This window comes from Peromyscus maniculatus, chromosome 7 (assembly GCF_049852395.1).
Source record: "Peromyscus maniculatus bairdii isolate BWxNUB_F1_BW_parent chromosome 7, HU_Pman_BW_mat_3.1, whole genome shotgun sequence".
In the NCBI taxonomy this organism is placed as follows: domain Eukaryota; kingdom Metazoa; phylum Chordata; class Mammalia; order Rodentia; family Cricetidae; genus Peromyscus; species Peromyscus maniculatus.
In genome coordinates, this window is record NC_134858.1 from 40,559,678 (window position 1) to 40,702,228 (window position 142,551).

The 142,551-nt window shown below is 52.1% G+C and overlaps 1 protein-coding gene across 1 annotated transcript; it reads left to right on the forward strand.

Annotated features, from left to right (window-relative positions):
* The first annotated feature begins 18,613 nt into the window (after positions 1–18,613).
* Nectin1 (nectin cell adhesion molecule 1) lies at positions 18,614–81,774 on the forward strand. The gene is made up of 6 exons (XM_042280731.2): positions 18,614–18,747; positions 65,113–65,463; positions 65,903–66,205; positions 66,502–66,619; positions 68,052–68,203; positions 77,673–81,774. The coding sequence occupies exons 1-6, from the start codon at positions 18,669–18,671 to the stop codon at positions 78,215–78,217; spliced, it is 1,548 nt and encodes a 515-aa protein (XP_042136665.1). The 5' UTR covers positions 18,614–18,668; the 3' UTR covers positions 78,218–81,774.
* Positions 81,775–142,551: the final 60,777 nt, after the last annotated feature.

Below are 142,551 nucleotides of genomic sequence, written 5' to 3' on the forward strand. Positions count from 1 at the left end.
GGAATGTTGATTCTGTGTCAGTGTATATTGGAAGTATATTAACTCTTTAAAAGTTCTTTTACAGGAGCTCACAGTTAAGAGATTGTCTTGAGACTCAGAGGATACTTTGAACAATTTGTTATGAGATTTCCATGAAGCTTTGAGGACCATGGGTGGAATGTTATGATTTTAAAATGATATGTTTGAGTATCAAGTTGACAAGGGGTAGATTTGCAATGCTTAATCTTCATTGTCAATTTGACCAGGTTTAAAATTACCAAGGAAACATCTGGAGCATCTGTAAGGGCATTTTCAGAGAGGTTTTTACTGAGGACAGAAGGCCCAGCATGAATGTAGGTAGCATCATGCAATATACTGGGGTCCCCGACTGAATAAAAGGGGCACAGGGAGAAAGCCAGATAAGCATCATCATTCATTTCTCTCTGTCTACTGATGATGGACTCAATATGACCAACTCCTGCCACCATGCCTCTCCAACCGTGATGAACTGCACCCTCAAATTGTGAGCCCCCAAAATACTTTCTTCCTTAAATTGCTTTGGTATGGCATTTTCTAACAGGAAGGAGAACAGTAATTAATACAGGCCCCAAATCCAGGGGTTAGAGTAGGAAATGCCCATTGAAGAGGAACCCTAGAAACCCCAGCACTCCTCCAGCAGGGAGCTGAGGGGGGAGCCACACTTGCCACAGCAGATACCTGTGAGAACAGAGCAGGAGTGAGCTAGGTTGCAGGGTGGAGAACCAACGCTCCATGGGACACACTGACCCATCAAAGGGCCCATCCCATGCAGGAGCCACTGGCAGCCTAGGTGGCCTCTCTGTCCCAAGTTTCCTTACTTCTGAGGTTCAGCGCCATTCCCATTGTCCTTGCTCAAACCCCAACTCACACCTCACCTTCTGATAAGCCCTCCTTAGGACCCCAATTCCAATTCCACCTGCAGGAAGCCAAACTGAAAGAGGTCACTCCCCAGGGTCACTCCTTGCCCAAATGGCACCTCTCCATAATTAGAAAAGGTGTTCCTTTTGCCAAATGGCTGCAGGCCCCCAAAGGTGAGTTCACATAGATTGGTGAATTCACAGACGAGATTCAGCTCCTGTCTACTCATTGGCCGGGTATCTTGGCACAATATACAGCCTGTCTATCTGTGCACAGTAGTCCTATTTGACAGACTTCAGGAAACATATCCACTAAAAGAATCAGCTCATCATGCCTTTATATTGATATCACAAACAAGGACGTGAAGATCCAAAGAGGGGATAATTTATCCAAGATCATGTGGCTATCTGGTCACAAAATCAAGGTGAAAAAAAGTGACAGATCTTGACTATAATTCCATTGTTCATTCTCTTGCCCCTCTCTACCCGAGTCTTACTCTTGGGGACAGATGGCAAAGCCAAGACAGCAGGAGAGCTCCCGAAAGCAGTGCCTGGGGAAGCCTTCCTGCACTAATTAGAGAAGTGATAACCTCATCCCAAACTCTGTCTAGACATAAAATTGAACATAAAGCTCCCTGAACCATGCACAGCCCAACTTGTGGCTGGCATGGAACATAAATACAGAGCCCCCTATTTATTTCCCATCTACCAACCACATTCATCCCACACCACCTCAGTGAGTACGCACGTAATGTCTGGATAGACCAGCGCATCTTGCTTGGCCTGGCAGCTCCCAGGTAGTTACTGGGATTGGGGAAAACCTCAGAGTGTACATGCTGAAAAGATTTTCAATTCAGCTGGTGGTGCGTGCCTACAATCCCAGCAAAGGCAGAAAGATTGCCTTGAGTTGACGGTCAGCCTGGGATACAAAATGTGTTCTAGGCTAGCCTCTGCTACAGAGGGTGACCATGTTTTTGTTTGTTTGTTTATTTGTTTAAAGTGCTTTGTTGTTGTTTTTAAAGATGAAGGTGACAATGATGGAGGTAGATAAAGAGGGGTACAGAGAAGAAGTGCAAAAAGGAGAGAGATCTGGCTGGGGTACTCAGGGGTAGAACATTTGTCTCCCATGCATGAAGCCCTGGGTTTATCCCTGAACAAGGGCAAAGGAAAAAGGAAGAGAAGATGTGGGGAGGAGGAAGAGGAAGTGAAGATGATTCCTGGTGTCTTAGTTTCTTATCTGGGGTTCCTACTCACCCACTAAGCTCTGCTCCTTGCAACAGTGGTGAATGTAAACGTGTGTGTGTGTGTGTGTGTGTTTGTGTGTGTGTGTGCCTGCTTACACATTCTCTGGCCATCACTGAGAGTGAATATCCTGTCTCTCTGTCCATAGCACTGAGATATATATATATAATGTGCTGATTAAACTCAGACAGAACCACACTTTCTGGCTTTGAATTGAAGCTTAGCTACTTCCTAGCTATGAGACTCTAGGTAAGTGCCTTCATGTCTCTGGGCCTCGGTTTCCTCTTCTGCTACCCCTTCAATGACCCTTTATGACCACCATGGATGTGAATATAGGTTCCTACAGCAACCTACTGGTAGCAGGCCTCAGTAAATTCTACCCGTCCCTACCTCCAAGTTACCTCCAAGTAAGTACTATTTCTTGGCACCTGCTCCTGGTCCTGTGGTCCTGGCACTGTTTACTTTGGGGGTTTGTGGGGGTGAGGTGAGGAGCTATTGTCCAGGTAGCCTGGTGGTTTCCAGTTCCCCATTCCAACCTATATCAAGATGGGCTATCTGGGATAGAAATGAACTTCCAATCACCAGGAATAATCGAGAAGAGTCAAGATGAGTGAGTGAGTGAGTGAGTGAGTGTGTGTGTGTGTGTGTGTAGTCCTTTCCAATCCTGAAAGTCTGTGAATATATGGGAAAACTCTCATTCTCAGCACCCATATGAGGAAGCCCTTGCTTATGTATTGGGACACTCCCTCCACAAGGGCTGTGGATAACAGGAAGACACATTATAAACCATGCCAGCCGGCACCTCCCAGCCAACTTCTGTGTACACATCAATGGCAGGTGGCCAGCAGGAGCTGAGGGAGGGAAGGATCAAGGAGCTTGTCCAGGAGCCTGTGCCCCACCACTCCCCAGGCTCTTTTACCCTAACCAGCTGCCTGACCCACCCCCACCCCCAGCTGCCCAGCTGGAGGCAGTGAGGGCAGGGACCAGGAAGGAGGTCAGCTCCTTAAGTATGCAGATAGACCTAGAGAGAACCAGGCCCGTCCGTCCTGGGGCCCAGAATGTTGATGTTTTACTATCCCAGCGCGAGTCACAAAGTCCTTTGTGCAAGGGTCAGAAAGCCCCACAGACGGGCACAAATCCAGTGCCATCCTTAAGCCTTGGCAGTTTCCCAATTAAAGGATTCCTGCCCCTCCTCTCCTCCATTCTCTCCCTCCGGTCCTCCACCTCGCCCAGCCTCAAGACTTCCTCCTGTGCACTGCCTCCTGGGCATCCCTGGGGAGGGCCAGGTGAGCCACAGCAGCCGACAGGCTTTGCGGCATCGTATTTGTCTTTGCAGCAGCTGCACAGCGGCTCCTCTTTCCTAACAGTATCGGCTTTGCCTGGTATTAAAGGGGGCCCCTAAGTGCCACGGAAGAGCTTTGCAGGGAGTGTAGAGCCGGCACGGGAGGGGTAGGATGAGAGGGGGCTGGCTAGCTGGCCAGAATGAAGGTTTAGCGCTGGGGATGCATCCTAAGGCACGTGCAAAAATGAGGCGTGGAGGGTGAGGGCGAGGAACCTGAATTGCAAGGCAGAGCTCTTCCTCCACACCAGGTCCCCACTCTGCCCTCCCCCAGAGTGATGGGGCTGCGTGTGTGTGTGTGTGTGTGTGTGTGTGTGTGTGTGTGTGTGTGTGTGTGTGGTGTTTGTATGTGTGTGTGCGCGCACGTGAGCGCACGAATGTGTACGTGAATTGTGTGTGTACACACGTGTGTGTGTGTGTGTGTGTGTGTGTACGTGAGTGTGTGTGCACGCGCGCGCGCGCGCGCGCATGCCTGACTGTCCCCCCAGCTTCCCTACCACAGCCCGGCTACTCTTGCTAATCAATGGTCTCTTTGTGGCAGAGAGAGGAGGGGAGCTAGGACACGCAGTGTGGGGGGAGGGGTACGTGCTGCCTCAGGGATACTGGGGCACCGGACCCGGGCCTACTGCTCTCGAGGTGCCCCCCGCAACCCGGGAAGAGTTCGTCCTGGAAAGTCTATGCTCTCTCTGGACGCAAAGAACACGAAGCCAAACCAGGCAGTGGCCAGGGTCTCCCCTCACTGCACTGTGCCCGCAGTGGTGAGCAGTCCATGGTCCCATACACCAGGAACCACCCGGACATGCAGTCCCCGTGCCCCGCACCCGCTAGGTGGCGCTGGCCCCACTGTGCTCAGCCCACTTGGGGCAGGTCCAGCAGTTTGGGAGGCGTTTGGAGCACCTGGAAGCAGTGGCCACAGAAGGGTGAGAGGGACCTAGGAAGCCAGACTCACGAAGTCACTCGTTCCTACGTCTGCACATGCCCATTAAGTTGGACAGAGGAACAGTTACACTTCCTTGAAGATCTAAAAGCCTTTATCCTCAAGGTCACAGCCTCAGAGACTAGAGACACACACAGGAAATGGTCACCCAAGGTTGTGTTGGGAAAGCTGCCAGAATTACAGCCAGTGCTGGGAATCCAGACTCAGAGAGGGATGAAACCTTCCTGAACTCGGATGGCTTATCCTGTCCCCTCTGCCCTGAGCTAAGCCCTAAGTTCTGTGATCTGGCGGACTATGCTCTGGAGCTCATGTGCTGGGAGAGAAAGCCCTCAGTAGTCATCTCCAGGGACAAGTGCCCTCCATGCTCAGACTAGACTGCATGCTCCAATCCCAGCCACGGCTGGAAGGAGGGGCGTCTGCATCAGAAAGAATACCAGCCAAGCCCCTCTTAGATCAAGGCTGAAATGAAAAGCGTCGCCTGACATCCAGAAGAACATCGTCTAGGCTAAAGTCGTCTTCCTCTGTAACCTGGAACAAGAAGTGTAGATCCTGACTCCATGTGCAAGGCATAGTGGAATATCTTCTCCTTCAGCCTTTACTCCACTCTGGAGTGGATGTTATGATCGCTACAGTGAAGAAGTCTGAGGCTCAGGGAGGTTTAAGGGACTGGCCCAGAGTACCACTAGACCATCTACGGCACAGTGAGAACTGCGATCCATGACAGGCTGAGTTCCACACCTCTTCTGCTATGGGTGCTGTCTGATGCTGGGCTGAGACTAGATGGCTTGCACCAGAGGACCGGAACATCAGAGGGGAGAAATCAGAAGGAGATCAGGGCCAGCCAGGCTAAGAAGCAGCCTTCAGATGAGATGCTTAGCATTTCTCATAGCTCTTCCAAGTCAGCCCTTTCTCCGAATCTCCTGACCATGCCACCATCCGCTTAACATTCTGCTCAGTTCCCTCTGCTCTGACTCCATATGTTTATCAACACATGCTGTAATGTAATCAGCTCCTGGGAAAATACACACCAGGTAACGGATGCTGACAGGAGTATCAGACAGATGTCTCCTCCCTGCCTCTCCTCCCTCCCTCCTGCCCAACCCCATCAGGCACACCCAGGAGGCTGGTGATACGATTCTCACCGGGTCACCTCCCAGCCTTGCCAGTGGAGGCATTCCTCAGGAAGCTGGCAACACAGAGGGCGAGGCCCAGCACTGGGTTTCAGCAGTGTAGCAGGCACCTTACCCGGCTCTGTACCTCTCATTTCATCTGGCCCCCAAGGCCCCATTTCACAAAAAAAAAAACCTGAGGTCTACTGTGATGACCAACCAGATGAAGCAGCAGTGATAGCCACTCTCCTGCCTTCCCATCAGGCTACCTCCCTACTGGGCACTGGCTTTGAAAGGAAGCTGCCCTCGTGGCCTTTTGAAGGGTCTAAGAGCCCGTCTGAACTCAGAGACAATGACAAGCAGGAATTTGGGGGTTTGCAAACTGTCCTTCATTTTAACCAAAGTAAGTGTGGTTCAAAAGAGGGCTTTGAGGGAGGGGACATCCCTTCTCTGTGTTTCCTCCTCTCATCCCCTGAACCAGAGCCTTGAGACTCCTAGACAGCCTAGACAGCAAGGCAAGGAAGTATGCAGAGCTGGGGAGGGCCCAGGGAGAGCAAACATGCCCCCCCCCCGCCCTTCCGGGGCTTCTGGGATCAGCTGTGTGAGGCTGGGTGTCCTAAAGGAAATCGGTATTTGCTTTCCCCTCCAACACATTCAATCGCTCCTTTCATCTGACAGGGACTGTAAATGAGACTTTATGGGATTTCTAATGATGGCAGTTTCCCTTTATCAGCCTCCAATTCCCACTTCTCTGCTGGCCTGAGTTGACTCCAGGAAATGTTTTGACCAGGAATCAAGACTCCAGCAGGCGCTGCCCTGGTCACCGCTTTCCATAATGAGGGCTGGAAATTGTCAAACTGGCATCCAAGGACCATAGGAAGCTCACTACCAAGAAGTTCACCATCTGATGGCTGACTGCCTCCCAGATAGGGAACTTCACCTCCCTGGTTCTGTTTCTTCAGCCATAAATGCAGGTCAATAATGCCTGCTCCTCCCATCCACCCCAAGAGCTGCTATAAGGCCCTAGTGAGATTCCAGGCCTGAAAGGCCTTGCAAGAATATAGTGATCTCCCAACCTGAGTTTGCTCTGAGTATCGTTGCTGATGAGACTCTGTGTAGGTGCAACAGAGGGAGGAAATGGTGGCTTTAACAGTGAGGGTGAGCTTATTTGTGTGCACAGAAGTGTACCCACCTGTTCTGGGGAAGGGTGGGGCTCTCCTATTTGCACCTGCTTCCAAAGATGAGGCAATATATACGTGTCTGTGAGTGTGTGTGCACCCACTAAAGTGTCTTCGTATAATGGCAGATGATAGTATCATATTAAAATACAATACAAAACTCCCACATGCCAGGCATTGACGTGGATGTTCCTTTTAACCTCTGCGATGTGTCTTTAAGGACTTGAGGAGGCCTGCAGGCCAACATACTACACAAGCATCTATTGAGGCGATATAATAGTGTTTTCAACACAGGTATGTCAGTGTTGGAAGAGGTATGTCTCAGACGAATGTAATGCAATTTCAATTCATCTTACCCAACTAGCAGGGAGGGCCTCCATGTGCTTGCCTGAGTTTCAGTACACATGTGAGCTTAAATGCCAGGCAGACTAAATGTGCATGCACTCATGTGTGTGAATGCATGTGCATATGGGTGCACATCCATCCACCTCCCGACTCCTGGACTGATTAATATAATCGTTCCTTGTCTACCAGCTGCCTGGTCTGAGTGAGCCCCTGGAAGGCTCTGAGCACTACTGTTGTGAGCCATCCAGCCCACACAGACACAAGGTGGTGACAGCGGTATGTTTGGGGGAGGTAGAACTCAGCGCTTTGGAGTCACCCTCTGTGAAGGAGGCGGGCCCCCTGCCAGAGGAAGGTGTAGATTCATGCACCAGGTTAGGAGCAACAGGGGTGTGCAGCAGGTGGAAAGGGCTCAAAAGCCTTCAGAGCAAGACACACAGAGCCAGGCTGCTATGTTCAAAGGGCCTGAGATGACAGGACAAAGCAGTGTCTGAGCACTCTTGGGGCGAGGGGCTGCTGACTGGACAGGCTTTACCATAGCTCCTGGCTGCCCTGGGAGCGCACTGGAGCCTTCAGCCCACACAGCGAGGCACGTGTCTTCGCAGCCTCTCCCTCATGCTCTCCTCCTGCTCAACCCCAGTCACCCTGAACTCTCACGGCAGTACCCCCCTCGTAGCATCCCCATCCTCCTCCATCCCCGGGCCCCCAGCCTCTGGGCCTCCTGCCTTCCATCCACCTCTCTTGGCTACCAGGTTCACACACCTGACTAGACCACCTCAACCTCAGAGCGTTTAGCTCACCACTGCAAGACACTTCCCAGCCTTTCCCGATCTCCTGGACCAGCAACAAGTTACACACACACGGCATTCCCACAGATTCCTAATTTCCCTACGATCCCACTTCCTTATTGATCCCTGCCTACCCTATCAGACTTTGCTCCCAGGAAGGAAAGGGGCACAGTACCTGGTTGTGGATGGGCTGTAACTCTTTTCTGGGTTCTAGGGATTAAACCCAGGGCCTTTAGTACGTTAGGCAAGTCTCTGCCACTGAGCTACATCCTCAGTTCCCGTAAACACAAACTCCCCACATATAAATTGTGGTGTTAATCCAGACAGGCTTTTGAGCAATGGGGTCTCAAGGCCAGAGAGAGCCATATTCTCCCCCATTCTCTCCTCCTAAACCCACCCCCACCCCAGTAGACAAACACCCCCAACAAGTAGAAAGAATTAGAGTTTGCAGTGCACTTACAGAGATTCCCGGAGTCACCAGCACCATCTCACAAGCGAGGCTACTCAGAGGTCTAGTAGCTCACTGAGGTGAATGAGGAGCTGGCAAGATAGCTCAATGGTTAAGAGTAGTGGCTACTCATCCAGAGGACCTGGGTTCAATTCCCAGCACCCACATGGCAGCTCACAACTGTCTGTAGCTCCTGTTCTAGTTACCCTCACACAGACATACATCCAGGCAAAATAACAATGCGCATAAGATAAATACATTTAAAAACAACAACAAAAGCCGGGCGGTGGTGGCGCATGCCTTTAATCCCAGCACTCGGGAGGCAGAGGCAGGCGGATCTCTGTGAGTTCAAGGCCAGCCTGGTCTCCAAAGCGAGTTCCAGGAAAGGCGCAAAGCTACACAGAGAAACCCTGTCTCGAAAAACCAAAACCAAAAACAAAAACAAAAACAGCAACAACAACAAAGAAGGTGAATAACTTGTCCTAGTTTGTCCATGACCATCCTAGTTTTAACAAAGGGAAGTCTCATGTCCTGAGATCCTCTCAATCCCAGGCACACCAGTACAATAGGCTTCTCTTGTTGTCCCAGGCTTCACAGTTAATAAAGGGCTGATCCAGGACCCTATTCCCATTCTCTTGACTCCATATCACACCCTCATGCCTTGGTCAAGCCACCTCGCAAGCAACAGAGCAACACATGATCCCTGTTCCTTTAAATCTCAGTTACCTGCATGGGCACTGTCTACCCTTTGGCTGCCACCCAGGCCACTTACCACCTTCCTCGAGCACCTCTTCCCAGAGGCATGTGCTCAAGGAGTACAGGGCATTGATATTAACCTAAATCAAATATAATTCAGAGCTCATTTCTGCAGGAAAAGCACTTTTCATAATACAGAAAAAATTAAATTATTACAATAACTTCATAATGATATTAAAGTAAAAATTTAAATAAAATGAAAATAAAAAAATCTTCGCCCACAAATTATTTTCATTTCTCCACATTGCCTTCCCTATAGCTGCCTATTTTTGAGAACTGTAATACAATATATGAACCCTGCTTGGTTGTTCCAGTTTCATACCATAAAAACCTGATAGGGATTCTCTTCTTGCCAGAGTCTCTGTGTCACTAACATCTCTTATTAGCTGATGACACAGGTCAGGGCCTCTGCAAAGGATTCCTTCTTCCGCAGGGCTAGCTTACCATACCGACACTGTCCTTGTACAGATGTGTGGGCTCCCAGACAGAGGGACACAGCTTTCCTCCATCCTTCCTGGAAAAGGTTGAGGCTAACAAGTCTAAAAGGTCTAACTCTCGGGCCTAGCCTCAGCTCAGTGTGCCCAGGACAAGTGTCCACAGTGGACCCTTCTCCCCTGGATAGGAGCCGAGCTGGACACTTCTCTACGCTTAAGAGCTCTATTGCTTAACTTCACACAGCTCTTGAAAAGTCTGCTTCCCAACTATGAAGATACCCCCTTATAATTTCCTTGACCCCTAGATGGAAAGCAGATGACATGTCCTCTTCCTTTCTCAAAATCTTCTGTCCCTCAGTCCCTGCCGCCAAAGTTCTGTCCTATTCTTCCTGTCCTCATGACCTAAGGTCACCCGTCTATACAGACCCTCATGCAACCCTCTTCTAGACACCACGGAGGAGTTGAGAACCCCAACTCAAAGCAGACAAGATGTCTCCAGTCACATACAGAACTCACTGGGATTCAGGGTGGTAAGTAGACCGAATGTTAGGAGGGCATCTGGCACAGAAGTAAGGACTGTACTCACTCTCCTCCAGACTCTGTTCTCTCTGGAGAATTGATGGTTCAAAATGAGACAAGAGGTAGCTCAGTTGGTAGAGGGTTTGCTCAGTGTGCATGAAGTCCTGGGTTCAATCCCAGGCATTACAGGTACACACACACACACACACACACACACACACACACACACACACACACATCTGTAACCTCAGCATTCACAGGGTAGAGACAAGAGGATTGGAAGCTTAAAGCAAGCTTAAAGCAACCCTTGGCTACTGTGGTAGTTTGAAAGAAAATGGCCCCCAAAGGGAGTGGCACTATTTGGAGGTGTGGCCTTGTTGGAGGAAGTGTGCCACTGTGGGGGAGGGCCTTGAGGTCTCTTTTTCTTAAGTGTCCCTCAGTGTGACAGTCAGTCAACTTCCTGCTACCTCTGGTCAAGATGTACGTAGCTCCACGTCTGCCTGCACGCCACCATGCTTTCTGTCATGATGATAATGGATTGAACCTCTGAAATTATAAGTGAGTGCCCCAATTAAATGTTTCATTTATAAGAGTTGCCATGGTCATGATGTCCTTTCACAGCAATAGTAAGCCCTAACTAAGACAGAAATAAAGTAAATTTGAGGCCAGCCTATATGAGCTTGTCTCAAAAACAATAACCAACCCCCCAAATGAAACCCTTGGACTTCAGTTCCACCAGCCATTAAGGTCCCTGGAACATCTCCTGAGGTTGCCCTTCAGCTAGCCATCTTGGTTCCCTTTCGACACACTAGATCACTGGTCCTGGGGGTGGGGTGCCATTGTATTCAGCTGGTTGTCCCCTGAGCAATGGCAGCCATGGCAATGAGGAAGCTCTGCGGTGATCTCTCTAGGAATAACAATAATTAAATGCTGCTAAGCACTGTGGGATACAGAAGCATAATCATAATCACCACAGCTACCATGGTGATGATAACAGTAATTAGGGGCTGTGGTTTCCAGCTCCCCCCAGGAGCACAGTCTAGGGTGATGGTGGCCTGTCAGGTGAGGGAAAGGAGGACCTATCGTGGGTGGGGCATCTCTGGATTGGCCAGAGCTTTTGGACATGCTTTCTCCATGGGATTCTGTCATCTGGTCCTGCTGTGTGCTCCTCCTCGTTATCATCATCTTCCTCCTCCTCCTCTTCCTCTCCTCACCCCTCAGCCTCAACTGGCCTTACACTGAGGGTTGAAGACCCTGGATGGTGGAACCTTTTATTCAGTGTAGCACTTTCAACGCATCTTCCGCCAACAGATTTCAGGGGTTGAGGGAACCTTGGGGATTTCATAAGGTTCTCCTCACATCAAAGTAAGCTTTATTAGCTAATTACTGAATGACACAGAGGGGCCTGGGAGATGGCCGGGAGGGGAAGTCATTATTGTGTTGACTTTGGGCCTTTTCCAGGCCCAACAGCTGCCGGTCTGAAAGGGCCTGTGGAAGTTGAGAGTGTGCCTCAGGGAGAGTTCCCTAGGAGTGCTGCTTTCTCAGGGCTCCTCTCTGGCAGATCAGTTACCACCTTTTCTACCCCGATGGCTGAGAAAGGAAAGACCAGCTGCCTGCTCTTGGAGAGCCTGTCACACTGAGGCACATCGGGTCTCAGAGCCAGAAAGGGAGGTCGGACCCACTCGTGTCCAAGCCAGAACAAAATTCCATCAGGAGCATTCCCGATGAATGGACTGCATCCTCAGTGGGAAGATGACCTGGAGTTCATTCCCTGACCTCTTAGCTCGGATCTCGAAGCAGTCTTTGCCAGATTGAATTGAATCCCACTTCTCTTAAGCAGATGCCCTGGGTCCTGACTCCCGAGGAAAGGCACACCCATCACGTGTATTCCTTTCCCCTGTGGTGCGGGGAGACTGCTAATCACACCTCCCTTCCACTCTCTCCAGCCTTCCTACTTGTGAAAATCTGAAGCCACCTTCCAACCTCTCCCTGCAGGTAACTCCAGCCCTCACCTCCCTGCAGTGACCCTGTTACTCACCCCTCCTCTTCTGTCCCTCAAATTATCTTCACCCCTGCTTGCTTCACCTCCTCCTCCATGCTCAGACACCCATGCCTCCTCTCTTTTCCACCCTTGATCCCACCATCCCCCACTCCATGCCCTCCCCCTTCCAGGGCTTGCGCCATAAAGGATTTTCACTTTCACTTGCTTCTCCAGGCCCTCACTGCCACCGGCACTTGGCAGCCTGTGACTTCCCACCCCAAAGGAGAAAGTGAGCCCCTCAGTGTGTCTGGCCAGCTCTCTCCGTGCTTCTGATCATCCTGCTTACTCATCACACCACATTTCTAGGAAGCAGGACACCTACCGCTCCCCCTCGCTCTTCCTCTGGCCCTGCTTGGATCTGGGTTCTGCTCCTACTTGGAGGTCAGCACCGTTCTCTCAGAGGTCACTGGTGCTTCAGCCACGGTTTCCAAGAGCCATCTGATCCCTGCCTGCACCTACAGAATCACTCACTATTGGGGGTGGCCTTCCCCGGCTCCCCCGCCCCCTCTCCCCTTCCTCTTCTTCAGTTAAATCCTCTTCTCTTCTTACTGGCTTCCATGACAACCCACTCTCTCTGCTCCCCTCCTCCTTCACTGACCAATCATCATCTGTCTGTCCTACCCACATCCTTGCCAGATTCATCTTCTGAAAGCCCAGCTCCAGCAGTTCCCAATAAGCACTTCTCTGTTCAAAAATCATCAATGGCTCACTATTGCCTTAAAGAAAGAAAGAAAGGAAGGAAGAAAGAAAGAGAGAGAGAGAGAGAGAGAGAGAGAGAGAGAGAAAGAAAGAAAGAAAGAAAGAAAGAAAGAAAGAAAGAAAGAAAGAAAGAAAGAAAGAAAGAAAGAAAGAGGAAGAAAAGAAGAGAAAAGAAAATGTAAATCAACCATCATGGAATTGTGAAATCATGAGCCTTTATGCAATCATAACTTAAAGTGCAATAATCAGTCAGGAGTCTCCAACTTTTTTGAACAGCCGAATCTTCAAACTCCATTAAGACAAATAGTTTTCAGAAGGCCAATGTTTACAGTTGTATGAAAACAACATGTTCTTTAAACATGGCCCTATTGAAGCAAGGAGCTGGGACCCAAGGACATGGTAGGGCTCTCAAAATACAGTCTGAAATCCAGGGGGCACATTAACCTCCTCAGTCCGCAAATGAGAAGAAGTGAAACCCAGAGGGAACATGGGATCGGCAGAAGGCAACAGGAGATACAAGTGAGAGGACACGGCGTTCTCATTAAGTGAGCGCTGAGTGGGTATGGGGCGCGTTCTAGGGCCTAGGGATGTAAGAGAACAGCGTGGGTATGGTAGAGTAGATCACGCACTGTAAACAATCACCAACGAGGCTGCAGGTACACACACACACACACAAAAAGAGCTGTGGGAAGACACAGGGGACGAGCCTGGTCTACCATGAGGACTTGCCACAAGTGAACTGAGGCCAAAAGAAAAGGTCGCTGACCAAAAGAAGGTGGTGGGGTTTACAGAGGAAATGAATCCCACAGTGCAGGTTCTCCTATGCAAAGCCCTAGAGCAGAGGAATGTGAGGCTTCTAAAGCTGTCAGGATCCCAGAGGCAAGGCTGAGGCCTGGCAATGGCCAGGGAAGGGTTCTCAGGCTTGGGGCTGATCGTTTGCATTAGAAGGTCACTTGCGTTAAATGCCAGGTGGTGTGCTAATTTGGACCCTAGAAGAGAAAATAGACTTTAGTGAGGAACTTGGGGAAATCCAAACCAATTCTTTAGTTCATTTAATAGAGACATAGTAATGCTAATTTCTTAATTTTGCTACATGGTTCATACATAAGTCATTAACATTTAGGAAAGTAGGTGAGGTCAAATGAAAACTACACCATCTTTTTTGTTTTTAAAGATTTTTTTAATATGCTTGTGTGTGCACATGTGTAAATGCAGAGAAGTACGTCATGTCTCTTGGAGCTGGAGTTGCAGGTGTCTATGAACCACTTGAAGTGGGCTCGGGGAATTGAACTCAGGTCATCTGAATAAGCAGCAAATACTCTTAACGTTTTTTCAGCCTTTTCTATACCTCTTCTGTCAATCCAAACCTATTTCAAAATAAAACATACTTTAAATGCACAGAATGGGAATGCAATGTCTGTATCAAGCTTTGTATATAGTGTATATCCCTCTGGCAGAGAAGAACAAAATTGTATGTGGAAACACAGATTATAGGACTCATGATGACCAACATAAAAACAGCTTTCTCTGTATACCAGGCATTGTTCCAAGTGTGCACCATGTTTAATCCTCACAATCCTAAAGCGTATGTATGCTATCTATTCCTATTTTGCAGAAAAGGAAGCTGAGCACATGGAAGTTAAGCTGGCAAATTGACTGCAACCCTGAAGGATGGATCAGATTTGAACCAAGGGAGGCAAAAGAGAAAATTACAGGGACAGAACTTGTCTAAAGACACACAGTTACTGAGGACCGGAGCTGGCATTTAAGAATTTGAATCCAGGGCTGAAGAGATGGTTCAGTGGTTAAGAGTGAATATTGCTCTCCCAGAAGACATGAAATCAATTCCCAGCACCCACTTGTAACTCAGCTCCAAGAGATCTGATGTCTCTGGCCACTTCAAGCACGGCACTCACATGCACATACACATAGTTAAAAAGAATAAAATAAATATTTTAAAAATAATTTGAATCCAGAGCTGGCCATGGCGATTCACAGCTATAATCCTAGTACTTGGGAGGTGTGGGGGGGGATCTCTGTGAGTTTGAGGTCAGCCTGGTCTACAGAGCAAGTTCAAGGACAGCCAGGGCTACATAAAGAGATCTTGTCTTTCCAGGTAGTGATGGTTCATGCCTTTCATCCCAGCACTTGGGGCAGAAGTAGAAGGCCAGCCTGGTCTACAGAGCAGTTACACAGAGAAACCCTGTCTCAAAAAAAGAGGAAGGAAAGAAAGTGTGCCACCAGCACCCAGCTTGTGGTCCCAACTCTTAAGCTAGGAGCCCAGGAGTCCTTCTTCCCAACTAATTGTTGCATCCCAGCTTGGTTCTGCCATGCCTATGCCAGAGGGTATTGTGAAGACCATACAGAAATCATGAGCACAGAGAGACCAGGCTGATGAGAGCAGACGTGAGGTCGTGTCATCCTGGATAGGGCATGGGCGCACACCTTTAATCCCAGCACTTAAGAGGCAGAGGCAGGCGGATCTCTGTGAGTTTGAGGCCAGCCTGGGCTACAAAGTGAGTTCCAGGACCACCAGAGATACACAGAGAAACCCTGTCTCAAAAAAAAAAAAAAAAAGAGTCGGGACCACACCCTGTGCCCTCCTGGTGCCTGGCCTTATTTTCCTATCAGCAAAGGAAATCTTTCTGATCTTTTGCGATCTGGTTGCACACACCTGCCCCTCTCTCACACTCCCTCAGACTGCGAAACAAACCAGGCCACTTGCTGTTCTCACAAAGGCAGAACCCTTATTTTCAGACCGCTCCACATTCTTGCACTATTTTCCCAAAATTCTCTCTCTGTCTTCCTAGGTTCAAATCTGATCCAGCCTTAAGAGCAGCAGTCAACTGTTGCCTCTTCAAGCAGCCTTCCTGTGAGTTTACAGCCGAAGGTAGTGCACTGCCTTGTTCACTTGCCTGCATCTTCTCCACCCTCAGGCAGTTTGTCCCTCCTGAACACACACACCCTCTTTATATGCCTGGTTTTGTTTTTTTGGGTTTTTTTTTTTTTTTTCCGAGACAGGGTTTCTCAGTGTAACCCCAGCTGTCCTGGAACTCGCTTTGAAGACCAGTCTGGCCTTGAACTCGGAGATCTGCCTGCCTCTGCTTCCGCCTCTCAAGTGTTGTGATGAAAGGCGTGTGCCGCCACCCCGGTTTTAAGACTTGTTGAGAACAGCAATCTCCAGCAAAGGTGGGTGGAGAAAGTAGGGACAATTGACAGAACTTGGTGTACCTGGAATCCCCCCCTGGGACCCAACCCCTCAGCTCCTATGATGCGTCAGGCACAAGCGAGAAACTCGTTTTGGCTTTGGCAAACTTAAAAGCACTTGCCAGCCAGATGGGAGATTCCTGGCTGGGATCCTGGCCACCACTTGCTAAATTTAACAGGGCATTCCCCAGCTTAAGACCCTCCTGCGGCCACTACCTGGCATAATTCTGATCTACAGACTTGACCTTGCCACAAGCTGAGGCCAGGTTAGGACCAATTATTTATGAGCCCCTTCCCTAATACCTTAGCTGTGGCTCACCTTTGTGGTTTTCCCTGTGCTGACCTCTACCTTAAATCCAGTTGCAGCCAGGCAGTGGTGGTGAATGTCTAATCCCAGCACTTGGGGGAGAAAGAGGCAGGCAGATCTCTGAGTTCGAGGCCAGCCTGGTCTACAGAGCGAGTTCCAGGACAGCAATGACTAAACAGAGAAATAAACCAGAAATAAGTAAATAAATAAGTAGGTAAATCAATCAATCAATCAATCAATCAATCAATCAATCCAGTTGCTTGAGGGACTGTGTGTGTCTGATTGAGACTTTCAGTCAGCCCCACCCCCACTCGATCTCCCTTCCCACAGAAGGGTCCAGCCCAGCCCAGCCCAGCCCAGGCTAAAGTAGATGTTTCCCTGGTGATTCTGAAAACCTACTACACTGTGGTGAATGATTCTTCAGAACTTCTGTTTCTGTGTCCCTCCCCGGACCAGACCCAGCTCCTGATGTTGCAGGACCAACGACGAGACCACGCAATGCGTCCGCAGGTCTGGCAGCTAGTGTGTCATGAAGTCGGTCCTGAGTTACACATGTGAAACTTAAAAGGCTGCAGAGAGTGAGTGTTCCTGTGAGTGGAGTGACTTCTTTAGGAGGCCATGAGCCCAGGAGTGGGAAAGTGTCACCCTCCTCCACCCTCAGGCCCCTCCCACTCTCGGAAAGGGAAATTTACATTTTATCAGAATGTGGCTGCTTCCTATGCCTCTGTGCCCTTGGGGTTGGGCAAAGGGCAGAGGGGGCGTTGTCTGGTCAGGCCTCCTGGGAGTGTTCAGCTCTCTTGACTGGGAAACCCTGTCTGTCTGCCGCTCCCAGGCCAAGGATGGGGAACCGAAGGTCCAGGCTTCAGACTGCTATGGGCCCCTCCGGCTCAGTCACCTTGGCAAGAAGCCACCCGGATGTGGTGGGTGGCGAACAGGATGGGGCGGAGAGTCCTGGCCGTTCTGGGACACCGACTGGATGGGCCACTTTCGCGGGAATCCCGCAAACCGCTCAGAAACGAGGTGCGGGCAATGGGAGCCGACTTGCTTTCTTGCTCTTTGGGGAAAGCAGAATGCTTCAATTTCGGGACAAGGACCCCCTGAAGGCAATGAGGATTATAAAAGAAGTCCCACTAGAAATCTGAGTGCCCTGATCTCATCCACTAATGCCTTCCCTCCGCTTCTCCACAGCTTTCGCGGTTGGGTCTCCGCTAAGCTGGTTCTGTCCTGTGTCCGTATCTTGGAGCAGAAGCTTTGACAGCTGGGTTCTAGACTGTTATCTGCTTCTTTCTGCCCCGGACCACTCTCTACGCCCTCCTCTGTACCTTTGTTTCTTCATCTGCAAAATGGGCCCAGGGTTGGAGGAGAGGGCTGGAAAAGCCCTCGGAGCTCGGACAATGCCAGATCCAGCGTTCACACGGCTCCCCACGGCCGCCCCCCTCCCCATCTTAACTCCACCCCTACCGAGCAGCTTCTCCCCCTTGCCGGCCGCTAGGGGTCACTGCCTCCCTTTGTCAGCGACCGGGTAGGGCAGCCCGCCCTCCAGCCCTCTCCACGGCCGAAAGGAGACTCAAGGGGCATCTCGCTAGCGAGGGGGCCTGAGCGGGACCCCACGGCCACGCTCGCAGCCGGAGGTGCCTGGGGTTGGGAGGTGCAGGCGCGCGGGCGGAGGCCGGGCCAGGGTTGGGCCGGGCGCGTGGGAGCCAGGAGGGGGTTAACGCTAACCCCTCCCCCCGGGCTGACATCACGGGAGAGCGGGTGAGAGGCTGGATCGGCGAGTGAGAGAAAGAGAGGGAGAGCAGCAAGCGCGGCTCGCCTCGGCTCCCAGGCAGCTCCACATTGTTGCGGATCGCCCGCACCGGGCGCAGCGGCAGTGGTGGGGACCCCTGGCGCACCTGGCTCGCTCCCCTTGCTCCTCCAAGACCGCGCAGCCCGGAGCCTCGAGGGCAGCTGGCCGCCGGAGCCACACACCACCGCCTGGGCCCCGAGCCCTCCGCACCGCCCGGCCACCCTCGGAGAACGGCCGGCCATGGACGCCTGCAAGTTGGAGCTGAGCGGGAGGGTGTGAGCGCGCCCAGGGCCGGGAGCCTGCGCCGCGCTAGCCGGGCAGCCGGGCGCGCCGGGGGTGGGTCCCTCTCCCCAGCCCGGCTCTGCGTGGAAGAAGAGGGCGGGGACCGGGGCGAGGAGGAGAGCGGAGGAGGCGAAGGGGGCATGACTCGTGCAACTTGCGGCGGGCATCTGCCGAGGCTCTGAGCCGGCGGCAGCCCGGGCCCGGATTGTGGCCGCGCGGATCCCACCCAGCCCATCCCGCCCAGGCCGACGGCTGCGGCTGACCTGGATCCTCCGAGCGCCAGCCGGCCGCCAGCGATCCGCCCTCGTCTTCCAGGCTGGTTTCTGGAGCGCGAGGAGCGCCCTCCTGGCCGCCCCTTTCGCCGGACCCCCGCCCTCCGATGGCTCGGATGGGGCTTGCGGGCGCCGCTGGACGCTGGTGGGGACTCGCTCTCGGTTTGGCTGCCTTCTTCTTCCCAGGTAAGACGATCGCCTCTGCCTCCCCTCCATACCTCCCACCCAACCAGAGTCTCCCCGGGACTGGGAGCTGGATGACGGGCACGACTGGGTTGTAGGGAGCGAACGGAGCCAGAAAAGTTGGGTCACGCTTGGATAAGGAGTGGGGGCTGGAGGTGGCACCGTGGAGAAAAGGGCTGAGAAGCCAAACAGCTTGCCCTGCAGGGAAGCAATCGGATGCACGTCTCTATGTAGCAAGAAAGCACTTTCTCCGCTCAGTTCTTCACAAAAATAATAATATGTAATAGGGTTCTATTTATTTAATAACCAGTTCTCAGCTCGAGAAGCAGTTTGGAAACACTGAGTGTTACATAAATGCAAAATAATCACCGTAATCACAGGCTCGGGGTATGAGACAACAGCCCCAGGGGGAGGGCGTCAGTCTCCGAGCTGGTGGGCTATGGGCTTGGAGGGTTGCGGGGGGCTTCGTTTCTTTTGGCGGCCTCTTGTCAGATGGCTTCGGGTCGCGGGGGGCCCCCTCTTGCCCCACATCGCCCCACAGCGGGCGCTCGGAGCGGCTCCTGCGGCACAGGCAGCGTCTTGCTCACCTGCGGTTCCTTTTCTGGAGGGTGAGGCCGGGCCGCCTGGGGATCACAAACTCCCGGCCTTGCGCGGGACTGGGCTCCGCCTTGGAACTCCACTTCTAAAGCGGAGGGCTCCCCCAGGAGGAAGCTCCATGGGCTTCATGCCAGCCAGGTGGCCGCATGACCCACTTTCCCAAGAGGCCCCGAGGGTGTCCCGCGAGTCTTTCCTCGAGGTGTGAGCTGCCGGCAGAAGAGGGGTTAACTCCGCGCCCGACCCTGGGGTGGCCCGTGGTGGCCCTTTCTGACGGATGAGGTGGGGGCGGAGGCTGGGACCGGCCCAGGCATATTGTGCTGGGGAATGAACTGGAAAATGCGTTTAGGAGGCAAATCCTACCGAGTCCCCTTGCCTGGATTTAACCCCTTGTGTCCCTGGGGAAGCAACTGGGCTGCCAGCAGGACACTAATGTGGGCCAAGGTGGGGGAAGTATTTCTCTAGCCACCCCACCCCCAAACAAACCTGAGATGAGCTCTGGCCCTAGCATGATGGGGCCTTGGGGGGGCGGGTAGGGGAAGCTTGTCTGTGGCTGGTGGTCATCAACTCGGGGTGGCAGAAAAAAGGTGCGGAATTAAGAATATTGGATTCCCAGCCACTGGCCACTGGGCTTCTGCGGGCTTGCCAGGCAGTTTGTTCGGAAGAGGCTGGCCTGACTGCCCAGGTGTGGTTTGGATGCACTCCTGGAAGACAAGAAAGCCTGGCCTCATTTACTTCCTTTACTGCCTCCTCCTCCTCCTCCTGCCAGCTCGCTGCTGGGGCACTGCACCTCTCCATCAGTGGTGGATGCCAGCCGCAATTTGGGAAAGCGGGGATATGGGCCAGTGTGGAGTGCTCCCCTCTTGGGTGTCCCAGGAGGGGACATTCCATGTCACTGTCCACAGGAGCATGCTGAACCTTCCACCAGTGTGGGCTGGGTGGGAGTGAGAGGACTTCACCCACTTTCTTGCCGATGATGTCAACTGCAGCACACACACAGAAACTCAGCCTCTAGAATTCACCTGGTCAGCGTAGGTCGGGCTTTAGAGAACCTTTTAAATCCCTAACCCTTCCCAGAACCCAGAGCAGGGAGAACTTGCCAAGAGCCCTAAGGATTCCTAGCACACTCGGGGTTAACCTCATCCTGGGATGGACAAAGGGCCAGAGGGCTTGAGGAAGGAGGCTCACCCCTTTCTGTCTGTTGCTCTATTTCCCATTTTGGGGTGAAGCACGTTTAATTCCATCCTTGGGGATTAGAGGCCCTGGTGTGCTCCGCCCACACAACAACGGGGAGACAGGGAGGTGACACTCACCTGCCTCAAAGCGGATGCTCCCCCACCAAAACTCCCAACGAGGAGCTGGGGTGCCCAGAATGGAATCGCAGCCTAGGGGCGTTTAATAAGTGCTCTGCCACTGACTGTGATTGGACGGGTGTATCTGTGGCAGCCGAAGTTCCTGGACTGCCACAGCTCCTAGATGGAGCCTGCTCCTGTGTGCCTGCTGCTCTGCCTGGCTTCGGAGGGCCACTGTGACAGAAAGCAGGTAGGCATGGCTACACTCAGTCTCATCCTCGGGCCGAGAAAATCAGAGGCGCAGTTGGCAGCTCATCCCCACTGTGTGCACCTCCCTCTCCCTTCCTGGGCTTCTTCCTGCTCCGGCCTCTCACTGGGGGTTTGCCGGTCTGCTGCTCTTCCCTGGGTTCTCCTGGGCTGTGACAGGGAGGAAGCATCATAGAAGTGGAGAGGAAGGCGCCCCCAGTGTGTGCGATGACTCCTGACTTCATAGCACAGCCGACGACGTGGCTCTTGAAGTGTACACAGAGAAGTATGTTTCTGTAGGACGGTCAGTACAGGTAGGGAAAAAAAAGCCCAGGAGTCTTGGTTTCCTGAGGTGACAGGCTTCTTCTAGGGCGCTCACTTAGAGGAGAGGGTCAGTGTCATCCACAGAGGGATGGGAACCTGAAGAGGAAGGGCTGAAGCAGCTGCCTGGGAAGTAGGTGTCCCGCCTATACCACACCCTCTGTAATTGGCTTCCCCACACCTTTGGTCTAGAAAGAAAACCCACACCCTAGGTGTCAAGCTCACCATGCAAAGACCTGTCGGGCCACAGCTCTCCTTCTCCGTAGGCCGCCTGTGCACAGCACCCCTTCCTGGTGGTGTCCTTTGAAGCCCCCAGAGCTGAGCTGTTGGGTTCTCTTCCTCTTGCCTGTTTCTCAGAGACCAAGGTGGGCTTGGGTTTTACCGGGCCAGGCATTATAGCAGAACCCATTCTCCTGGCCTGGGGCTTGCAGTGTCAAACAGCAGTCTCCAAGCCTATTAGTCAGGCAGCCTTGTGGAGAACATCTGAGTCAGATTCAAGGCCTAACCCTCAAGGCTGGAGGGTAGGCTGGACACTGCAGAGCTCGGGCCCAGTAGGCCTGGCTGAGTGGCCTAGACGGTTTCTGAACCTGGACTGGTTCAAAATGTGGGACATGGAGCCAGTGGTTCCCTAAAGCAAGCTGGGACCAGCTGTAGGTGGCCAGTTCCTTCCTTGGCCACTTGGCTTTCACAGTGAGTCCACCTGGGCCATCGCCTGGGCTGCCTGGCCTGTGGGCCCAGTTGTAGGCTGCCAGCATGGCTGTACCCGCAGCTGAGCCAGTGGGCTGGGATGGAGGGCCAGAGGGTCGGCTCCCATTGCTGCATCAATGATGCTGCCATTGTTTAGCAGCTGACTAATGTTCATTGTTCAGCACAAATAGAAAACACCCAAGGGAGGTGTGACTATAGCGTCTACTCCTCTGATTGTATCTTTCCTGGTTAACTTGGCAAATTGAAAACCTCCTAACTGAGAAAGGGGCAGAGAGGTATCTGCATCACCTGTTGGGCTTTGAACATTAGCCAGGACTATAGGTACGCATGGACAGTAGCCAGCTGTGGGACTTGGACTCTAACACTCTGACAGGCTCGCCTTTGGTCCAGAGTAGGTGTATATACACACGTGTGTCCAGGGCTTTGCGTGATGATGTTGGTCACCCACAATCCACTGTTACAAGCACAGGTCTGTGAGGACTAGAATTAGGGAGTATATAAACTCATATTTGCAGTCACCGTGGAACTGAGGCTGTAAGCACCAAATGCATGTTCACGCATAACTGATTTTTTATGGCATTCAGATGGGTTGCATGGGTGATCTCGAGCCTTGACAATGCCTGTGTCTCTGTCTGTGACTTGAGGGTGACTTTGGGAGGGGAGCCAGAATTTGCTCTTAGCTAGCTCGCACCAGGAAGCTGGGTCCCAGTCCTTTGGGGTACAGGAAGCCTTAATGCTGCTTTCTTGCTTCTCTGTCCTTGGCTTTCCACTAGACCTTGATAACACCTGGGAAGGCTTCCCTCTCTTATCAGCCTTCTGTTGTCTCCTTGGCCAACAGAGCGATGCTGGAGCCAGATGGGCCTGGCCTGCTCCATAGGCTCACAAGATCCCGAAATGTCTGAAAGGGACCAGTTTGTAGGTTTTCGATTCCTCCTTAGGTACCTTTGCTTCCTGCATGGGCACTTGTGAAAAGGAGTTTGGGGGAGTTAGATACCACACTGTCCTTTTTAAAAGATCCTAAGTGAGAGCTTTGGTCCCCTTAAGAAGCCAGGGGGGTGGCCAGGTCAGCAATGAACGAATGTATGTGATATAGAATCCTAGGCTTGGGCAACAGAAGGAGAGAGCCTACTTGTCAGAAAAGGAGGTGGCAATGAGGGACAAGGAATAGGGGAACAGCAGTCCCTGGGGGCTTAGCCTCCTTGCCCAAGCCTAGCAGACAAGTATTCCCCTGGGCTGCCGACCGACCCCACTCCATAGAGAGCAAGGCTGCAGAGCCAACAGCAGATGTGCTGGCTGGGGCAGGAGGTAACTTAAGATCTGAGCCAGATCATCTTGCAGAGGGAATGCCCTAAGCTGGAGATAACACCCCTGCATCCAGTTAACCCTTTAAGCTCCCCATGCCTGGTGAAGCTGGAAGAAGAGGAAAGGGCAGAAATGGGAGTCAAGACGTCAGACCTGCTACCAGAACCTTGACCCTTCCACACATAGAGGCGAACCCAGTGTAACAGAAGAGATCCAAGACAGACCCAGAGAGTCTGTGAGAGCAATGGGTAGGTAATCTTTATCCCGGGAAATGCAGAAGGGAATAGGTTTTTATTCTCCAGGGGTAGGGCATGGCAGCTGTGCCTTTCTCAGACTCTTAGTAGAGGGTAGAGAAGCAGGTCACTTAGCTGTCCTTCTCCTGTAACCAGGTGTTCACCCCATCTTGGTGGCCCAGCATAGCAAAACTGGCCAAGCTAGGTTGGAGTCCCAGCTCTACTGATGACTAGTTGAGAAACCTTAGCAGAGTTGCTTGCTGCACACACCTTAGTTTTCCTATCTGCAAAATGGAACTTTGTTGATATGATATTCAAGATTTCAAGATGAGGTGGAGAATGATGAATGGAAAGTCCTTAGCTCAAGGATAGCATGTGATAACACAAAATAATGAAGAGCCCGGGGCTTCTCTCCCCATGTCTTTCCTCTGAATGGCCCTGCCTTTCTGGGTCTGCTCATTGGGCATTCCCACCTTTATGCTTCTCCTTAGAGAAGGCCCCTCAGCTGCCTGCTCATTGCCAGTCTCACTTCCCTTTTCTCCTAAGGGAGAGAGTCCCTGCCCCTATTTGGACCTGATGCTGCAGCCACCTGGGAGCTGCTGGCATGGTGGGAGGACTCGGGTGGCCTGACTGGCTGAAGGTACCTGCCCAGGCCAGTCCTGTGGAGGCCAAGTACTACACAGGCAGCAGGTGCTGGGCAGCCTTTGTTCTGTAGCATGTTGCCCAGGGCCCTCCAGGCACTGGGTTCGCTCCCTGGCTGCGGCCCAGCTGGGGCGCCATTGCCCATCTGGAGGTGCTTGCAGAGGCAGCAGCCTGGGGCTGGCAGGGAGAGCCTGGGACTCACATCTGAGGGGAGGGAAGGGAACAGCTCTTGGTGAGGTGGTAGAGGCCAGGTAAAGAGAGTCCTTCCTGGAGTTCCCTCCTTCTCTCCCGGGTCTCCGGTTGCAGACGGAACACTTCCACTGAATTGTCATGAAAATAATGCAGATGGAACCCTTGTGTTATGTGGTCAGTACCACTCTCCACTCAGAACTTCAGCTAGAATTCACACGAGTTGTGTTAGAATCAATATTGTTCCCTTTTACAGATAGGGAAAATGAATCTTAGTTTGGTGACTTATTGCCTATCCCGTGCTCGTGTGGCCAAATCAGGGCTTCTGAGGGTGAATCCGGTAGACCGGAAAGAAGGAACGAGCTGGGATGGGCACACAGAAGGGGTTGAGCCAGGTCACCATCGTGTCCATGGTATAGTCATTGACTTTGTCAGCTACCACCTTCCTGCCCTGCAGCAGGTATGGCAGCTCTGGGCAGAGGTAAGCGGGAAACAGGAAAGTGCTGCTGGAGAGGACCACGGAGCTCAGGTTGGCACAGGGTATGCCTAACAGTGGAGCGGTGAAGGAGAGGGAGGCAGTGAGCATCCTCCCCTGGAAATGTGGGCTGAGACGAGGGCAGGGCCCTGAGGTGTGAGCGTGGAGCCCCAGGGCATGGGCATGCCGGGACAGGGTGTGGGCTTGGCTCAGGCAGAAAGCAGGAGCCCAGGAAGCATCATGGGATGGATGGAGAACCCAAGAGGGGTTTGGGGGTACAATTCGGCACTTTGAGTCAACTCCCTTGCCCGGGCAACCCCCGCCACCTCTAGCCTGTGTGATTTGCACAGACCCCAAATCACTCCCAGTTTATGAGGAGTCTCATTACCCAGCCACAGACAATAAAACCCGCCTGACCACTCTGGCCCGACTCATTAGAGGACATTAGTTCTGCTGGCTCGGGGCTCCTTGGGGACACAGCTGCAGACGTGGTTCAGGAAGCAAAATGGGCCATTGGCCATGGGCACAAGAATGTCCCGTTGAGAGATTGAGGCCCATCAGTGGGCTTAAGTGGAGACCATCCCCCTAAAGTCCTGGAATGCATGCGCCTCAGAGTTGGAAAACAGCTGAACTCTCAGTTCTGTCCCCTGCCTGTGGGGGGAGAAGACCCAGCTTCCTCCCTGGGGCTGTTCTCTGAAAGGAGCTGACTGTAGGCTCTACCCATCATTATTCCATGGATGAGGGACCTTAGGGACAGGGACATCATACCAACTCTACATGCAACTGAAGCAGAGATACAACCTGGAGCCTTCCACGGCCTTGACCTAAATCTTGGCCTGTCTTTCTATCCAAAAAGCAGAGAATAAAGATGTAGAGACCCTGTGGCAGAAGCAATTCCCCCATCTCTAACTAGAGTTTCATCCAAGACTGAAAGAGCCCGCTTCGACCAAGAACCATCTAGTAGCCTTGGCAAGGTTTCATGTCCCACTTCCGCCCTAGAGTTGGTACCTTGACCAGAGTCCACCTTGAAGTTTCATCCCCCAAAGACGGGTCTGTGTGTTTCCCAGCAGGCTCTAGTGACTATGGACAGCCAACCTTGTTCTGCCTGTGTTCCTGTGTTAGATTTCCCACCCGAAGCCCAGCATACCAGAACACCAGCATGGCTCCATAGATGTCACAATGGAAAACAAACAAGATCCTTCTTGGCGCCCCACGCTTATTGGGAAAATGCAGGCCAGACCCAAATAACTGGTGTGAGCACACTGGGGCTCCCGGGTCTGCCCTGCTCCCATAAGAGGGTCATGCAGGGTAGCCCACACTTTGGCAGGTGAGCTGGTATGGCCTCCAGATGAGTCAGTGTAGATGGAAGCCTGATCTGTTTGGGCAGACACAGTCAACTCTGCACTGAGGGAAGAGGGCAAGAGGCCAGTAATGGCTCCAGGGCGTTCCCTGTGAGCCCCTCCAAGCCTCTTGTGCTATATAAGTGACACTTGGGATGGGGAGGCACCACACTGCCGGTGTCCACCTCTCCCAGTCAGCTGCTATGAAGAGTGTTAGAGAAGGTGCCTCAGGGCCAGGCCGGTGCTGCAGACACTGCTGTGGGCCCTGATGACAGCACGTCCTTGGTGAAGCAGCTCCTGCAGCTCCTGGCTTGCATCGGGCCCTAACTCCTGGCTCCAGTGCCCACACACCCAGGATACACCTGAGAAGGACACTCATCAGCCCAGGAGCATATGATGGCTGCTCCTTCCCTGCAATCGCCCGCTGGCCTCGCCTGCATGCTTCACACTCCTCTGTTCATGCCAAGCGTGTTTCCCCCTTCAGGGCCTTTGCACATGCTCTTTCTGCACCTTATTCACTCTTTCCTTTAAAGACTAATTCTAAACACTAAATTTGAGCTAATAGCATCATGAAACCTTCATGGTCTGCCCTCCGGCTGTGTATAACTTCTCTCCAAGTCTTCCCGTACCTCATCAGTGTCTCGTAGTTATTTGGACCTGGGATTTATCTTCTTCACAAAGCCAAGAGTGCCTCTTGGTCTTCCCAGGGCCTAACACAGAGCCAGCTCCATAGTCGACTAGGAGCGTTGCTGTGTGGATAGATAGGTGCATGAGCAAACTTGTATTAGAGATCCTTGGGTGCCGGACACTGCTGGCAGCACCGGTTAGTGACTTCATGACCATCACAGATCATGTGAATATTCGTTCATGGTAGATGTGGTGTGCCTGTTTTTATGTATGTAAGGATGAGGCCCAGACAGGTTAGGTGACTCGCCTGTGGTCACTCAGCTGATGAGTGGCAGAGTCAGAGTTCAGGTCTAGGAGGTCGGACCCAACGTCCATGATGCTTCCACCCGGCTGAGCTGTTTCTCCTCCAGAGCTTTGTGGGCAAATGGTGGAGGAGCCTGTCTGCTAAGCCTGGAATAGTCACAAGACAGTACATTAAGAGTGGTTCAACTCCTGTGCATAGCTCTCCACTGCTTACATCTGTATCCCTTTGAGGATCCCCACATAGCCTGTCCAGTGGTTGCAATGGCCTAGGAGCGTTGCATCTTCAAGAGTCCTGGTGCTATTCCTGTGGTGTACTTTAGCTACGTTGGAAGTTTTAGAAATGCAATCAATATGTTCCTGGACCATCCTGCCCCTTCTCATGTCCCTCCCTCTCCTGGACCTCAGGAGTGTTCATTGGCTGTGCTGGAATGGAATAGACATCATGTTATTCTTTTATCCCTGAGTCTACACATTACCAGTGAGTGCCATCGTGGGGGCCTCCCACCATGCTCCATGCAGACACATGAGGCAGAGCATTGGCTTCTCCCAGGGAACTTCCCAACAGGTATCAAGGTTCCTGGGTTTGGCACAGATCATGGGTGGGTCCAGAAGGTTATGACATGTCTTGCTGTCTCCTAGGGATCCCAAAAGATGGAAAGGGAGGGGCCTCTGCAGGGGCGGATTTAGGGTGTTCATCTGTGTAGGAAGCTTTGATCTCTTGGGATGAAAGGACCAGTTGCTTCCACTATCCCAGGAAGACTGGGGATCAGGAGCTGGAGTAGAGACAGTGCATCCCCTGGGGCCTGGGATCTTCAGCCATGCAGCAGGGTGCAGCAGGTTGCAGCAGGGTAAAGAATTGGAGAAGCCCAGCAGAGACAATCCTGGGAGCAGAAGAAAACTCAGACCTTTCCCCATGTTGTGGCTAGAGACTAACCATGGCCTCTGCACAGGACATGAACATATTGCCCCTCTCAGGGTCACTCAGATCTAGAGCTTTTTCCTGGCATTCATGACCCTCCAGGTCACCCAGTGGACTCTGGCCTCACAGCTCCACTGGCTTAATTAGGACGTTAGCTAGGCTGAAACACAGTCATCTGATCGGCTTCGAAGCCAAGGAGAAATTCCTCCCAGACCCTCAGATTGTCCATGCTCCATTAGCTTGAATCGCAATGTGGCCCCTGTGGCCCAGACACCAGCTGGAATCATCCCAGACTGGGATCTACTTGAAAGCCCCTAGAAGAAACAGGCTTAGGGCCTGCTTGGATCCTTCCCAAATCCAGGGGTTGCCCAGTGATCACAAAGGGCCCCCTACCCAGGAGAGTTTACATCTATGGTGGCTGTATTCTGCAGCCTCTCTGGAGGTCTCAGTTGGAGCACAGGCAGGGACAGGCATCTCCCAAGTGTAAATAAGATACTGACGGAGCATCCACACAGCGCACGAGATGATTTTATTATTACTGCCCACCACCCCCGCCCTGAAGCGTCGACATCTCATTGGCCTAGATTGCTGCATCTCTCAGAATGATGGATGGGCCTTCTCTCCCTTCCCAGGCAAGGCAGCAGCCCTGCTACCCAGATACCTCCTACACAGCCTCTTCCTGGATTTATTCTTTGTGTCTGTGGTGCCCAGAGAGTCATCAGTGTCCTGAACCAGCTGAGCACTGATTATCTCCGATGGCTTGATGGATGGGCCTTTAGGGGGACTTAGGCGACAGACCCGACTCCCCTGCTCCCTCCTCTATCCCTTCCACAGCACCCTTCCCAGCCCTCCCAGGAGGCAGATAATGGGCCTGGGTCTGCGCTGAAGAGAAGCAGGGGTGATAAAGGAGAAAGGCAGTGACAATCCTTGGCACCCACCTCCCAGTGCTGCCGCCGCAGGGTTAGCTGGGAAGGCTCCATATCCACCCCGCCCCAAGCTCTGCATGGAAGCATCGTTCCCAGGCAGCGTGTCTTACCCTGTCCGCCCCCTGTCACTCCATTACCCCATCCCCTCAGCACTGTGGACACAGTTTGTGCTGTGGTAATGATCTGTGTGGTTTATGTGTGTTCTTCACAAGTGTTTTTTTATGTCGTGTGTGTGTGTGTGTGTGTGTGTGTGTGTGTGTGTGTATACTAGGGAGGTTTATGGCTGTGTGTATGTGAGCACACATGAGGTCATGTGCATTGTGTGTATGTGTCTGCTCCTCCTGATGTTGGTTAGGAGTCTGGGTCCTGGAGGTGAGAGGTAGCAAGAGATGCTGACTCCTCCCCTAGCCAAGATCTGCTCTGCCCCCAGGGCCATGTGGAGACACTTGGAGGTCACTTGCAAAATTGTTTTGTCTATAGGATCAGTAACAACTTATTTCACTATTTTTCTTCTCAACATTGAACCCACAAGTTATTTTGGGCTCAGGGTTTTATGAGTGACCTGTTTGGCCTGTGGATCGATGCCACATGACCTCTAAACATGGGTTCCCTTAACTGTTAAGTTTGGTCGGAGAGTTTGAAAGAGAAAGGACCTGAAAGCTGATAGAGAGCCTGATAGTGTGCCATGGGCCATCATTAGCTCTTCACTAAGGGCCCTGACTTTAAAGAAGGTTTAGTCTCCAAAGGAGGAAACCCCTCCTCCTTTGGAGACTAAACCATCTCTGCTAGGATGACCTTCCTAGCAGCATGGTCAAGGTATCCCCTCCTCCAGGCTAGGGGCAGAGCTGTGCCCTTAGAGGTGTGCCTGCCATCTCAGATGGTCGCCTGGTGCCTGGTGGCTCTTTGGGGGCCATTTGGTCTCCTTTCTTAAGGAGTTGGAAGCCAAGGTTAAATGAGAGAGACTCGAGATTCTGCCTTTCCCACGGACTCCTGACCACCCTTGTGCAAGCGTGGTGGGCAGGTTCATTCATACATTCCCTTGGAGATGGCAGCCAAGGACACAGCGGCAAACATAATGTCCTGGACAGCAGAGGATGGCATCGGCCCTCTGTCCTCTGTCTTCTACCCTCAAACATAGCATGTGACACATGGGGTCAATTCTCCTCTAAGTGAGAATGCTCACAACACAGATGCCTAGAAGGCCATGAAGACAGAGTGTTGCAGCCTGGAGGGGTCATTTCAACACTGATCTCCCTGAATAATCCCTGTGTAGAACTTAAGGACAGACGGGCTAGGCCATGTTCTCCTTCACTCTTCTTTTTGGTTTTTCAAGACAGGGTTTCTCCTCGTAGTTTTGATGCCTGGATCTCGCTCTGTAGACCAGGCTGGCCTCTAACTCACAGAGATCCACCTGCCTCTGCCTCCCAAGTGCTGGGATTAAAGGCGTGCGCCACCGCCACCTGGCCTCCTTCACTCTTCAAGGAGAGCCCCTGCTTCCCCACCAGACCCAGGACTAGAGAGAGCCTCCCAGTATAACCACAGCTTAAGGGGTTTCCCTTCCCTGTAGGCAAGGGCAGAGCAGGTTGGTCAAAATCCTGGAGTCTCCGCTTTGCAGGCAAAATCAAATAGAGTACTACCACATTCACATCCTGAACCCGCCTACCCAGACCACTACCGTTTGTTAGAGCTGCCAACTTCAGTGTGAACCCCTCTGAGGACAGGGATCTCTCCCCACTCCTTAGAAGCCCTACATTCCCCCACGCAACTGTGCCAAGATCTGCGTCCTGACCCACCAGCTCTGTCGCTGCCCCTTGGAATTGCCTGGGGGCACATTGATGTCCCTGTGGTCATCTACTCAGAGAGGCCTGAATTCATGGCTCTTGCCCCCATGTGCTTTGGTGGCCCAGGGTCACACACCTCGCCATCGCGGCTGCTGTCTTTGGGAACACACTGTCTGGATATCTAGTAGCAGAGGTACTGCCCCAAACAGAAGCCAGTGCACCAGAAGTACACTGAGCGTTTTGGCCTCGATTCTCAACCGACTGTGAGAGAGCTGAGAGGAGGTGGGGTGGGCAGGCTGGCTTCACACCTCCCACCACCCTCACCCCCATCCTCTAGCCCAGCCCTCACCCCTTCCCACCCCTGTTTTCTTTTGGATTAACTATAAATTGCAGTGAAAGATCGGCTTATCTCCAGTGGGAATTAAGGAATTAAGTTAGTGATGGGGAGAGGGGAATGGTGGAGAGAGCATATTGCAGAGGATCAGGGTGTGGGGGGCGGCTCCGAAGAGGCTGGGGACAGCCAGGGTGGTGGACAGGACCCTTTCTGCCTGCATCTGTTACCTGGGAGGTTGGCGGGGTGGGGTGGGGTGGGGTGGGGTGGGGTGAGGGGGGTGACCTGGGCTTGGGCTCCAAGCTTCCTCTGCCCTCCTGGGGACCAAATTCCTGACTGCTTTGGAGAGTAAGGTGACTCCATGGGAAGGGGGTGCCGCAGGGGGTACCACACGCAGGTGGCGTGATCTCCCCGCAGCCTCTTCTGTTTGCTGGTGTTTCATGGCCCGTCCGTCCCAGCACAGGAAGGGACCAGACCCGGCATGTGGCAGGATGGGGCCCTCTACTTCTTGGAGGCGCTGGGATACTGAAGCAAATTCTGCAGGCGGAAGTCCAGGGGCATGGGTAGAGCTGACCGAATTGTCCTTGAACTGAAACGAGTCCAGGTGGGCCTCACTGCCTGTCTCAGGGGTCCTTACCAGACAACACCTGGAGTTATGCTGAGACCCACATGGCCACTGCCACCCCCCCCCCCGCCAGCTCCCCAAAGTGAAAGTTGAGGGGGACAATCAGCTTCCTTCTACTTTCAGGGACACTCAAGTGAGAGGTCAGGGGTCACCCAGGATCTCCTCCCCCTGCCTCCCCCTGACCCAGCTCCTGCTTCCCTGAGGTGGCCCTGTGTAGAGTCCATACCCCAGACTGCTGCCTGGCATCAGCCCCCCTCTGTCAGAGACAGTGTCCCATGGCGCTTCCCTCCTCTCCTTCAGACCCCTAGCCTGACCCAAGCCTGAGTCTGAGCTTGGGGGGGTAAGGAGCTAAGGGCGTCCAGCCAAGCCAGCCATGGGGGAGGTTGAATGTGAAGACTGGACAGGGCCGAGGACCTCCCTGTTCACCCAGACAAGCTGGGGGCCTGTCCCAAACAACTGTCAATCCTGGGTGTAGGGGTCATTGGATAGCAGTAGCCATCAGGGCACCAGAAGATAAGATCCAGACCCAAAGTAGCCTGGGGGTGGGGGTGGGGTGTTGTTCAACTCGGATGATAGAGGAAGCCCGGCCTAAAGGTCCAGGCATTTGGGTTAATCTTTGGCAACTCTGGTTAATAAGTCATTGGCACTTTTATCCCCAAATTTCAGCCCTCAGTCCTAGAGGTCTTTCTGGCTATGTCCAGATCCCAGAAAAGAGGCCCCATCTACCCTATGCTGGGCCCCCCACCTCCCAGGCAAGAGTCTCCCATCATGCCTCAATCCCCCGGTCTCTGGCACCCAGAATCAGCCTGCTGTGTAATCTCCAAGAGAGATTAGTGACCTGCCTTCCCTGCCCTCCCCCACAGGCAGTGGATGCCCCTAGATACTTCCTGCAGGGAGGGCAGGCCACCCACAAAGGGTCTCCAGGTGCCCTTGTGAGCAGGGCCACCATTCTATGTGGGCCCTTTCCACATCCCTATGGTGCCTGTAAGAGGATTGAAGCCAACGGAGTCTCCTCAGGCAGCTCCTTTGTGCCAGGTACCGTGTGTCAAAAAAGAAACGCTTTTAAGCAACTAGAAACATGATTAGAGACTTTATTCAGCTGGTGCATGTTGGGAGCACCTGAGACCAGTTACACCAGGTCCTGCCATTTAGGGTAAAAAGAAGAGGGAGTCACATGTTCTGGGGTCCTAGCATTTTCTGCATCTGACTGCTGGGGCCCTTGCTGGCTGGAGGTTGGCCAGGTTTCCCACCTCTGACTTCTGATCTTGGGGATAAGCCTGTCCTGGTGGCCATTAGAACAGTTTTCCCTAGCTGGTTTTTACCAGCCTGTCATCAGGAGACAGAGCAGTAGAAAGGGAAGCAAGAAAAAGGCCAGAGTTGAAGCCAGAGCCGCCCCCCCCCCCCCCCCGGTGGGCTCTGCTCCTCTTCCTCATTCGTTGCATACACTGGAGCCAGGGACAAAGTGGTGGGCTATCCTCCAAACATCAGCCATGATGCAGGTGGGGTTCCTGGCCCCTGGGAGTTGTGCAGAGCGTCAAAAGTACTTGAGTGGTTAAAGTATGCAGAGGCTAGGATGGAGACACGGAGAGCTGGCCTTTGTGAGGGCGGGTCCCAGAGGCTTCTCCAGGACAGTGAGCTTGACACTGAGCCCTGAAGGCTTAGGAGATGGACCAGGACAGCCCCCGGTGGAAGACTTGTGTCTTCTGGGACTTGCGACTGGAGGTGGGCATGGAGCCTTGGAAGGCCCTGGAGAAAGGGGAAGGCTAAAGAGAAGCCCTCCATGTCTTATTTCAGCCTGACCTGTGTGCAGTCCTGCACCCCAAGATCCTCGCTCACCTCTTCCCAAGCTATAGCCCACCCTGGACTCTTCCCATTTGGGCCATTGGAGCCCCCAGTTCTGTTCCCTGTCCTTCACCCTTTTCCCTTGACTGCTACAAGGCCTGGCAGTGTCCTCCTTGGGACACCTCTGAGCTCAGTACTGTGGTTCTTTCTCAGTGTCTTTCCCCATTCCTGAGCAGCCACTCAGCACTGGCAGAATGAAGAGAAGTTGGAGCATATCACTGTCCCACGCCGAAGCCCTCATGGGCTCTTTCTCCATTGCTGCTGACCTCAGTTCATGCTCCATGATCTAGGCCATGCCTTTCAACCTTAGCACTGCTCACTTGGAGCCAGACATCCTTTGGCTTGGTCCACCCTGCTCACTGTGGCATGTTTAGCATTTTCCCTGGCCTCTACTCACTAGAGGCCAGTAGCATCCACCCCTTTGTGACAGTAGATGTCTTCAAGCCAGGCGTGGTGGTACAAGCCAGTAATCCCAGAACTTGGGAGAGCAGGGGCAGAGGCAGGCAGATCACTGTGGGTTTGGGGCCAGCCTGGGCTACCTTGTCTCAGACAAACAAACAAAACCAAAACAGAACAAACCACCCAAAATATTGCTGCAGTTCCCCCAGGCAGCATATTGAGCATCATTGGTCTAGCCTTCTGCTGTAGCCAGACCTGTTTTTCCAAAGCTACCTCCCATACTGTTAGGCGTCAAGTGAACCACTCCAGCTCCTGTTCCTGAGCCTTACTTCCTGCTGATGGCTGAGCCCTGAGCCCTAGCACATCTGCCTGTGAAACACCCAGTCTGCTCAGTGTGACTTTCTCTTCTCCCTTCCTCTAGACCCTTAGCTCCTCAAGGAGGGCCTTTCCACAGCCCAGCTCCGAGCCTTGTAAGCAGCAGGTGCCTCATGAATGTATGATGACGTGATGGGAGCCAGCTGGCTCTGGAGCACCCCTCTCTGTGCTGCTCTTGGCACCCTCTCTCACCCTGGAGCCAAGAGAGAACTTCGGATGCTCCGTTTTTCCTGACACCTCTATACCCACCTCGCTTTTTTCACAGCAAACAAAATCATCTTTTTCCATTTGCTAAGTACTGGGGTACTGTGGTTGTGTGGGCAAAGCTGTGTGTGGCTGGGCCGCTTTGCAGGCGGGAACCGAGTGGTGGCATGTTTCTGTGTGCCGGATATTGGTGTTTGCGTCAGAAACGATGCCGCTTGTGCCAGGCCTTGTCTAGGGGGTCTTCTCTCCCACTAATTGCTCTACACACCAATTCCACTCAGATGTATTTATTCCCCTGCAAGCTACGTTCTTTCCCAGCTTTGTTCTGGCCATCTTCTCTCTTTGGAGAGTCCTGCCTCACTGTCTAGCAAGCTCCTACTCACCCCTCAAAGCCCAGTGCACCCTCTGTACATGTCCTTTCATCTCCGGTCGCCTTTTCCGAATTAATCATTTCTTTCCTCTGTGGCCACAGCACTTTGTGAACAGCCTGGCCAAAGCTGTGCTCATGTTATTAGTTCATTTGTCCTGTGTCTTTGAGGCCAGGGACAATGTCCAATCACAGGTGTGTGTTTATATCCCTATGTGCAGGCTTTTGATAAGAGTCTTCCAAGATGTTAATTAAATAAATGGGAATAAATGGCTTATTTTGTATCCAAAGCATTTTCTTTGTAGCATGTTAAAAGTGTGTCTCTGTAATGACTTTGCTTAACCTTTCTGCACCGCTCCTGCGTGCTTCTGTTCGTACAGACGTGTTTGAGTGTGCGCAAGTGTGCTTGGATGTGTGTGTATGCACGGATGCAGGTGTGCCTCCATTTTGATGCTCCGAATTTAAAGGTGAACCCCACAGCTGACACTTCCTCGACCTCCTTGCCCCACATCTTTCAGAACTGAAGGCATGAGGGCAGGGGTGCCTGGCAGTGAGACTCGGTGCCCAAGTCTCCTGCCCATCCTTGGGGAGCTCCGGGTATGTGCGAGGTGGGTTGGGGGGCAGAGCCCTTCATGGCCCCATCAGATCACACCCCCTTTCCTATCTATCTCTGCCCTGTTTAATTGGAATTTGGCTAGTGGAGACCATCTGTTCTATTCCATCCTGTTTCCATGACAACCAAGTGGCTTGAGACTGAGGTTTGTGGTGAGAGAAGTGGCCTGGGGGATGCTGGGAGAAAAATAGCTAAGTCCTCCCCCTCAAACCTGCTCTGTCTCGTCCCGTCCCCTCGTCTTTGCCATGCCTTCACCTCCGAACTCCAGTGACATAAGAACCGCCCCTGTCCCAGAGCTGGAGTCCCCCACACTACTCTGTCGTCTCCCCAGCCCTTTCCCAGGCTTCCTTTGGCCTCCCACACACGGCTCCCCCTCCCTCCACTTCCATTCATAAGTACTTCCCATGCACGCACACCGGGGGGTGCAGGGTTGCCCTTGTCCTTCGCCCCAGCAGAATGAGAGCCAGCCTGCAGCTTCTGCCACCTTCTTCCAGGTACCTTTTCTGTCTCCCTGCCCACCCCACTTCAAAGCATCCAAAGTTTCCCTGTGGGGGGCCTTCCCCATTTCCCCACTCTACAGCTAGTGTGAGGGGAACCCCAGCTCCCGCGGATGAACCCCCTAAGGAGCAGGGCCTTCTACGTCCCTCATTGGGAGGTGAGTGTCTTCAGAGCATGGAGTGTGTGACTCAGTGTCCTACAGCAAGGGCCATCTTCGGAAGGGGTCCGGGCTTCCTCCGAATCCCTTCCCCTCCTGCCTCAGAGAGCACATTAGGCCCCTGCAGGTACAGTGGCAGACATAACTCTGACTCCAGGGAGACAGTGTGGCAGTCTGAAGTCAGGTGACCCTTGGTCTCCCAGGAGCTCCGACAGGCCCCCCACACTGGGATGTGGGAGGGTGCGGGGTCCCTCTCATATCCAACATCCAGTTCTGTTTTCATGATGTTAGTTTCTGTCCTCATTTCCTCGTCTATAGCAAAGCCTTTTCGTGCCTGCTCAATTGCCAGGGGACCTGCCTGTCTGCAAAAATAAGTGTGTGGCGTGTCAGGTGGCCTGTGTGTTGTGCTGGTCCCAGACATCATGTGTGGGACACACATGAAGCATTTACTCTAGCAGGAGGCTGGTATATGCCTGGAGGTGGGGTCCTGGGGCCTTTCCAGTCCCCGCCCCCAGCAGAATCAGGCCTGGGCTGGGGAGGGAGGAAGCTGTCTCAGACCTTCACCCCTCATGGCTGGCATTCTTTGAATAGAGCTCCCCACCATCCAACCTTCTCCATGTATTTTTTTATTACGATATAATTGACATGCCATAAAATCCACCCTTCTAAAGCACGCAGCCCAACGGCCTTTATTATATTCACTGAGTTGAGAAGCCATCACCACCCTAGCATTCAGAACATCTGTACCACCTCGGAGAAAAACCCTAGACCTGTCACTGCTTCTCCGCCCCTGCCCTTGTGCCCACTAATCCACTGTTTCCTCCTTAAACACACCACCTAAGTGAGACCATGCATACAATGCCGGGCCTCTTCCACTTGGCGCTCCACAAGCCTCCTCCTGAAGTGACTCTGTGACTTCTCTTCGCAGAGAACACTAATGGTACCCAGTGGCTCGTGGGTAAGGTTTATAACCTTTGTCTAATACAAGGACTACTTCCTTCCTTACTTACTTAGGGGTCCCGTGCAGATCAGGCTGGCCTCGAATACACTATGTAGCAGAGGCTGTCCGTCAGCTCCTTATCTTCCCGTCTCCACTTCCCAAATGCTGACACCCCAGTTGAGTAATCAGTGTTATGCTGTGCTGAGGATTGAACCCAGGGATTCAAGCATGTTAGCGACACAGTTACCTCCTCGGCCACAGATCCCGATGTCCCTCGCCCACACACACCGCTAAAGGTACCCTTTCTCTTCTGTCCCCTCTTGTCTTCCTTGCTGAGGGGCTCCCCTGAGACCCACCCGAAAGCCTCATCTTGCCTGTAGTACCCCATCGCTTTGGGCAGCATCCTCTCTCATTTGATACACCCTCGGTTTTAGTTCATACTTTGCAAAACAAACAAAACCCAGCACTTGGCTTGCAGTAATTGTTTGTTTTCGTGTCTGGGGCTCTTGTTAGCCCGAGTTTCCGAAGAGAAAGAAACTGTCTCTGGCTTTCTCATCCCCCTGTCTCCTAGCGGTCACCACTGTCTTCTCCACCTCTAACAAGCAGGCACGGTGTTGACACACGGCGTGTGGTCCGGAGTGTCTTAGGTGACAGGGAGGGACACAGGACAGGGGAGGTGGCTTCTGTGGTATGTCCGGGTTGTCCGTAATAGCATGGGAGATGGATTTGGGAAATTTGGCAGAGGTGGGAGCAGAATGGGGATTAACCACAAAAGACGGGGTAAGGTGACTTTCAGCCAGAAAGTGGGAGTGGTGGGCATAGGGGCAGGGACCCCCCTGCAGACAGGGAAGCCGTGCAAAGAGCCCCGAGGGAGGAGAGAGCCAGTGCCTAAAATATGCACAGGAGAGGAGAAGAGCCGCGGTGAGTCTGGGCAGGTGGAGTGAGGGGCCAGCTGCCCATTACACCTGCGCCTGCTGGGAACCTCCCTGTGTGGCTGCTTGTCACACACAACACCGGGCAAGTGCAACTCAAGGGAAGAAGGGCTTATTTTGGCTCACAGTTGAAGGGGAGACAGTCCATCATGGCAGGAAAGACCTAACAGCAGGTGTAGACGGTGGCTGAGTCCATTATAGCCACAGCCACGTTCAGGAAGAAGAGACAGAGAGAGACAGACTGAGACTGGCTGGAACTCTGCCTCCTTTCTCCTTTTTATTCAGCCTTGGATGCCAGTCTATAGAGTGGGTTTTCTCACATCAATTAACCTAATTTAGAAAGACCGTCCCTCTCCCCTGCAGACATGCCCAGAGGTTTATCTCCTAGGTGATTTTAAATCCTGTCAAATTGAAGATCGATATTACCCATCACACCCCTCCCTCATCCTTCAAGGTCACTTAAGGATGGATCGCTTGATGGAGACTGCCAGAATGCAAATGGTGGATCCTAATCCCTCTCCTTCCTCAGCCACATAGCTTTAGGTAGAAGAATTAAGGGGTTGGGATTGGAGAGATGGCTCAGCAGTTAAGAGCACTTGCTGATTTGCCGACTTGCAGAGGACCCAAGTTCAGTTCCCAGCACCATGTCAGGTGACTCACAGCTGCCGATAACTTCAGCTCCAGGGGCTCCAATGACTTCATCTGACCTCCAGGCCTATGTGTACCCACATGCACATACCCACGTGCATGCACAAAAGTAAAAATAAGTCTTAAAAAATAGAATTGAGGAACAAGGATGGATCTGGGGGTGGGGGTCCCTGGCACCTGCTAGCCTGTGCCTTTGGACTTTATGCCAGACCCCTGGCCCTCAGTTTCTTCTTCTGAAGTAGTGACCGGCTGGCCACAGTGTGGCATTCCTGTCATCCCAGCACTTGGGAGGCTAAGGCAGAAATATCAGGAGTTCAAGGCCAGCCTGAACTACATCGTGAGACCCTGTCTCTCAGTCACCAAATAAACAAATAAATAAGTTAATTTATTTATCTTGTTATGCCACCAACTCCACAAGTTTTCATGAGGACCGAAAGAAATGGTAGATCCCGGTGAACTGGAAGGCAGTGCCAGTGCTTGCCCTCAGGTGTCCTGTGGACACCATTAACTGAATGGAAGAAGCAGAGGCCACACCAGAACCTCTGATGTCCTCTAGGCCATTTCCAAAGGTTTAAAGCCCCAGTGGGGGCAGTTCTAGGCCGTGCGTTTGAAACAGACTGGAGGCAGCCCGCGCTGTGATTTCTGGGTATGGGAAGGTGTGGGTTTTTCTGCCCCCTCTGCTCCCGGGGTTCAGATGTGCAGAGAGAGGTGCAGGTCCCTGGTTTGCAGGACCTTCCTGGGCTGTGCAAAGGCCCAGAGGCAGAAATTCTCAAAGCGTAGGGAAATCTGCCTTTCCCTACTCCTTGATGCTGAGGTAGGGGTTGGCCCAAGGCCCGGGCTGCTGCCTTACAAGTGGGTTCAGTTCCCAAGCAAGGTGCCAGACAGACCCCTGCCCTAACAGAAGCCAAGCCACCAAATTGCCTCTTGATCTGGGTGTGGACCTGACGACGTGGTGCCCAGTGGAAAGGAGAACTTCACCTGGAGTGAAAGTTAGTTGATCTCTGAGTGTCAGGGAAAGTGTAAGGAGATGGAGGAGGGAGGCCAGGCTCCAGACCCTGCGAAGGCCACCCCAGAAGGCTCTGTTCTCTTTGTGACAGCTGACCCAAGGATCATGTGTATGCAGTGTGCTTCCATCCCACCCTGTTCCTCCTGCCTCGGGCCAGGATGAGCGAGACAGCTTGTCTGCAGGGAGAGGGAGCGGGCTGCCAGCTGTCACCTTCACAGGTGGGAGAGGTGGGCTAAGAAGAACTGGAGGCCTCCCCATCAGGCCTGGGGGCTCCCGGAAGTGTCCTAGTTGGTACAGTAGCCTAGTATGTACAGCTCTCTGCCTCCCTTCCCTATAGGTTTATTCCCAGCAGTTATCAGTGATCTTGTGAAAACAAGTCAGATCAGTCGCCTCTTCTGCCATTTCCCAGTGCCTCTCCTCTCACTCAGAGGAACTGTCTAGGCCCTGTGTCATGTGCCTCCTGTGTTTCTCACCTCAGCAACACGGGCCAAAAATTCCAGACCTCTTGCCTCAGGGCCTTTGCACCTTCTGCTCTCTACTGGAATGTTGTTCTCCCTGGTAAATACTTGTCTTGGTTGGTGTTCTGCTCAAATGTCTTTTCTCGGTGAGAAACCCAAATCCCCTACAGACACTTCCTCTTTCCCATCACTAGCATCTAGACTTCCCAGGAACAGAGAATTTTTATGTTTTATCTAGCACTAGATCCCTGGACCTGATAGGAACTCTGTGATACCAGTAATATTTTCTCGAGACACCCCAGAGGGAAGTCACTGCCGGTGCCTTTGCACACTCACTGACCCTCCTGTGCATGCTCATGTTGCACACACCTGCACACATCTCCTGCTCACCTGGGCTGACTCCAGGAAACTGCCCCTGACATCCATGTGGCCAGAGTGAGCGTTCCGTCCCTTTCCTGAGTCTTACATTTGCCCCAGTCTCTTGAGGTGCTTTGGGAGCAGAGGGGTCTCTACTTCTCCAAGACCCAAGCCCTACTCCAAGAAGGCGAGAACTTACTCCCAGCCCTCCGGACACTTAGTCAAATAGTTACTGATGGACACAGGACCTGGAAGGGTCTAGGAATCTCTCGCTAGGCTAGAGCAAGGAATTTAGTCCACAGCTTCTGACCCCATCCACCAACCCTCCTGAAGTCCTTCTCTCTGGCTACATCTACATCTCAGGGAACACTGAGGCTGTCCCAGAAGGCCAGAGGAAGGAAGAAGACAGGCCCCACCCTCAGGTGGAAGTTCAGGAAAATGGAACAATGAATGGTCTTAGTGAGCCACCTACCAGAGGTGGCTCCTTCCAGCCAGGAGAACCATGTCCCCTGGATGCTCGGGCGGGAACCCTAAGAAGAGGCCCCTGCCAGGAGAACTAACTGGAAGAGAGGAAAGTAGCACATTAAATGTGTGATTTGAGCCTGTTTGGAAAGTCAGGGGTAAAGAAGGCTGATTGCCTCTTCACGTGACAAGCGCCTGTGTGCTATCCCAAACACGTTCTCCACTCATGTGGCAGAAAGCTGCCTTGCTGGTTCCATGATCAGTCCTTTGAGTCTCTTAGTGTTTGAGGTCACTGGTAACTCTGGACATCCAGAGTGGGGATCATACAGGAAGTGCTTTGCTAACCGGGGCTAAGCACACTCGTATGGAAAGAGTGTTACCTCAGTCAAGAAGCCGAATAATCACCCTGGCTGTCCTCAGGCCTTGCTGCTCCTAAGAAGCTCTTAGAATCTTCTGGCCCATGCTCTGTGCACAGCAGATATATGGGAGTCTATCACTCATCCCTACCTCTTGTCAAAGCATTAAAAAACTAACAAGCAAGTTGCACAAGAGTGAGGGCCTGAGACTTCCGTGACCTCCGGAGATGTCTCCCACCTCTTGTGTAAGACCTTTGCTTAGCCGTCCCTTTGGTGTGCTCAGGAGCCCTTTGTAACAGTTGGGGCCTTCTGCATGTGGGCTCCAGACAGCCAGACAAAAGAAACCTGAGGTCAAAGATCTTAAACTAAGCCCCAGTCCTTTCTATGGGGGCCGGAGAATCGTTAGGGTGCCCTGGCCTCCTGGTCACACTGCTCATCAGTCAGCTCTTCACTGTTGGTCTCTCGTGTGAACATCCTGGCAGCCTCTAAGCACCCACTGTTAGCAAGGAAGGGCCGTGTGTTCACAAAACGTGTGGCCATTACTTAGCACTTGCTTTGAGCCAGGGTCCGCTTCTTAGGCTCAGCTTAGAGAAGGCATTTGATCTTTCGGAGCCAGCAAGATGGCCCAATAGGTAGAGGTGTCCGCCACCAAGCCTAAGGACCCAGGTTTGATCTCCACATGGTGGACAGAGAACTGACTCCACAAGGGGTTCTCTGACCTCCATATGTGCCATGGCAACACACCTAGCTATACAAATGTGCACACAAAATAAATAAAAAGTTAGTTAATTTTTTTAGTCGTCTGACCTTTCCAACAGCTAATCAATGAATAAGGAAATGACAATCTTCTCTTCTTCTTCCCCCTCCCTTCCTTCCTCCCTCCCTCTCTCCCTTTGGTGAAACAAACTTTTTTTTGGTAGTACAGGCTAGCTTAAAGGCATGGTCCTCCTGCTTCAGCACCTTCAGTAGTGGGATTTCAGGTGGGTGCTACCGTGCTGGGCTCTCTTTCCACGGTCATAAATGAGGACACAGGTGTCAGAAGTGTCGTCACACAAGCTAGCGACGATTATAGAGGTAGACTTGGGATCCAGTAACTGGAGAGAGAGGGTTCTCTGCCACACAGCGAGACAGAAGAGTCCCTGATTTGGTGGAACAAGAAAGCAACGAGAGAGAGAGAGAGAGAGAGAGAGAGAGAGAGAGAGAGAGAGAGAGAGAGAGAGAGAGAGAGAGAGAGAGAGAGACCCAGCCCTACCCCAAACAGAAGGGAATCTCTCCTTAGTTTAGCACCAGACGTGGCTGGACAGTGTGTGGACAGTATCCATGTCTAGCCCTAGCCTGGGTGGTGCCTGGCAGTAACAGATCCACTCCTGGGCTCAGTATCAAAAAGCATGAGGGAAACGAACTTCCCCTTCAGCAAAAAGGATGGAGATTAAACAGCGGGGAGAACTTCCCAGCTGTCAGGACCATACGCTTTTAAAACAGGCAGCCCTGGAAGGTGGAGGCCCTGGCCGAGAAGGTTAATGCTGCCAGTTGCTCAGAGCTGTAGTCAGAGGTGAAGTGAGGGAAGGTATGCTGACGGACCTCCCTAGGGTCCGGAGGTAAGACCGCGTCCTGCAGACCAAAGACGCTGCCCCACAGAAAAGAGAGACTATTGGCTATCCCCACACGGGTACCACCCTCTTCCTGGGACCCCGTCTGCCCCGGCCCTGCCATTGGACTGCATTAAAGTGCATTTTCCCAGAGCAGGGCAGGCCAGTGACAGAATGAGTCAACACCAGCTTGCTACAACTGTCGCCCCTGGAGCCGGCGGGCATAGAGGGAGATAATTGGGAGCGGTTTGACAGCTTAATGTCTGAGGCTGGCTTCCTGGAGCAGAGCAGGGTGGGGTGGGGGCGGGGCATGGAGCCAGAAATGGAGTGGTGGGAGATTGGGCTGTCTTCAGACCAACCCCACCACCGCTGCCCCTTCCCCCCGCCCCCTCCATTTCCCCAGCACCAGCTTGTTGGGCAGGAAAATAAAACACAGAAAAGGAAATTAGATACGGAAAATAAATTAAGGCTTCTTTATTAATTTGTCAGAACTAATTAACATCTCCCTGAGATTTGTCTTCTCTCCAGATCCCCTCAGAGCAGGGATGAGGAAAGTCCGCAAGAGGTCAGTCAGGCCTGGGCTTTGGAGTCCCTGTCCCAACCACTCCTTACGGCACCCACCCCTGGAGGAGAAGACAGAAAATGTGTATCACTCAAAAGGAGGCCCCGAGAGTCCTGCTGAGAGATCCGACACCCTTGTCCATTTCCCTGGGTCGCTGAGCCCCAGAACACCCCTGTCTGGTGTCACAGGGTTACCGCCCACTTCATCCAAGGCTGTGGGACGGTATCTAACGTCAAGTGCCATTCTGGGCGAAGTCAGGACTCGGTGTTACTTAGGAGACAGGACTTAGGAGAAATACTGGAGCCTCTTCAGAATTCTTTCATCCTAAGCCTATACGTGGTAGTTTTCGCCTGTAATCCTAGCACTCCAGAGGCTGAGACAGGAGGATTGTTGCTAGATCAAGACCACCCTGGGCTATAGAGAGAGACTGTCTTTTTAAAAAAAAAAATAGTCTTCACCCTCAAGGTCCTTAGGGTTTTACATTTGCAGTCGTCTCCAGAGTACAGATTAAGTGGTTAAATGTGCCTTCGTGGCTAGTGGAGAGGGACCGAGCTCCCAAGAGCTCCCTGGCTGTGCCTCCTGAGCCCTGTCCACCCATCTCACCCACCTCTCGGCCTGACTCACCCCAGGGAGTCTCACTAACAGTTGCCTCGCTTCCTGGTTGTGAGTGCAAATGCTCCCAGCCGGGAAGCCACCCCAGCTCCCCCTTGATTTGGGTGAGAACCCAGTTTTGTTTCCCGGAGTCAGGCCCAGCCCGGCTGTGTCAGAGTGAGTTTTGTGAGAAAGCTCTCCACTGCCACGCCTTTGCATGCAGTAGACACTGCCTTGGAGGGTTGCAAAATCCAGTCTGTTCTGTGGGTCCCACAGTACCAACAGCATTTAGACACTGATGCTAAACATCATAGCATTGACACCGGCCAATGAGCCCCCAGAAGCCTGGGAGCTGTGGAGATGAAACTCACTTCCCAGGCTTGTCACCCCTGGAGTTGGCTGGAGGTTGCAGGGCTAAGACTCCCCAGGCTGGCCAAGCCGGAAGAGGCTAAGGGAAGAGAGGGCTGAGCAGCCTTTGCTGTAGCTCAGAGGAGGACCCTCAGACCTGGAAAGAGAGAGCCATAGCTTGCTGAGTCAAGGCAGCCCCAGGGTTAACCCTTGTGTCTCCTGACTTCCAGGACATGCCTCTCAGGAACAGGTGTCGGGGCTTTATAAGTGACATTGGAAGTAAATTAATTTGTCACAAAGCCTCTGGGGGATGAGGGGGGCACATGCCCAATGAGGTCAGGCTACAAAATTAGTGTCCAGGGGCAGGGTCACAGTCCCACCCCTCTCTCTCTGACCTTGGGAACATTTAGGGCCCCGCCGTGTCTCTTCATTAGCAGTATGCAGTGTCTAGAATGGACAGACCTGGGTTTGCATCCTGGCTCTCCTGTAACTGTGACCTTGGCTGTCCTTGAGTCCCCCGGAGACTCGGTTTCCCCAGCTGTCTTAGAATAAACACCTGCTTTGAAATGTAAAGACTCCATGAGCCTTGGGTGTGGTGCTCTTAGGGTGGCTCCAGTGCCCAGTAATCTCCAGAGTGTCCTTCAAAAGGCCCCGCCCAGCCTCTGCCACTTTCTCTCCACACTAGGTGGAGATGGAATAGGGCCCTTGAGGCCATCCTGTGTTTCTAACCAGGGCTGCCCGGCTGCCCTGCTGTGCACCAGCCAAAAAGAGGCGCTGGAGTGCCAGGGTGGAGCAGGCAGCTGGGATGGGGGCCTCTGTCCTCCAGGTCTCCAAGTTCGGCAGGAGGACTTTGGGTGGCCAATGGGGAGGGGGCTGGGGCCAGAGAGGGCCTGGCAAGGTTGGTGTCCGTAGGCCGGACATGGAAGGGAGTCTCAGAGTTCCCTTGAGGCCACTTGGAACTGTCTTGGACTTGAGGAACTTGGGGAAGAGACTGAGAAGCCCCTTAGCATCATGAAACCACGCCCCCATGCTTCTTACCACACCCTTGACCCTAGCCAGAACAGAGCTACTTGCACTTAATCTCTGCAGGAAGGATGCCCAGTGCCTTGTGGAGCTCTCCGGTCACTAGCCTATGGCCGTGGGACCTCAGGACCTGGCCCAGCTCTGTAGGTCAAAATGAGGGTGCTCATTTGATGGGGAGCAGTAGAGCTGCCCAGCTGTGGGACTTCTACAAGGCAGCTTAGAGAATCGAGACAGATGAACCTAGACGCCACCTGTAGGGAGCTGGAAAAGGGGCCACCAGCCCTGAGGGTTGGTGTCAGGTGGCGGCTCTAGCCTTGATCCCACGGCAGCTCTGGGAAGCTCCTGCTCCTGAGCAATTCCTTGGCCAGGCAGCTGGATAATCATGTCTGTGTGTTGTTTTATTTCAGCCGCTTTGAGATAAGATACCCACTTTGTGGGTCAGGCAACTGAGGCTCCTGGAATTGAGGCAAGTTGCCAGTGAGTGGAAGAGCCCAGACCAGGCTCTGTTTGCCTCCCAAGCTCTCGCTCTCTCTCTCTGCTCCCCCACTGCTCTCCTTAGGAGGAAGAGCTTACTGCTCCTCAGCTTTGCTGCCTGGCCCAGCAGGTCCAAGCACACCGTGGGACAGGGTGTGCTTCCTCTGCGGCAGGAAGAACTGGGGACAGACGGAGTGAAAGGGTGTGGATCCATCTAGCAGGTTCCCAGGGGCAATGGTAAAGTGCCCCACTCTGGAGTCACCAAAGGGAGGAGGAGCTTAGTGACTGGGTGGGAGGTGTGGAGGTCAGCCTTGCCATGGGCAGTGGGTGACAGCCCCGCTCTGAACCCTCCTGTGGGAAGTTTCTGGGGACTGAGAGAGGCTTGGCTTCTGTTTGCTGCTACCTGGCCAAGAGAGTCAGATCTGCGTGTCACTTTTCCAAAGACGTTTGTTCCAGTCCACTTGGGGACCCTTGCTAGCCAAGGCCTGGGGTAGCTTGTCAGGCTGGGCAAGTCTGGCCGGGCTACCTGTTTGGGTACCGGCTGACTCCCAGCTAAGAGCACTGCCACTCCGGGCCCCACCTGCTTCTTCTCTTCTCTGTCCCTGAAGGGGACCAAAGGGACCCCAGGGTGGGTGTGTGACCGAGGGCTTCAGTCTAGGATGCCCTCGTTCCCTTAGGAAAGAGACTTACAGACTTCGGCAAATACATTGCTATGCGGGACTCCAGGACCCAGGACATGGCTCGGACGAAAGACCCGGGGCCGAGTCCCGGTTCCACTGCCCTAGCTGTGCAACGTGGTGGATTTCTCACCCAACCTCGGGCCACAGCTTCCTCCTCTATAAAATGGGAGTGTCAAGACTTGCTCCAGAAGATGGCAGTGAACGTGGAAGATTCCAGAAGAGAAGCATTTCTGGGTGCCCAGGACATAGAAGGAGTCTGGAGAAGAGCAATCAGCTCTCCAGTTACAGGGGCCAAAAGTACAAGCTCTGCCCACCGGTATTTATTTTTTAGGGTTCAGAGAGCCTTAAAGGTGGGGGATGAGCCTAACTCGATCTGTGTTTAGGAAAGGCAAGGTTGCTGAGAACCGCTGGTCTTCTGAGGGGGCCAGAGCTGGAGTGCAGATGAGGGTCTAAAGTCAGATGTATGTTTTTAATTGCTTGAGTTCACATCTCATAAAAGAGGGAGAAATAATAATAATAATAATAATGATAATAATAATAATAAGGCAGGAGTCTTGCTATTCCCCACCCCCCCTTTCTCTGCCATGAGTCAAGAACCAGTTCCCACCAGTCTTTCTGGGGTTCAAAGCATCTCCCCGCCCTAATCCTCACTTGGACCTCCCCGCCCCCACCACTACTGTGGGCAAGAGGCTTTTCTCTGGTGGGGTGTGAGCCCTGCCACTCCCAAGGCCAGACCGTGCCGCCGCCGCCATGGTGGGCAGTGCCCAGAGAGCTGGCACAGAGGGGGCACGGCCAGGCTTCCTGTTGATTGAAGTTCATTGTGGGAATCCAAGCCTCAACTCTCTCGCTTTTATCTAGCCCAGGCCTGATTTCTCCCTCCACAATGGAGGCAAGAAGGTTCTCCCACCTTGTCCCTGTCTACCAGAGGCTGCCTTGCTGGACAACCTGAGCCATACTAGGGAGACAGAGGTCTGGGAGGAGGGACCCCTGAGCCTAAGCGCCACCTTCCGACCTGGGGGTGCCACCCTAGCCTGCTGCCTGCTGCCTTGATCCTCTAAGGTGGACAGAACTTCATCCTCCCCCCCCCCACCGCCGCCCCGTTCCATCCCCCTCTACCCCACCTCCAAGCCCTGACTCACTCCCTCACTTCCCACTCAAGCTGTGTCTCCAGGACATGTCAGGACAATGTGCTGGGTTCTGGTCCTACAGGCTTGGCTGTGTTGCTCTTGCTGGGGGTGGGGCAGTGGGGAGAGTTGGCTTTGGCCTGCTTCTTCAGGCCTCCTTCCCACCCCCCCTTCTTACCCTGGGGTGGGGGGCAGGGCTGAACTCTAGAGCACCTCCTGTTTGCACCCACAAGAGGCCCTGCTGGGGCAGCTGCAGCCTAGGGGTGGCGGGGGATGGGGCGCCACCCTTCTTCACCCTGATCCTGCTGTTCTGAGTCTCTCAGCATGTGCATGGGATGCCAACCTGCTGCTGCCCAGAGACACTCTTAGGGTGCTGTTTCTCACCCAGCGGCTGGCCCTGCGTCCCTGTTTTTCTACAGTCAAAGTGAGAAGGGTCTTAGGTTCTCCTTGGTTCTTTCATGTATCACTGGAAGTCACTTCACTCTGCTGAGACCCAACTCTATCATCCTCAACGCTTTCCCCTTGATTGCTTCAGGATTCTGGATCCTAAAGTCAGAGATGCCGGAAGAAGGAAGGAGTGGGGATGCCCCCTGGTCAGCCAGCCTAGCCAGCAGAGGGTGAGAGGGGGTGCGTCCATTTCTCACTGAGAGAAGGAATGCTCCCCCACCCCTGTGGCTCTCAGCCCTCCTCTCTTAGACAATCCTCTCTTTTGGCAAGTCACCATGGCTTTTGCCAGGGAGCCCGGTCCTCCTTTGATCAGTCAGCTTCCTAAGAAGTCTGGATTAAAAGCTCGCAGTCACCTGGGACGCCGACGGGGACCCACATCCCCTAGGATGTTCCCTAGGGTTGGACTCCAGTGCAGGGTTCATCAGGGAGATCAGATGGAGTGCGTTCCCAGTGCAAGCATCAGGCACTAGGCCGGGGAGTCTGGTTTTGGAACAGCCAGTCATGGAGGCACCCAAGGATTGCTATTTGAGCAAGGCGGAGCTAGGGGCTGTGGGAATAAGAGGATAGAACAGGTGATTCTGTGGGACCTGAGTGTTGAAGTAGGAGTTTTCCACTTCAAAGAGGTGTGGCGGGTGGGGACCTGGGAGGGGTAGGAGAGGAAGCTGGGAATTTAAGCAGGGGTAGATGGAAGGCCTGATACTGGTTTAGATCTGCCCCAAGGCAGTGGAGAGGGCAGGAGGCTGTGTCGAAAGATCTGGTTTGTATTCAGATCCACCTGTTAGCAGTGTGGATTGAACAAATCACTTTACCAGCCTGAGCCTCAGTTTCCCAGCACGACAGTGGCACCTGCCTTAACAGAGTGTTTGTGAGATGCGTCGCCTAGCCTCGTGCAACTAGATGTGGATGCTTCTCAGGGAAGGTTCACCGTCTTCAGAGTTACCCACAGATTTGTAAAAGACAGGAAGCTGGAGACCATATCTAGAACTTCCCAAGGAGAATTAAACGGCTGCACTGCTGTGACTGGAGAGTTGAATCTTGTGGGTGGTAAGGAAGCGACCGGCAGGCAGCGTGCTCAGCAGTATTTTTTATGTCCGTGAGCATTGGCCTGCATATGTATGTGCATCACGCGCATGACGGTGCCCACGAAAGCCAAAAGAGAGTGTTGCGATTCCCTGGACCTGGAGTTGCAGACCATTGTGAGCCACCGAGTGGGTGCCGGGAACTGAATTTAGATCCTCTCTCTTAACCACTGATCCATCTCTTCAGCTCCTGGTTGCTTGGTTGGTTTGTTTCATTTTGTCCTTTTAACTTTCAAGACAAGTTCTTGCTAAGTTGCTCAGGTTGGTCTTGAACTCACAGTCCTACCTCAGGCTCTGTCCAAGGCTGGGATTACAGACCCAGCTACTGTCTGGCTACCCACTCCTCTATGATCTTTCATTCCTTCCCCAGCCAGTTCCAGGAGCTGATTCTTTGGCCTCCTTGTTTTCCCAGGTCTCTTGAACTCTGGCCGCTTCATGCTGCAGCCTGGCAGAGTCAACCGAGCAGGAAAGAAATGGGAGGCCAGGAGACTTAGGAAACATTTGAACCTGGAGAAAGAGGCCAAAGGGGGAGAGAGATGTGTGGCTAGAGGTGGTGGCCTTCTAGCCACCCACCCACTGCTCTGGCTGCACCTGGTGTCTTAGGTGAGCCATTGCTTATCTTGTGACCCAGAGGCAAGGCTTTGTAACCACAACAAGAGAGACAAGCGTACTACTTTTCTAAGGTCTTGTGGCTTGCTGATTATTCTTCCCCAGGTGTTCTCATGGCCATTATCACCGTATGGAGCTGTCACAGGCCAAGTCAGGCCTTCCCACCCCTCTCCAGCCAGCCCCTCGGTTCTAATCCCTACCAACTTCCTTACAACTGTTGGACCAGTTAATTCCTCTATATTTTTTTTTCTTTTCTCCTGGACAAATGGGGAGCCAGTACAGCTGGTCCCCAACTAAGGGGACCACTGAAGGAGCCACAGCCTGCTGCCTCTCCACCCTAGACTTTCCTTGGATTTCAATCTAGGTCCTCTGCCCCTTTGACTTTCCTATTTATGTACCAGAATTCACCCTCCACATTTCAGTTTCCCAATCAAATCATTAATTACCCCAGTAATTAAATCCAATTAGCAGTTGTAGGGGCCTTTCTGAGTGAGGAACCATTAGCCAGGGTGAAAATGCATGGGAGAGGGAGAGAGAGAGAGAGAGAAAAAAAACCCACCCCTTCCCAGCTTTAAAAATGAAAACAGGAGTCAGTGCTACAAAGCCCAGGGCCCCAATTAAAGCTGGGGCCTCGCTCATTAAGCTAATTTGGCATGCTATCCCAGCAGCCTCTGGTGGGAAGGCCAGCAGTGGAGCTGGCCAACATTTGGTGGTGGTGGAGGTAGGACAAGCCCTGCTCACCTTGAGGGCTGCCGTGGAGCTCCAGGCCCACGCAGGGAAGGGCTGGGGTCTCATGAGCACCTCTTGCTTCCGGCTTCCTGGACTTTGTTGATGGTAGGATGGACTGGGGTAAGATGAGAGGGAAAAGAACACCAACACCTTCCACCTGCAGCCGTGGGAAAGGACAGCTTGGCAGCCACTCACCTTTCCTTTCTAGATCTGCGGCTGAGGGGAACTCCCCTCCTGGGGTGGTTGTGAAGATTAAATACACACAGAAATATATACACACATACATACATACATACATACATACATACATACATACATACATACATACATTCATACATTCATACATTCATACATTCATACACATACTCCGACTTTAGCTCCTTGGTGCCTGGTAGCCACCTATTACCCTCCACTCCATGATTCCTGGAAATCCTCAGTGTTTTGTCTCCATTTCCTTACAGCTCACACCGCACAGTTTCCAGGTTGAGAAGGGGAAGATCAGAAAAATTCAGCCACAGTCAGGCAACATGGAAGAATAGAGATGATGGGTGTTTAGAGTCCTCAGTCAGGCCTCTTGGTGGCTCTGCTGGCCTGCAACCCTGACAGAGGCAGAGGTGGGGAGCAGGGGTGAGAGACTCAGCCTCTTCCCTGGGCTATGTGCTGGGCAGAGGGGATGGTACCCACGCTCCCTGTATTATAGGGACCCCGTGCCCATCCTGCATCAGACAGGTAGACCACTGCTGCCCCCCAAAGGGACAGGAGCAAGATATATACTTATCAGCAGGTGCCGCAATGGAAGGCATAGCCTCTGGAGACACTGTCCAGATCAGAACTGGCCTCACAGGCTGTTTGGCCTTGGACAGGTTACTTGCCCTCTCTGAATTCATCTCTACAATGAGAATGGCAAAGACACCCAGCACCTAGGAGTTTTGAGAATTAACAAATTACATTCAGACTTGGCTCTGGGACAGCTGACTGACACACACATGCTAACTGTTCTCGCCATCTCCAGGAGGATCCCAAGAGGGAACATGACCTCTTGTGTCTTCTCAGGAATCCAAAGGCTTCTGTTTCTCAGGGTATTGTCCAATCTTGGGGTGATCGAAGGGGACAGACGATACTCCTCCCACACTTGTGGGTTACCTACACACACAGCACATCCCTGCCCCAGGATACCCGGAGGCTCTCAGGCCACTCTGGACAGGGTCAAAGGAGAAGGGAATGGGAAGTGGGGGTAGGTTGGTGAGGGAAGCAGGTGGCCGCAGAGGCCGGCTCCATCTCTGCAGCTGGGCTCCATGCCCTGTGCCTACGTGCTGGCTTCCTCTGCAAGGCAGGATGAGGAACAGGCCCTGGCATGCCAGCCCCTACCAGTGACTCCTGAAACCTTGACAAGTCTGAGCTGGAAGCAGGACTGGGTGAGGCTCCTGACAGACTCATGTTGGGCAGAGGGATGGTCGGTGTGGGGAGGGAAAGTGGGAAAGACCCCACACTTGAAACTGTGACACCACAAGGGGAAACTGGGAAGGAGACTCAGGAGGATCGGGGTGGTGGCTGGAGCTTTTTCTGACTCTCAAGTCCCCTCATCCCATGGGTCCCTGCCAGGCAGGGCAGGAAGAGGACAGGCCGCCGTGGCAACCGGGAGGTGTCCCCCTCAGCATTTCGCCAAGTGTAAGGTGATGGTTTTGAGTGCTGTGGAGAAAGAAGGAACAATGACATATCCCATGTGCCAGGGACAGAGGAGGCTGCCCAGTGCTGGGGAGGTGACCTCACCCCAGCTGAGTGAAGCTGGGACTCGCTGTGTCGGTGAAAAGGCTGGGTTTGGGGATGGGCGTGAGACTTGGCCATGGGCACTGACACTGGAAACCGCTGAACTCATCCAGGTCAGACAGGAAAACCTGAACCCACCACTACCACCTTCAGCCTCCCGGGTGCTGGGGGGGGAAGGCCACGGAGGGACAGTTAGTTGTACAGAAGCTGGACATGGCCACAGGCCTGCTGAAGGTAGCAGCCGGGTGCCCCAGTGAGCAGCCTCCTTCTCCCTGAATTGCCACGTCAGGAGCCTCTGAAGATCTTGTCTTCTTCTTCACATTGGGCGGCGGCGGCGGCGGCGGCGGCGGCGGCGGCAGGGGTGGGGGGTGGATGGGTGGGTGGGGACTGCTAGGTGAAGCACACACACACACACACACACACACACACACACACACACACGAGTCATAAGTGTTCCCCTTCCCTCTGACAGTAGCTTGGTTGAATTTAGACCTGGAGTTCCACAAAAGTTGAAAGGAAGCTAGCATGATGGCCCCCACCTGTAGTCCCAGCTCTACTTCTCAGAAGGCTGAGGCAGGAGGATCCCTCAAGCTCAGCATTCCAGGCCCAGCCTGGGAAACTGTGTCTAAAAAGGAGCGGCCAGGGCTGCCGCTGTAGGGTGGGAATGCTGGGTTTCCTGTATGCTGTGGAAGGCCGGGAAGAGGTCAGCACTCAGGTTGGAGGCACGACCCTGGTTTTGTTGTGATCTGGGTTGCGTGAAACTAGGCTGGAACTGCTGTGAGGGTTTATGTGGGGGGAGGATGGTTTGGAGGTCTACATTGGGTGTGTTAGGGAGTTGGACTATGATCCCTAAAGCTAATATTCTAAGGGCATCCATGCCATATATATGAGTTTGGGGTCACTATGGTTCTGGGCTACAAAGCATCACCCTCAAGTTATGTATTTCAGCCTCAGGAACTGCTAAGACAATCCCTCCCAGAGAGGCTGGAGCAGGAGCAGGGCCTGCCTTCTACCCTATCCCAGCATCCCTCAGTGGCCCTTGGCACTGGTTTGTGCTCAGTCCTGCTGCCCACTTGGATCATGGGGACTCAGCCTCCGGTGTAGTTAGCTGTGTCTTCCACATTGTACTGTCCCTGTCCCTCCGCTGGTGGGTCAGGCCCACACTCAGCAGTCTGGAGCACTCTTCTGACCTTTAGCCTCTCCTATAAGGTAGCTCCAAAGGTAGGGCAGGACCAAAGGAGAGCTGCCTGCCACACGCAGGTGCCTGGGGGTATGGACAAAGGGCCAGGAGGGACAGATGCCAGTCCTGGGTGGGACAGCCATCAGGACTGAGCAGTGGAGTCTGAATGCCACACGGTGCATGTGTACATTTGTGTGGGGTGTGTAGAGTGTGTGTATGTGTGTGTGTGTGTGTGTGTGTGTGTGTGTGTGTGTGTGTGTGTGTTTGCATGAATACCTCCTGAGCCCACCACGCTGGAGGGACCTGGGTTCCTCCAGTCAGGCCTTCCCACATTAAAGCCAAGGCAGGAGAGCCAGGCCCAGGGTAAGGAGAGCAAATAGCAAAACTTAATGACTTTAATATGAAAGAATTTGCCACTAATTAAGCACAAACACTCCACTAATACAGAGAACACATGTTGTGGATTTCACTTAAGCAGGAACCAAATGAGGTGAAAATCCTTCCAAAATGATAGCAGTTTACCCTCGAAGGAAGATGCTTCCTCACCTCGGTTCTGCCGAGCACAGCTCTGAGTGCACGGCGGCCCTCTGCCTCCACAGCCTTCCCACCCTCCCCGACGAGGGGTTCTGGCCATGCTCCCTCAGCAGGTCTCCCTGCTGGCATCCATCCCCCCTGGCTGCCCTTCTCTGTGTTTGCATCCTCTGGAGACAAGATAGTCTCTCCGAAGCCTGTGTTCTGTCAGTCAGCAACCCTGTGAGCCCACTGTTCTGGTCGCCTGTCTCCCCCAGGCAGAGCTCAGCTCAGGCCTTCAGACAGGAAGGCCTGCATCTCTCTTCTTAGCCGGGACACACAAGGAAGGTTTCCCATCGGAGTGTTCCGCCGTACTACTCCTCGGCCCCGTACGCCCAGCTTGCCATGGCTGGTCCTGCATGGCCATCATGCATTTCACCTCTCCTACCTGAGCTCATCGTCCCCTCCTCTAGTCCCTTGTTCCCCTGGGGGGCATGTGATAGTGGCTGGATATGGGGTTTTTTGTTTGTTTGTTTGTTTGCTTGTTTGTTTGTTTTGGTCGTCACAGGTGAAGGTGGTGTTCCTGACGTCTAGTGTGTAGATGCAGGGATGTTGCTAAGTGTCTTACAGGGCACAGGACAGATCCCACCAGAGAGGATTGTCTGGCCCCAGATGTCAGCAGCATCTAGGTCAGTAGTGCTCTTGCTCAGGAAGCCAGCTCACCTGAGTCTAGGCAGGTTTTTCCCCCCACACGTCCCCAATACCAACACTTAGGCAGCATCTCCATGTGCCGGGCGCCATGCTAGGAGCACGAAGGAATGGTCTCATTTCACTCTCCTGTCAGCCCTGGGAAACAGTACTGTCATTATCCCCACTTGACATGTGAGAAAACTGAAGCCTGGAGAGATCCACGCAACTTGAAGTTGCCCGGTTCTCTAGCGGCCCATGCCAGTCCTCATCTTGCCTGAATTGGACTGAAAGCTGGTGCTCATGGACTGATTACTTCATGTACCCCAACCCCCTCTGTAGGTTCCACCCTCTAAATCTCTCAGCCCCTTCTCTAACCTGTCACTCCTTCCATCCAAGCCCTTTCTCTTATACTGAGCCTTCCCTGTAGGCAGGCAGCTGTACCCACCGGATAGTCTCCCCCCGCCCCCCCCCCCCCCGCCCCGCCCCAGCCATCTCTGCAGAAAGAGCGTCTGCAGAGCTGGGTGCTGGGGTGACCCACCTTCCCCTTCTTGATACAGGGCAGACCCGAGAGCCCTCCAGATGCTGAACCTCGTTGTATTTGGAACTCTGAGCGCCGAGGCAAGGAAGACACATGTCAATGCTGAGCCTTGTGAAGGTTCCCCTGGGGAAGCCTAGGGAATTCTTCCTCTGCCTTCTCAGCAGCCCCCAGCCTCTCCCTCCTCAACAAGAGTCTTCCAGAGAGGCTGCTGCCTGCCTACACTTTCCCAAATGTGTCAGCAGCAGCGCATGCTTGCTCACAGAGGGAACCCCGGGCTGTGTCTGCTCCGAGACAATAGTGTTCACTCCAGTGTCGGCTGCCATCACGTCACCGAGCCTTTCTGAATCTTGGTCTTGGAGCCAGAGGCTTCTCGGCCTGCAAGTCAAGAAAGGCCTGGTCAGGCAGGAGCTGCCCAGGGCTGCGGAGGGAGGGAGGGAGGGAGTGGAGCTGGAGAAGACAGAGACGTAAACAGGCTTAGGTGGTGGGAGCAAGCCTTCTCTGCAGCAGCTGAGGTGAGAAAACAATTTTTCACCTTATATGCTGGTGTGAGGAAGGAAGGGAGACGGGGTGCTCGGAACTAGGACAGGAGAGGGAGAATCAAGACCACCAGCCGGGAAGCGAACAGGAAGGTATGGAATTGAAAGGCGGGCAGGTGGTTAAGCTGACCCACATCCGCTGGGGATGTTGCTGCCCATTTCTGGGCAGCGAAGAGTCATGCCTTAAGCTCTGTCCCCTCTATCCAGGTGAGGGCTCACCTTCCGTCTCTGCCCCTTGGCTAATGCACTTCCCAGGAAGTTGCCACCGGACCTGAGACAATGGCTAACCTTGGCCCAGGACCACAACTAGCTCACAGGCTTCTCCACCAACCAGTGGGGGTGTCCCGTGAGTTCTGAGTGCCAGGCTTCGGACTAACGTGCTATGACAGGAACATGCCCATGTATGCACCCTGAGCATATAGTACCGCCTAACCCCTGACAGAGCCAGGAAAGGGCTCCAGGAAGCCAAGTCTTGGGGAGTTCGGGAAGGACAGAAGTCACGTGTGTATGTCTTTAGTAGAAGTGGGTAGCAAGCCAGACCTCTAGCAGTCTCTTATGTCCTCATTCTCTCAACATTCCTAATCTGGGCCTCTTCAGCCTCTACCCTTGGGGTACCGTGGCTCACACTTACAATCCCAGCACTCAGGAGGCTGAGGCAGGAAGCCTGCCATGAGTTCAAAACCCACTTAGGTGACCTTGGGCTTGATCTTGAGGAGTTCAGGAAGTTTATGGCATGGGAGCTCCAGTCAGGGGACTGTACACTCAACGTTGTCCTGCAATGGACCACTGAGAGGTGGTCTGGGCACAGGGGTGAGGCTTGAGGAGAATGAGGGAGGCGTAAGACGTGAGTGTTGAGGTTGTAAAGAAGGGGTTGTGCGTGGGGGCCCAGCCCAGGAAGGTTGAGAAAACGAAGTGAGAGACCACTGGGTATGAGGGTGCTGGGTGGGAGGGGCTTAGGGGAGTTTAGATTTGGACAGATGCAGCTTAGGGAACACAGCTGGTAAGGGCCTGCTGTAGGCTGGACTGGGCAACCGCGTGGCTGTGGAAGAACCTGCTGTACCCCAGCTTTGCTGTGGGGCAACCTGGATTTGATCTGGCAGGACTTCCAGAAGTTTGCCAGCCTACCAAGACAGAGAGCCAACTGGTCAGTACTCAGGTTCCCAGAGGTAAATCCGGAGGAGGAACAGAGCTAAGGCAGGGTGAGCTGAGCAGGTTGGAGCCACAGAACCCCTCCAGGATTCTCAGGTCCGCCACTCCCATTTACAGAAAAGGGCACTGGCCCTACTCGAGCCCAAGTGACAACAGGGACCAGGGAGTAAAGACCAGAGCCCACCTCTCCCAGTTTCCGGTGGGTACCCTTCCCCTACCCAATGCCCAGAGGAAAGGTGACAGGCATGATGCCAGAGAGGAAGTAGAGTGGACCAGGAACTAACACTTGAAGGCTGGAGATGGAGACAGACAGAGCCAGGAGCGAGGCCCTGTGTTCTTGGGGTACCAAAGTAAAGTCCTGGCTTGCCAGAGTCCCTGGGGTGGGGTGACAACAGGAAATGGACCTGCAAGAGGGTGGTCCAGACATCCCCAATCCCTTGTTCCTTGATGGGAGAGCCAAAGCCCAGCTCCCTGATTCATCTCTGTCCCCCAACCTGTCCTGCCAGGTTTCGGGGAGAGATAGGGTTTGTCAGAGCCTCCTCATGGCTCTGCCACCCCCAGGGCTTCTGCACTGCCAGGGGAGTGGGGCTGGCCCAGTCTGTCTGGAAGATCCTGGGCCCTGGCTCCTCCTGGGTCTTTTCCCAGGCTGCCTCGCCCCCTCTTCTCCCACGCACCATGCTCCCCCACCCAAGGCAACCGGCGCCAGCCCCACAGCCCATCATTAACCAACTCCATGTGGGGAGTCGGTGGGGGGGGGTGAGCATTCAGCCAAGAGGATAACATGGGCAGTTTCTGTGACCCCAGAGCTGGGGGTGGAGGCGCCTGGGCTCAGACAGTAGCAATTAGCCCCTGACTGTGGGATCATAGGACATTATCACTCCTGCGAGTGAGTGGCCCCGCGGTGAGAGTGGAAGGAACACAGAGCCCCCGGAGTCACCCCAGAAGCTCTGTCCCCAAGAGAATTCCCCAAGGCCTTCTCACCAGCAGAGGTCCCTGAACTGCAGGAGATGGGAAACGGACATGCTAACCACCGTGCAGGGCCAAGGCCAGGACATGCGCTCTGCCTTCTTGCTGTGCTTCCTCGGGGAGGGCTGGCTGGGCACTGGGACAAGAAACGGGACACTTCTATCTTCCTAGTGCCCTCTAAGCCAGGTCACCGTGGCCCTGTCCTGGGTGCGAAGGGGAGTTTGGAAGCGGGTGATGCAGCCTGGGAGCCAAGGAGCTCCTGAATTAATGGGGAACCCTGCCCGGGGCATAGATACGAGAAGGGACAAGTTCAAAGGGTTCCAGCAAACGCCCTGCCCTGATGGGTTCTTGCTGGCAGAACGATCAGGTCCAGATGACAGGTTGGCAAAACCTTCCAAGAGGCGATGACCCCAGAAAGGGAGTCCCCTGCTGGTCCCACTTCGCCAGCCTCCCTGAAGTGCTTCCTGCCTGGACTTCCTGGGAGGTGACATTTGGGAAGGAAGCCATGCTGAGGGGAGGGTCCCAAAGCTGTAAGTCACCTTGCTGACTCAGCATGCTTTCGGGGGACCCTTCCCCCTCCCCACAGTGAGTCATTCCCACTTACACTTAGCTGTTCCTCACCACCGGAAGTCCTGTCCTGTCTGCCCGTTCCTGGAGGGGAGGGAGGGAGGGAGCATGCCTAGAAAGCTCTGAAAGCAAAGGATATTGGTTTCAACTGGAGATGTACCTTGTTGATAGAGAACTCAGCCAGCATGTGCAAGGCCCTGGGTTGGATTTCCAATACAGTCCCTGACCTAAACACACACACACACACACACACACACACACACACACACACACACACACACACATCAGGGGGAGCGGGGGTTGATTTCTTCTAGCCAGGTGTCATGGTCATGGTAGCTCTCGCATGTAACTAATCAATCCCACACTGGGCAGGAACCTTAGTCAAAAGGTTAAGACAGGAGAATAGCCATGACTTTGAGGCTAGCCTACGCTGCATAGTCTTGTTCTAGAGTAGCCTAGGCTACAGTGTGAGACTTTGTCTCACCACCAAGTAAAACCAAAAGAAGGAAGAGATGTTGTTTTGGAACAGGTCCTTGTCGGAGAGCCCAGCCCCCGACACCTGTACACACACAGACTTATCCTCTCTCGTGGGCTAACACTCTGCTTAAGCCACTGCTGGAGACCCTGGGGCAAGCTTCAGAAAATGAAGTCCTGGAGAAGATCTGCCCAGCCAGGTCAGGACTCCGTGGTCCTCACGAAAGTACCCATTTCCACACCCACCTTCTGAGCCCAGACCCAGCTTGCCCCGGACTTCTGAAGTCAAAAAGGGCAGGAGGCGAAGCTGCTGGTGTGGCCACGCCCGATGCGTGGGAACGCTCGCCACCCCCCTGCAGATCAGCTCCGTGGCCAGCAGGGCAGGGCCCTGGGGAGCAGGTTCGTCTGCCACAACTGAAGAGCCTTTGTGTTTTGTTGCTGAGTTTGGGCTTTTGCTGCCCTGTGACGTTGTGGGGGGGCTGGTCCCGATGCTCGCCTTGCCAGCTCAGCACTTCTGAGAAGCCAGGTTGCCCCAGCTGCCTCGCCTGTGCCCTGTTAAGGAAACTGAGGCAGCAGAGCACAAGTCCCAGGGACCTGTGTCTTGGACCTTGACCATGTAGGGTGGTCAGGGAGGACCTAGGCAGTGATTAAGGGCAGGGCAGGGAAAGACTCACCGTGTACCCTAAGATGTAAGGAACCCTCTTCTGTGGGCGCAGGTTCCATGATTTCTGCACCCCCTGTCCTCTCTCTGCTCTTCGCTCTTCCCACTGTGCCCATAATAGACTTCTGTAGGCATTCCATCCTGAACTCCCTAAATTCCATTCTGACCCACAGTCACTGGACTCCAGCACAAGGCACCTATGAGTACTGTGGCTGGGTACTGTGTCATTTCCTAAGGTTTCCTAGGGTATCTCCCAGAAAGTCATCACCCAGAACAAGGACCCTAGGGAGATAGACTGAGCCAGACTCTTGTTTAAGGTAGGAATTACATTAGGCCAGGGGGCTTGCTAGTCTATGTCCTTGGGCAGATAACCCAACCCCTCTTGACCTAGTTAGTGCTAGGTTGCCTGATCCATTGAGCCCTGATGTGCTATTATGTCATAAGCCCCAGCCTATAGTCTGCAGGGGAAGGGGGCTTTCTTATTTTTGGGTAACCAGAGCGTCAGCAGATTTCCCAAACCTTGGGGCTACCATGTCAGGCATAATGTGGTTGACACAGCCCAAGGTCAAGCATGTCCCTACTTTTCCCATGGTAGCTAGACATCCGTTGAGTGACAGGATACAGACTCCGTACAGGTGCAGGAAATAGTAATGGGTTCAATTGCATGGTTCTATGCCATTGGGGTCCTCGTAGAAGTGCCCACCAGAGAGTCAGGAATGAGAACCATTTTGGTGTTCCAGAGGAAGGGGCCTATAGCTCCCTGCACAGTGCCTAGTGCCAGGTAGATAATCAGGAAACATTTGTTGAATGAAGTCCTAGAAAGGGAGGCCTACTGCTTCATAGATAATGGTGATGGTGGTGATGATGATGATGATGATGACGATGAGGAGGATGGCGGCAACCGACGTTGATTATTTATTTTGTGCTAATGCTGCTTTCTGAGTTTCCCGTGTATTCCTTCATTTCATCCTTACAATGGGGCAGGCATTAACTATTAGAATCCCCATTTTGCAGATGTACACCCTCAGTGTAAACCGAGACACAGAGAGTTTAAGTCATTGGCCCCCTGGAAGGCATGGAGACCAAATGCAAACTCATACTGCAGACTTCTCCCAGCCTCATTGTGCACCTCAAAAGAGGGTGCCAGGAAGGCCGTACAGAGCTTGGGAGCCACCCATGCCGTTTTCCAGACTGTGAAGCTGAGGCGGGCATGAGAAAACTGAGCGTACTCTAAGACCTCCCTTCCTGCCACCTGCCCCTGCAGGCACCCTATCCGTCCTGTTCCTCTTCTCAGGCTTTCCAGGTGAGGCCTCAGAAGCCTACCCACCCAGCCCCTCCTCTCCATGTGCAAGAGTGAGCCCTTTTCCCTTTGGAAAGCCACCCAGACTAAGAGCTGGATACTTAGATCTGATTTCACATGCTTAGTCCAAGCCAGGGATCCCCGACAGACGCTTGGGAACCAGGGCCCTCAGGCTGGAGTGTTGAGGCGGGGCCTAATTTTGCTAAGCTTTCATCCCCTGTCAACTCCAGGACACTGAGGTCTTTACCCTCAGTTCAGCAGGAGCCCCACATGCCACCCATGGACTACCTCCTAGGCTCTGTTGATAGCCAGCCAGCTAGGACAGAGGCCAAGAGTAAAAGTGAGCATGCCCACTACTGAGAGGTCCTCCATGTCCCCATCCAGCTCATCACAGGGCCAGAGAGGGCCAGGAATGCCTTTGTGTACGATGAAGGGATGCCAGGAATTTTCTCTCTACACAACCATGAAGCTGCTTCTGGGAGACCCCAGTGGAGAGAAAAAATGGCCTCTATCCAGCATACACACACACACACACACACACACACACACACACACACACACACACACACACACACCTGCTTTGGCACAGAAACCTCCCCAACTTACATGGGGCAGCAGCAGCAACCTCCCCCTTCTGGCACCCACTTAGCCCTGAAGGGTGAGGTCACTGCTTGGGGAACAGCATAGGAATATCAGCCTGTATATCAGCCCCGCCCCTCTGCCTGCCCCACTGCAGAAGGCGTTAGAGGAGGTGGGGTAGTGGCGCTCAGGGGGCCATGTGTCTTTCCAGGCCCACCATACCTAGCCCCGGGATTGCTCCTGATACCCATGCCCCTTCCCCCAACTCTCAAGTTGTGGCCCAAGCCCTCCCAACTGGCTTTTCCAGTTCTTGGCTTTATGTGGTGCAAGTTCCCCAATTATGCCCACATTATCTCAGCTGCTGGGCAGCCTCCAGCAGGCTTGGGGAGTGGAGGCCGGGCGAGTATCAGGGAGCACCCATTTTTATCCTGTCCGGGAGAATGGAGGAAATTAGTTGTTTGCCAGCTGACCAGTCAGCAAGAGTGCTAGACCATCTGACCCACTGACCTCCTCTCAGGCTGCTTCTGGGTGGGGCGTGGGCTGGGCTGCCGTGACAGCTAGAGCCAGAAGGAAACAAGACCCAGGGCAGCCAGCCTGCTCCTTTACAGAGGCAAGGGACATGACTGCCAGGGTCTCACAGGTAGGCAGATATTCAGCCCCCAACTATGTGCCGTACTTCCCCCACCCCCAGCTCCCCCAGCTTCCAACACCTCTGCTTGAGGTATCTGGGGCTACCAAGGGCCAGCTTGGGGGATGGGGGACGGGGGGCAGGAACACTCAATGTGTTTGTTAAGACTGTAGTGTGAATGGCAAAAAGAATGGGAATATGGATGAAATTCTCAATGCCAAGGGCATGGCTTGGGAAAGCCAGAAACATATGTCTTCAGCATCTCTCTCTCTCTCTCTCTCTCTCTCTCTCTCTCTCTCTCTCTCTCTCTCTCTGTGTGTGTGTGTGTGTGTCTGTGTGTCTCTGTCTCTCCTTTCTTCCACATGCCTCCCAAGGTCTCACTATGCAATCCAGACTGGCCTTGAACTTAAGATCTTCTGACTCTGACTCCTGAATGCTAATATTACAAGCATGTCCCACCATGCCTGGATTAGCATGCATTTCCTAAGGACCTGCTGTGTACTAAGCCCCAAGATCCCACAGTCAATGTGATCCCTTGAAGAGTGGGATGGGGAGCAATGTGCTGAAGTGACCATGGGCTTTGGGACCTTCCCAGGAGCCCCTACTTCTCCATCATGCAGAGAAGGCAAGGGGAAGCCCCTGCTTCCCACTCTTGGATCCTAGGCCTCTTGAAGCCATCCTCCTGCCTCTGGGTCAGTAGAAGCTTGGTACTATTGATGGTGCTCAGTAAACTGAAGATGTGGGATGTGAAGTACACCAGTGTCGTCGCTCATCAGTGTCAGGAAGCACATACAATCATGTGACAAAGATGCAGCCTTGGGGACTTGACAGACTCAGAGATAGACAGAAGTGGAGGGCAGAGCCTGGTCTGGGGTGGTTGTCTCGGGCTAGTGCCAAGTTCGGGCTAAGGAAGTGCAAAGGAAAGGACTTCCTAGATGTGGAGACTGGAGGGAATTTCCGCCTTGCCCCCAGCTGCCTGCTGCTTCCTGGGAGTCTCTGTTCTCTTGGCTACCACTGCAGTTTGCCCAGCAATAAATATTTGCTACATGAGAGAAAAGGAAACACAGAAGCCTGCTGTGTAAGCCAGATGCTGAGCCGGGCTGGGCTTTGGGGACTCAGGAAGGGAAAGAATTCCCTGCAGGAGTTCACAGTCCATGAGAGAAGTCAGGTATGAACAGCCGTTTCTGAGACAGGGAGACCCGTACTGGGAGGAACCTGGAGGACCAGACCGCAGCTTCCCAACAGAAGGAATTGAGTAGGTTCCTCACAGGAGCTGAAAGGAAAGAGCTCTGTCACTGTGCATCCTCAGCATCTCCTTCAGTTCCTGCCCTCCACCCCCCTCTTATACCCTTGGCTCCCCAGCAACGGGTAAAGTAGAGAAGACTGGATTATCTGGCTCATTTGTCAGATGAGGGAACCGAGGCCCAGGAAAGCTCCTAGCTAGAGCTCTTCTTGGAAGGCAGAGCTTTTGACCCTTAAAGAAAAAAAGAAAAGAAAGACAGCATTCTAGATATGGTGCCAACACCTACAATCCTAATGTTCTGGAGGTTGAAGCCGGAAGGTTTGTCCAAGATCAGACTTGACCATTTAGCCAAAAACTGCCTCCAAAGACATCTTGGGAGGGCAGGGGGAGGCAGAGCTTAAACATAGCTCAGTAGTGGAAAACTTGCCAAGCATGTTGTCTCCATCCACAGAACTAGACAAAAGTGGGGAGACTAGAACCCGTGGATGTATGTTTACTAACATCTAACACTGACCTGTATCACTAAGGAAAAAGCAGATTTGAACAATCTGTACAGTATGATTCTGGTTTGTTTGTTTGGTTTTTGTTGTTGTTGTTGTTGTTGTTTTTGTTTTAATATAGAGAGCTAGGAGATGGATCACTAGGCAAAGTGCTTGCCTAGTGAGGACTGTATTTAGGGTGCCCAACATGCACACAAATGCCAGATGGGCAAAGTGGCCTGCCTAGGAGGTAAAGATGGGATCGCAGAAGCAAGCTGGCTAGCCAAATCAACACCACCTGGGTCCAACTGAGAGATCTTGACTGAAAATGTAAGACAGAGAAACTCATGCCTTTAACTCCAGCACTGAGGAGGCAGAGGCAAGCAGATCTCTGCAAATTCGAAGCCAGCCTGGTTAACACAGCAAATTCCGGGCCAGCTAGGGATACAGAGTACGACCCTGTCCAAAGAAAGATATGGTGGAACTCAATCAAGGAGGATACTTTAGCATCAACCTCAGACCCCCATGTGCATGCATAACACACATACACCTGCAAAAAAAATAATAATACAGATAGTGGCCAGGCATAGTAGTGGCACACATGGAGAATCCCAGCATTCAGAAAGCTGAGACATCAGGCCGTGGTGGCACACGTCTTTAATTCCAGCACTCAGAAGCCAGAGGCAGGTGGATGTCTGTGAATTCAAGGCCAGCCTGGTCTACAGAGCGAGTTCCAGGATAGCCAGGGCTACACAGAGAAACCCTGTCTCCAGGGAGGGGAAGGGGAAGGAAGCTGAGACACGAAGATCATGAAATCAAGGCCATTCTGAACTACAAGTGAATGATGTCATTGTCTTCTTGGTATTTTTTTTTTTTTCAAAATTATCTAGAGTATGAGATTTTAGTATTATTTATTTTGTGTGTGTGTGTGTATATGCTGTGGTGGGTTTGTGGCGGTCAGAGAACAATTTAAAGGGGGTCTCTTCTTCCACTATGTGGATTCTGAGGATCAAATTTAGGTCATCATGCTTGGTGGCCAATGTCTTTACGCACTGAGCCATCTTAAGAGGCGATTTTTATATCAAGTGATTATTTAATTAATTTGGGGGGGGGGATTGGAAATGAGTTTCACTTGTATCTCAGGTTGCCCTGGAACTCACTATGTAACCAGGCTGCTCTCCAAGTCTCGTAGCAATCTTTCTGCTTAGCCTCCCAAGTGCTGGGGTTATAGGCACAAACCACCAGACCCAGTGATGATTTTCGTAAGAAGAATTATCAAAGTAATAACTGCTGTAGAAGCTAAGACCGTGGTAAAGAGAATGGTAGGGGTGGGCAGTAGTGCCTGGCACTGACCATTTCCTGTCTTCCCCTCTGCCAGGCGCTCACACGCAGGTGGTGCAGGTGAACGATTCCATGTATGGCTTCATCGGCACAGATGTGGTACTGCACTGTAGTTTTGCCAACCCACTGCCCAGTGTGAAGATTACCCAGGTCACGTGGCAGAAGTCCACCAATGGCTCCAAGCAGAACATGGCCATCTACAACCCAACTATGGGCGTCTCTGTGCTGCCCCCCTACGAGAAGCGAGTGGAGTTCCTGCGACCCTCCTTCATCGACGGCACCATCCGCCTCTCCCGCCTGGAGCTGGAGGACGAGGGCATGTACATCTGTGAATTTGCCACCTTCCCTACAGGCAACCGTGAGAGCCAGCTCAACCTCACTGTGATGGGTAAGCTGCCCTGGACCTCTTTCCTTTGCCTGTCTAGGGGGGTTGACCATCCTTAGCGTGTGCCTCAGTGACCCCAGACACCCCTGTTGGGTTGGCATGGTCCCATAACTCCATGTATATAGTACCTCTCATTTGACTACCCAGACTGTCCAAAATTCCCCAAAAATTGAGGGTGGAGCCTTAGCTTTGGGCAGGGGCAGTATTTAGTTTGGAGCCCCCACCACGGGACATTGTGTTGGGGACTAGGACGCTTTAGACACCAAAATAAGGAAGAAAGATGCTTGGTTTGAGCATGCCAAGACCCTAAGAAGCCTAAAAACAGGACTGTTTGTGCAGCAAGAATTGATTGGCATGAGGAACTTCCCAAGAGAAATTCTGGGAAGGGCTTTGGCAAGGGTGACAGGCAACTTCAACTGATGCCATGGTGTTGTGCCCACAGCCAAACCCACCAACTGGATCGAGGGTACCCAGGCAGTGCTTCGAGCCAGGAAGGGACAGGATGACAAGGTCCTGGTGGCCACCTGCACCTCAGCCAATGGGAAGCCTCCCAGTGTGGTGTCCTGGGAAACACGGCTAAAGGGCGAGGCAGAGTACCAGGAGATCCGGAACCCCAACGGCACAGTGACAGTCATCAGCCGTTACCGCTTGGTGCCCAGCCGGGAAGCCCACCGACAGTCCCTGGCTTGCATCGTCAACTATCACCTGGACCGCTTCAGGGAGAGCCTCACACTCAACGTGCAGTGTGAGCCGGGGGGCCTTCCCACCCACTGCCACCTGCCCTCCTCTTCTGTCCCCTAGTCCTTCCCCGCTGCTGCTACTTCCTCCTCCAAGATGCTGCAGCTCTCCCTCCCTCTCCCTCTGTCACTCCACCCTCCTTCCGACCTTCCTTTCCATTCGCCGCTTCTGCTCTGAGGTCTTGTAATGCCGACTAGCTGCTCCTGTGTCCTCACTGTCTCCCTTCCTTAGCTGTTCCTTCCGCCCCTTCCCTGCCTGCTCCCCTGACCTCACCCTCTTCCAAAACCCTCCCTTGCCCCACAGATGAACCTGAGGTGACCATTGAAGGCTTTGATGGCAACTGGTACCTGCAGCGGACAGACGTGAAGCTTACGTGCAAAGCCGATGCTAACCCCCCAGCCACCGAGTACCACTGGACCACGTGAGTGCTGTAGGCTGGCCCATCTCCCGAGAATACCCTTTGCTGGACCACACACTGGGAGTAGGGAGGATTAGAATCTAGCTTCCGATTTTTCCGTGGGGGTTAGTTTAAGAGATCCCACATATACACACATACTATGTACACACACACACCTCTGCATTTGAGTGCTAGGATTTGGGACTAATAATCCTGCCAGCGGGGGTTTCCCTCATGACCTGCTTCCCTTCACTCACTAATAAAGGTTTTTGTCGTTTCCCTTTGGTGACTCATCCCACCCCAGTCCCCATTATTTATTTTATCAAAGTGTCCCCTGCGAAGCTGGTGTTCTGGAACACCCTAGGCTTTCTTTGTTCCTAGTCCTTCTGTATAGCAGCCCCAGGTTCTCTGGGTGGAGGCAGCAGTGGACCCCCATGTCCCGCTGTCCCATTCTTGGCTTTACCGGCTGATTCTTGACCTTCAGAGAGGAACACATCCCCTCTAGCCAACTCGAACATATCTCAAGCCTCATTCTTTTCACAGACAACTAGGTGGGAAGCTAAGAAAGTTGGCATGGGTGGCCAGAAGACAGCAGCTAAGAGTGCATCTAAACCATTGTCTAGGGAGTAGAGGACCCTGCCAGGCCCTCCCTGGCAGCCTGAATTTCTAGGCACAAAACTGCTAACCTGAAGGTGAGGGTGGACAGAACCTGCTTGTCAGTCGGCCCCGTAGCCAGAGCAGCCGCTGACTTAACTGAGGTGCAGCGAACCAGGGAAGGGAGGAAGGTCTTCTGTACTCGGCAGACTCCCAGGATATCCCCCTCGTGACAACACTTTGAGACATGCCCAGCAATGGCAAGGTGATGAGTAGGTGCTCAGCCGTGCCTGTTTCCCCCAGTAAGGGGAACTGGGGTCAGGACCCCAGTGTCTCTGTTGTCAACCCACTACCAAGGAGACGAAGGACCAACAAGACCCAGGAGCAGTAGGACGAGCACTCTCCTGAAGCCTACAGACCCTGCTGCCCTCCACTCTGCTGCTTCCTAGCTGTGTGCCCGGGGCCTTGAATCTCGGGTTTCATCTGTTAATGTGGGAATGGTCCCCACCTGCCTTGCATACATTTCAGTGGCGTGATGACCAAGCATGACGGTCCAAGCCTTGTCATCTCAGCACCAGAGAGGTCCGGTCAGGATTGCTGCAAGTTCAGCGCCTACCTGGGCTACATAACAAAACCCTGTCTAACAAAGAAGAGAAAAAAAAATCATGATTTACTGAATAATAGAAAACGGAGATGCAAGACATTATTATTGTGACTATTTTCCCTCCATCTCAAACAGCCCCTAATATATGCACTCAGCAAAGGGGCTGGTAGATAGCACTAGAGCCCAGCGGATGCCCCGGGAGCTGAGTCTTGGAGCTGACGAGTCATAAACCTTGACTGTGTCTCCCAATACCTACAGGTTGAATGGCTCCCTCCCCAAGGGTGTGGAGGCCCAGAACAGAACCCTCTTCTTCCGAGGACCCATCAACTACAGCCTGGCAGGAACCTACATCTGTGAGGCCACCAACCCCATTGGTACCCGCTCAGGCCAGGTGGAGGTCAATATCACAGGTAGGAACCTTCATGCTCCCCTGCCGCTCCGCGTCTTCGGGTTCCCCCATAGCTGCACCCGCTGCTTTCTTTGCACCTGGTGGGAGGTTTGTGTCCCCCCACCCCACCACCCCGCCCCCATTGCTTCTCTGCAGCTCAGGCCATGGTTCTTTCTTTACATTTTTCTCTTTGCTTTATAGGGCTGTAGGGCACAGTCAGAGTGACCTTTGCCGGGGGAGGGGGAGGGGGGGCAGGAAGTGTTGTTTCAGAGAGTCATGCTAGCTTACTAGCATGGATTTGGGTCTACAGGCAGAGCTCATGTCCTCCGAGTTTCTGCAGCTGGAGTTGAGGAAACCTATAGGGCTGCAGGGTGAGGCTGGCCTCAAGCGGAACACAAGACAGACAGTAGAGTAGGCTGGGGTGAGCGAGCACCCCGAAGGCACTGGATACTTAGGTCTCGAGACCGAGTGGCTCTCCTCCCCGGTCTTTCTCTGTGATCACGCGAGGGGTGAGTCCATCAGGGGAAATGGATGCTGTGATGTTCCACAGGGAGACTTCACCCAGGATGTGACCTGAGCAGGCCTCATCTGTAAATTGGGGGTAGGGTGACCCGCCTTGAAGGAAGGGCTGCTGCCCAATGACACATAATGTAGGTCACATAACCTAGCACAACTCAGTCTGCCAGTAAGTGGCCAAGGCTCTGTGATTATTGTCGTGACCTCCGTCGTTATCATCGTCATTAACAGTGGCATCAAAACAAATGCACCAAGGAGTAAATTGCCACCAAACAACTTCAAAAGGGGGGGGGGTGTTTTTAGTATCAAACCCGAGCCGGTTGCCGAGTGAGACAGGGACACAAAGAGCCTCCCAAAACAGGAAAGGACACCCCACTGCCACCCAAGGAGACAGGATGTCATATGCACAGAGTGACCTCGAGCTTCCAGGAAGCTAGGCAGTGGTAACAGATGCTAGCTAGACACAGGTTTGGGGGAGCCCTGAGGATGTACTGGCTCTGAGAGCGAGCCGTCATCCTTCATCCGTGGGTGCTTTCCAAACACACCTGCACAAAGAGCAGCTGGAGCCATCCACACTGACCTGTCCTTGGGGCTTCCTGTCACCTAGGAGCAAGAGGGTGTGGTCACTTACTATTTCCCTCAACGCCCTGCCCCCGACTCTGAGAGTGTCTAAAGAAGTCGAGGTGCCAGGGTTGGAGCCTGCTAACAGCCAAGGGGCCGGGGCCCTGCTGGGATAGGGTTTGGGAATTCCTATAGGGTGACAGACAAGCAGAGGAGGACTGCGGCACACTTCTCCCTTCTGGAACGAGTTGGAGGCACATAAGGGTCCTGAGCGCTGGCCCTGAGGCGGTGGGGTTGATGAGGAAATGCACACCTGCCTCCTCTGAGGAGTCATCATAACGGGTGTGGTGAGCAGTGTCACTTGAGGGCCAGGAATGAGTCCGTGTGAGGACTTCCTGGCTGTGTGGCCTTGAATACGTTCTTGACCTCTCAGCACCTCAGCTTCCCGATCTGTAATGCGGAGGAGGGAGTCCCACCTACATCCCATCGTCCATCTGACCACGGAGTACTCCCTCCAACAGGGACGCCAAAGCCACCGCAGCATCCCACGGTGCCACCCAGGAACTCTGGGGAAATGGCTGATTGGAAATTTGGAGGAAGTAGGGCGCCCCAAAGCATCCTCTCGTTGATGTTACCTCTCAGCATGAGACTGACCAGAGACTGGCCTCAGAGTCACAGGAAGGTGCATCCTCCCTTCCCCAAAAGCCCAGGAGTAAAGGTGCTGGTCTTGAGGACTGCTCTGTGGGGCTCAGGTGCAGGAGCAGAGAGGACGACGAGGAGGAGGAGGAGGAGGGGGAGGAGGAGGGGGAGGAGGAGGAGATTAGCCATGGGGAGGAAGCTGGGGTGGGTACCCAGTACCTGCTGTGGGACCTGTGGTCAGGTCTAAATAGGTGGTGGTGTGTGCTTGGCTGTACATAACTTCTGGAGTGTGTTCAAGGACAGGTGGTCTAAAGCCACCCAGAGCTCCAGTTGGAAAAGGGTCACACCATGCCAGCTCTGTTGCTGGCAAATTAGCCAGAAGCCAAGAGCCAAACAAGCATGGCATTCCTTGATCTCCTGATGGGCTCAGGAGCTGTGGGTCAGCCCCCACCCCCACCCCCAGGGAGTAGCATTCAGCCTTTCTGAAGGACTCAGCCAGATGTTCTAAGCCTTCCCAGTGCTGTTTATTCTCTAAGTGGCAGATGACCTCATCACCCTTCTCCCCACATCAGCAAGTGGCCTCTGCAATCTCTGGGAACCACCCCAAGGGGCACAGCTGGGCCCTGTGCTCCCAACCTCACTGGTCTGAAGGCAATGCATGAGTGAGAGGGATAAGTGGAAATTTAATATTTCATCCTGACCATCCTTTCAGGTAATAATAGCTTTGCCCTGGGCACATCTGGAGAGTGGAATGAAGAGCAGCTGGGGTGGGGTAGGCAGGGGGCGCACGTGGAAGGTGAGGAGCTGCAATGGTGGGGGAAGGGGGAGATGAAGAAGGACCCGAGAGCCTCGGGAAGGCTCATGGTGAAGCAGCTGGAGGCTTGACTGTGTTCAGATTGCTGCATGGTGGCACCAGGACACTAGTTAGTCACTGTCACAGTGAATGACCCCTGGTGTGAAATAGGCCCAAGCTGTGGCCATAGGGATAAGAAAGCTGATGAAACAACCTAGTGGAATTTGTGGGTGCATTTAACAGCGTCTGGACACTCAAAGAAGCACATTCCCAAGGCCCTCGTGCTGAGAAGCAATTTCAAAGTGTTGGGTCAGTGGTCCCACAACATAGTAGATAGTGAACCTACCTTCTTCCACGAGGGCTAACGCTAAGGGTGGGGAGGGGTCCGGGGGCCTTGACCAAATAGGATATAGCTTTCAGCCCTAAGGGTGTTAGGAGGGAAGTGGCGGATTGGCCTGTTGCCACTCCCAAGAGCAGGGCAGGGAAGCCACTCAAGCTCAGTGTGTCTGTCCCAACTCTTACTTTCAGTGAAGTCTAGGCTCATCCCATGGGCATGCCAGTTGGGCCAGTTCTTTGGACCAAGGATGGTGGGCCTTCACAGGGAGTGTCTCTGCAGGTGTGCATGCCTAGACACGAGTGTGGGTGTGTTCTTCTGTAAGCATGTGTCAGCCCGTGTGAGCAGGCAAGCCGCGGTCTGCATGCTGAGCATGCAAATGGAAGCCTGGGCTATGCTGAGGGCAAATGTGACTGACGGTCTCCAAGCCAGCAAATGGCAGTGCGTTTGGGAGTATGAGGATGCAGCTGAGTCCATACCTCTGGGAGTTCCTCTCCCAGCTTGCAGGAGCCTTGTTAGACAATGGAGGAGCTATACACAGCTGCTACAGCTACAGGAAGACAGCAGGGCTTCTCAGAGTATGACCCCAGCCTTCCCACTCTCCCTCTGGCTGACCTCATTGCATGCTGGGAAATGTAGTTCTCACAACTTCCTGGCCTGATCAGATGTAGGTCGTTTCCTGCCTGCTGACCTTCAGCATTGGTTGTGGAAGCAAGCCCAGACATTCTCTTTGACCTTAGATCAATCTAGTTCTAGACTATAAACCCTAACTCCCGTTCACCTCATATCTATCCAAAGCCCCCGACACTGGGCCACCCATCTTACTCTGGAAACTAGGGACCCAGAATGAGAAGTCTCATTGCTCTGAGGTCCTGCCCATTCAGGTTCCCAGAGGGAAGCCTGCAACCCTTCAGAAGCAGGGCCAGGCGGGCCACTTTGTAAAAGGACCTGAGAGACACCAGCTGGGCCCCCAGCAACAAGAGCAAATGACGCCAGTGCTTCTCTACCTACATGTAGCCCTATGTTTCTGCCTCTAACCCAGAGACAGAGGTTGCTGGCCGACTGTGACAAGTGGAGGGGTGGAGGAGAGGGGCGGGATGCCCCTTTCCTCCGGTCGGCAGGTGGATTAAGTCCCCATAGCCATCCCTTTCTTCTGCCTCCCTCACTTGATGCTTGTATTTTGACATCTTAGCTGTCCCTCTGCACTCCACAGACCTGACGCTAAAGCAGGCTAAATAACGTGGGTTCCCTTTGGTCCCAAAAGGGACCACAGGAACAGTAAACCTGTGTTAGAGGACCTGGGCTAGGGAGGTCAGAGGTAGAGAACCAAGTATAATCTGTCCCTAAATCACTGCTCTCCTCCTAACCCTGACTCCTATAAAATGAGGTCCCCGGGGTGTCCCAGGCCCACTTCATCTGTGGACGGAATGCTTTTCACTGCCTGGAGTAAGCCTCACCTTTAAGGCAGAGCCATGGCATGAGAGAATATGTTCTTTTACCCAACAAAGGTTTCTTTGCCATGTGAGCTAGGCATTTGGGATAAATAAGTGAGTAAAACAGAACAAACTCCATCCTTACAGGGTCCAGAGGTGATATAGGAAAAAAGTGAGAGAAGGTGAGAGAAAAGTCGCTGTGCTGGAGATGAGGGCCTTGTACATTTCAGTTTTAAAGGTGCTGGGTGGGGAAAGTGTTCATGAGTAGGTAATGTTCAAGCCAAGCCCTGAAGGAGGTGATGGCATGAAGCTCCAGTCTGTGGCAAAGAGGTCTCAGCCTTCAAGAAAACAGGGCAAGATGGTGTCAGAGGTAAGGCAGGGCACAGGTCATGGAGAACATTCTAGATTCTGTGGCTTTGGGTTTTCTCTGGGAGTAAAACAGTCATTAGGAGCTCTGGGCAGGGTAGCGATGGGATGTGACTTAGGCTTTAACGGGCTCTTGCTGGCTGCCGTATCAAATACAGTCCGCAGAAGCAAAGGGTGTAAGCAGTTAGGTATCGATAGCAATAAATAATCCCAGTGAAAGATGGTGGTGTCTTGGGTGAGGGTGGTTGGGATGGAGTGGCAAGAAGTGGCTAGATTCTAGATTTATTTCAAAATATAATTTACAGAGTAGTTGGGGACACCAACCATTCTCATCAGACAGATGATACAGCAAACCCTGTCATCCTGTGATTAGTGGGGCCAGAAAATCCAATCTAGCTGAGTTAAATGTAAGAGCACGGTATTTTTCATTGGTTCTTTGCTGGGAAAGCAGGAAAGTAACCGTGGTGGGGCTTAGGTTATGCACAGCGGTCACACTGCAGTGAGTCAGCCCCAGAAGATGAGTGGCTACTTCCCTCAGTGAGTGAAAGGAGAACCAGAACCAACCGTGGTTAATCCTAATTTGCGTTTATTAGCAATGAATTTGTAATTAATACATTGGAATGTGAGATTGTCTAAAATAGAGTGAAGGGTGCTGGTGCTGGCAGGGTGTGGGGTGTAAGCAAAGGCTTACTTGTTTGCTTGTGATTAGGGACTCACTTGACGCCAGGTCTGGGAAGCTGAAGCCAGAGGATCATAGGTTCAAGGCCAGCCTGAGAAACTTAGTGAGACCCTATCTCAAAATATGAAGTAAAAGAGAACTAAAAATATATAGCCTGGTGGTAGAGTACTTGCTAGTTTGTGCTAGGCTCTATGTTAATCCTTAGTAACACACAGAGAGAGAGAGAGAGAGAGAGAGAGAGAGAGAGAGAGAGAGAGAGAGAGAGAGAGAGAGAGGAGAACCCACTTAGATAGCAAGTATAATGTGTTAATCAGCTTGCTGTTACTATCATAAAATACCTAGGATAAAGAGGAAAGGTTCACACACCTTTGACCCCAGCACTTGGGAGGCAGAGGCTGGCAGATCTCTGTGAGTTCAAGGCCAACACAGTGAGGTCCAGAACAGCCAGGACTACATAGTAAGACCGTTGTCTCGGTGGGGGTGCGGAGAGGGGGAGGGGGGATTCAGTCTAGCATACTGTGTCAAAAGTTGCAGTCCATAGTTGTTTGACATAGACTTTAGGGCCTGTGATGAAACAACATCGTGGAAAGATTATGAGGTAGAGTAGCTCATTCACTCTGTGGAAGCCAGCACACAGACAAGGGACAGGGTCCCCATATCCCTTTCAAGGACACCCCTCCCCCAATGACTGGACTTCCTCCCGCCAGGCTCCAGCTCTAAAGGTACCACCACCTCCCAGTAGTGCCATGAGCGAGCAACCAAGCCTTTAGCACCCGGGCCTTTGGTGGGGACAGCAGTGAGGTGTGTGACAGAGGCCTGGCAGGCCAGGTGCTAAGGCCCAGCAGGCCATGGGGAGTTGCTGCTGGTCATTGAGATAGAGAGTGGCCGTGACTTTACAGTGGGAATTAACCTGCGGACGGTGGGCAGGGCAGCTAAGAGGGAGAGACCCAGTGAAGGCCCAAGTGAGAGGCCCAAGAACCTTCTTCACACAGCAGAACCCAGAGAGGAACAGTGACCTAACAGGCAGGAGTCAGAGTAGACAAATGCTGGTGGCGGTGGGAGCCCAGGGAAGGGCTGGTGAGTGGAGAGAATGAGGAAGGGTGGACAGCCGCCATGTTGGAACAGGTGGGATTTGAGTTGGTGATTCCAGAAGTTTCTCGACTCCGTAACCTTAAACGTTAGTTCCCCAGGATGGTCCCATGGGCAGGAAGATGGGGTCAGGCTCCAGGAAGCTGGGAAATACTCTATCCTGTATCTATCTCTCTCTCGTAGTCCAGGGTATGGGAGAAGGTGAAGGGCTCCCATGTGTCATCTAAGCCAATGTTTTTCTAAGTGCTTGTCCTACTGTTTCTTTGCTGAGCTCTGAGTCAATGGCTCAAGGTTCCGTGGGGCACACTTTGGAAAATTGTATCCCAGAGACCTTCGGAGATTCAGTTCTGCAGCTGAGCGAGAGCTGTGTGCTTGAAGTGGCTTGGGAAGCCAGGGGGATCACAGTTAAGTCATGAAATGGAGATGAGCTCTGTCGTGAGCAAAGATAGGGGACAAAGGTCCAAAGACAAAGCTCCACTGGGAAGGCTGGGAAAAGCCCAGCAGTGCAGGTGGTTCCAGAACACTGAGGAGGGAAAGCCGCGGACCCAGGAGTTCTCGTCTCAGCAGGCTAGGGGCACAGTTCAAAGCAGCAGGCAGGTCCTTCCATATGGACACCTCGATTACTATCTTGGCCTCTCTGAGACCATACCATCCTTTGAGACTGGGCCAAGTCCAGCCTCCAGGAAGCCTTTTCTAAGTGCATACCACAGCGTTTTCTTTCTCCTGCACTCCTGAGCACTTCCCTGCCAGCTCCCTCGATGTCTGCTGCTGCTGCTGCTGCTGCTGCTGCTGCTGCTGCTGCTGCTGCTGCTGCTGCGACTCCAAGCATGTCATTTGGTTCCGTAGCAATGCTGTGACTAGAAAGAAAGATACTTGGGGTTTATGTCATTTGGTTCCGTAGCAATGCTGTGACTAGAAAGAAAGATACTTGGGGTTTATTTGCTAACTGAATAAGGAAGTAGACAGGTGAGGGTGGGCCAGGAGTGGTGGTGACCTGTAACCTCAACGCTCAGGAGGCTGAGACAGGAAGATCTCAAGTTCAAAGCCAGCCTGGGCTGGTGGGGCCTTGTTGGAAACCAACCAAGCAAAGAAAGACACGGAGGCAGATGTAGAGGATCAGATCTGAGGAGAACTGAAGTGGAGGAGGTAGGCTGAGAGTACAGATGTGCAAAGTACTCCCTTCCTAAGGGGCAGTGAGCAGATGGGACCCAGGAAACCAAGAGGAGCTTGAGACTGCTCCCAGAGATGGGCAGTCAAGACAGATGTCAGTAAACATTTATGGACCAGCTCCTCTGTGACCTGCACTGAGGACACAGGAGTGATGATCGGAGAACCAAGTCCTGCTGGCTTGCGCTCCAGCTCCAGGCTTAGGAAGCCTCTGGGTGGCCACAGCTCAGCCATGTGATCTCAGGCAAGTGCCCCGCCCCCTTGGGGGCCCCTGTGTTTTCACTAGCCTTTCCAGCCCGAGCCACAGGAAAGCCTTTCCCCCATACAGAACCTCCGCCCTGCTCCTGCCTGCTTGCCAGCAGCACCCCACACACTCACATGGGGCCCATGGGAGGAGTGCGATTCCGATGGAGTGAGTGATGCTGAGTCAGGGAGTGAGCTGGCTGCAGCGGGTTCCCAGGAGCAGACACACACACACGGGCACAGACAGACCCAGTACCTTGGCCTTGGCCCTCCTGGGCCAGGCTGAAGAGAGCACTGGACAGCAGCAGCCTTCCAGGCTTGCCCTGAGTCTGCACCCCAGCTCCTTACCAAGACCAGTCATGGTCTCCGGTGCCACCCTGTGGTAGTGCTGGGAACCGTCTCCCTGTGTCTTGCCCTGGGACCTCTTGGCCTCTGGCCTGGCCTGGCTTCATCCTCTCCCATCCGCCTCCCAGGCCTGGGAGAGAAATGAAAAAAGAGACAACAGGGTTTTCAAAAAAGTCACCCGCCTAATGACTCTCTTCCTTCCACCCTCTTAGTCTTTTCCCCACCTTTATTACCTTTTATTTCTACTCTGTCTACATTTTGACTTTCCTTTTTCTCTTTCTTTCTTTTTTTGAGACAGTTTTACTCTATAGCCCAAACTGGCCTTGAACTTACAGCAGTCCCCCTACCTTAGTCTCTCAAATCCTGAAATTACAGGCGCGAGCCATTACACCTGGCTCAGTCTGTCCTCATTATGTGCTCTGCATCTCTTTGTGCACACTTCGTTGTGCCTGGCGAGGCCTGTGGGCCATGAAACATGCTCGTACATGTATGTGTTCCTGGTCTGTAAACGACATGTGGGCCTCTACAACCTCTTTCTGCCTGCACTGACTTTGTGCCTACCATCTGTCCCTTTTGGTGTCTCAACCCTGTACTCCAAGCTGGCAATCCCAACAGGTCTCCACCTTGCCCTGCAGGGCCAGCCCACAACCAAGAGTCACAGCCGTGGTTTGTAGCACACTGGCAGATGACTGGCCCTCACAGGGTATCTACTGAGTCAAAACTTGGAAATCCATGTTCTGTGCATCCGGGAGGTAAAAGAAATCAGTCCTGGAATTCCTACTAGGCTCCTGGTGCTGGGACAGTGGCGTCTCCATGTCAGGCAAAGGGACACTGGTGATGTGCACAGGGTTTATATGCAAAACAAACAAAAAGCAGCAATGTTCTATCTGATTGGCTAAGTGGCTCTGGGTAAGTTAACCTCCCTAGCGGTCTCCTGCATTGAATAGAAATGAGCAGCAGACTACCCTGGGAGGGTGGTGACAGTGAGGGGCACACAGTTGGGTACATGCAGATGTGCTTCTGCACCATGATGGGATAGATAAAACAGGACTGACACTGTCTACCTCCAGGGATGGTCAGGATGGGAAGGTTGGGTGCTCTGGGTACTCTAGCTGCCTCTCTCTCCTCTCTCCTGCCTTTTTCTAGCTCCCAGTGCTGCAGCTGGCATGACCTCAGGGAGGTGGGGTGCTAGGAACCTCTGGAACCAGGACTGCTCAAACGTGGGGTGTGGACATCCTGTCCTGGGCCTTTCCCTCCCCTGCCTCCCTACACCCCGTCCGAAGAGCAGACACTGACACTGCCCCTCCATCTCTTTTCCTCACCCAGAATTCCCCTACACCCCGTCTCCTGAACATGGGCGGCGTTCCGGGCAGGTGCCCACAGCCATCATTGGGGGCGTGGCGGGGAGTGTCCTGCTGGTGCTGATTGTGGTTGGAGGGATCGTAGTGGCCCTGCGCCGGCGCCGGCACACCTTCAAGGGCGACTACAGCACCAAGAAGCACGTATACGGCAACGGCTACAGCAAGGCAGGAATCCCCCAGCATCACCCGCCCATGGCACAGAACCTGCAGTACCCGGATGACTCGGATGATGAAAAGAAGGCCGGCCCACTGGGCGGGAGCAGCTATGAGGAGGAAGAAGAGGAGGAGGGCGGTGGAGGGGGCGAACGCAAGGTGGGCGGACCCCACCCCAAATATGACGAGGACGCCAAACGGCCCTACTTCACTGTGGATGAAGCTGAGGCCCGTCAGGACGGCTATGGGGACCGGACTCTGGGCTACCAGTATGACCCCGAACAGCTGGACTTGGCTGAGAACATGGTTTCTCAGAACGATGGGTCTTTCATTTCCAAGAAGGAGTGGTATGTGTAGCCCCGCCTTCTGGAGCCTCTGTCTGTGCCCACTTCTCCCTGGCCCCCACCCGCACGACCCCTGCCCGCCCCCACAGCCCACTGCCCCAGGAGCTCGACAGAGACTTGACCAGCTGCCCTCAACCAGCCCCAAACTCCTGGGGAGCCAGGGGAGCTCAGGGCAGACCCCACTTGGCTTCGTTTTTTTATTTCCTCCCTCCCTCTCCCGCCCTTCCCCACGGTGTTGTGTTCGACTGTGACTTGGGTGTTGCTGTGTCTCTCCTTTAAGGACCCCATCCACTGCCCTCTGTGCAGGGAGCCCTGTTCTTGTCTTGTGTCCTCGGGCATCCCTCCAGGGTTTAGGGAGCCAGTCCTCTTCTCCTATCCCCCAACACTGGAATTTGTTTGTGTCCTCTTCCCTGGGGACGGAGGGCAGAGGGGGCTTCAGGATGAAGAACACCCTCACCCCGCCCCCATATGCTGCTCCTCTTCCCAGAGAGAAGTCACTCGATGTCCCCCGACTCTAAGCTGATGCAGCCAGTGCACCTAAGAGGTTTTGGGGGAGTTCTCCTTGGTGCCCAGGGGAGTCTTGTCTGTGAAACAGTGGAGCTGAGGTTCCTCCTGGGGTCCTGGGCAGTGTGTTTTCCTGGTGAGGGTGGCTTTATGTTTTCTTTTTTTTTTCCTTCTGGCCTACAAAATGAGGTTGGCCTAGCTCTCATATATCCCTAGTCTCTACTCTACACAGTGGGTGACCCCAGGTGGACTCTACCCATGGTTCCTGTTACGCCTCCACCAACACATGCACGCACGCGCGCGCGCGCGCACACACACACACACACACACACACACACACACACACACACACTGCTGCGTCTATACCAGTCTCCCACAGTGCTCTCACACCTTGCCCAGGCTAACCACTGCCCCAGGCCCTACCCTCTGCTCCGGCTCTCACTTCTTCCCAGCTCAGGGAAGTCCACAGAAGTGTCCAGAGACAGCTAGGATGGACCACCCAGCTGCTGCCGCCCTAAGATTTTGGGGTAGCTCCAACCTTTCAGACAGTGTGCACGTTTCTCGGATTTCTCTTTATCTGTCAAGAGCTCACAACACTTGACTCTTCTGGAAAGCCGGGGCTGGGACCTCAGGAAGGCATTTGAGGCAAAGAAGTATTTATATGGCGAGGGCAGCCTCGTGGAAGCTCTGCAAGCATTCTGGTGACTGAAGGGGACTGCTAATGTCTCACACAGGAAGGCCAGCATACATGTCACAGGTCTCCAAGAAAGTGCAGGGGCACCCAGGAGCCTGCTGCTTGTCTACAGTCCGACCCCTACTCAGTTTCTCCTGGTGCCATGCTGAGATGAGGGGGACCGTGGAAGGGCCCGCCTTTGCATGCAGACTCCCTCTTTGAATGGGACTCTGGCTTCTTCAGCCATCTGGAGTTGGGCTTTCCCTTGAGTGCACGGAGAAAAGCCCCCTCCCAGCCCTCTGTCCCGAAGCTCAAAGTGCCTCAGTTTTTCCATCTGTGCCCCCCAGACTCCCCACATTCTAAATGGGCATGCCTATGCCCTGGGGTAGGCAACGTGGGCTGCAAGAGCCTTGGGGCCCGCCTGCTAGGACCTCCGCTAACAGCCCAAGGCGATGCTCTGAGGGATAGCAAGTGTGGGGGGAGAGGGAGGCAGACCATTCTGTGCCCCACGGGCACTGACCCACCCTGCCATAGGCTTCCTAAGGGAGCCCCGGTCCTCAACCCGTGCCCCTCCCTGGTGCTGCTATTGAATTCCCAGGCCAAGCGCCATCTCTGGCACCCCTCAGCCCCCCAGCTGGGGCCCTTTGGCCAGGCCCTCACTGCCCTAGTCCCAGCCCAGGCTGCCCAGTAGCCACGTAGCAGAAGTCTGAAGCCATGCTAGCCCTGTGGCGGCTCTCCCCTCTTGGCATTTGGGGATACTGGATGGGGTGGAGTTCGGGGAAGAAAATTCTGGGGCCTTTCTAGCCACAGGGCGGAGGAAGATGGAGGAGCTGGGCTGCTTCTCCCAGCAGTATTAATGTCCCTCCTGTGTCTCATTGCCCCCCCTCCTCATGCCCATTCTGGCCCCTCTGCTTGGTCCCCTTAACCCCCAAGGCAGGAGGCGGAAGCTTGACTGCCCCATAGAGGCGTTTCTGTCCCTATGGAACCATAAGACTGAAAGGACTCACCCTCCTGCCTGCCCTGAACTTTTCACTGTCACCCCACCCCACCCCACCCCCGTTGTTCCTTATTTTGTGACGGATTGAGGAGGCCCTGGGCCCGGACAAAGCACCTAAGCTCCCCTTAAAGACACCTGCACGCCTTCCCCACCCCCAAGCAAAGCACAATTTATGGGGTCCATGCAGCAGGATCCCAGCTGTGGCACTGCTACCAGGCAGCTGCCACCTGGGCTAAGAGAGGAAGTGAGGCAGGAGTCAGTAGCTGGGCCTAAAGAGGACGGGCTTTCTTTGCCCTGTGTGTGGGGGGGGTGGGGGGGTGGGGGGGGCAGACAGGGGCTACATCCCGCTAACAGTGGAAGACCCAGAGCAGCAGAGCGGAGGGCATCCAGCCTCACCGCCATGCCCCCACCCCCAAGCTGAGCACCTGCCTTACTGCACAGAGAATAAACTTGGTGTGTTAACTGTGCCAAGGCCTCTCGGGTTGTCGTGTCTGCTGCCCCTGGACTCCTGTGTCCCTACAGATTCTGATATTTGTTCTGAAGTCCAACCACCCTCCTGAGTCTCTTTTGCCCAGACGGACCTGGAAAGAACAGAGCAGAACACAATCAGTGAACACATGCCCAGCACACTGACACACGCCTTCCACAGACCAAGCACAGGTGTGTGTGTGTGTGCGTGTGTGCACAAGTACACACACGAGGAGTGAGAAGCCCTCACTCATGCTCAGGCCCGAGACAGATGGACGGGGGCCCAAGCCCCGGGAAGGTGGCCCTCTGCCAGCCACCCCCCCCCCCCCCGTGTGCCCCAGCTACTGGTGCAATAACTTTCCTGCTGCCCTCGAGGTGGGAGAATCAGGACTCCTGTGGGGGGGGGGGGCACTCCTCTGAGCCCAGCAGACACTGCATTCCCTTTCCTGGGAGGAGGTGGGTACTCCCAGGCGTCTGGGGGTCCGGGTAGAGACATCCCCAAGCCTGACTGCCAACTGAAACACCCTCTCCTGGTGAGGGCAAGTGGCTGAAGTTGACCTGGGCCAGAGATACCCAGAGGTGAGGAATCTGGTCTGGCGGATGCTGCTTTCTGACCCTGGCTGTGAGGAATAGGCTTGGGGGCGGGGGTGAGTCTTGTTTTTGTTTTTGTTTTGACAAATGGAAACAAAATCCAGGAGAAGCTGCCCCGCTCACCCACCGCTGAGTGTGGCCAGCTTCCTTTGCTTCAGTTTCTTGTCACTGTTCTCCTCTTTGGCCCTGGGGACAGCCCAGCAGATTCTCCTGGTTCTGACCTGGGGAGGGGGGGGTGTCCCACCCCCTTTTACTTGTATTAAAAAAAAAAAAAGATGGGTTGAAAATGTACTGAGAAAAAAAATGTACTTTTTTATAAATAAAGTGTTTAAAACAAGCCCATTTGCCTCATATCACTGAAGTGGGTGTGGGCAAAGCTGGAGAAGGAGACACAAGCCAGACATCATCGGAGAGGATGAAGCAACACTACAGATAACCAGAGCACCTGATCCCGTGGCGGGGACTCATTGGGGTGTCCCACCAGCCACCTTGCAGGCATTCCTGGTTGAGTGCCTGCCGGCTGCTGTGGAACCATCCTTCCATGAGAAAATGTGGGCTGGGCAGAGCAGTAGGGTACAGGGGGATGGCTGGCGTCTGCTGGCCAGGGCCAAGGCATGTCGGGGCTCGGGGGGGGGGGGGTCAAGAGAGGGATGACAGAAATACACAGCTGGGAAAGCCTGCTTTGGCTAGAGCCACAGGCAGCCCCTGTTCCTGGTTGGTCCCCTCTTGCTTGGAATCCTGTTCCTCCCTGCCGGGTCCCCTGTGGCTCTGAGAAGAAAACCCCTGCAGTGGAGCACCTGTATGTTAGATCCCCAGAGATCCCTCTTCTGTTCTGAGGATGTAACACAGCCCTGTCCCCCAACAGGTCTCCCAGGTCCCAGTCTTACCCCTGCCCTCCCAGGGGGCTGGTTGGGGGAAGCTCTTCAGGTTCCTCCATCCCCTCCTCCTTCCCATGCCAGCAACATCTGCTTCCCATCTCCTGGGCTGGAATGCAGGGCAAATCAACCCTGAGGGTGGGAAGACAGGGGGCTTCAGGGGCTGCCCCCTCCTTCTCACCCCGGTGGCATCTCGTTTCACTGAGATCCACACCACAGAGCCTTGGGCTCTAGAGAGGGCAGGGACCATAGAAGCCAAGACAGCTGCTTAGCCAGCCCTCAGAGCCACATGGGAGCAGGGCCGCCTCCTCCACACCTAAGATTAGGTCCCCTAAGAAAGGCAGAATCCAGCATGAACGAGGAGCCCACAGCTGTTGGCAGCTGGCTGAGCCCCTCGCTGGAAGGCTAAACCAAGGCACCCAGGACAGACAGAGCTGTGTTTAGATGTTGATATTCGAATGAGATGCAAATTGGTTGTCTAAGCGGTTATTTCCTCAGTTTTTCAGGCTGTCTGTTTAAGTTAATTTTTAATTTGTGCGAGCAATAAATGCTTAATTACATTATTAATATATTGAAAGAGAGCAGTGGACAGAACATCCTAATTGGCATTTAACTAGAGCGTTCCGGCAAATTAGCCAAGACTTTCTCCGGCTTCGAGGAAGGAGGGCAAGCCAATTAGTCTCAGGCACAGCCTCTGTGGGTGGAGCATTGCACTGGTGAAGCCAGACCCACACCTTCCCCAGGCCTGAGGCAGGTTGCCCAACTCAGGATACCAGCATCCACTCTCACTTCCTAGTTTAGTTAGGCTTAGGAGAAACTTCCTGCTCATGAGGCCATGGCTCCTTCTTCTGTCCAAACCCAAAACCCTTGACCCTGTGCCTCACCCCAGACAGAGCAGGGAACCCAAGGCTGGACGGCCTAAAGCAGTCCCAGCCTGAGTAGGGCTAAGTCGGCCTCCTGCATGCCGCCATTACCCCCTCCCAGCTGGTACCCTGTTCTCTAGAAACCATTCTCTGAGCAAGTTTCCTGCTGTGTGACTAAGGGAATAAACTTGATGTTCGGGATTTGTATATTTGCTCGCATTATTTCACCTAGGTCTACTAGTCTGTGATTATGGCTACTCCAAGAATTCAGAGCACCAAGGATCCTAGATTCCAAATGAATCACTGGCCTCCTGGTCCTAACAGTGCGATGCTAGTTTTGTTTGAAAGGGGGTGACATGACCTTCTATCTTGACCTTGAAGAATACATAGGAGTTCTGCAGATATTGGTGGGTCACAAGTATTCTGGGCAGACCAGACATTATTTGTTCCAAAGTGACCATACCAATTCAATTCCCTCACTCTACAGCTGAAGTCTAGAGTCGAAACTAGGAGCCCAGGTACACCCCAGTAAGCGTATGCTGAGCTTGCTCATGCAAGTGAGGTGTCAAGAAACTGAGGGGATGGGAAAACAGTAGATCTAGAACAAGTTTCTGTTGACCAAAAATCAATGCAAGGCCCCAGTGGAGCATAAGGTAGGAATACAGAAGCTACATTGAGCTCGAGTAGAGGAACCAATCATATTAGACTCACTGAGGAAGACTTCTTGGGAAATACGCCAACAACTGGTTAAAAACAATGAGAGAAATATGGATGGTGGCCCAGTGGGTGTAGGGAGACTTCTGATGGCTGGAGAAAGCACCAGACCTTCTTCTGGAAACACCTCTATACCTGCCTCGATGTCCAGCAGCTTCCAGGAAACAGTCCTCAGACTTGACCTCGGTGCTAACCTCCATGGTCCTCAAGCCCTGTTTTCTCCCCCTGGTTAGTAGGCTGGATGACAGCCACATCCAGGTCTTTTGGGAGCTGCTCTCTCACTGTCATCTGTATCACCAACTCTTAGAGGCATTGTCCCCTCTTTTTTCTCCCTCTGACAACCGCTCCTCCCCAAACACATACACACACACACACACACACACACACACACACACACACACACACACACACACACCATACCCTGCCCCACCTCTGGCCGCATCATATCCAGTTCACCCTGAACTCCAGGCTAAGACTAGCACAGGAATCATTATGTCTGCCTTGCGAACCAACATAACAGCATCATCTGTGTACATCACAAGTGCCACTGAGCACAGAGCACCTCATCCAGAATCACCCAATGTATCAATTACTTGCCTTGTTGCTATGACAAAATAGCTGACCAAAGCCACTTAAGAAAGGAAGGGTTTATTCTGATTCTGATCATTCACTCTTCGACGATGTGGTTCATCTCGGTGAAGAAGTCCTGGTGTCAGGAGCCTGAGGGCTGGTAACTTTGCATCCACAGTCAGAAGGCGGAGATAACTTTGCATCCACAGTCAGAAGGCGGAGAGCCGAGCCCAGGGAATGGAGCTGCCCACATTTAAAATGGATCCTCCCAACTCAATTAACCTAATCTAGATCATCCCTCACAGATGAACCAGGAGAATTGTTTCCATAGTGATTCTAAATCTCATCAAGTTGACAATCAAGATTAACTATCACAGTTGAGTAAGGTTTTTTTCTTTGTTTGGTTGGTTTTTTGTTTTGTTTTCTGAGACAGGGCTTGCTTCTCTGTGTAGCTCTGGCTGTCCTGGAACTCACTTTGTAGATCAGGTGGCCTCAAACTCACAGAGATCCACCTGCCTCTGCCTCCCGAATGCTGGGATTAAAGAAGTGCACCACCACGACCAGCCACAGTTGAAGCTATGAAACTCCAAACCTTGCCCTAGGTAGATACAGGCAGAACCTCTGGGGCTTGGGAGCGTCTAACAAGCTACCTAGGACAGTCTAAAAGACAGTTAGATTCAAGCCTCCAACCTCAGGTTGGGACCATCCTCAGGTGTCAATCATGAAGAAGAGGGGGGTCCTGAGATAGGATCATGACTAAGCATGACAATGCTTGTCTGTTATCCCAGAACTTGGGGCCTAGAATGGGATTGTGAGTTCAACACAAGCCTTGGCTAGAAAGCAATACCCTAATTGGGGGTTGGGGTGTTGGCCAAAAACAAGTGTAGTTTCTGGAAGGGCAGAGTAGATGGGTAGTTGGATGACAGGGCAAAATAGTGCACATAAGACTTGGGTACCAAATATACTGTTTGTTATCCTTCTTAACCACCTTCATCATTACCCTCCAAGACACAATGTCCTAGATGATGGTGGCTGCCACAGAGGCCACCACCTGGAGGCAAGTAGGGGGCCAGGAGCTAGCCATAGCTGTAAGCAGGTGTTCTGATGTTACACCACTCCTAGATGAGAGGGCTCTGGGCAGCCTCCAGAAGAGAACAGGGGTTCCATAGGCCCTCTGTGAATGAAGATTCTTGGTTCACTGTGCTAGAAGAAGTGAATGTCTTCAAGAAGGAAGCTGACATTCCCTTGATAGGAAAGGGAACAGTGACAGCGTTTATACCCTTTAAGCTCTGCTCCCTGTCTGAGGACTGGCCCCATATGTCCTGAGAAGGCCTATATTCCACAGTGAATGAAAACTTTGAGAGGATGGCTGATTCAGAGCCCTGCAGGTCCCCTGACCTCCTCACACCCAATTTCCTTTCAACTTGTCTTGGGTAGGATTTCTATTGCTGTAGTAAAAACACCATGCCCAAAAGCAACTTAGGGAAGAAAGAATTTGTTTCTCTCATACTTCCACATTACAATCCATCATCTAAGGACATCAGGGCAAGAATTCAGGCAGGAGCCTGGAGGCAGGAACTGAAACAGAAGCCATGGAGGAGTGCTACTTACCAACTTGTTCCCCAAGTCTTGCTCAGCTGCTTTCTTAACATCCCAGGACCACCTGCCTATGGGCGAAGCACCTGCAGTCGGCCACCCCTTCCACGTCAGTCACTAATTAAGACAATGCACCACAGTCATGCCCATGGGTCAGTCTGATGGGGGCATTTTCTCAATTGAGATTTCTTCTTCCCAAATGACTGTAGCTTATGTCAAGTTGACATAAAACTAGCCAGCACATAGCTCTTTTGCATTTTACAACATCCTTGGGACCCTCAGCCTCGGGAGAGCTCAGCCTACAGGCCAAGGGGCAACAAGTAATAGAATCACACAAGCTGCCTTCCTTACTTGACTGTAGACCCGGGAGCGGAAGAGAGTACCTTCCTCATCCCCAGTGCTAAGCAAAGAGGGACATACAGTTGGTGCTCAGTAGAACTGAAGACAAATTGAATTTGTAAAAGTGACAGTCAAAAGAGACCTTTGGATCACACAGGCCAACCTCTCCCAAGGCAGGGCTATCCCCAAGCACCCCGAAGCATCTGTTGATGGATAGTTGATTAGCTCATGGGTAACCTGGCCTTCCAGGGGTTGTTCTGACCAGCAGAAAAAAAAAAATTCCCTCCCCAAGCCTCACTCACTGATCTGAATAACTCAGAACACAGAATAACTCAGCCTGCCTCCTAGGACAGCCCTTTGGGTATTGTGAGATGGTCACTGTTTACACAACTGTGTTTCCCTGACCTGAACAGCAATCATCAGGCCACTGAGCATCACCGCAGTGAGGCACCTGCCCTTGGTAGCCAGGCCAGGCTGGGCTTAAGTCTTGGTGCAGTTGGTCAGCAGCTCTGGAAAAGCATGATCAAGGCCAGTATAGAGCCAACACTCAAGCTGGCATCACCGAGCCCCAGTCACCTCCGGACTACAGGAGATAATGAGGTGTCAGTGTGGGTTCATCCATTGTAACAAATGTACCACTCTGCTGCGGGACTTCTGAGAGTGTAGGAGGCTGTTTGTATGCAAGGGCAGGGGGTCTCTGGGAATTTTCTGCCTTCCATTTAGTCTTACTGTGACCCTGAAATGACTCCAAAAAATAAAGCCTATTTTTGACGAGCCCCTAGTTATCCCAGTGTCCCTGGGTAAACAAAGCACCATCTCTCTCTCATCCTCGTGAGCACAGATGAAATATTGTTGTCTGCAACTGTCTGACCAGGAGATGATGAGGGTGCAGGGGTGGGAAATTGTGTGTCTCCCTGAGGCTGACCTGCCTACTCTTATGCAGCGGGCACAGCTGTCTTCACAGTGATGGCATGGGCCGTAGAAAGGTTCAATCCTGGTGGTTGAGTTTCTGAGTAGATGGAGAGGGAAACAGGAGGAAGACTGGGGGGAAGGGAAAGGGGAGGGAAGGAAGGGGGAAGATTGGGAGGGTGGATGGATGATGGATGGATAGGTCAGGAGGGAGGAAGGGAAGGAGGAACAGGTGGGAAGGTGGGAAGGAGGCAGGGATGGATAGAATGGATGAGTAAATGGATGGGTAGGGAGCAAGGAAGAAACAAAGGATGGATTAGATGAGTGAGTGGGTGGACAAGTAGGTAGGGAGAAAACAGTGATGGGTGGACGGACAGACAGACATGTGTGCTCACTCTAACCTGGTTTCATTGCCCTATACAGGCCCCCATCCACATCCCCTCACCCCAGAATGTGGTGTTTTTTCATGTGGCTCTGCTATGTTTTATCTCAATGATTGGAGTCAGAACTTCAGCCTGTTGCTGTTTTTGTTGTTGTTGTTGTTTGTTGTTTTGTTTTGTTTTGTTTTTTTGGATGCCTGATTCTATCGGCAGTTCTGATCATCACTGATCCTTACTGTGAAAGGATGTACGTGTGGATGTACATGGAAGGAAGGAGACAGAATTCAATCCCTACGTCCAAGTGTCAGCTGTGTGGACCTATGTGCATTGCCAGCTGTCCTTGAGATTTGTCTCTATGTCAACAAGTTGCTAGGATGAATAAAGATAGTTCAGAGTTAGCTGTTCGGAGAGCCAATAAGAGTGGTACCCACCACAGGCGGCTGCTGTGTGGAGCAAATGAGAACAACTTCCCTGTCAAGTATTCAGCATATATTCCTGGACAGATGGGGTGCTCAGTCAGGTTTAGATAGCCAAGAGGATATCATTTCTTAACATAACTTTTAGTACTATGTATCTCCCTAAGTAGGGATCAGTCATGAAAACATCAGCTATCAGGACACTTGTCAAATTATAGATAAGATGCCAACCCTACACCATACGAGCTGTGGAGACCACCACCCTCCTAATGTTTTCCTCTTGCCTGCCTCATCACAGCTTCAGGCAGGGTGTAGTAGCTGGCATACGGAGCCTTGGCTAGGATCGCCACACTAGTTCACCTTCACTAGTGGAGGATTGGAACCCACTGCAGGAACAAAAGACCATGCTTACTCCAGAGCAAAGACTTCTGGGTGACCCCCTGCCGGTTTCATCTGTAGAAATAGGGGCTGTAGCTCATGATGGAGCCCTTGCCTGGCATGCAGAAGGCCATGGGTTTGATTCTCAGCACTGCCAAATAATTAGTTTTTAAAAGAAACAGAAATATCCTAGGGGAAGCAAGCGACTAGGTCTCAGCTTTAGTCTGTTTACTTATCAGGACTCTGTGTATGAGTTAGTCACTTTTAATTTTTAAGCTTCCTCATTTGCCAAGGGTAAAGTGCTCAGACTGTCAAGGTCCAGCTTCATATGCACGCGCGCGCACGCGCGCGCGCGCGCACACACACACACACACACACACACACACACACACACACACACACACCAGCTCTCCATCAAGACAGAAGCTCACACGCACCACACCTCCAGGCAAGACCCTCATCTGGAGCCATGAAGTATACCTTTCCTTAATGTTTCAGAAGATTTTTTATTATTATTATTATTATTATTATTATTATTATTACTATTACTATTGTGTGTGTGTGTGCAGATGCACATATATGCATGTGCCCTGGCATATGTGTAGAGGTCAGTGGACAGTTTGCAGGAGTCAGTTCTCTTCTTGTGCCTGTTGCCTCTTTGTGTATTATTCCGTTGTGTGTGCCAGCCACACTGTATTTATTCTGTGGGCAGGGGTCACCTGTTTGACATGAGTACACATCCATTTGCTACACACAAGTATAAAACTGTGGGACCCGTCACAATTGCGTCTGCTGGCACCTGCCTGAGAGTGAGTAGAGACAGACACGCAGCTGGGTTTGTTTAAGGGGACGTCCTGCCAGCAGCGTGGGAGTTCCGGTGGCTCTGCTGCCTGGTACCCTTGCTGTCCCCTCTCCTTTTACTCATCCCGGCAAGGACCTAGCGGTGTCTTATGGTGGCTTTAATTTGCATTTTCCTGATGACTAGTGATGTCTGGATTGTTTTTTCATGACTGTAAATGATTGGGACTCTCGAAAGAGTTCTCTAAAATAAAATAAAATAAAATAGAAGAGTTTGGCACCCACCTGTAATCCCAGTGCTGCAGAGAGAGACAGGAGCCTCCTTGGGGATTGCTGCCCCGACAGTCTGGCCAAATCAGTGATCTCACATTCAGTGAGAGGCCCTGTCTCACAACTTAAGGGAGAGAGTGACAGGAAGGTGGACCCAATGTCCGCCTCTGGTCTACAAACACATGTGCACACACACCTGCACACACACGAACACACACACACACACACACACACACACACACACACACACACAGAGTTTGGAAGCCCATTGGCATGTGCTTCCCAGAGCTCAGAAGGAGGGCTGATGTCTGCCTATCCAGGTATACTGGAGTCTTCTTAGGACAGGTTCCTGTTAGGGGACTTAGGAAGTCAGAAGAGGATGGAGGGAGTCCAGAGAGAGGGGAAATCATACGTGCTCTGGGGGAGGGACTGTCCCGGAGTAGCCAGGAATCACCAGCAGTAAAGAACCTGACAGCTGGAGCGGCTGGCTGGCTTGAGGTGTTAATGGTGCCACCTTAACTGTCCAGGTAGAATTTGCTGAGAAACTTTCTTCTGTTCCCACCCCATCCCCCACCACCCGGACCATGGTTGACTCCTAAGTAACTCAGAATTGTAGGGTTTTGTTTGTTTGTTTGTTTGTTTTTTGTTTCTACTCTTTGGGGGCCTGCCACCCAGCTCCCAAATAAATACATGGAGATCTATTCTTACTTATGAATGCCCAGCCTTAGCTTGGCTTGTTTCTAGCCAGCTTTTCTAATTTAAATTATCCCATTTTCTCTTTAACTATGTTTTGCCTCTGGGCGTTTTAACTTTTTTTATCCTATATATCTTTCTTTCTTTCTTACTCTATGGCTGGCTGTGTGGCTGGGTGGCTGGCCCCTGGCATCCTCCTCTCCTCCTTTTCTCGTCCCTCCCCCTTATCCCTAGATTTCTTTTCTTATTTATTCTCTCTGCATGCCAGCCCCCACATATTTCTCTCTCCTGCCCGGCTATTGGCCATTCATCTCTTTATTAGACCATTAGGTGTTTTAGACAAGCAAAGTAACACAGCTTCACAGAGTTAAACAAATGCAACATAAAAGAATGCAACACATCTTCGCATCATTAAACAAATGTCCCACAGCATAAACAAATGTAATGCATCTTAAACTAATATTCCACAGCACAGAGTTCCTGGGGGCGGGGTAGCAGAAGGAAGGCAGTGGACAGGGAGGCACACCTCTCATTTCTTCTCCAGTGATAGTGAGTGACAGGGGAAGAGCATTGCTTAGAACTGGATCCGAGGCAGGAAGCAGGCAAAGCACTGGGGAGGGCTGGGCTGAACCCCAGGGCTGGGCTCCCCTCCCCTAATCTATGTCTCACCAAGTGACCTCCTTGATTGCATGACAGAACTGACTAGGGCATGGCCCCTGTCTGCAGGTGGAACAAAGATCTGGGGACATGGGAGCGTGGTGGCTTCTCCTGAGGTGCTCCTGGAGACAAAGCTGCAGGGCCAGGACAGCAAGTCCCCGAGTTCCTCACAGCCTGACAATGATGAATTGCCGTGCCCCGTTCCACAGCCCATGTCTACTTCAGTGGATGCTGAGGTGGTGCCTGGGGTAATAGTGTGACTGCAGGCTTGCAGAGGAATCTGCTGCAGCAGCATTGGAGGAAGGGACAGCCCAGTCACACTGCTTGGCCTGCCTCATCAGTGACAGCCCCCCTCCGTCTTCCCCTGCAGAGAAATGAAGGATCTTCCCTGGTAACAAAAATGATCCAAGCCCCCTTCCTACAGGGAAAACCACAGCAGGAGTGACTTCCCATGCTGTAGTGGAGGCAGAGACTGAAGAGTGTGCCTTTACTCTGTCCCCAAAGTCTTCCTCTCTGTTCACTGGAGGAAGAAGTGGAGTTTAAACAACGAAAAGTGAATTCCCTTACATGAAAATCTTTTAGGAGACATCCCTAAACCCTGTGGTGCTGACAGCAGTTGGTTGGTTGGTACTGGCTTTCCTGGAGGCTCTGACTAACTAGGGAACTCACCCTCTAACACCTGCCAGCAGCCCTTCTCAGAGGTCAGAGGCTTCTTCTCCCAACGCTGAAGCCACTGATGTTCTGCCCTGTGCCCTATGCTTTTGTCCTCGGGGCTCAACTCATGAAAACCCCCAGCAAAAGATCTGGCATCTAGTTTTTAAGAGACGGACATCCTTATCTTGATCCTTGATCTTATTCGAATCCAGGACTTCCATATCCCGGAGTCTGTAGATGTTCCAGCCTCTTGGTACAGCGTCTGCACAGAACCCACACGATTCCTCCACCATAGCTCGCACCATCTGTAGATTACATACAACAGTGGGTACAGCAGAAGTGACAATGTAAATAGTTGTCACGGTACATTGTTTCAAGAATAATAACAAGGAAAAGAGTCAACGTATGTTCAGAGATGGTCTTAGTGTTTCCACCAATGTGACCAAATACCTGAGAAAAGCTGAGTGGGGGGAAGGATTCTTGTGGCTGTTTTGAAACTGTTCACCTGCTCCGTATCCAGACTCATGTGAGAAAGACCAAACACCACATGGTAGAGGAAGGCTGCTCACTTCACGGCAGTCAGGGAGCTGGGGGCAGTCATATTGTACCTTTCCAGAGCACAGCCCACTGACACACTTCCCCTAACCAAGCCACACCTCCTAACAGCCCATCAGCTGTGAACTCCTCAATGGATCAATTCTTTGTGAGGTCAGTGATTCAGCTGGCTCTCAGTCAGCGCCAGGGACCAATCTTCAACATATGAGTCCACGGGGGAATCTATCAGATCCAAACCACAGCCAATGCCTTGTTTTCTTTTTTTGAGGCAGAGTCTAAATACACAGACCAGACTCCATAACCCTAGCCCTTCCCCTGATGGGAATTCCCCTGACTTAGTTCCTCGAGTGTTGAGATTACAGTCATCCACAGTCACACTCAGCGACAATTACTTCTGAATATTTCCTTATTTTTACATTTACATCTCCATTTGTGAGGATGGAAGTGCACATGTGTGAAAGTCAGAGACCAGCTTGTAAGAGTCAATCATCTCCTTCCACTATGTGGGGTCCAGATATCAAACCCAGGCCACTGGGTTGTGTGCACAAACACCTCTACCCACTGACCCATCCCACCAGCCTGCTGAATATCCTCAGAGACTGGAGATCACAGATACAGACACAGAGAGCTCATGGTATAAAGCATTAGAACATCAGCAATCATTTTCCCCAGTCCTCAACTGAGGAAACTGAGTCCCAGGAACATAAATGTGATCATAAATCCTTACATTTATATAATGTTTGGAAATCACAAAGTGACTTCAGATATATTAATAACAGCTTGACCTCCAGCATCACTCACTGAGGACTGGATCTGGTTCAGAACACTTGACTCTACCAGCCCCTCACCACAGCCCTGGGAGACATTAGCATTACAACCATCATCCAAAGACACTGGGAAATGAAGAACAGACAGTTGTCCAAAGTCACAGAGTCAGCCGGTTAGGAGCTGGCCTTCCACTCCAGCCAGGCTGCCTCAAAGGCTATGTGCTCCTCTAACCTCTTTGCTGGCCACCACCATTATAAAAACCAAAGACAGAGGTTCAGTTCATAGACGCTTGCTAGCATAAAGTCTAGCTGGGTTCAATCCCCAGCACTGCATAAACCAGACATGATGGTACCCAATCAGTCCCAAAATTCCAGTGCTCAGGAAGCAGAGGTAGCAAAACCAGAAGTTCAGGGTTAGCCTCAGCACAGCTACATCACATATTTGAGGGACAGCATGGGCTACATGAGACATGAATGTGGGAAAGGAACTTGTAGGGAGGAGGGGAAGCTACAGGGTGTGAGAGGATGAGCAGGTACAGGGTCAAGATGCACTTTATACACGTGTGAAACTATTAAAGAACAAGTTCAATAAAAGCGGGAAACAGCAAAGAATAAAGGCAAGAGCAGGTACAGTGACTAACACCTATAATTCCAGGACTGAGGAGTCTGAGGCAGGAGGATTGCCCTGAGTTCAAGACCAGCTTGTCCTATATAGTGAGTTCAAAGCCAGACTGCTACCTAGGAAGAATCTGGGGTGTGTGTGTGTGTGTGTGTGTGTGTGTGTGTGTGTGTGTGTGTGTATGTGTGTGTGTGTATGTGTGTGTGTGTGTGTGTGTGTGTGTGTGTGTGCATCTGTGTGTGTACACTAAGAGAGACAGGGCAGAGGTCCAGGAAAAGGGGAACACACCAGCCTTACTTCTGGGAGGAGAACGTGGGCCCAATACATGTTTCTGTTCATCCACAAAACAATAAGTGCCCCAGGCAGGCAGGTACAGCCTGAGCTTGTGAGAATCATGTTCAATATCAAATTGAGTTATGAGAGGCAGGCAGGAATCATGAAGAAAGATTTCTTGGAAAAGACAGTATCAGGGTGACTTTGTAAACCAGAAGTGATCTGGGAAAAAAATGGTAGAACTCACAGAACTAGAGCAGAGCGAAGCCCTACGTGAACATGTCAACAGCAAGCAGGGACTCGAAGGACGCGGTCCTTTGGACTTCCTGGGGACCTGTGTCCTATAGCCTCCTTAGCCCCCTAGACAGGGAGCATGAGGCAGGCCTGCCCAACCCTAATTAAATGAAGATCATCGCTAGGCCAGGGATGTTTGACATCTTGCCCAAAGCTACATAGTGATGTGTAGCTGATGTAGAACTCGCACCCAGGCCTTCTAACTCCAAGTCAAGTACTGCTCAACCCTCTGTACACACACAAACACAAAAAGAACTGTCATTATGAAGAACTAGGGGATTTTATGGACAATTCAGACCATACCGAGGTTTAATTTAGCACACAAGGAAGGTTCTTGAAACAAGTGTGTTCATTTGTTGATTCGCTCATTCTTTTAGGAACTTATTTACATGCCCTCCTTCCTTCCACCTTTCATGTCCTTCCTTAGAAACATTCAATAGAGATCTGAGGTAATTCAGGTATAATGACCTATGCCTATAACCCAACACTCGGTCAGGAGGCTGAAACAGGGACTGCAGTAAGAGCAAGGCCAACCTGGGCTACAGAGTGAAACTCGTTTGTTTGTTTGTTTGTTTGTTTGTTTGTTTTTAAAGACTAGGCCTGGAGAGATGGCTCACTGGTTAAGAGCATTGGCTGTTCTCCCAGAGGAAGTGGGTTCAATTCCCAGCACCCACATGATGGCTCACAACCACCTATAACTCCAATTCCAGGGGGTCCGACACCCTCATACAGACATACATGCAAGCAAAAACACCAATGCACATAAAATAAAAAATAAATGATTAAAAAAAGACTTGATGCCGGGCGGTGGTGGCGCATGCCTTTAATCGCAGCACTTGGGAGGCAGAGCCAGGCGGATCTCTGTGAGTTCGAAGCCAGCCTGGTCTACAGAGTGAGATCCATGAAAGGCGCAATGTTACACAGAGAAACCCTGTCTGGCGGGGGTGGGGTGGGGGGGAGACTTGAGCTAAAACTATGGCTCCTGGGTTTCCACGGCATAGAAGAGCATCAGTCCTGTCTGAGGCAGTAGTCAAGAATCTTGATGCACAGCCTAGACACGCAAGCCCAGAGGTGGGGCCAGGTCTAGAGGCATTTGGGGTTGCAAGGCTGCCTTTGAGGAACCTGAAGACCTGGAGTCAAGAGAATAAAGAAAAGACTGATGCACACTTCAAGGTCCCTGTGAGGTCACCTGAGACATGAAACAAGGGTCCTGTGCCCAAGGATATCATCTTCACATGGAGTTCCATCCCCGGATCCCAGATGGTAGAAGGAAAAAAACAATTCCTCAAAATTGTCCTCTGACCACCACACCCATGCTGTGAGGGGCTGATACTCAAGGATCTTTTGATCAAGGTCCTCCCCCACCAAGAATACCTCAAGATCTGCTTAAAGTACCTCAAGTGTCAGGAAGTCCACAGCACTGCCTCAGAGGAACCCAGGGCTTAACTCAAGCTAGGCAAGGACTCTCCTAACCGAGCCGCATTCTCAGCCCTCAGCCCCAGGAAGGTAGGCCATGAGGATATAAGCCCTGATCAGGCTAAAGAGGTGCTACCCTGGAGATTTCAACCCATATACAAGGGTTTCCCAGGGCACGTGGAGTCCCTGCTCAGTACCACAGCTGAGCGTAGAAAGGTGGACGGAGATCCCAAAGGCCCCAGACTCAACCCCAAGGCTCCAGTGATCTTAGCCAGGCCTGCTAGTTATATTGCTCCCAGGTGACCACAACACTAAGCCAGTGAGGTTTAGTTTCTGTGAGGTCAGTCTTGCACCCTTTGCTCTTACCCAGATTTCCTGCTGGGTCCTGGATGGTGACTCCAGAACTCAGGATCCCCCTCCTGCCCACTACTCTTATCCAGAAAATGTAAGAAGTAGGACTAGGCAGTCCACTGCTGTTCGTGGCCTGCTCCTGCTCCCTCTCTGGATTACAGTGGCCAGGATGCCATGTGTCTGTTCCTTCCAGAGAGGCACAAACAGGCTATCTCAGCCCAGTGAAGGCCATGCTACTAAAAGTGGAGAGTTGGGCCTCTATCTTCTCACTGTCCTTCCACTTTTTGAAGTTTGGGTCCTTGTTCCTAAGTCAAGGCAGCTGTTTGAGACCAGCTGGGAAAGAAACAGGAGCTGACAAAGGAGAGTGCCCAGTAGGGTAAGGGATGGCCATGAGACACAAATGGCTTCCCCACTCGTCTCACTGGGCTGGGCCATACCCTGCCCTCCAAGAGGCTGAGGGTCAGGTCCCTGCAGGGCAAGGTCCCCACCGGGAAGATAGTTCCTCCTCCCCCAGGAATGTGCATGAAATCCCAGTAACTCTCTCCAGCTGGGCCTGATGTTGGAAGGGCTCAGCTTAAGTTGTCTCTTCTTTCTTAATGACAACTCAAGGGGCAGAAGTTAGGTAGGGGGGGCTAGGGGGCCTGGGGACACTGGATAGAGCTTTCCAGATCGGAGGAACATCATAGGCACAGTAGAAAGTGACTGTCCTACACACACACACACACACACACACACATACACACACACACACACACACACACACACACACACACACACACACACACACACACACACCAGTCCTCTATCCTGAGCCTACAAAGGCACTCATAATGGTGCTCTTATGAGTGGATCATAATGGCGAGGAGACTAAGGAATGCTAAGGGCAAGAGAAAGACTAGCATGCATATTTTCCTAAGGGGCCCTACTAGAAGAAATGCTTGTAAATAGTGTAAATAGTGTGTCCGGGCACTTGCGCTAAAGCTTCAAACGTGTGACCTGACTAACACCTGAAACCTATGTACCACTGTTTCCATCTTCCAGATGAGATGCTGGCCTTTGGAGGTTTTGAGTGACTTGCTAAGAAGGTGGGAAACTCAAGGCTGAGCTGCCTGTCTCCTTAGCAGAGAACTGAGAGCTAGAGGCAGGTCCAAAGGGGGAATTCAGGCGGGGGCCTCCTTTGTGCTACCCAGAATACTACGCTGGGAGTCAGGACTCCTCTCTCATCTCCACCAGCAGTGTGGCCTTGGCCGCATCACGAACCTCCTCTGAGCTTCAGTTACTGATCTGTCTACAGAGGTTAAGCAGCAGAGATGTCGAATGAGATCATTTAAGTCAACGTATATGGAAGACACACTTGCTGTGATGATTCGGTGGCAAGTATGATTTGGCTGAGTGTCACTTCTGTCAAACTGTTTCTAAGCCAAGCACTGAGGCACACACATGTAATCCCAGCACTTGGGAGGTAGAGAGGGGATGATCAGGGCTTCGGGGCCAGCTGTGACCACACAGTGGGTTCAAGACCAGCCTGGACTTCCTAATACCCTATCTCAAAACATCAAAAAAGGAGGGGGAAGAGAAGGAGGAAAAGAGGGAGGAGGAAGAGGAGGAACCATCTCCACTTCGCTTCCAAAGAGGAGAGAAGCAGTGCTAATGTGTCCCTTATCATCATCACCCCCATCACCACCACCACAACCACCACCAGCAGCAGCCTCGTCCCGGTCATCAGCGACTTCAGCACCACCACCATCAATTTCTACTTATTGAATAGCTAATAACAAAAATAGTAACCATTTATTACATATTGACTATGTGCTGGGCATTGGGCTGAGCACTTTACATCATTTATGCTGGCCTCAGGCAAGCAAAATGGAAGTCAAGTGCAAGGGAGCGAGGAGGTGGGGACTGTAGAAGGGGACTGCAGAGTGACCTCCTGCCACGTCCCAGGCCTAAGCAACTGCTATGCCAAGGAGAAAGGCTCTTCTCACTGGAGGGCCCACCAAGGCAGGCACAGACAGCCCAGACCTTAGGGAGCGACAGAGGCAGAGCTCTAGAACAAGATGGCCAGAGGCTCTTGGCAGCTCCAGCCCAGGAGCACCGTGGTGGTAGAACAGAGGCCGTACCTAGCCCTGCAGCCAAAGGGAAGGGCAGAACAAAGCTTGGCTGTGTCTGAGTTATGTAGCCATTGGCTGCTTAGAACAAGAAAAGGATACTATGGCTGTTCCTCCTCATGCCTCTAGGTGGGCTCTATGCCAGCCCTGGGTCCAAAGGAAGAGCCCGAAGGAGTTGGCTCCGATAGGCAGAGGAGAGATGCAGTCATCTCTAGTCGGAAAGGGGGGATTCCTACAAGCCCCAAGTCTGCTGATACAGCAGCCAGCTACACTTGGGGTCCTGGGAAGGCAGAACTGAAGAGAGACAGAGAGTTGGAGAGAGCAGAACAAGCAACAAGCTGCAGGGCTGTGTGGGAAATGGCTGGGGTCGGGCTAAGGAGTTAGTGCATGGGCTCAGGGAGCTGAGGATCTCAGGCTAGTTGCCAAAGCCACCGGCCTGTAGGGGCTGTGGCTGCTGATTACTGATAGTGATGTGCCACACCAGAAGTCCTGATGCCCTGGGATGTCACCTGGCTCCAGCCTGACATCTGTTGTGACCTGTGCCGCCAGAAGCTTCTTGTCCCCGTGGAACAGGTCATATGACACAGGCTTCCATACAATGGTGACATTAAAATGAATCATGAACTAGGTGTGGTGGTACAGACCTGTAATCCCAGCACTTAGGAGGCTGAGGCAGGAAGATTACAGCAGTTCGTTTAAAGCCAGCCTGGGCTACATAGCAAAACCCTGTCTCAAAAGACCAAGGGAAAAAAAAAATTGTGAAACTCCTGCTCTACCTAGACCTAGAGAGCTGGGTGACCCTGTGGAACGCTGGATTTTGCCCTCAGATCTTCTAGAGCTGTTCCAGAGTACCCTCAGGCCAGCCCTCCCTCTACCCAGCAGACAGAGGCCACCTTGTACATCTGGGCTGGGGGAAATGGCCATGTGACACACTGGATGGACCCTAAGTGGAGAACTCAGCCAGCCCTCCTCCAACCCATCCTCCCCTATGCCCAAACAAACAGGCACCAAAATGAAAACCCCGTTTTCTTCTCTCCTACCAGGGCACCTACTTTCCCATACAATCCGTAGACTCCTCCAGAAAATCTGCTCCATGGGAGGTGACCCACCCAGGACGGACCTGGGTAAAGGGCTCTTGAGGAAGCTACGCTGGGAAAGCCTACTCGTCAGTCCAGCCAGCTGCTCAGAAAGGCAGGGTCTCTGTGCCCAGACAGGGGCAGCACGAGAGAGGCTGTTAGCATTTAAACCTCTAAGCACGATCTGCCCTGTCCCCTCCACCAGTCTCCTGCTCCACCCAATCGAACTGGAGGCCGTTGCCCTGCCGTACGCAATAGTTAGCCTTCTTCTCAGACCCTCACACTTCACACACCCATCCCTGTAGCACAGTCCCCCTGCCCATACCGCTGTCCCTTTCTACATTAGGGACTCTTATTAGATCCTCAAAACCCCATCAAGGGGTCCATGCTCTGTGAAACCTGAACTCCCAGAGTGAATCACTCAATTCTCTGTACTCACCCTGAGCTTTGTAAAGACCTGTCAAGGCAAGTACCTTAAAGTGGGGTACTTGCTCTGTCTGACCCCGCCTTCACCAAGGAAAAGCCCCTGTCCCAGCACCTAGCATCTAGAGCTGAAGGTGTGCTTGCGGAAGAGGAGCAGGCCAGCGAGCTGGGAGGCAGGCTGTAGCCCTGACTCAAGAACACAGTCACCTGGACAGGCACATGGGGAGGACAGGATCCCAGCTCCCCAGGGAGCCCCTCAGGCTGGTGCCTGAAGGAGCCTGGAGCCCTAGCTGTCACTGTTCCAAGCCGCCAGACCTGAGCCCTGGCCTCTTTTATAACTCACTGGATTTCATGGGCTGGGTTTGCAGGGTGGAAAAAGTGGCTTGTTGTCAAAAGGAGCAGGAGTTCAAAGTCAGCCTAGGCTACGTAGTAAGTCCAAGTGTCCTGTGCTACACGAGACTGGAAAGGAGACAGAGGAAAGGAGAGGAAAGAAAAGGAGAGAGGGAGGAAGGGAGGCAGAGAGAGAGAGAGAGAGAGAGAGAGAGAGAGAGAGAGAGAGAGAGAGAGAGAGAGAGAAGTCAGGCTGGATCTCGGTGGTGATCCTGGTTGTGGGACTCTGGACTGTTGACTTAACCCCTCTGAGCATCCTCGACAGAGCAAGGGGCACACAAGCAGCCTCACGACACTGGCAAAGACTGGGCCTCACGCTCAGGGTAGGTTCATCGAGGAAGCCTTTGCTTCTCTTCCACGTGCTTTCCCAGGTCCCTCCGGCCCCTCACTGGTTCTCCTCCCAGCCGTGTCCGGCTGCCTGCAGGTGACAGAGCCTGCTTTAAACCCCGTGGAGCTGGGACTGGGGAACACATTTGTCACGGTGTAACCAGAGAGTGTCTGGGGGTTGATGCCAGCGCTCCAGCTGGGGCCAGCGCCAGGCCCCCTCCTCACAGCTGTCAAGAGGAGGCTCAGAGACAAAGCAACCAGGGGCCCTCACTGGGGGCAGGGGCTGGGGTGGGGGGCGGGCCCTGTTTGCAAAGGGACCCGGAGGCCACAGCAGGTCCATGTGGCCTAAGGGAACCAGGATCTCTAAGAAACCCTGACAGTCTGGGCCAGGGAGAGTCACACACACCTGGGTCCCAGTGTACCCCTGACCACCTGGAGAACTTGGAACAAATGACTTCACCTCTCTAAGCTGGACTTTGCTCATCAAGAATAACATTATCTAATTCTGCAAGCTTAATGTAAAGATCAAATGAACCAGAAATCAGCCAAGGCACTGGGCAGAGAGCCTGGCAAGCCCCAGACATATGCCAACTTCTTCTCTTTTCGAGATTCCCTTTCGTCTCTTCTCTCTACTGGTACCCATTCCACTGAAGTGGGGCAGGGGGATCCTCCAGGTCAATGGGACAGGGCCCAGGGACAATGGGGGTAGCTCTTCTTTGAGAGGGCAAACCTAGAAGAAACAAAGTCAGAGGCCTTTCACCCGGCCCTGGCTGATGTGAGGCCTTGCTCAGAGCCTGCCACCCTCTATGGGCCTTGGTTCTCCTAATTCCTCCCGACCTACCCACCCTGATGCACATGCAAACCCTTCCCAGGTATTTTTTTGTTTTGCTACAGTCTGATACCAGGCCCCTGGTTGGGACAGCTGCCACCTTCCTCGCTAAAGTGATCCCAGCGGGTGATGGGTGAAGACCCAGGAGACAAGACCTTCACCCATAAACAGAGAGTGCAAATGAGCCTGAGACCCCAGGCCTTGGTCCTAATGCTGTCCCTCCCTTCTGCCCCATTGTGTAGCTGCTGCCCCACAGCTTGACTGGTAGAAGGGAAACCTGAACGCTGAGTGCCAAACAGGGGATGTGCTCATTCCCCTGCCGCTCCACCCACCCAGCACCTCCGAAATGCCAGCCTGCTTCAGCTGGGCCCAGGCAGGGTACCAGATATGATTGGGCCTTAGCTAGGAAAACTTAAAGGCGGCTCAGGGTGAGAGCACCCCCTGGTGGAAGGTAAGATTCTGGTGCTTGGGCCCACCCTCTCCCAGAACTGTGCTTTTGGGGACTGGCCAGCCAAGCCCCACTAAACTAGTTGACCCTGCACATGACAGCCATGTCAGACTCGTCACCCAGGCTCTCACAGTCCATAGACAAGACAGTGAAAGAGTGCCAGGGATGGAGGATAGCCACTGGGTGGGAGAAATAGGAGGGCAGCAGGTGCCAGGCTGGCCTGGCAGAGAGAGGGGTGCATGGAGAGGCCCCTGCGAAAAGCAGCTCCCCAACACCTGAGCAAGCGGGGAAGCAGGGGTCCTGCCACGAGGATCCAGCAGAGTCAGGAGAGAAGGACACAGAAACATCAGGACCACTCCTCCACGAGCCTCAACAGCCCTGCCCTAAGACCCTGTGCTGAGCACCCCGAGCCCCTGAGACTGTAAGTGGGGAGGGGACTGATCAGATCTGCAGTTTAGGAAGATCACTCTGAGAATGGAAATGTAACTCAGGCACCAGCTGGCCTCGATTACGCTAAGCGCTGGGTGTGAGTTCCAGCATAAAGTGACTGTGGCAGTACACACCTGTAATCCCAGAATCCCAGAGGCAGAGACAGGAGGATCAGGGGTCCGAAGTCTCCCTTGGCTACATAGTAAGTTAGGACTAGCCTGAGCTACATGAGACTGTGTCTCCTCAGAAAGAAAGGAAGCTGGAGGTCGTGGCATCCCAACATCCGGGGTTGGGCAGAGGTAGGCAGATCTCTGTGAGTTCGAGGCCAGCCTGGTCTACAAAGCAAGTTCCAGGATGGTTAAGGCTGTTACGCAGAGAAACCCTGTCTCGAAAAACAAAAAGAAAAGAGAAGGAAGGAAGGAAGGATAGAAAGGTGGGAGGAAATAATGTCACTTGGGATGGAGGGTGGAGAACAGCTTCACGGGGACAAGACTGTCTGCAGAGAGACATTTAGCCTGTGATGACAGCTGATGATTCAAAGGTAGCCCTGGAGGTAGTGGAGTCCAGAGGCACGGCCACGTCCTCTCACATCTCTGTGGCCAGGACTAGTACAACTGTGGAACAATCCAGATGCGCCTACCTGTATGCGTCCACCAAACCCAAGGAGAAATGAGAGTGGAGAGTTGGGAGAAGGTGGGAAAGAGCAGGAAGGTTGGGGATATAGATGAGAGGTACTCGTGCAAGATGCCAGCATTTAGAGGAGAGGAGGTCAACAAGGTTTGTTTGTCTGGTTCTAGTATCCCAGTCTAAGATGTCTGTGAACAAAAGATACGATGCGGAGGCAGAGGGTCTAAAGAGGAGCCTGAGGCATCTGAGCCCCTCTGAATAGATGCATACACCATGCACACACATGTACATCCCAGCCCCAAGAGCCTGTAACTACCATACAAGGCCTCCCTTCAGCAGACACAGCCCTCCCAATGGAGCTATAGGCCAGCAGCTGTGTCCAGATGGAGGGATGCTGAGGCTGGGTGGAGCCGTTGTGGAGAGACTGTCCTCAGAATACCAGAAACTAGAACTAAAGGGGGTCTACAGATTCTGTGAGAGCCAGGCTGTGCTGGGGTACCTGCTAGACAGCCCCCATCCTTCTCTCCTTCGTGGCATTGGGACTGGGAGGGGGGGTGACGGTACTCGTCAAATCCACTTTAGGAAAATTGGCTACATGATGTTTATTGCAAACTGCAATTTAGCATCTCTATTCAGGTCCTCTCCATGTTTAATTGGGTAGAATGTGGTGGAGGGGAGGAAGCAGAAAAAGGACTCTGTATGACTCCCTCCTCAGTTTCTCCCTCCCAGGGTGTTACAAAGACCAGAGGTGAGACATGGAGCCTGGGACATGATCAGAGGAACAAGGGCCTGGCACTTTCGGTGTCTTCACATGCCAAATCCGCAGATCTGGAAAGCTGCTGGTACTCCTGGCTGCAGGATGGGCTGGTGGCTTTCCTAGACTAGGACCTAGCTCCCCATGCCCCCAACAAATCCCAGGCCCTTTTCTTTTCATACCCCATACAGAGCAAGTTGAGAGGGGCCGCTCCCACAGCCCAGCCCAGATAGGGTATACTCAGCCCCCATACCTTAGACTACAGTTCCCTGTGATTTCAACCCCTCCAAACTGAAGAGACTAGAGTTCCCTCAGGAGCCTCCAGGCACCCCTTTCCCATCTAATCTCCTAGCCTTCTTCCCCTCCGGATCCTCATCCTCTCCAGAGCTGTGAGGGCAGGGCTCCAATTAGCTCATTTGCTTGGTTAATTGGGTGGGGAGGGGAAGGAATTAAACTCCTCATCAGGGATCTCCCCTGCAGGGCCAGAAATGGAATGAGGGGGTGGGGACCCCATCTCTGAGCACCCTCAGCCAACCCTGGATTCCCCCGCACACCTCCGTGCCCTAGATCTGGATCCAAGCATGGACTGAAGTCACAGCTCTGGGAGAGATTCTGACCTCCTGGCCGAACCAGGCAATCACCCTCCTAGAACCAGAGTGCAGCGGGGGACAGGGGACGCCTGCCTCAGGGTCTGGTTCTATTAATTTCTAGGTTTTGCTGGCCTTACTGACTCTCTCTGGCTCATGAGCCTCTCTCTCTCTCTCTCTCTCTCTCTCTCTCTCTCTCTCTCTCTCTCTCTCTCTCTCTCTCTCTCTCTCTCTCTCTCTCGGTTCCAGAAAAACCCCTCCCCCAGGGGGGCCCAGGAAGTGCAGCCAGACTTCTCGGGGGTGCCTTGGCCATGGTCCTCGTCCTTGGCGTGACTCTGGCTGTCTTCCTTCTGTACCGCTGGCAGCAGAAGAGCCGGCTAGGAACTGGTGTAGATGGGTGAGTGTGGACAAGCCTATCTCCCTTGCCAGTCCCCGGGGGCTCTTAGACTCTCAGCAGGCACTTGCCCTTTCGGGGGTCCAGGTGGTCAGGTGCTCCTCGACCCATGTGGGAGGGGACAGGCTGGGAACAGGTCTCAGCTGGAAGAACAGTCCTGTGTGCAGGGCCCGATGCCTACACTATCATAAAGATACAGTTCGCCATCACAGCAGCTCCAAGTAAGTGCACAATTGATAGATGAGATAGACTATGACTCAAAGACGCTGCTGCGTAACTAATACAGTTTTACCTTCTTCTAGCCCAGTGCTTCTCAACCTCCCTAATGCTGCCACCCTTTTTTTTTTAAATATAACCAGTATCTTTTTATAGTCTTACCTTTTTTTTTAAGGGTTTTTGTTGTTGTTGTTGTTGTTGTTGTTTTGGTTTTAGTTTTTCAAAACAGGGTCTCTCTGTGTAGCTTTAGAGCCTGTCCTGGAACTTGCTCTATAGACCAGGCTGGCCTCGAACTCACAGAGATCCGCCTGCCTCTGCCTCCAGAGTGCTGGGATTAAAGGCATGCGCCACCACCACCTGGCATGCCGCGACCCTTGAATTCAGCTCCTCATGTTGTGATGACTCCCAACTATAAAATCATTTCATCGCTACTTCGTGACTGTAATTTTTCTACTGTTATGAATTGTAATGTAAATATCTGATATGTGACCACAAAGGGGTCACAATCCATAGGTTGAGAAACGCTGGACCAAGCCCCTGACCAAGGGTGAGCTGGGGGCCAGCGACCATTGAGGTACAAAGTTTATGGAGGAACCCAAAAGTCTAGTCATCACCATCAATAATATTTTAACTCTTTTCTTTTCTCTTCTCTTTTTAGATAGGGTCTCATTGTGTTGCTCAGGCTACCCTCAAATTTCTGGGCCCAAACTAATCTCCTGCCTCAACCCTCATGCCAAGCTTGAATACAATATTTTTTTTTTTTTACTAAAATCAGTATAAAAAAAATCTAGGATGAACAAAATATCCACATTTTAAATAGAGACAGAATTATAATGACTGATTTCCCCCTTTGCCTCAGGCTCCAATATGGCTCAGCATGCTATTACTGATCCTCTCTTTACTTAAAATGTTACTTTGTTCGTCATGGATTTCTGCATTAACTTTCATTTGAAAAATATTGCATTAAATATGATTTACGGTGATGGCTGAGATGGTCGCTGGTCCACGCTTTGTCTCCGTGTTCTCCTTCCCCGGGCCCTGGGTGCAGCCTCTGGAGTTCTCACTGTTGGTGGGAGCTAGGAAACCTGAGACTCACAGGATTCCTACACTGTCTAAGGGGGCTGGGCTGGACTGTGGCAAGGACACCTGGGAAGGATGGACAGGTCACCCTCAGCTTCTCCTCGACATGCTGAGTAGCCGTCCCTCAGACTCTGCCCACCTGCGGCTGCCTCGGAGCAGAACTCAGCGCTCTGGGGATGGTGATGTTCAGGTGTCCTGACAGGGACAAAGGTCCCCATTTGAGCCTGTCCTAAAGTCACCTTTATTCTCTTTCTCCAGCATGGACCTGTCTCCCTCCCAGAAGCTGGAGCCACCTCCAGACAATGCACCCGAGGACATTCAGGTGGGGATGTCATTCAGGCCTGGGGAAGCACAGGGCAAGATCGCTGGCCTGAGAAGACAGGGATGAGGGGAAAAATGAGAGCTAGCCTCAAGGAGGGGGTCTACCCTGAAGAGAGTATGGTGCCTTCATAAACCAGTCAGTGTCCCCAAGTTGGGTCAAAGCCTTCCATAGCCCCACCCTCAGAAGTGACAAACTCAGGCTGTCCTAGCCAGAGCCTTAGTGGAACTTTTCACTGCCTCTCAACCACCCACTGGGATGTAGCTCAATTGGTAGAGCACTTTCATAGCATGCATGAGGCCCTGAGTTCAATGCCCAGCACTGAATAGATTGAGAAAGGTAGTGTGCTCCAGATGTTTAGGCAAGAGGATCAAGAGTTCAAGACCAACTCAAGCGTGGTGGCACATGCCTTAATCCCAGCACTGAGGAATCAGGCAGTCAGATCTCTACAAATTCCAGGACAGGAACTACATAGGGAGACCCTGTTTTTAAAAAGAGGAAAAGAGTTAGGGATTTAAAAAAATAAAATTAAAGAGAGAGAGAGAGAGAGAGAGAGAGAGAGAGAGAGAGAGAGAGAGAGAGAGAACACTCAAGATCAGCCTTGGCTACTTAGAGGCTACTCTGCCATGTGAGACTGTCTCAATACCAAAACAAAACATTCTGCGAGCACCTGTGAGGTGTCTGGCCTGTGCTGGCTCCTGCTAGGGTGACTTTGTCATCTCCAAACCAATCACCACTATGGTGAATATGGGCTCCATGAACCAGGAGGAGTATGAACTAGGGCAGAAAGGATCACCTGGAACAGGTTGTGGAATGGTCTGTGCAGATCCCTCTTTCCTTCCAGGGTCTCCATCTAGAGCTGGGGAGACAGCAGGAAGAAGATCTGCCCCTACAGCCCCCCTACTATGACCTGGGGATGTCCCCCATCTACCAGCCCTTGGTAAGGATGGCTAAACCCTAGGACGGTGCCACAGCCCAGCTCCCCCACAGCCTAGCTGCCTTAAAGGGGAAAAAGACAGACAAAAGAATGAGACGCCGGGCTGGGAATAAAGCTCAGTTGGTAGAGTGCTTGCACTAAGTGCTGAGCACTCAAAAAGCACTAGGTTTGTGCTCCAGCACTGTATAACCCTGGCATGGTGCTGCACTCCTATAATTCCAGCATTTGAGAAGTCAGGGGGGCAGGATCAGAAGTTCAAGGCTATCCTTGGCTACATAGAGAATTTGAAGCAAGCATGGGATACATGAGACCCTGTCTCAAAACAAACAAACAAACAAAAGGGCCAATAAGATGCCTTGGCAGGTAAGGGTACTTGGAATGGCAAGCCTGGTGATTCACATAAGATAGGTGAGAATTGACTCCACACCATCCTCTGACCTCTGTGTATGCTGGGGTTCATGTGGTTCCTGTTTTTCTTGCTTCCTCACGTGCATGCACACACGCACACGCACACGCACACACACACGCACACGCACACATGGCAGGAGGGAGAGAGGGGGGAGGGAGAGAGATATTTAACATAAGATTCTTAGCTAGGAGGGATGGGGAGAAGGAAGCCCCACTTCAGTGGCCCTGAGCAAGAGGGTGCTGCATCCTACATATACCAGAGGGGAGTCAGGACTTCCAAGTTTGCGAAGCCCAGCCTAATGCCCAGCTCTCACTCCCCCAAGCACCACCCCCAGCTCCATACCCTGTACCCAAGTCTCCAGGCTCTACCAACCACCAGAAAGCTCCTCCATGGCTCCTTCTCCTGGCCCCACTCCTGGCGGCTCACAGGGCCAGCACCACTTGAATGGCTGCTCCCTCTGCCCACAGCCGGCTCCTTTCAGAAGGCTTGGGAACTGAAGGCGGTACCCGATGGTGCCAGCCCAGAGACCCAGGCCAGAGCGGCTGGGCCCAAAGATAACACCCTCTCTCCTGGCACCGGTGGCCAAGGCAGGCCTTTGTCTCCTCAGCACAGCTATCCTCCCTCGTAGCTGGAAGTGCCAGTGAAAGACCAGTGTAGGTGCCAAATCCTGGCCCCGGGCGGTCACATTCCCTTCCGGGAGATTGCACCCAGAAGAACAGTCCAGCCTCCACCTTCTGATACAATGCAGGGTACAAAAGACCACCCGCTGGCCAGACCAAGAAGGGACATGAAACTGACTCCTCAGAGAGCATCCCCGACTCCACTCTCATCCCCACTGGAGGGTGCACGGCATGGCCCCACCAGCTCCCACAAAAGGAAGCCGAGTGGCAGAGCAGAGCGCTGGCTGGGCGCCAGGCATTTTGCCAATTGTTCTCCAAACACTATTTCATTTAATCTCACAACAATCTAAAGCACAAGCCTTGTTGATATTTACGGGATAAATTAGAAAACTGAGGCCCAATGAACTTGAGAGGCTCGACCAAGACCACCCAGTGAGCAGTTAGGACCGCACCGTGCACCATCCAGGTCCCCGGGAGCCTGCTTCCAGGTGCCGTGAGTGTGTGCCGCAGCCAGGGCGACCACCAGACACACGGGGAGTGAAGGGAAGACACAGAGCAGGCCCTGTGCGTCTTCATTGTCTGCCTGTCCAGTCCAGCAAGGAGAAGCGTGGGGCAAGGAAGCTGAGAGCAGGGGAGGAAAAGCGGGGTGGAGAGGTCCACCATTCCCAGAAGAAAAAGCTACCCCCGCTTCCCAGATTTGCAAAATTATCCATGTGAGGGATAAAGGGAGGAGGGGCCCAGGCTGTGGCACAGGTGGGGGCAGAGATGATGGAAGTTGGCAATTTGGGAAGTGTGGGTAGACTCCAGTGGGATCCCCTGTAGAGTGGCCCGAGACACACCGTAATAATCGCTGTGATGTAAGGAGACAGCTGCGCCCGGCCCTAATCCCCGCCACGACTTCCTCCATCTTGCTCTCTGCCAGCTGCCCCTTTCACCTAGCAGTCCCAGGCCTCCCTGGGGACGTAAGAGGAGCCAGATTGCACCCTGCAGCTCCCACTCAAAGACAAGACCTATCCCCCAGACCCCATTCCACACTCCTCTTCCCTTGGCCCCGCTAGGCACCATGCCCTGTGGCTCCTCCCCTCCTCCTGAGCAGTCTGTCCTTCTCCAGCTCTGCCGCAATGGGACTAACAGAATCCTCTGTGACGGTGGTTCTCACCCCGCCCAAACACCGCGACCCTTTAATACAGTTCTTCACGTTGTGGTGACCCCCAACCATAACATTATCCCATTGCTCCTTCATAACTGTAATTTTGCTACTGTTCTAAATCGTAATGGAAATGTGTGATATGCAGGGTTTCTGATATGCAACCCAAGGGGGTCACGACCCACATGTTGAGAAGCACTACTCTGTAAGTTTATCCATTCAAGAGCCTCCGAGGACCGAGAGTAGGGAGAGCCACCTCTGCTCACCAGTCACAGGCAGGAGACGGGACCAGGAGATGTCTCCACCTTGCGTCCTGCGTGAGCCAGGAAGGCAGCATAACAAGGGTATCTGGGTGGATAGAGGCTGAATTGCCTATGGGGTGGGGTGCGCTGGTCTCCGGAGGGGAAGGAAAGTCTGGCGCCGTGGGAGGCTCCATTCTTGTTCTCAAGAAAGGTGTAATTCCTTTTGCCTTACAGAGCAATTACTGGCCAGGAAAGGATTTATCCCCGGTCCTCGGGTTTGGTGTCCGTGCGGCTTGTATACAAGTCACATTATTGATGTTGCCATCAATTCTCCTTTTCAACAAGTGGTGAGAGAGGGAGTCACGGAGCGTTCACTACTCACTGAGACAGAGCCAGGAAGGCTTCAGGGAGCCAGCAGGCTAGCAACTTCAGGCTCAGCCAAGCTCAGTAGCCCTAGCCTGAGTGGACCTAAGTTCTCTCCCTGTGTGAACCAAGTCCATTTACCCAAGAGTGCTAACCCAGGCTGTGACACTCTCCTGGATGGCTGTGGAAGTTTCTGGGCTGGGAGTTTACCCAGGTACTACTGGAAAGCTGCACAGCTCTAGGTTAGATCTTAGGGAGGACCTCAGAGAATCCATGATGTCCAAGAGAGAAGGAGGAGAGGAGGCAGGGCCCTACCATCAAGGAGAGAGGTTCCTGTCTCCTCATCCTTATGAGCAGACAGTCCGGGGCTAGAAACTGAAAAATGGTACTCAATGGTCTTGGGGACTCTGAAGTCACTAAGTCGACTCCAGTCCCCCCAAGAAGCAGATGCCACAGTAAAATCAGACATGCAGGGAGTCACTGGGAGGAAGACTCTGAAAGATACAGAAGGAGCAGAGAGTGAGCTTTTGACCAGAAGTCTGCCTTATTGCCCGTGAAAGGAAAGGGGGCTGGAGGAGAATTGCCTGGGAAATCTCTGGATGTTAACACAGTTTGGCCAGGCAGTGGAGAACACTTAGTCCATCATGGCCATCCCATAGGAATTTATCTGCACTGACCAATCCTCACTGATGAGTAGATGGAGCAGCCTGGACCATGGGTGCCCTCAGCACAAATACTGTTGGAGGATCCAGGGGGTGGCCCGTAAGCCTACAGCTAGAGCATCCTGGGAGCACAGAGATGTCCAGGCCACCCAAGTTCAGATTGCCTGTGGTCCTTTTCATGAAAGACAGAGCCTTGTAGCCATGGAAGACCTTAGGGTCATGACTGATATTGCCTCCTCCTTTCTTTCTCTTCATTTTTGTTTGGTTGGTTTCATTTTGTTTGCTTTTGAGAGTCTCACGTTGCCCAGGCTACTCTCAGACTTGAAATGTTGCTAAGAAAGACCTTAAACTCCTGATCCTCCTGCCTCTACCTTCCAAGCTCTGGGTTTACAGGCATGCACCACCACCCTTAGATCTCTTTCTGCTTCCTGTGTCCATTAGCTTTGTTCATTCAGCCACCTCCTCCAGCAGGTCTTGATGGCTAAGCCAGCAAATGATCAGACCTCCATTCTTGAGGGCCCAGGGTCTTGGATAAGCCTGCCCTTCTCACCCAGGCATTTTGTGTGTCTTAGTTCATAGTCAGGCCAGAAGATGTGTCAAGGAGACCAAGTGTAGGTTCCTAACATTCCTTGTCTTCATCAGGTAGCAGCCACTGGCCTTCTGCTATTAATTACCCTACCAACACAAGATTCCTCACCTTGCTTGTTGGACCTGAGATACAGGGAGTTCTATCGGCCAGGCAGCAGCCTCAGGTTCTGGCCCAGTGGGACCCTCTGCCTTGCAGAGTCCCAACTATGAGGATAGAAACACAAATTTCCCCCACTTGTACTAGGGGCGATGGAATTCGCTCCTGCTAGCTTGTGTGTTTTGGTTCGCAGACTCATGTATTCTTCTTGTAAAGGACACAACTCCATTTAGAGGCCTTTCAAAGTACTGCCAAAGGGCTGGAGAGATGGCCCAGCAGATAAATATACTTGGCTCCAAGCCTGATGACTTGAGTTTCATCCCTGGGACCCACATGATGGAAGGAGAAAACTGACTCCTCCAAGTTGTCCTCCGACCTCTGTACGCACACTGTGACCCACTGCATGCACTAGCGCATGTACACACATAAATAAGTCTAACTCAAAAGTTGTGTTAAGTGTATTGCTACCAAGCTGGTCCTTTGGCTGGTATTTGAAAGACTGCTCCAGCAGATGAATTGGGACTAACAGTAGATTGAACCCAAAGTAAGTAGTTGACTGACTGTCCTAGGCTGTCCAGGCTGTAATTAAAACAAAACAAAACAAAACCCCTCACAAACATGTGGCCCACAAACAAAAGGAATGTGTGTCCTGCAGTTCCAAAGCCTGGAAAACCCAAAATCAAATCTCAGCAGATTCAATGTTCATCAGGTACCATGGCACCATGTTGTGTTTCCTAGGTGGTGTGTTCTCTTGCTGCCCTTGCATAGTAGAAGAGTAGATGGATTCCCACTCACCTCCCAGAGCCCCAGCTCCTAATACCATCACCTTGGGATTCCAACATGAGAGCGAGAGGCCACCAACATTCAGGCCGTGGCGTCAGCCATCACTCTGTAGAGTCTACTGGTTTCTACAAAAGCTAGACTAACAAATTAAGTAGACCTAAGATGGGGAGGTCTTCAGGGGTGAAACTTCACATACCTTCTTGCCTCACAGGTGGCAGCTGCAGTGATTTCCACTTGGCTTTCCCCCACAGACCGAGAAGCCAATGTGATGGATAGTCATAGCCCTGGGGGTGAGTTTGCCTGTCCTCTGGGGTTCTGCAAGTCACTTTTCTTGTCTTGTTACAAAATACCGGATAGAGCAAATTAAGGGCAGAAGGTCTGTCTTGGCTCACGTTTCAGAGGGCAGAGTCTATCATGGAGAGACAAACATGGCCGCGTAAGAGCTCCTCTTCATAGCATGGCCAACCAGGAAGTAGGAAGAAGAACCCAGAAGCAGGTATAACCGTCAAAGCCCACCCCCACTGACACACTCCTAATACAACTTTAAAAAAAAAAAAATCCTTCAGCTGAAGACCGAGAGCTCAAGTGTATGAATTTGTAGAGAACATTTCAGACTCAAATCGTAACACAGAGTGTCAAATCCCAGGTTCTGAGAAAATGCTCCCAACGTCAATGTCTTCCTTATCTCGTTCTTGCTCTGGCCCCCTGAATCAGAACCCTCAAAATCTACCTGAAGTCAACTGTGGCAGCAGACACCAGTAATCCCAGTTACTCAGATGACCGAGATGGGAGGGTGGAAAGTGGGAAGCCAAGCTGAGCTACAAAGGAGACTGTAAAAGTAAAATAAAACTGGCCTAGGAGTATTCATCTGGCTTCTGCTGTGCCTGCTAGCTGATTCCTTACTTGGGGAATGTAATTTATCTTCTTCAATTGGGTCCAGCATGTTCCCAGCTGGGCCATGTGAGGCTCTAACCCTAATTACCAGCCTGCAGCCAGCGTTGTTCATTAGCAAAGAAGTCTCCGAGGCAGCCTCCAGCATGGAGCAGTAAGTAGCTCTTCACAGGGAAGAGAGGCCACCACCTCTGCCGCTCTGGGGGAATCCAGCTTCAAGGACCTTTGTCCATTCACTCTGAGCTAGGTCAGGGTTGTCTGGAGCAGGGTCCTTACCTCATAGCAAACCCTCTGGCTCTCTGTGAATCCTGCTCCCAGATCCTGTCTCTCAACTGAATCCTCTCCAGCGCAGGAGAAGGGCCTCTTTGGAAGCTACCAGAAGATGCGCTGGCACACTGAGCTTTCCTGGGGATGGCTCGCTATTCATGTATCAGTGTTCACATGACTTCATAATAAGTCACCTTTGCTGTCCCCAAAGTCACCATTCCCTGCATCTCTTTCAAATGTCTTGCCTCATTGTATCTCAGAGGGTCCTTCCACCAATTCTCCCAGGTCACCACTAGAGAACTAGTCAGTGGTAACTGCCGCCTTGGTGCTAGGGACTCTGTGTCCTGTTTGGGTTTTACTTCTTTATTTCGGGAGTCCATTGCTCGTTGAGACAGGGTCTCATTTAGCCTAGGCTGACCTCAAACTCACTACACAGCAAAGGTTGGCCTAGAGTTTCCGCTACATTATTGGGAGGCAGGGTGGCCACTGGCTTGTTTCAGATTTCTTTGTAATTTGGTTGGAGATGTGTGTGGTGTTAGGAGGACAACTTTCAGGGGTCAGTTCACTACAGGGATCGAAATCGGGTCGTCAGGTTCGCATAACACATGCTTTTTACCTACTCAGTCATCTTATTGGCCCTCTTGTTTCTTTGCTGTGGGGAACTTGGTCTTGTTTTTTGGAGACAAAGTGTCATTCTGTAGCCCAGACTGGCTGGAACTCCCTCTGTAGACTAGGTTGACTTCTTGCCTCTGGCCCCAAATTCTAGGATTACAGATGTGCATCACCACACCTGTGCCCTGCTTCCTGCTGGGCTGCAGTCTTTACTACCCAGCCGTGAGGAAACTAGACCCAAATCTCCAGTCCACCCTCTGACTATTTTCTTGGGTTGCCCCTGGCATTACCCAGCAGGCACCATAGGTCACTGCTTTCTGTCTGTCTCTGGGAGGTTTCATTAAAGCTTTTTTAGATAATGTGCTCAGGGCTCACAGGGCAGCCCCCAAGCCTTGAAACCTGTAAAATGGGCAGCCCTTCTCCCCTCCACTTACCTAGATGAGGTGTTCCCAAACTACCCCTGCCAGCTCCCTGCCTTTCATCTCCTGGGGTCAGAGCACAGTGGCCATCACCCTACCTTCCCTCTCCTGGGGTCAGAGCACAGTGGCCATCACCCTACCTTCCATCCCCTGGGGTCAGATCACAGTGGCCAGCTCCCTACCTTCAGTCTCCTAGGGTCAGAGCACAGTGGCCAGCACCCTACCTTTCATCCCCTGGGGTCAGAGCCACAGTGGCCATCACCCTACCTTTCATCTCCTGGGGTCAGAGCACAGTGGCCAGCACCCTACCTTCCCTCTCCTGGGGTCAGAGCCACAGTGGCCAGCACCCTATCTTTCATCCCCTGGGGTCAGAGCCACAGTGGCCAGCACCCTATCTTTCATCCCCTGGGGTCAGAGCCACAGTGGCCAGCACCCTACCTTCCCTCTCCTGGGGTCAGAGCACAGTGGCCATCACCCTACCTTCCCTCTCCTGGGGTCAGAGCACAGTGGCCATCACCCTACCTTCCCTCTCCTGGGGTCAGAGCACAGTGGCCATCACCCTACCTTCCCTCTCCTGGGGTCAGAGCACAGTGGCCATCACCCTACCTTCCCTCTCCTGGGGTCAGAGCACAGTGGCCATCACCCTACCTTCCATCTCCTGGGGTCAGAGCCACAGTGGCTCCATACGATAGCAGTCACTGGGAAGGACCTGCAGAGAGGTTACCAGAACACTGGGGGTCTCTCCACAGAAATCTTAGTGGACTCTATGGAGCCTGGGAAGTCCCCAGACACCCCTGGCCTCCCATTCACTGGAACCCCAGGCCTCGAATCTGTTGTGATGAGGGGCTATGAAGTGAGGGTACACTCCATGTGTCGGAGCCTTGCCTCAGCAGGACAGCTCCACATTATCTTAGTATGCAGCCATCCTCCGCTCAGTAAAGGCTCCCTGCACTCTGTGATTGCCACACGCAGACTACTGTTTGCCTTCAATTGTCTTTCCCATACACAGCCACCCTCCAGGCCCTTGAGCTTACAGTTAGGACCCAGACCACCTGCCCGTCCAGCCCCTTGCCCCTCATTCTGTCTCTGACCAACTTCCTTCAAGGGCTCTTGTCTTCTGGAGAAGATATTCACCACCACCAACCCCCCACCCCCCACACACACTCCAGCTTGACTCTGGGAGGACAGAGGCTGCAGAGGAAGGTGCCAGGGTGTGACTTTCACTTGTGACAAATCAGAAGCTAATTGCACTCCTTTTAGCTCTGCCCTGTCCCTGACCTCAGGCTCTGATGGGCTCCACCTGGGCATTACTGGAGGTCAACCAAAATCAGGACACTGGACCTCATCTGCTGCCCAGATGACCCAACCAGGAGGAGGCACAGCCTAGGACCAACCTAAGAGGGGTCCCCTCCAATTGCACGGTTCCCTAATCCTGTTCCCAGTCTCCTGCCCTCCTGTTGGGCTCTGTGGACAGGACATTCAGTCTTTCTGCCCAAAGACTAGCGCTGAGTCTTGGAGGAGTTATCAGCTGTGAAGGAAGAGCCAGAGGTAAGAACCGGAGAGACCTCGGATGGTCAGGCCACCCTCACATTTTGCTGGAAAGGAAACTGAGGCCTGGGAAGAAGGGCTTGGCTGGGCTCCAGCGTTGAATCACCAGCCAAGATAGGGAGGGTATCTGCCTTTCAGCAGCTCCTGGTAATTTCCACATCAAACCAAGAGCCTAAGTAAAGCAGTGCCGTAAATAGCCAGGATGGGAGGGAAGGAGCCTGGGCTCTAACAGGAGTGATAATGCTCATAAATTTGATGTCTCCATGTCACAAACGAAAAACTGACTTTGGATGGGTTGAACCATCTGCCTGGCAAGTCACAGCAAGCGGCTCAGCTAAAACCCAGAGGCAGGCGTCCTGACTCCAGTTCTGCTGCGTGCTGTTGAAAGCTCTCATGACCCCAGGCACACCAGCGCCCCTCTCTTCCCGCTGAAAAATGAGAGGGTAGATCTAAATCAACCCTCAGAGCCCAGAACAGTGGGAGCAGGAGACCCACTGGCTCTTCCTACCCACACCCAGGGTCTACAGCAGTGGTTCTCAACCTTCCTAATGCTGCCGCTCTTTAATACAGCTCCTCGTACCGCGGCGACCCCCAACCATAAAATTATTTTCATTGCTACTTCGTAACTGTAGTTTTGCTACTGTTGTGAATTGTAATGTAAATATCTGATATGCAGGATATCTGATGTATGACCCCCAGGAAAGGGTCATTCAACCCCCGAAGGGGTCGTGACCCACAGGTTGAGAATCACCAAAGGGACACAGCTCGGCAGAACACATACATGATGCCATCTGGCCCATTCTCGTACGATATCTCTCCCACATCCTAGCTTTCTGTTGTCACTAATGGATTGCTTTTCTGATGCCCCTCTGCTTCCCCAATCCTCCATTCCTCCCTCCACTCCCACCACACACACATCCACCCTCCCATCTCACCCTGCAACCTGGGTCTGCCCCCTTCCACCCTCTGCCCAATTCCCAGAGTTCTTGCTTAAAAGACAGAGACGTCCACTACGCCGAGCTGGACACCTCAGTCCTGGAACTTGTACCAGGGCCACAGAGCACTGTGCAGGGGCCGGGAGAAGCTGTCGAGTACGCCGTCATCCAGCTGAGCCCACCTGAGCACTGACTCCCGAGCCTCTCACCCGGCTCTGGACAACAGGTATATCCTGCCAGCACCGTCCTGATCTTCCCACTTCCTGACAACTGTGCCTGACCCATGGTGGGCTGGAGCGGGGCAGAGCTGGGTCCCAGCAGTTGGGGGGTAGGAGCCAGGTGAAGCAGAAGGAGACCGAGATCCCAGAGGTCTGGAATGTAGCCCTCTTCCTACCACCAACCTTGAAGACTTGAAGTATGCTGCCTCCCTACTCTCCGAGCCTGTGAACAGAGAAGAGTGGACCCAGGGATCTCCAGAGCTCCCTTCTGCCCTAGTGGCCCTCACAGCCACAGAAGGTGGTTCACTCCCAGCCTCACAGATACAGATGGCCCTTGATCCTTCACCAGACACCCAGATGCTCCATCTTCCTTTTTTATCAAGGGGTCCCCAGCACCAGGACTGGGTGCCCACCTTTGTTTTTGACATTCATCAGCCCAAACTGAACAGTCACATTCAACAACTGTCATTGAGCACCTGTTTACACCAGCCATGGGGTGGAAAGCTTCAAGGTTAGGGTGGTCCCTAGCCCATCAGTGGTACCCAGTAGAGTAGACATCTCGAGACCTCTGAGTCCACAGTCTGAAGGGAGCTGATTGTCAGAGATCGATGACCATCAGGGCCTCAACATAGCTGAAGCCCTGGAAGATACTGCAAGTCACAGGGAGAGCAGAGAGCAGAGAGAGCCAGAACACTGGCTAGGGAAGATGCAGGGAAGGGGAATCCAAGGAGCCTCCCTGGGGTGCAAAGGACACCCGCTGACTACAAATGAATATACCTGGCCTAGCAGCCCTGGGCTTGAGCTTGTTTGGACAGGAGAGAGGAGGGAGGATGGACCAGAAGTGACAGATAGCAAAACGAGAAGCGGCTTGGGCTTGTCAGCTGGCAGGTCCAGTGAGAGCTGGCAGCCGGAAATGCTCCCGGAAGGGACTTCCATGAAGGCCCCTGCAAAATGTCTTTCACGCCTACCAACCAACTGGGTTCATAAACCAGCAAACTGTCCCCCAGCCTCTGCTGCTATATCTCACTAAGTCTCAGCAAGCCAGCACCCCACATCCTGGGCAGGGGGGTGGTACTGGGCCTCTGGCCTCGTAGGAAAGAGAGCAAGGGCAAGCTAGGCCTCACCAGGGCCATGTGCAAACCATCCTTCCAGAGCCTGGCTACTCGAGGACCATCCTGTCACCTGTTCCAGTTCCTCATCACCTCACCAGGAAAGGGGTGCTGTGGCGGGAGGGAGGGTGCCCACCTGCCCTCCTCGCCTCCCAGGGGCTGCTGCAGCTTCTTGTGAGGTCTGGCTCCAGGCATGAGGCTCGGGGTCGGGGAGACGGGCTGGGGATGGGGTTCAGGGAGAAGATGTGCAGAAAAGCTGTTAATCCTATAAATCCTCATTTGGATGACCTCCCAGCCTCTCTGAAGTCCTTGGGGCTGGGCTAAATTAATCCTGGGTGCTCCTGGCAGGAACCCAAGAAAGGGACAGATTTATGCTGCCGCCTCTAGGGGTTTCTCTTGCCAAACATTCCCACGTGGAGGGGGAGGCGGCTGTCCCCAGCCCAGAGAGGCCCTTTCCTGGAGGAGCCCAACCAGGATGCCCTGGACGAGGGAGGAGCTGACGAGAGTTCATACAGGACCAGGAGAGCAGCTGGTGGGGTGAACGTGAAGAATGAGGTGTGGAGTGGACTGGGGAGGCGGGAGCCGTGCGGCTGGAATCAGCCCTCTCTGCCGGTGAGGCCCTTCCTACCATGTTCTCACTCGCCTGCCTTGAGGCAGGCCCACAGCACAAACTGGAATGGCAGACAGGAGGACAGGTGCATGGGCCCATCCACCCCTCCTCCTTGACGGGGCACAAGCCTGGGCCATAGACCCTGAACAGAAGTCTCAAGGTGAGGTCCTCCCTTCCCGCCTTCCTTCTCCCCCCACCCCTAACCTCCCACCTTGGGGCCGTTCGGTACCTTTCTTCCATGAGGCGTCAGCCCAGAACTTGTACCATAAGCAGCCTGGGCAGAGCCAGCCTGAGAGCCTCCTCCTGAGAGAGGAGACGGACTTAAGGCTGGGGGTGAGGAGCTAGGGTACATCTGTGTGGTTCACCCTGAGCCAGACTTCTGTGTAGAAGACATAGGAAATGAAGGCCCCCACAGCCTGCACCTCAGTCCTCTCTCACCTGCCCCCCCACACCCCCACCCTACCCCCCCCCAGCCATTCAGCACTTCCCCTTCTCCCCCTTGTCCTGGCCTGGCCTCCCTGTCTGCCCTCACCACCCCTCCACCCAGCCCCTTTCCCACCAGCCTCTCTTCCCCCTCCCTAGCTGCCTGACTTCCCTCCTCTTGTTCACACATCTGTTTCTTCCTCCTCGTGGCCCTCCCCAAACCTCCTCCCTCCATGCTCTCCCCCCATCTCACCCTTTCATCTCCTCCCTCTCCACTGGTCCTAGTGCCCGAACTTCAAAAGAAGATCAAAGTCGGGCTCCCCCCATCAAAGCTCTGTCAGAGCACCCCCCCTACCCCGTGAGTGTAACTCTCCCTGACAGGCCGGAGTCCTACACGCTTGCTCCCACCCTGGGAAGCTCAGGGTCAGCTGGATCCTGGCTGCTACAGCCAGACCTGAGTGTGCCTGAAAGTCCCCCGGACTCGGGGCTCAGAAAATGAGCTGTAAAGTTAACCCAGCCAGCCCCTGGCAGGCTCTGTGGTCTAGGAGAAGTCATTGAAGCCCTCTGCACTAGAGTGATAGTACATTTTAAATAGAGCTGGTGTTGATTTTAGGGGGCTAGTTAAGGTGGATTAAAGAATCAACTGTGCCTGGCTTACAACAGGTTCTCCATAAATCGCTGCTCTTAACTTCACTAGTTAGGTCCTCTGGTGTGGTGGTGTATACAGACAAAGTGAGATTGCGGGGAAATAAGCCTGCTACTCTCCTGAAAAGCCTCCAAATCCCCCTTCCAGACCCCAAACCACATGAAAGTTCCACTCATCCTCTGAGTCTGAACCTCATAGAAGGTAGCGGCCGTGACAAAGCCCCCCACCGCCTCTGTTGGACACTCGGCCACATCCCCTCCTCACTGGATCACCCAAGCCTTTAGCGTGGCTCCCACAGCAGAGAAGGCCGGGTCTCACCTTCTCACAAGCCCAGCCCATGTCCCCCAAGGGGTGAGGGGGCCTGGGTGGGTGGGAAATAGGGCTGAGTGGCCATTTTTGAAATGGCTTGAAACGTCAGGGCTCCTCCAGGGATGCTGACTCCCCTAAGTCCCTCAGCCTCAGGAAGCTTGTTCTCTCATTTGCAAAATAACAGGTTAGCTGCCTCAAACCCTCCTCAGGAAGGCACACAGTATAATTTCACAGAACTGTGAGGCCTCAGAGGCCCTGCCGCGCAGCCAAATGTGGCCACTGTGAGGTGTTTTTCTGTGAGGTGTTATGGCCCTGTTTTACCAAGCAAGTGACCCCTCTTGGGAGGTGAAAAAATGCTCCAGAAGTCATATATGGAGGGCCGTGAAGCTAGCCTATGCCCTCAGAGTGTCTTTGCTGTACCACATGACCGATCTCGGATTGAAAATGGAACGTGGCTTAACACCAGGCCACACCGACGAAGATCCATCCTGCCAGCCTGCCCTCTGACTGAGACCCACCTCCCTCGTCTCCTGTGCCCAGCACTGGCCTCACTCAGCTTCCTGACTCTACAGACCCAATCCCAACACCAGATGTCCGAGGACTAGACCATTACTGCCCACAGAAGCGCCTGTGAAGGTGGATGCTCCAGTTAGCTGCTTTCCTTAACTTTTTTTTTTTTAATTAATTTTTTTTGTTGATGTTTTGCCATGAGTGTTATCCCCTGGAAGGAGAATTACAGACAGTTTTGAGCTGCCATGTGGGTGCTGGGAATTGAACCCAGGTCCTCTGGAAGAACAGTCAGCGCTCTTAACCTCTGAGCTATCTCTCCTCCGGCCACCTAAGTTGATAGAAGGCCAGAAATGGGGCCCCAAGCCGGTAACCCCTGGGCCTTTGTTATGCTAATGCTGTTGTTAATTAATCTCAAGAGAGACACAGGGTTGGAGGCTGCTGTACCAGGCACACATATTGCACCCCATTTCCCTGACCTGTCACCCCCATCCTACCCCCATCACCCTCTTTCTCCCCCAACCCCTCTTCCATCCCACAGTCACAGACAGCAGTAGCTCCTCCAGAAGCAGGACCGTGGACGACACTGAGAAATAAAATGAGCAGAAAACCCCCTGCCTCCTGACTTTCCCAGCCCAGTCCAGCCTCCACTGAGCTTCCAAATGTGCTGGCCAGAGGTGGCCAGGCACAGGGCAGGTGGGCACGGGGAACTCAGGGTGCCCCCAAAGAGCAGCCCTCTGAGTAGGGTTGTGCTGAAACTTGGATGAGAGCTTCCTTCCCTTCCCAGAGGTGCCCTCTGCTCCCAGGACTTCTGGACAGCTTCTGATAGACTTCTTTCTTTACGGACCCGGAGAGTGGAACGGTCCAGGCTCTCCTTTGGAAGAGGCTTGGAATGGCCTAACTTTTAAGTCCAACCTCCTAAGAGGCCAGGAGTTGTAAGCCTGGCAGAGGGCGTTGGGGGCCCCTTCCAAGAGCTAGCACGTGTGCAACCCAGGGCCCTCTCCACTGTGTTTAAAAGGCAATCCAGCAGCCTGTTATTCCTACCCTGAGGTCTATAAGACCTTGGAAACAGCAGTTGGAGGCCAGGGCTCCCCCTGCTGGGAAGGCCAGGAAGGGCACCCAGCCTCCACACCCAGAGACCAGAAGCAGCAAGTCCCTGGCGATGGGTGAGCACCTCAGAGAAGCCACACAGGGACTTCAGATGGCACTGAGAGGCATCCTGAGGTATCCCTTCCAAGACTCAGCATGGTGAGGATCCAAGTGAACATCCCTTCAAAGCTCTAAAGTTAACTGCCACCCACGTCCCCCCCAGGGAAGGCGATCCTTCTATCTGCTCCCCTAGACCCCTGCCACAGATGCAGAGGAGAGACCAGACCAAACTCAGGCCATTTGCCTATGTGACCGTCCTGGAGCCGGTGGAAGGGAGGGTGAGGACCACTTCCGGGCGTCTTGGAGAAGCTGTTGTGAGCTGAAATGAGCTAAGGAACTGCCTGGCATGGGAGGGGCCGCTGTCTCCCCACCCCCACCCCACCCCCACCTCTTCTCGCACTCCCCTCCCCTCTTTTTCTCTAGAACTCGGGCATGAGAACCCCAGGACCCCAGAGCTGACATGGAGAAGACTTCTGCATTGGGACCAGCTGCCCATCTGTGTGTGGGGCCACGTCCTCCAGAATATCTGCCGGCCTCCTCTCACCAGCCTCCCTGGGCTCTGCTCATCTCCTTGGCATCCATGAGGCAGTGTGATCACCCCCCCCCACACACACACACACACACACCCTTCCCCTCCTGCTACAAGTGGGCCGGGCCAGGAAGCAGCTTCTACGGTGGAGGACACCTGACTTCCCTCCAGCGCACTACCCGGGGCAAGCTTGAAAGTAGACACGAGTGTGATACCTGTGTGTGGTAGAGGATGGGTAGGGAGAATTCATAGAGATTTACCATCTCCGCCACCATATGTAGGCTTCCCATCTTCTCATAGATGCTTCGGTTCGGACTCTCCTTTGGCCTGCCAGGCTCAACGTCAGCCAGGTTGAGCCATCAAGTTACTGACGAGGCATCGGAGTTGACCCTATGTGGTGGATACCCCTGCTTTCCACCGCCCCCAGCTTGCCTCAGATTCAAACCTGAGGCCTTTCCTCTTGCCTACCCCAAACCCCATCTTGGGTATCATGGGCAGGTCCCCTAAGGAGCCCAGCAATTTGGATGAAACCACAGCTTCTGCTGTGACTCCTCAGAGCCTGGGGCACTCTGGTCTAGCCAAGTCTCTTTACCTATGTTTTTAGGGCCCAGAGGTCCCAAGGTTATAATTTTTTTCTCCTTCTAAGGGCAATGAAGTATTTAGGCCAATCCAGTTCCAAGTGGCTCTCTCTCCCTTAGTTAGGGGAGACCCAATTCAGGAAGCCGTAAGCCCAAACCCTCAGGCCTGGTCTAAGGCACGTTTCCCAAGCTGGGTTTTATGGCAATGCCACGCAGCTGCCTCTGCCCTTACCTTACACCTGCCCACAGCAGGTATAAAGGTGGAAGGGGCTGGCCCTCACAATGACTGAGCACTGGACTAGGAGTCCCATCAGCCCCTTTCTCAAGGACCACCGAGGGACCAAAGCGTGCCAGGAGAAGAGAAGGCAGGCTCAGTGAACAGCGCTGAGTGGAAAGCAGGAACATGTCACCTCAGGAAAGCACTGTTAACTGAAGAGGGTGAATTTCCTCTTTCAAATCGCTAGTGCCTCAAGACCCCAGTGACTAAAGAGGAGCTGAGCCCAAGCCAAAACACCACAGGCCCAGCTACAAATGGCACACAGAAAGCCGCAAAGGCCCCGCTCTGTGCATGTGTACATGAACACACACACACACACACACACACACACACACACACACACACGCACACACACACACACACACGCATGCACACGCACACACACACACACTGCTGGGAACCCCCAGGTCCAGTACGTTTGCCTACTACAACTTCCACTTGTGTCTGTCACAGCCACTGTGTCCTGACCTTACAAGGCCTTGCCCAGGTGGGAACAGCACAGAGAAATGAGGGCTTCGAGACAGAGAGGTGACTCAGAATGTCTGTCCCTTGGCGCTGAGAACGACCCCGTGTGGTGTGGCTAGGCACCCAGCTTTCTTGCTCACCTACATTTTTCCCAGGACTCCTGCGGACTGCGCAGATCCTCTGCCACGGAGCTCCATGCCCGGACCTTTCTTTGTCTTTCCCACATTTTGATTTGTCTTCTCCATTCTGCAACAAGGTCCCTCCGTTGGTCAGGCTGTCCTCAGATTCACTCTGCCGCCCATCCTGCCTCAGCCTCCTCAGCAGCTGAGACTAGAGTCCCGCACCACTGGCCTCAGCCTCTTATTCCTTCCCTGAAAGACGATGTTGAGCTGAAACTTTATGAATGAAGGAGGAAATAGAAATGTCCTACACAGTTAAACTGGCAACCCAACATATGTGTAAGAGATGGACAATTATGAAAACTAAAAATAAAATGAAGTAAAGATGAATGTAAAGTCTTTTTTTTTTTTTAAAGGTTCAAAACACAGTTAAAAGCTCCTGGATTGGTTGCAATTCATGTAAAAAGCTTCGTTAACTTCCTTTTTAAAAAGAGTTTATCAGCTTTATTTCTGCTTGCTTAAAGGCAGATGAATTACATTACCGTCCCCCACCCCCGTGTGTGTGTGTGTGTGTGTGTGTGTGTGTGTGTGTGTGTGTGTGTGTGTGTGTTAATTTTGAGGTGTTTTTTTTTTCTTTGCACGTTTTTGTTCTCTTAGCCTCTGTCTGACCACACTTCCTTCATGTTAGCTATTCTCATGATCGGAAGACAGATGCCATAGTTCCAGGTATCATAGCTAGACTCAAGTTTCTAATACAAGAGGCAAGCTCTTTTGTTTTAAAAACCTTTCTTGGCTGGGCACAGTAGCACATGTAGTGGTGCTTGATAGGCAGAGGCTAACCTGGGGTACATAGCAAGACCTCGTCTGAAATCTGGCAGCAGCAGTAGCAGCAGCAGCAGCAGCAGCAGCAGCAGCACATATACTCAGTGTGGCTTACGTGTATCTGCATTTCCTGAACTGGAGCCCCAAGTGACTGATCAGATATGGCCCCCTGGGTTCCAGGACCACCCCTCCCTTTAACAGTGTCCAGCCTCCTCTCTATTACTTGGGCAGCACAGACACCCCAAGATTCAGAAGTGAAGACGTGAACAAAGATGGAGTAGGGGCTTCTGACTGATATCAGCCTGCTTCTGTCCAGCTACGGGCTACCGGGACCCACCCAAGGATGGAGCTAGGTGTGATGATGCATGCCTTTAACCCGGGCTTTGGGAGGGAGAGAGAGAATGGCCAAGAGTTCAAGGTTAGTCTGAACTATAGAACAAGTTCCAGGGCTGTAGAGATGGCTCAGTAGTTATGAGCACTGGCTGCTCTTCCAGAGGACTCGAGTCAGTTTCCCACCACCAGCATGGCAGCTCACAGATCTCTGTAACTCTAGTTCCAGAAGAACAGACACCTTCTTCTTACCTCCACTGGCACCAGCACACACATGGTGCACACATATGTGCAAACAAAAATTTCTGTATACATAGGATAAAAAAAAAAAGTTCCAGGCCAACCTGAACTTCATAGCGAGACTCTGTCTAAGCAGTATGGAAACAGAGGAGAAGATCATTGTCATGGGGGTGCACACCTCTCCTCCTGGCACTCCAGGGGTGGGGGCAGGAGGTTCGGGAGCTCAGAACTCAGTGCTGGCTTTGGCTACATAGTGAGTTCAAGACCAATCTGAGCTACATGAGACAGCATCTCAAAAAAATTAAAATATTAAAAGGTGGATTTGTAGAAGCCAAAGGAATTTGCCTCATGCCCTCATGCCCTCTGACAGCTCAAACTGAGCCTTCACAGAGAAAAAGTACTCAAGTCTAGTCCACGCAACATCACAGGGGGGTGAGGACCAAGCAGGGAGACTTAAAGGATGGTACACCTCCTCAGGAAGGGGCAGGTTGGTAATTTAGAAAGAGAAGAGCATTCAGAGGAAGTGGGTGAGTAAAAAATAATAGCTATAGTAGCCTGGGCAAAGCTCATCAAGGCTCTGGACCAAGATCAACTCTGGTCCTGTCCTGTGAGATCGTTCCCTAGAGGACCCAGACTTCGGTAGATAAGGACTTCAGAGACAGCCCCCTCTGTGGGAGAAGAAGGCAGTGGGTGGAGTGGGGGAGGCTTGGTTTTGAGCTGCCTTTTTTTTTAGTTCAAAGTGCTCAGCGTGTCTGAGTTCTGTACTTTGGAGTGCTGCTTTCTGAGCACAACAGAATTAACACCCACAGCAGAGGCTAACAGGCACCTCCCGGAGCCACTGGTGTGTGTAAGACACAAGAACCCAAAGAGAAGTGTCCATTTGATTTCCCACTCAAAGACCCACTGCTAAAACGGAAGGCGGAACCCAGGATGCAACCAAAGAACAATAATTCTATTTCTGTAACATGCATGTGAAAACCAGCCAGATTTCTGCCATCAAAATAGAAAAACACTAATCCAAGACTGGTATACAGAGACAGATGAGTGGAGACTGACAGAAGGCATTGTGGGGACGCAGGGGAGGCAGAGCAAGTCACTAAAAACGGCATGCCTGCAAGTGTCACGTGCCTGTAAGCACTCGGGGCTGAAGCAAGAAGAGCACACAAGTTGAAAGACAGCCCTAGATACACAGCAAGTTCCAGACCAGTCAGAGCTATGTAGCAAGACCTTATGTCAAAAACAAAACACCCAGTCCAACAAACATGCAAAAAAAGATCAGTAATGACCATGCATGGTGGTACATACCTGCAGTCCAGCAGTAGGGAGCCAGAGGCAGGGGGATTGTGAGTTAGAGGATAGCTTGGGCTACCTAGCAAGGAAGATTTCCTCTCTCAAATGTGCGTGAATGATTTTTGGGTTTGGTTTTTGTTTTGGTTTGCTTGCTTAGCCAAGGTCTCATCATGTAGACCAGGCTAGCCTTGAGTGTTTTGAGTTTTTAGGGCAAGCTCTCATTGGGCATGGGGGCACACACCTGTAATTCCAGGACTTCAGAAGTAGAGCTGGAAGAACATGAATACAAGGCTGGCCTCTGCTACTTGGTGAGCACAAGGCCAGCTGGGGCGGTATGAAGAGACTGTCTAAAAACGAACAGAACAAAAAGACAAGGTCCAGGTTTGGGATGGGGGCGTGGGAGGTGGTGCTGGCTGGGATACTGACCATATCAGGGAGACAGGGAGGGACTTACGTTTAGAGGATGTTCAAGTTTGCACATGTAGAATGGAGACACCCATGAGGCGTCCATGCAGAGGTGCTGTGAGGATGCTCAGCTTGCTGCTCCCAGACAAGCCTGCACTGGTGAGGCTATCACCCACCACCTCTCCATGGTAATGAAAGCCACAGAGGGATGAGTTCACATGGAGAATGGAAGAGGAGAGAGGCCTTTGCACCTCACTGAAGAGCACAGGGGTAGGGTAGGGAGTGGTGTAGGGTAAAGAGAGCGCAATTGGCAAAGGAACACCAAGAGAACAGGACGGGTCTGCCTCAGGAAACCCGAGAATGTGGAGTGCAGCATTTCAGAGCAGGAGCCCACGCTGTCAAATGCTGCCTAAGTCAGTGTTAAAGGAGAACTTACAGGAGACATTGTTTTGGACTAAGCTTCTGCTTAGACCCCGACAGTCCAGGCTGAAAACCAAAATGGAGTCGCTCATGCTAAAGTTCTACGTCACCAAGCTGAAACTAAGCTGTTTATCTCCTCTTCTGAGAAATCAGGATTAGAGAGATAACAGCCAAATTTCCCAAACAGGCTGGTTTCGGCTGGCATGATAATAAAATTCCCTCTGGCTTAATCCTTAAACGTACACAGGAAAAGGTAACCCGAAGTAACCCAGTGTGAGTTATTTCTCTATTGTTCTGTCTCCCGTCTCCCACATATAAGGAGCGTTGCCCAAATGACCGACTCGCTTTTGATTTGGGGTTTGGCTTTCTTCAAGCCCTTGCCTGTAAAACCAGGCCTTTTGCTTGGGCCATTCAAATACTTACTCTGTTTTACAGAAGAAGCTTTGCCGGATTCTAGAGTTGAAAACAAAGCTACATTGTTGCCATTTTGTCTTTTGACAGCAGGAAGGCCTTGAGAACAGCTCCTGGGTTTTAAACGGGTAGACTGGTAATGATCCGCAGCAGAGAGCCACTGAACTCCAGTTCAGTTCTGAATGGTTTGGAAAGGGATGGAGATGAAGAGAGAGCAGGAGAGACGTGGACTAGAGATTCGCACTGGAGAGAAAGATAAGATGTTATCTGAACAGACGGGTGGGGCCCTAGGAGAGAAGGTTTTGTTTGTTTTGTTTTGTGAGTTGAGCAATGTCACTGATAGCAGAAAGGAGCCAGCAGGGTGGGATGGTACAGCTGGCGTGAACTCAGGTGGAGAGGGAACAGAGACTTGAGTGCCTCGGGAGTGGGGGGGGGGGGACCCTCTGCCTCCCCTGAACCCACATTCCTTCCAGATCATCCGACTCAGCAAAAATCCACGATGCAGCTCCAGATGTGGTAATGCACAACTACAACCCCAGCACATAGAGGCAGAGGCAAGAGGATCCTGAGTTCCAGGCCAGCCTGGGCCACACTACCCAGCACAGCGAAACCCTGACCGGAAAAACCCAGAAGAGGTAGAGATGCAGCTCAGTGGTAGAATGCTTACCCAAGGCCTTGGGTTCAATTTGCCAGCATGGGAGAAGGGAGAGAGGGAGGGAGGGAGAGAGGGAAGGAGGGAGGGAGGGAGGGAGGGAGAGAGGGAAGGAGGGAGGGAGGGAGGGAGGGAGGGAGGGAGGGAGGGAGGGAGGGAGGGAGGGAGGGAAAAGGAGAGGGAAAGGAACAAATGGAACAGAAAGGAAGGTCCACTAGAAAATCTATCAGAACTGGAGTAAGGTCCCAGAAAAGTCACAAAAAGAATGGAAATAAGGAAGGAACAACCTAGCCTCTGGTATGTGAACTAGGAAGTAGTTTGTTTTCAAGAAATACCATGGTAGCTGCCCATGCCTCCACCTCCAGTACAGGGCCATAACAAAGCTCTCCCGGCCCACCCTCCTGGAGGCTGCCCCCGTGGCTTAGACCATCAGATGGTCTGCACAGGTATGTTCCACTGCCCTCTGTGACTAGCTTGTGTGCTTCTAGCTGTGGTCTAGGTGCCAAATAGCCTGGCTCGAGAGGGAAAGTTGTCCCAAGTCTTCATAGAGTGCTCAGGACTGAAGGGATGGCACACTGGCTAAAGGCTCTTGCTACCAAGCCTGATGACTTGAGTTTGCTCCTGCAGATTGTCCTCTGAGCATGGCACGTGTATGCCCACACATACACACAAGCACACACATGCACACACACACACACACACACATATAGATAAATGATGTAATAAATTTGTTTGCTTTATCCAGACAGGTTTTCTCTGTGTAGCCCTGGCTGTCCTAGAACTCACTCTATGGACCAGGCTAGCCTCAAACTCAGAGATCTGCCTACCTCTGCCTCTGCCTCCCAATTGCTGGGATTAAAAATGTGCACCACCACCATCCAACCATAATAAAAAAAAAAAATGAGGAAGAAACTGAGTTGTCTTATTAGGCTTGTCCTTCCCACAGCCCCTGGAAGGTGCCCCCAGACCTATGGAGGCCGCCGTGGTCCCCCACATCACTGAGTTCCATGGCAACCTTGTTCCATCTCACGACTCCAACACACAAGGGCTGAGCACAGGCTACTCCTTCCTCCCTTCCGCGGACACTCAGGAGTGCCTTCCTGCCCCTGCCACTTTGTCCGGCATCTGTTTTAGTCTATTATTTTACCTGGCTGACAGGTGGGTTGACTGTGAGACAGGGTCTCCCGGGTGCTGGCATTGGGAGCATGCGCCAGCCTACTCAGTTTAGGCAATGCTAGGGATTAACCCCAGGGCTTCCTGCCTGCTACCCAAACAGTCTACTAACTGAGCTCTCCAGTTACCTCCATTTCATTTTATTTATTTTATTTTTTAACCCCATTTTATAAGGGGCCATTAAGGCTCCATGTGGATAAAAGTCACACAGCATGTTAATGGCAGAACTCTGGCCTGCCTCCCTCATAGGCTCTGCTCCCTCCCACTACACTGACTCTACTTTTGGCCTCCCTGAGTTCCCCCTGGGATAACTTCTTCCTCACCCTGACATTTCTTTCCTGCCTCCTCTGCAGGGGTGCGGTTCAGTCTCCTCAGCCCTGCTGATTTCTCTGTCAGAAGCCCAGGCCCCTCCTCCGTGGAACGAGGCCAGTCCTGAGCCCTGCCCTCCCAAATAGGCGCTGTGGGGATTAAATGCGGCCAGAGATGTCAAGCGCTTTCTGGGGCACGCGTGGGTGAGGGGTACTCCTATCGAAGCCTCTCCAAGCAGAAGCCCCAGCATCAGCCAGCTGCACACCAGGCTGCCGGCCCCAGGTCTCCTGTCCCAGGCTGTTTACGCGGGAGCCCTTGGCTGGCTGGCCCCGTAATGAAAGGGTCTCCCTCTTTGGAAGGCATTTCAGATTACTGAGCAGGGAGGGGTGGGGAGGAAGGGGAGGGGGGCTGAGGGGTGGGGGTGGGCATCAGGGGCTGTCCTTGCACTTCAGAAATCCCTGCCAGGAAGTGTGAGCAGACTAGCATTTACTAGGCACCTAGACCTAGCTCTGTACACAGCATCTCATTTATTTCTCAAGCTTTTAAGGCACAGATTAAAATTTCTTTTTTAAATTAAAAAAAAAAACACCAATTTATTTGAGATTATAAAGCTGAAGCTGGTATGGAACTCACTGTGTAGCTCAGGCTGGCTTGGAATTCATCACTCCCATGCTAGACTCAAGATCCTCTTGTCTTAGTATCCCAAGTGCTAACTAGCCATGCCTGCCAAAATCACAGAACTAGGAAGGGGTAAATTTAGGACTTAAGCACCACCTGTCTGACTCCCAGTGAGAAAAGCCAAATCATGTTTCCAATTTCCACTCACAGTGACTTCCTCCAGCTGCGGCCTCAGCATGATCACCCTATGCTGACAACTGGTGAGCCTCCCTGATGCTCCGGTCTTGGACAGTGGGCTTTTTGAGGGGATGGGCTGGATTCCATGTAGTCCCAACATCAACCCTGAGATGGAAAAGTCAAGAAATGTTTTCTAGCCAGAAGTGATGGCTGTTGCCTATAATCTCAACACTTAGGCATGGAGTCAACAAGATGGAGAAGAAAGGAATGTGGAGCAATGATTTCCTAAGTACAGAGTTTCAGTTTTGTGTGATGGAAAAGCCCCACAAATGGACAGTAGTATCAGGACATAATATCATGAATGTAATAAATCATATTATAAATATAGTTATTGAATGAATACTGTGAATGTAATCGATGAATACCACAAATATAATTAATATCATGAGTATAATTAATGAATATGAGTGTAATTAATATCTTGAATGTAATTCATGCCACTGAATTGTGCACTTAAAAATGGTTACAACTGCAAATATTATGCTCATTTAAAAATATAAAGTGGAATGTAATCACCATACATTATATGTATGTGTAAAATTGAAGACAGCGATATTCTAATGGTGTCATGGGTCTATGAAGATGCTGGACTAAAGTCTATCAAATTGTGCAAATAGGCAAAATGTGTACTATGTGGATTGTTTGTCAATAAAGATTTTATAAAACGGAAAAAAAAAAAAAAAAAAAAAAGGAGTGGAGTCAAGAGGGTTGCTGGGAGCTGGAGACCAGCCAGGGCTACATAGCAAATCCATGTCCCAAAAAACAAGAAAGATAGGAAGAGGGAGGGAGGAAGGAGGGAGGGAGGGAGGGAGGGAGGAAAAGGAAAGGAGGTGACCCGTATATTGGTGCACGCCTTTAGTCCCAGCAGCCAGGAGGTAGAGACAGGCAGACCTCTATGAGTTTAAGCCTGGTCTACAGAGTGAGTTCTAGAACAACCAAGGCTACATAGAGCCTACCTCAAAAAACCAAAACCCTAAAACCAAAACCAAACTAAACCAAAACAACAACAAAAACTGTGTCAAAGATATAGTTAACATATTAGTTAATAGAGGAATTAGTAAAATGTGACAACTGGTTTGAAGAAAACCTCATGGCCAGGCATGGTGGTACATGCATTGCATTATTAGCACTTGGACACTGGAGACAGGAGGACCTTACATACATACTGAGCTCCTGGCCAGCCTGGGTCACAAGAAATCCTTGATGAATCAATGAGCAGTTGTTTAGGATGCCATAGGAAATGTCTGCTGCCCCAGTCATCCCTAACTGTATCTCCCTCAGATTGCATTCCTGCACACGACAATCCTTAACCACCCTTCCTCCACCAGACAGTGGGTGGTCCCACAGCCAGGCCCCTGGAGCATGTCAACTGTCAGTCAACCTCACCCACACTGGTACTTCCATCCTAAACTCACATCTGCTGCCGCCTGTGGACTGCCTCCTCTACCTAGACTGGAAAAGGAAGATTGAGTCACAATATCCTAAGTGCAGTGGGGGACTCTGCTATGGATTAATAGCGACCAATTCTAGCACCAATGAACAAGGCAGGGGAGCCCTGCAGAGTGACGCGTCAGCTCTCAGTCACTGGCACTGGCTTTGGTACATGGAGGATCTCCCTAGCCCTGGGAAGAAGGTCACTACACAGTCCCCAGGAAGAAATATCCACAGGCCAGAGGGCTCCTTCACTGCCTGGGTACTGTGGGATAATTTCAGATCCCACCAGACCTCATGTGTGAAGGAGCCAAGCTGGGAAAGGGAAGAGAAGTTCCATGGAGGAGATTCCCACAAGAAAACCAATGGCCAGCAAGCCCTGCTTGGAGACCTCCATAGAGCCAGCTCCCCAAGAATCTCCGGGGCCTTTCTCATTCTCCTTTTAAAAAGGAAGGTCGTGCTCAGCCTACAAAATGAGACTTGCACCGTGGATCTGTCGAGTGTGTGTCAGGAAGAACAGTCAGGACAAACTGGCCAAGAGCCATATTAGCAGAGTTTGCTGCCATTGCTAGCGTGGACTAGGCACAACCTGGAACCTTTTACCGACCCCAGTCTTGCCTCTGAATCCCTCTCACATAGAGGCCTGGGTCGTCTTTTAGGCACATTCTTCCTTACAACGTTTCCTTGTCTGAAACTTTCTGATGGCTTCAGTGGTGCCCGAGGGGCCCCAGAACCGTCCAAGACCCCCATCTCCATTACTCTTTGGTCACCTTCTAGCTTTACATCACCAGCTCCTGAAAGTTCTCTGTGCACCCCAAGCCAGCCTTCCACGCCTGCTCCACTCCTTCTGCCCAGAACAACTGTCCTTGCCCAGCTTCTGCTTCCTGAGAGGCTTCGCAACATCTTCTCAGCCCCATTCTCAGCTCCAAGGTGTCCACATCCGTCTCTCCATCACTCCAGTCGGTGTGTCTGCTCCACCTTCACCAGACTCTGGTCTCCCTCGGAGAAGGGCTTGCTTTGTGTAGTACTGAATAGTGCCCCTGCCTGCAGCCCATAGTCACCCAGAGAACATGAATGTGACTGTGTTTAGAAGTAGATTCTTTGTAAATGCAATCAAGTTAAAATGTGCTCACTGAATTCAAGTGACCCAAGATCCAATATGATTGTGGTTCTTTTAAGCAAGGGACATAAGAAAAATTAAAAATAAAATAAAGAAGAGAGTCTTTGGGTCAGACTGCAGAGAATGTCGAGGGAAGTCAGAGATGGAATGTGTCATGCTTGACAAGCCAAAAAGACTCAAAGACTTTCTTTTGTTTTTAACGTGTGTGTGTGTGTGTGTGTGTGTGTGTGTGTGTGTGTGTGTATGTGTGTGCAAGTATGTGTGTGCCATGGTGCACATAGAGAAGCCAGAGAACAATCCAAGGGAGTCAGTTCTCCCCATCCATCACGTGGGTTCCAGGTATTCCTAGGTCATCAGGCTTGGTGGCAAGTACTCCTGCCCACCAAGCCATCTCATAGGCCCAAGAAATTCCAAAACTCTCTGGAAGCCACCAGAAACTAGGATCAAGGTATGAATATATTATTTTGTTTTGTTTTGTTTTGTTTTGTTTGTTCAAGACAGGGTTTCTCTGTGTAACAGCCCTGGCTGTCCTGAATCTTGCTTTGTAGACCAGGCTGGCCTCAAATCACAGAGATCCACCTGGCTCTGCCTCCCAGGTGCTAGGATGAAAGGTGTTTGTCCCCACTGTCCAACTGAAACAGATTCTTAAAAAAGGAAAAAATAGGGTTCCTATACACTACCCAAACTGGTCTAGAACTTGAAATGTAGCCCAGTCTAGCCTTGAACTCATGATTCTCCTGCCTCAGCATCCTAAGTGCTGAGATGACAGGTTATTCCCAGCCCAGATTCTTCTTATCAATGTGAAAACAACACCTTTGCCTCCTGGGAATAAAACAGTTTTCTCCGAGCCAAGCTATGAGTAACCGTGTCCTGACTGACATGCTCTGCTGTGGAAGAACTCTCCAAGTACTTGACTGGAGCCTAAAAAGCTACAGCAAAAGCAGGAAATCTTTTCCACAGGACTCTGATGCTATCTGAGGGGCGGGGATGTGGCACTTGCTGGAACCTAGCCTGCATTGCTCAAGGCCCTGGGTTCAATACCTTCACTACACAACAAAACAACTAAACCCAGATGTTATCTCACGACATCATTAGCTTCAGGGCTGCCGAAGGCCTGAGCTGGGCCAAGCTTAGCACCACATTCCAAGAGTGTTATCTAAAAGTCTCGTGCAGGTTCGGTCAGATACTGAGGTTGATAGTAAATGGCTATTAAGATAACTTGGGCCCTTGATAAACATTCCATTTCTCCATAATCACAATGCTCAAGTCAGCCATGCGTGGTCAAAGCCAAGTCTAGAGTCCTTGATCTAGGTAAGGCTTCTTCGGAGAATTTTAGATCCTCTTCTCTAGAGTCTCAGAGGAGGAGACTTTCTGTCGCTTTTGTTTGGAACCTCCAGCCTCGGTAGTTAGGAGGCAATAAGGAAAAGTTCTCAGTTAGTTTGTGGTAACTTGTTACCACAGCACTAGGAAGTGAATAGATCTGCTCATCTGTTTGTGGCAGGCTGTGATACAGCCCAGGCTGGCTCCAAACCCCACCCTCCCGTCTGCTGTGATGACAGGCTTGTGTCACCATTCCTAGGTTGAATGTGTTCCTGGAGCTCCTGGACCAGGTCCTCCACCAGTAACGAAAGAATTGATGGAAGATCTTACACGGCTTCCTCACTCCCATGCCCCAGGCTGGAGCAGAAGAAGAAAGAAAGATTCAGTCAAACTAATCGAGGCAGGCTTAGTCAACACATATTTATCGGGTACTTACCAGATGTAAATGGATCCTCCAGATGTAGTAAGTCAGACAGCCTGTGTAGAGACTGAACTCCATGGATAATCCTGCCATTATGCACAGAACGCATTTGCCTTGGGAAGATAGATGTCTAGGAGAGTATGAATAAGCAGGCAGGAGCGGGGAGTGGAGATACTCAGTTTATAGAGGAGACTGAGGGGACAAACCTGAAGTTGGGGTGGGGGGGTGGGGGGTGGGATAGGGGACCTGTGCTCATGTGGAAGGTCAGATGACAACTTGGAAAAGTCAGGTTCTCTCCTGTCTTAGTTAGGGTTCCTATTGCTGTGAAGAGACACCATGACCACGGCAACTCTTATAAAGGAAAACAGTTCATTGGGATGGCTCACTCACAGTTTCAGTCCGTTATCATCATGGTGGGGAGCATGGCAGCGTGCAGGCAGACATGGTGCTGGAGAAGTAGCTGACAGCCCTACATCTTGCAGGCAACAGGAAATGGTCTCTGACACTGGGAGTAGCTTGAGCATAGGAGAACTCAACTCCCACAATGACACACTTCCTCCAACAAGGCCACACCCACTCAACAAAGCCACACCTTCTAATAGTGCCACTCCCTTTGGGAGCCATTTTCTTTCAAACCACAACATCTCCTTCTACCACTTCCCCAATAAATAATAATTTAACACAGCAATTTTAGAAAACCAAAATTAATGCCCCAAATCAGACCACAGTGTCAAATGTTTGCAAAGTGCCCTTGGGAGGCAGAAGCTGGTGGATCTCTGTAAATTTGAGGTCAGCTTCGTCTACATAGTGAGGTCCAGATCAGACAGGGCTACATAGTGAGACCCTGTCTCAAATAACAACAACAACAAAAAAAATTTGCAAAGAGACCGGATCCTGCCCTGTACCTGGATAACCCTGTATCACTTGAGTGACTCCTTTGGGCCCTAGTTGAACACAGGCTGGCCTCAAACTCCTGGCCTGGAACTCCTGTTGCTCTTCTTCCCCCATCCTCCCAAGGGCTGGAATTACAAGTATGAACACAAGAATTTGAGACTAGCGTGGGTAATATAGTCAGCCTGCCTTTAAAAAACAGTAAGAGCCAGCAAGATGGCTCAGTGGGTAAAGGCACCTGCAGCCAAGCCTGATGATCTGAGTTCGACCCCCAGGACCTCCATGGAGGAAAGAGACAGGTGCCTTCTTCAGGTTTTCCCCTGGCTTCTACCTATGTGTGCACACAAAAATGTAATATAATAATAATAATAATAATAATAATAATAATAATAATAATAATACACACACATACTGTTGAGTGTGTGATTCAATGCCCAGCACTTACCTAGCATATATAAGGTTCGAGCTCAATTCCCCAGCAGAACAAAAAGAATAGATACAATATATTTGCTTGTTTGTTTGAGGCAAAGTCTTGTTATATGGAGCAGGTTGGCCTCAACTTTGATATTTTCTTGCCTCAACCTCCCAAGTGTTGACATTACAGGCATGTGTCACCATGCCCAGCTAAGACTAAAATCCTGCTAACCTTGGCTATTGGGTTGCCCTCTCTGCTAGCCCTGTTGGCGTCTGTCTGATTGTGGGCCACTCTGTATTTCCTCCACACTGGTCACCAGCCGTGAACCAGGTTGGCTGCTGTGTGAGCTCGAGGCGTACCTCAAGCCCTCTGATGGTCCTCCTGTGTCTGTCCCCTGATGGTCCTCCTGTGTCTGTCCTCTGATGGTCCTCCTGTGTCTGTCCTCTGATGCTCCTCCTGTGTCTGTCCCCTGATGGTCCTCCTGTGTCTGTCCTCTGATGGTCCTCCTGTGTCTGTCCTCTGATGGTCCTCCTGTGTCTGTCCTCTGATGGTCCTCCTGTGTCTGTCCTCTGATGGTCCTCCTGTGTCTGTCCTCTGATGGTCCTCCTGTGTCTGTCCTCTGATGGTCCTCCTGTGTCTGTCCTCTGATGGTCCTCCTGTGTCTGTCCCCTGATGCTGCATCCTGGGAGTTTGAGAGAAAAGCAGGGGACAAACAGCCTTGGGCTCCACAGTTTCCCCTGCGATCTAAAAGTGAGAAATGAACGTGAGGCCTAGCCAGGTGAGGCTTAGCCATAATCCCAGCGCTGGGGCCCTGAGGCCATGGGTCAACCTGGTCTACATAGTGAAACCCTGTGCCAAATCAATAAATAGTGAAAATGGAGGCCTGAACAGACCTCACACTCCTTCTACACTCTGCTCTGGCTCTTCCTTTGGCTCCCCAAGCTTCCTGAGAAGCAGTCCTTCTCAGCTAGGGGGGCAACACCCCAGCTCTCAGCTTCTCACTCAGCCACTCTGGCGTTCCTTCACAGTGTCAGTTCCCCGTCATTTGCTAGATCCTACAGAAAACTGTTCCAGATATGAACATAAGAACACACACACACACACACACACACACACACACACACACACACACATAATGATAGTGACATTTTATGTATAAAGTATAAAGATGCGGGCCAGGTATGTAGTCCAATCAGTAGAGAGATTGCCTAGCCAGCACAAATCTCCGCATTCCATCTCCAGCATCGACCACGTAAACCAGGCAGGGTGACTCACGCCTGTCATTCTAACACTTGAGAGGTAGAGGCAGAAAGATCAAGAGTTCAAGGACATCCTCAACTACCTATTGAGCTCCAGGCCAACCTGGCCCAAAGAACCTGTCTCAAAAAAGCCCAAAGATGAAGGGCAGTGGTTCAGTGAGTAAAGGTGCTTGGCGTCAAGCCTGCAGATGACCTGGGTTCAAGCCCCAGAATGCACACAGTGGAAGGAGAGAATCCATTCCCACAGGTCGTTTTCTGACCACCGCCTGGGGTGCATGTGCACCTCGCCTCCACCCACATACATACACAAATAAGTAAACAAATAAATAAAGGAAGGACACAAAAATGATGAAACCTTGTGGGAAGGTAGTCGTAACCCAGAAGAGGAAGTAGTCGCCTCCCCTGGAGGCCTCGGGACAGTGGGGACTGATTTCTCCAGGCTGCATCAGAGGAGACAAGATCCTAGATGAAGGAGGAGCACCAGAAACAGGGGTGACAGCATTGATTGAAAGACAAGACAGAGGCCCATTGTTCTCGCTGTGAGGAATTCAGCAGTTTGCATGAGCTGGGGGGTGCGGGGGGGGGGGGGGGGGGGGATCGGTTTATGAGGCTGGGCGAGATGCGTCGACCGAGTGCGCAGGATGTTCTCCGTCACTGGGTCTTCAGTATTATTAGAAGCACGGCTGATGTTAGACACACAGCTTGAGAGGCAAAGCACGGTTATTACATCGATGTTTTCGCACCTTAGAGCTGTGTTAATTCCTGCAACATTGAAACATCTCTCCCAACCCTAGACACCTAATGGTTAACGTCTCAGAACACACTAGTCAGTCTGGAGTTTAAACTAAGCCGTTTTGGAATTTAAAAGCCACAGTGATGCTCTCTTAAGCTTGGCTCGTAGTCTATTGTATCTGCGGCTGCCTCCGGTTAAAAGAACCCATTCCAAACTCAACTGACTTCTTCGTTTGAGACTGCTTCCGCCCTCCCCAGAGGCTTCCATGCCACTGACTGTGGGTGCCACCAGCCAGTAAGAACATTGTCACTTTAATATTTCAGAACTGTAACGTAGCCTCTTATGAAAAAGTCAGGATTTAGAGATGAAGCCCTGGTGATGGGCACAGGGATGAGGGGATCCACAAGGTTTAGTTTATAGAAAGGGCTGTCTTGCTGGCATCTTTCTTTGTTCCATCTCAGCAAAAATAATATATCTGGCCAAACTGTTTCACTCAGTATGAAATGAAACGGCATGGTGTGGTTTTACTGAGCACCAACTATGTACCCGGTTCCATAAGTTTCCCTCCAAACACCAGGACAATTCTGCTTTTGTGACATCCAGCTAGGCATCCTGAAAGAATGGGGACAGAACTGTCCCAGCTCCTGGCAGGGAGGGAGGCCGAATAGAGGTTGAGTGTGTAAGCTGAGATTCCTTTTTAAAGATTTATATTATTTTTAATTTTCTGTCTGTGTGTGGGTATGTGTGCCCTCAGAGGCCAGATACGTCAGATCTCGCGGGAGCAGGAGTTACAGGCAGTTGTGAGATGTCTGACATGGATACAGAGAGCCAAACTTGGGTCCTCTGTAAGAAGAGTACATGCTCTTAACCTCTGGGCCATCTCTCCAGCCCCATGGTCTGGGATTTCTTTATAGGTCTGCCAGGATTCCTAGCATTCAAAGAAGCTGGGTCCCAGGGAGGGGATTGAACTCAGACAGGGAGGTAAATCACCTTTACTGAATGAGCCATCCTGGTCTATCTCTTAAAAAATAGTTAAATTTGACCATATCAGCCTATATTGAAACTGTTAATGGAATTAAAATGCCTAGACTAGCCTGGCATGGCCATGCACGCCTTTAATCCCAGCACTGGGGAGGCAGAGGCAGGCAGATCTTTATGAATTTGAGGCCAGCCTGGTCTATATTGTGGGAGCCCGTTCTGGGGTTCCTCGTGGCTTTACCCAGCAGGTCCAAATAGAGGATGATCAGGACCACGGGCCTGAGTGCAGGTGTCTGAGATGGTCTGCACTTGGCTGTGCTGGGGGAGGAGGTCTTTTGCTCCACCCCTTGGCGTCTCTATAAAAACCCTGGACCAGAGACAGTCCGGGCCCGTTGGAATAGGTTCCAGGCCCTCTCGAGGCTATCCTTTATTTTCTATCTGTTTATCTCCGCAAGATTCTCCGCTATGAATCCTTCTATCTAATATTTCCTGCTGCTCGCACTCAAGAAAACTCTGGGAAGCTGTGGGGGTGGTGGGTAAACGCCCCACAGAATGGCGCCGTGAACAGGGACTAAAGTAAAAAAGGGACTAAAGAAAGGGGAAAAAAGGGACTAAAGAAAAAAAAAGGGACAAAAAAGGGGGGACTAAAGACAAATGAACAGGGACTTAAGACAAAGTAATAGGGACTAAAGATAAAGGGAAATAATAGTTTTATTACAGAGTTTTTGGTGAAAGTGCTGAGTTAGCCCTGCCAGTGGAAAGGCATGCCGGTGTTATGGAATATATATATTTTTATATATATTTTTTGGTGAGGCAGGGGTTTTATCCTCGAGAGAAAAGGAAAGCGGACTGGAAGGATGTCCGATGCTGCAGCGAAATTCTCTTCTGTCAAAATTTTCTATCTTCTATCCCTTTCTCAATTTCTATCTGTGATAAGTATAAGATATAGGGTAGTAATATAGTTTAGGAAAAACTTAAAAGTGTAAGATTGTGTAGGAAAAAATAAGGCAACTAGACAGAAAAACTCTTCAATTTTCTAACTTTGGGGGCTTTGGAAGCAAACTGGGCTTTACAGGTAGTAAAAAAGCTCTTCTTTGAGCTTATGGGGAAGAAAAAGTTTCCTATGGAAGCTTTTGACCTGGGGACAGCTGAAATGCTAAGTCCAAGCGGCAGGAGAAAGTAATTTCTCCCTGAGGCAAAAATGGGGGTGTAAGAAGTCAAAGTTTAAAGTTGGGAAGTTTTGGGAAAAGTTGGTCTTTCTCCTGGGGAAAAAAAACCTTTCTCTTAAACTATAAAGCTTTTCTTGGAAAACTTGGGGGGAAAATCTCTCTAAAAAGCCTTAATCTTTCTCTCTTAAGAAACTTAGAAACTAAAGCCTTTAACTTTCTCAGAAGGACAAAAATTAGAATCACCTGAAGATTTTAGTATGGGGACCACCTGTGATTAGCTCTAAGGGAAAACAACAAACTTAAGACAGCAAAACCTCTAAGTTCTTTCAAGCTTTAAAAATCATCCCTGCAATGCAGGAGGCAAGGACAAGTTTCTAAAAACCCATTCTAAGCTCTGTCTCTTCAAGCTAGTAAAAGACAGTGGGTCAGAGTACCCTGAGGGAAACGCTTGGGGAGAGTGTGGGTGACGAGCTACAGAGAGCCCAAAAAGGGCAGGAAACTTTACCTGAGAAAAGCAAAATAGTCAAGCTTCACAGTTACAGCTGAGCTGAGGCAGCAAAGGTTTTGAGTGAGCATTTCAGAATGAAAAGGTGCTCCTAATCGTCCTATGCAAAGATTCCCTGAAACTGTTAGCATTGTATCCTCGCTTCTGAGCAAAAACCCAGAGGCGACTGGCCAGTGTCTCTGAGTTGGAGTGCATTTCGGGGATACTAGGGTTCCTGCAGTTGTAAACTTCCTGGAGCACAGAGCTGAGGCAGGAAGGTGCAGGACCCAGGGGAAGATTGCTAATGAACAAAGCTAAAGCCAGTGGGAATGGCACAGTTGTCCACTTTCCTACAAGTCCCGGGTTTATAGGTCCACAGCTGCAAAAAGAAATCTGAGAAAAGCTTTCCTGTCAGAGAAAGGACCTTTCTGGGAAAACAGTAAAGCTGATGAACCGCGTCTGAAGCAGTTGTGTGCCGAGTCAGAATGCTGTCTGGGGAAAGAGCCCAGCCAGGGCAGAAGAGAACTATCCAGGAGTAAAGCTTTTTTTTCTGTCAGAGAAAGCATCTCTTTGAGAAAAGCTTTGTTTCAACTGACTCCCGATGAGATGAGGGAGTGTAGCCCTGAGGGGTGATGGCCTCTGGCATAAGCTCTGTCCTTGAGCACCCAGACAAGCAAACACAACCCACTGGGGGACTGGGCCAGCTGAAGGCCTGATGATGCAAAGCACCTGTCCTAATGGGAGTTTAGAAATGGCAAAAACCTCCCTTGTTAAATTTTTTAGTCTGTACGCAAACAACACAGACCCCGAAAACAAACGGACAAAAAGCCCCTACCTTCAGTAGCAGGGAAAGCCGCCGCTGTAGTGTCGGAAACCGTTTCTGGGGTAGAGGGGATAAACTGAGACCAAACGGGGAACTGTCTGGGAGAAAGACTCTGAAGAAACAGAAGGGACAGATTACCTCCCCAGAAAATGTATGACCTGAAAAAGCTGCTAGAATTGGAGGCAGATTCGGGGGGAAAAAAGCCCCTTCTTCCAAAGGCAGCTAGCAGAGGTACAGAGCCGCAGACAGATAGCTGAAGCTCTGCATCTGGGGGGGAGGAACAAGCAAAATGAGAATAAGAGCAGTGGGAGAAAATCTCTGAAGGAGCTATGGAAAAGCTCTGTTGCAAATGATCTTGTTTTTCACTGACTGGCTAAAACAAACACAAGCCCCGAGGAAAGTTGCTATCAGAAATGCCAGCCTCAATGCGCGCTAAGGAGGCAGGTGCGGTTCTGATTCGGGGGCCAGTGTCTGATGAAGGAGAGACACCTGTTGAAGCCAGCTGAGGAGAGAATAGGAATCTCCCAATGTGCCATAGCTGAAAATGTAAAATGCTTGTTCAAATCTCCCATTGCAAAAGCAAAAAACTTTGTTCAAATCTCCCGGGCAAGAATTTGTAAGCAAGTCTGGTAAAAGAGAACCAGTTGACTCTCAGACCTAAAAAGAACTATGGGAAATGATATATGGGACTGATATTATTATGGACTGATATAAGGGAAACGTATTCTGGGAAAGGTAGTTTTTCCGCTAAAGTTGGCAATATTGCCCTGAAACACTTTTGTCAGCTTGAAAATACGTTCATGGTAAACTTAAAATACAGCTTTTAAAAGAATGAGTAGGAAAGTCGTCTAAGTTTAAGTATCAGTTCCAATGAAAGATTGAAAGGATACAGAACTAGGTGCTTCGCGGTTTGGGGCTCCATTGGTAAAATGCCTTATTTACCCTAATAGCTGTGCAAAGTTTTTATGGCAGTTGGATGACAAAAAGCTACCTATAAGAGCAAACAAGTCACTTTAAAATCCTTAAAATACCACCTAATAGCTGTGCAGTCTTTGGCGAAGAGCTTTACAGCAGCTAAATATGGTAATTTCACCCTCAGTGTGAAGTGAAGTTTTTTGGTAGAGCAAACCAAAAGTGCTGCTGTAATAGAAACGTTTGTCTGAATTGAAGTACTTAGGGGAGCTATTATGAATTTGGGTGAAGGGACAGCCTCTAGTTAAAAAACTGTCTACCTCTGACAGTGCATCTCTGCCGGTCCGGAACGGCTGAGAGAACTCGCAACTTTGGGGTGTGGCTTTGTCCTGAGAGTG

Excerpts from the sequence above, each read along its gene's own strand:
- Nectin1 (XM_042280731.2), top strand. The coding sequence starts at position 18,669 with ATGGCTCGGATGGGGCTTGCGGGCGCCGCTGGACGCTGGTGGGGACTC. Across the intron at positions 65,464-65,902 it reads GCTCAACCTCACTGTGATGG|CCAAACCCACCAACTGGATC; the intron begins GTAAGCTGCCCT and ends TTGTGCCCACAG. Across the intron at positions 66,206-66,501 it reads CCTCACACTCAACGTGCAGT|ATGAACCTGAGGTGACCATT; the intron begins GTGAGCCGGGGG and ends CTTGCCCCACAG.